This window comes from Mytilus californianus, unplaced genomic scaffold, assembly GCF_021869535.1.
Source record: "Mytilus californianus isolate M0D057914Y unplaced genomic scaffold, xbMytCali1.0.p SCAF_2, whole genome shotgun sequence".
In the NCBI taxonomy this organism is placed as follows: Eukaryota; Metazoa; Mollusca; class Bivalvia; order Mytilida; family Mytilidae; genus Mytilus; species Mytilus californianus.
Genome location: NW_026262668.1, coordinates 18672822 through 18817000, shown reverse-complemented (window position 1 = coordinate 18817000; position 144179 = coordinate 18672822). Strand labels below are relative to the sequence as shown.

Here is a 144179-nt window from a genome sequence, read left to right as displayed (position 1 = left end):
AATGAAATGTAACATTCATGATGACACGAGCTTCCACAATAAAGTGCACATGTAAATAAAAGAAAAACTTGATAGAAACTTAGCAAAAAAAAATGTAATTATAAGTATTGAATGCTTCTTTTAGTAATTTTATAGGGTTGTAAAAGCGTTGACCGTGCGCACATTTTAAGAATGAAGCGCTTCCGTGCTTCATACAAAATGTACTTCGGTCAACGCTTTTACACCCCAATATATTTACAAAAAGAAGCATTCAATTCTTAAATATCAGTTTGAGAACTCTTTAGGTATCATGTAAGTTAAATATATTTAGACTCGTTCAATTCAGGGGAATTAGGCTTCTGCTAGTGTTTTAGCGTACTTTTCTTATGTTTTTGACGGTTTGTAAGTCAGTAAAAGTTCAATGATTAAGTTAATATCGACATTAAAGACTTCCTCACAAAAAGGGCTGTTCAAATTACCACACCCTTTGGGCTCGGGGATCTCAACATCCCTTTTTGTTCGAAGGTCTTTTAATGTCAATATTAACTTATCATTGATTTTTTACTATAATTACATAAAGCTTTGCAACTAATTTTCTTGCACATGCAAGTGCTTCATCTATGTCAGGACTCTCGAAGCTCTGCAAAACCACTGAAATCATCTTGCGTGTCCTTCAAAGTCCTGTTGACTGATTTCGTACCTCCACCAAACAGTGATGAAGTTGTGTCGTATCCGGTAAGAGCATGAACAGCAGGCAGCAATTTACAAATAGTTGGAGAAAGGCAGGCATATATTTGGTGAATAGGTTAAAATAATTGCCCATTCTTTACACTATCAATGTTCTCCATCTGCACCCACACCTCGCTTGTATGAGTCATCTGTTTGTAGTAGTATACACACAGAACAATCACATCCGTATCAGAGGTCCGTACAATTATTCTGCCGCTCTTTCCCCATTTCTCTAAGCATCGTGTCAAAGTATAAATCATGGAGTATCATACGAGTATCAACCTCCTCTTGAGTCCTGAACAATTCACAACAGTCATTAACAGTAGTGCCTGAAACGACTTTGACAATTATGCGATTTCCAAACATTCCGGCTTAGTAAAGCTGACAATCAGATGGAATCATAGGGGGTTTGTCACAGTTTTGAAGAATAAAACTACCAAAGAAATTAAGGAAAGCCTGTTTGTTTTCTTTATCAGACAGGAATTTCTTCCGGTCAAGAATACTTCTGCCTTTTATAACCTGATACACTTTGGTGGGACCTGTAGTCTATGTGCGGCGTTCCCTTTCAGCATACTTTATTGAGTTTTTTTATGTCGTAGCGGTCAAAAACATCTGCTACTGCGTGTGCTAAAGTAAAGCATTGAGACATATTTTGATAATAGTCAGCTGCAAGGTCACCGAATGTTTTTTTTTTTTTGCCTTAGCATCAATACATTGAACCTACATGTATGCCATACCATCTCTGATGTAAGTTGTGAGTGATGGCTCAAAGGAAGAGAAAGTGCAGAAGAGACTTCAGATTCGAATTGCTTCACTTAATCAGACTTGCATGATTTTCTCATTGTGCCGTCATCGTGAAATGGGACCGACAGGGTGAGATAGCACATTTTTTTATCGTAACATCATATCTGCAGTTTGTCAAAACCAATGCACGTCTGAATACAAGTTCTAGACTTATGTGACCTAAGATTATTTCCCCCAATTTACATTTAAGGTCTTTTTAAGGTCATATTTTCAAATGTGTTTAATTTTGACTTTGATATTGGATTATAAAAACTCCTGGATTGACCTTCGGAAAAAGCACTAGTTATGAAATGTTTAGACATAATCACGCCTTTCTCGACCGCTGTGAGCATGGATTTCAAACGAGATATTGATAAGACATGGAGAATTGAATTCGACATCAAAGGGATCAGTCATGGTTTCATTCATATGGTTCACAATGGCAACTGTTCTTCGTCCCCTATCATTGCTGTTGATCTTGTTTCCTCATGTGAATTTGCAGTATTTGCAGCAATATCAGCCCTTTCTAGCATAATATCACTGAGGGATGCTGAAATCATCTGTCAAATGGTAAGTGTCAAACAAGCTAGTGCAGAATTTTGATTTATTATACCTACACAGCCACCTGATCCTTTTGAATCTTTTATAACGGTCTTTGCTGTTGCCATGTCGGTCCATATACCGTTTAAATGTACCGAAGTCTGTCTTATAGCAAAACTGGCATCCTCCTAGAGTAATTGGTACGGTTGGTTACAAAAAGATAAGGTAACATTTGAGATGACGACATCAAATGAAGTGACCAATTACCCTCTCTGACAGGTAATAGGATAGTTAGGATTTAACCTTATAATAAACATGTATAATGTTATATATAGATAAAGCAATCTCTATATAGAAAATAAACGTGGATGTGTATTTATACATCCCAAAAAAAAAAACGATTCGAAAAGAATACAAATTTAGTTAAAGCCTATTTTACAAAAAAATGCATCATACGATTTTTGACGACTTTGAACTACCAATATCGTGATTTACAGCCGTGTTGTCAGAATGACAATTAAACACTGTAAATTTGCGACTTTTCCTCACTCGGTCACCGTACTAATTATTATTGCTATTTTTAAAGAATGGACACTAATACGAGATTAATTATTGCGATTTCAGAAAAATCTGCATACATATATCACTGGTTCTCCGTTAAAGCGCCCATTTTATGACGCTAATTTGTCCCACCGTAAGAAAGCAAAACTAACGACTTCGAGTTGTATACCCATAGCTTGTTATACTTGTATCTGAGATTTTTATATTTCTTTATTATCCATATTTTTAATTATTATAAAGTTTAGTACATATTGCACAACGATAGTGATCGTACCGGCCGTCGAAATGTGTTCTTCGTAAACCTGTAATTTCCGTTAACCGGGATAAAAGACCAAGCAGGACAAACTATTTAGCAAAACATAGAGTGTGATATGAGATAAATTTGATTATAAGGTTACCATAAATAATTTTGTTTATAACAATGGTCATTTATTCCAAATCAAATCAGTCTGAAAAACTAAACAAAGTTGAAAACTGCAGAGATTTGTTAAGCATGTAATCTCCGTGGAATGATTCATTCTAAACAAACACCAATTTTGAAAAAAAATTCTACGTCCAACAGATCGATATCGGTGTCAACATTTAATTTTAGTACAACTTCTATCTTCAGATACACATATTATGCTTTAAAAATGACGAAATCATCGGAATGTAACCTCCGTGGAATGTAATCTCCGTTGACGTTTTGGTAAAGAGTGCTTTCTATCACGTCCGCACTTTTATCGAATATGGCATGCCAAATAAACATATTAGATAATTATTATGGATGGCGAATATATAAATTCAATAACATACATTGTAATTTAGGCGACATAAGAAGACACCATGTAACAATTCTTAGTAATCAATTGTTTAAGTGTAACAGAGTTGCTTTTTTCTCAGATCTAGAAAAAAAACCCGAACCGGATGTTTTTATATCAATATTTATGCAGGTAAATATTTTTTTAATATTCAAGATATGAAACTTGTATTATTAATATAAGTTTGATACCGAATTTAATACGATTTAACAATTATGCAAGTAGCCATAAAAATTGCTCTGCCTAATGAGTTTTATATCATGTTGAACAGGGAGAGAAGCTTTTAATTTCTTTCTTTCATTAATTTTTAAATGAAATTACGACGTCGGCTGAGAGGGCATGGTATATATTGTCCGTTACATTTATTAAAAACATCTTGTACAAATATTCTTTTCGAAAATAAAAACAGTTAAATAGATCAAACAAAACTATCCGTCACAATGATATATGAGGGTCTGGATTATGGGATGGGGGTCTATATTTCTGTATTCTGTAATTCTTTTGGCCATTTTTCTCTATTCAGTAAGAAATATGCTTATTCAGTAAAATTCTTGTGTTCAGGTCCTGCATATGAAAATTTCCTGTTGTATCACAATTTTGACATGATAGATCTTCTTGTTTGTATCAACGACATACGTATGACGACATTACCCCGTACCCTTCCGTTTTGAATCTGTCACTGAACTGCACAAATGATACCATTTATCAATTTTGATTAATATCGGATTAAAATCAAACGGGGAGAAAAAAAAAAGTATTTTAATTTCTTCGTTATAATTTGGATATCTGGGATAATAAACAGAAGTTAAGATGACATGAGGTATATTTGATCATATTTGGCTTGTGATATGAGGTACTAGTACTGAGAAGCTGAACATTCAGTTTTATAACAAAGACAGTACCGGTAGTTAACCGACATTAAGAGAAATCTGATAGAATAAAATTTCAATCACCAGAACTAGATTTTATTCTCCATTACCCATCTGTCCAACAAAATATAAAAACATTGCCTATCAATCAACTGTTTTGGAGAATATTAAAATATAATTACATTACATGTATGTATGTGTCATTATAAAAGGTAATTTGATTGGCTAACAGCAATCTCGCTTCATTCTGAAATTAACCTTCATTTCAAAATTAAATGTAACATTCATGATGACACCAGCTTAAACAATAAAGTGCACAGGAAAATAAAAGAAAAACTTTATAGAAATCGTGTTTTCATGATCCAAGCAAAAAAATGTCATTATAAGTATATAATTGATTGCTTCTTTTAGTAATTTTTATAGGGGTGTAAAAGCGTTGACCGTACGCATATTTTTAGAACGAAGCACTTCCGCGCTTCATACAAAATGAACTTCGGTCAACGCTTTTACACCCCAATAAATTTACAAAAAGAAACATTCAATTCTTAAATATTTAACATTTATTGGTACTAAAAAAAATGTAATACCCCCAAAAATCTGAGACAATGTCATCCGTTCTCATGCATCAATCTTCCTGCCCTAACCAATAAATTGTTGTTTTAAATTATAATGAGCTATCATCATGGATCTTACAAATATGAAACTGCAGACGTAGGAATTATGACAGCATTTTGATTCCAGTCTTGCATCCAAACCCTACAGAGTGTAATTTTCATATCTTCTCTCAATTATAAAATGGTTAACTAAAGCTGTAAATCTGTCACCTGATGCTGATAAAGGGTCAGATAATAATACTTAACAAACAGATGTTTATAACAAAAAACTGAGTTTGTTATAACAGTAGAGATGATAATACAGAAAATGTCCAGTTTCTGATATTACCATTCCAGAACAGGAACAATGACATTAATTGAAATTTTGATTATTTTAACATGTATAATAACTACTCATGGAAATTAAATATTAAAAAGGATGAAGGAAAGTTTGTGATGTTATATTTCCCTACACATTAAAACAAAATTGAAATTTTTATTTGTCTACCTATACGTTTTAATTTTTATTACATGTTTACATTTGTAATTAACTAAATATTCACATTTGTATTAACTATTAATTCATTCATGCAACAACTACCACCAATTATCAAGAAAACAAAACATGTGGTATTCATCAACTAACAAACTTATAATTGGAGTGACAAATTTATTTGAAAATTTTCTGTTTTCTAAGTGGTGTTGGTGATAAGCTGATTTTCCATCCAACATCATTTTGATGCAAATTCTTGGACATAGTTGTAGGACTGATTCTGCAATTCCTTTCAATTCCCTTCAATTGTCCATTTATAAATTTTGAAACTATAAAGAAACTAAGGTTTCAACTCGATCGGGCAAAGTTAATCTTCGACTGATTTGGCTATTTTTTTTTTTATATGTCCTTTTGGTCATATAGCTCATCAAATCTTTCTGTTCTTTTATATCCTTGGCTTTCAAGTATTCGGCGCTGGGCGTAAATGATGAAGATAAATTCAAAATAGCGCTTCGGACGCATGAAATCTATAATCTGTTTTTTTGTGTTTGTTTTTCACTATTGCAGAGCTTTTTATTGTCAATGGTTATCTTGGTCTGACCTCTGTCACGAAGAACTGTTTGATCAGTGGTGTAAAATGTAATCATTGTGACACAATGCAGGAGAAGGATGTAAGATTTTTTCTATTCTATAAAACACCTCATATATCTTAGGTTATTTCAAACAAATATATGATATTCAAGCGGAATAGGATGCATAATACTACAAATACAAGAGTATCTACAAGGAGAAGCTGTTTAATTGGTCTTTTTTGGTGGTCTCTTTTAAAATTTAAGTCGGTGAGATTAGTATGCTACAACCAACCAACAAAGAGGGTTGCCTACTATGAATAAAAAATCTATGGAAAATGTTTTTATATTCTATATTTTGCTGATTTCTTTTTTGTCGTCTCTCTCTCGTCATGGTTTTGTTTATATATATTTGTATCGGTCATAAATGAAATATTTCCCACTTTACGTTCAGAAAACAACAATCAATACATCATATCTCCTCTAAAATTGCAGTATTATAATAACTTTAAACATTACCAAATAAGTGATTCGTTTAATCCTTTGGTCAGATATAAACACGTCTCGTCACTCTCCTATTATTTCAAATTTCCAATACAAAGAAAAAAAGTATTATTGAATATCAAAGGAAGTAACCCATCAACGATACAAGGATAGTGTTTCGTCTACATAAGAAAATTCTTAGTTATTCAAACTATTCAAAGCAAGATATGAATGCATTATACGACATGCTTGTGCATTTTGAAATTGAAACAGTTGATTTATAAATATGACTACAAGGAAACAGTCCACAGGAAGATGTATTACCTTAATTTGTGTTGAAGAGATAAAAATGACTTAGATAATAAAGCAGACATGGCTGAATTTCAACTCACAAGAAAAACGCAAATTACAGTTTATGTGAATTATGTGAATTATTAAGATATCAAAACACCGTAAAAGAAATTATTACAAAGTTTTTAGCATTTTTGGTATTGAAAATCACGACGTCAAAGGATATAAAATGACGTTAAATGTATTTTTTTCACATTTTTTCATCTAAACTGTCTCGATCATTACAAATTAACGGTAGCATATTACATGCTGAAATTTAAATGGTGGATAGAATATACTATAAGGATGTTCTATGTTCTTTATTTATAAGTTTTGCTGCAATTTATATTTTATCATTTTTAACTCTGACGTTGGGCGCTTTACCGGAGAACCAGTGATATATGCATCAGATATCATAATACGAGTTCTTATTATTGTGTTACTCACCCAATCGCATTATTCGCATCAATAAAAACCTCACAATAATTTCTGAATTTATCAGTAAACTTCATTTATACATTGCAGTTTTCAATGATATGACTTGTAATGCATATTCTAGAAACATTATGAGTGGATCATTTACTATAGTATTATAAAGCATAGAAATACAATTTGTGCCAAATCAAAGCCTCAGATCGCAAGCATCATCAAATGGTTAATAAATTCCCTGTACTTTAAAATTAAAATTCTAAACATTAATTTTGGTATAATAGAAATGGAACTAAAACCTCCTTTTTAATTTTTTTTTATTTTAAACGTATAAATTTCGATTGTCACAGAACTATATTCAATAATCCGTTCTGAAGTAATTTTCCTTGAGAAGAAGAATTTAAATGAGGGTTCGCTGACATGCGCAAATGTAACACTCTGTTTTTCATGGGAAATCGAATTTAACATCCGACAGACATATACAAGGATATATATTTTTGTCAGCGTTTTGTATTTACAAATACATTACAACAGTAACAATAACAATAATATTGCATTGTAAAAAAACATTGCTATCTGCAAACATATATATCGGGAAAACATGTTCACAGTATGTTAAAAAATATTTACTGCGTTTTTTGTGGGGTTCGTGTTGTTCGGTCTTTAGTTTTCTATGTTGTGCTTTGTGTACTGTTGTTTGTTTGTCTTTTCCTTTTTAGTCATGGCGTTGTCAGTTTTGATTTGGACTTATGAATTTGAATCCCATTTAGAATCTTTCGCCTTTCTTTTACAACTAGAAAAAATCGCCAACTTTAAATCTTTCCTTTCTCGTTCTCATAAATGTAGTACACTGTACAACGTATACCAATATTGCTTTCCTAATCTTAGAATATGTGTAAAAAAATTGGTTAAATAGATTCTTTTTTAAAAAATTATTTCTATACGGTATTTGTTTGCCATTTATTTTTCTTCTAAAATTTTGATTGTTAATACTTTTCCAACTTAACTTATTTTACGAAAAATCTACGTGTGACATTGTCTATTATGTTAACATGCTTTTTGAAGTTTTGAAGTACTTAATGAAACAATTGAACATTAAATTTCTACCAAAAGTAAAAGCTTCCTATGCTTAGTACAAACTATCAAACAGCAATATCAAGAATAAGCATAATGTGTGGTGCAAAATCTTTGCTTTTGTCCTTTTCTCACTTTTAAACCGTATTATTAAAAGATATGAGCAAAAAGTAAAATCACAAAAATACTGAACTCGGAGAAAAATTTAAAAAGGAAAGTCTCTAATCAAATGGCAAAATTAAAATCTCAAACACATCAAACGAATGGATAACAACTGTCATATTCCTGACTTGGTACAGACATTTGCTTATGTAGAAAATGGTGGATTGAACCTGTTTTGATAGCTAGCCAAACCTCTCACTTGTATGACAGTCGCATCAAATTCCATTATATTGACAACGATGCGTGAACAAAACAAACAGACACAATAGGTAAAAATGTCAAAATTAGGGGTACAATAGTCAAATTTGTGTTATCATCTTAATCACTATAAAAACAAACAAATGTAAGAAAGAAGCACAAAAAGGCATACATCAAATTTAACATCCTCATTTTGCTTTTCTATTATACGATTTTAATTATCTATGTAAATCCACCCATAAAGGATGGAAGCAAATAAGCCCTAATACGGATAAATCAGCATATGCAATACGGATGAAGTCGCCCTGTTGATATAAATCATGAGGTAATATTGCTTTTCGGTCTGGTCCAATACCGCTTGTTATGGGGAAAAGGCCATATTGTACCAGACTGAAAAGCAATATAGGATTTTCACTTCCGGTTGCAAATCTTAACGCTTCATCAAATTTTGGACGTAATTAAAAGAAATAAGACTCATTTTTTCAATTTGTAGTGACTAGAAAAATTTAATAATGGTCCGTTTTTGTTACAATTTGAATCGGAACCATTCCACAACCTTTCCAAGAATTCTCAATTGATCGTCAGTGTTTCATTTCCGTCAATCAAAAACACAAGCAAATCTCATCAGTATTGACAAAACAATAACTTGGAAAAGGCAAGTTCAAAATGTGATTTCTGTTACCTACACTAGTATACAATGTTTTAACTGCAAATTTCTTAGTTAAATCAAAGAATTAAAACCATTTGTTAAAAGTTTTATGAACTGGCTGTTTCTGTATTGGCCCTGTTATAGATTCTCTATTAGCTGTTTTTGGGCCCTCGACTCTTCGAGTATCGGGGCCAATACAGCTACCCTAAAATCTATAACATGGTCTATACAACGACAGCCAGTTAATAACACTATATTATTTGAAACCACGTTCAACTCCAAACTTGAAATCAATTAACCAATAAGAACAAAAAACTGCATATGATCTTGTAAGATAACGCTTCTTATATAATATGTTTTGTGGTTAATTCAACATTCCACATAGTTGTCAGAGACAATAACGCAGACTTATTGGCTTAAACCTTAACAAAGGCTTTCTGAGTTTAGTGTGGCGTCAATTTCGCTGAACTAGTATACGTTATTGTTTAGGGACCAGTTGAAGGACGCCTCCTGGTGTGGGGTTTTCTCGCTGTATTAAAAACCCATTGGTCGCCTTCGGCTGTTTTCTTCTCTTTGGTCGGGTTGTTGTCTCTTTGCTTACCATTCCGGAGCACCTGGGATCAACCCTAGTTTTTGGTGGGGTCCGTGTTGCTCAGACTATAGTTTTCTATGTCGTGCTTTGTGTACTGTTGTTTGTTTATTTGTCTTTTTCTTTTTTAGCCATTGTGTTATCAGTCATTGGTATCTTTCGCCTCTCTTTTGACACATTCCCCGTTTCCATTCTCAATTCGAATTATCACAACGCATATTGGTCATTCGTTGATGTTACATTTTTGTAAAAAGCAACGACGAATATCCCAATCTATGGAATTCCATGACTTTCTCATGAAGTGTTAATTCTGTTGCAGGATAACAAATCATATACAGTTTTAATAGGTTTTTCACCTGAATTGAAGTTGAATTTTCGTCATTTACCCAATGTAAGAACCATATCTTTAAAATTCTTTCTTTTCTACATTATATGAGTTGTTAATATTATAATTATTTATTTTTATTATTATTTGTTTGTGTGTGTGTGTTCTCATAATATACTAGTCAACAAAAGAAACGATACAAGGCAATATATTTTCCATATATAATGAAATTACCAAGGTAAATAATTGCCCAATTGGTCTAATATAAGTCCTAAGAGTGTTATATTCTTATCAAAACCATTGATTTAAGGCAAATACGCGAATTTTTTTTGTTGCAATTTTTGTTAATTAAAAATTGTATTTTCACCCCAAAATTCAACAAGAGGCTGTCAGAGCGACAGCAAACCGGATTTTTTAACATTTATTTGTGTCCTGGCATTTTTCAATATCACAAGGACCATAACTCCTAAACGGTAAAAGTGACAATCATCAATATTGAACTTGACCTCCATTTTGTCCTCAGTAACAACATATTAGAATTTGAAAAACTTTGGTTGAACGGTTCATGAGTTAAAGCACGGACACGACTGGAAAGACTATTTTTCAATCTTTCAAGAACCATAACTCCTGAACGGTGAAAGTGAAAACCGTCAATATTGCACTTGACCTCCATTTTGTCATCAGTAACAACATATTAAAATTTGAAAAGCTTTGGTTGAACGGTTCATGAGTTAAAGCACGGTCACGACTGGAAAGACCATTTTTCAATCTTTCAAGAACCATAACTCCTAAACGGTGAAAGTGAAAATCGTCAATATTGCACTTGACCTCCATTTTGTCATCAGTAACAACATATTAAAATTTGAAAAGCTTTGGTTGAACGGTTCATGATTTCTGGACTGCTGTTTGTCTATTTTTCCCGTTTGTTTTCATGGTGTTATCTCTTTTTGTTTTACTAATGATTTTATGAGTGGCTTAGTATCTTCTTCATCTTTTTTATCATATAAACAACAACATACTTTTATATCAACAGTTTTCACATTATTTCTGAAGACAGCATTTTTAGTCTTTTCCACACTTCCAACCTCATTTTAAACAGCGCATTACTTAACTTCATTGAAAACGCGCATTTGCATCTACCGCGACATTCGTTTTCTATCTTTCAACCACATTTTACCAGCTCAGTACAGAATGCTGATACCTGTGTGATAAATTTCCAATAGGGTATATGCCATCCACACTCACTCGAAGTTGCAATCTGGGTAAACGGCCAAACTATTCCCCCACCTAAAGCTTTTACGTACTTTGGGAATGTTGTTGATTTGCTTGTAAACCCTTCCTGGTGTAGAACATCATATGGTTTACCTGATCACGTTAGATTATTTCAAGGGTGGATTGAAACTTGTTAATTACTATGGCCATTTTTGGATAAAAAAACCATATCCAAATGCTGTAGTTGTGCGACATTGATGGTCAATCTGATTGCCCAACCTACTCCTTTTACACGTGTGTAATTCTACTAATGGGTTTGATCTATATTGACCATTTTCAAATTACGTTTGCAACACTTGAACTGTATAGTTAAATGGCAAAATATCGCGCATGTGTACTAGAAGCCAAAATTTGGATGGAAAATGCAAAGAACCAAATTGTATTAGCAGTATAATGGAATATGTATACACCCAGAAGAAGCATTATCTTAATGATTTCACATCAACATGTCCAGTTCAATAGTTTTATTGAAGGTACATCAAAGCGAAATAATTCTATATTGGGTCCATAGATACTGTTGTTCGAAACACACAGTATATACCATGCAAAAGTTGACCTTCTATAAGTGATATTTGTTGATTTTGATATTTTATGGCTGCCATCTTGTAAAAAGCAGCCATATTAAAGTTTCAAGGTGGGTTCATAGCTAATATTGTTCTTAACACCCAGGACTACTACCATGCCAGATTTGGTGCTTTTTTCATCAAAACCACAATTGTGTCACCGATATGCTTTTAAGAGGAACAATGGTATACACCAAATAAAGAAATGTAACAGGAATGATGATTTATATTGAATAAAACAACAAACAGACAAACAAACAATCCAGCAAAACAACAACAAAAACATTAAAAAAAAATACAAAATGGATGAGTCAAAAATGCCATTCGGTCCGGAAGAAAAAATAATTAAAACTGTTGACTAAACTATACTTGTAACCGGATATAAATAGTTCTAACAGGAAAAAATTATCACAAACATACTTTAATTGATAGGTTATCGTATCTGGATAAACTATTCGTTATAATAACTATGTGATTCTATACAGAGATTTCCTATTCAAAATACAATTTCTAATTTCAGGTAATTTCATCTTCCAGTTCTAGGAAGTAAGATAACGGGGACAAAAAACAATTACAAGTAATACAAAATTACGAGATGCCAAAATTGTTTTAATACACTATATGCATATAGTCCTTGGTGATCGAAAATAAATTAAATGAAAACCACGTTGGAGTGTTGATACAGGAGACCTTTACATGGTCTTAAACTGAAAAATGATGAAAATACCTTCCACCTTCTTCAAAAAAATTGAAAAGAAAATAACACTGAACGAGTGTTTTTAAATTCTCTGTTGATAAATTAAGAAACTAAGGTTCTCTAACTCCCTAAAATTGACTTAAGATGAATTCGGATTTTTTTAAATCCCGTTTGGTCATACAGATCCTGACGTTTCTTATCATCTTTGCATTACTGGCTTTAAAATTGTTAAATTTTAGCGTTCCTGATGAAAGTGAATCCAGAAAAACGCTCGAACTCTCAAAATTTATGGATGTCGGATCTGGCTTGCAAGACAAAAACCGCAGTTTTGGTTAACAGACAACGAACATCATCTACTAGATAATTTCGAAAATACCTGCAGATGTTTAACGACATATTATTAGTTACATATTGTGCTAGTGACCTAGCTAATACGATACATATGGGGTCAGTAATTTCCATATGGGTTGAGAGCGAAGCTCGAATCCTCATAAGGAATTTATATAATTACTGACCCCATACATATCGTATTAGGGTACTAGCACACTGTGTAACGAATTTATCTTACCATCTATATTAACATGTGGTATTTTGACTAGTGGCCTATCAAAGTGATTAAGTCTTCAATATTAAGAACCTACTTACATTGGTCATTCCAAAAACAAATGCCAACAATAACAATGTGTAAGCTTTTAATGTGTTTTATGAATTTATTTCAATCGTTCATCATCAATTTCTTCGTCTGTTGAAACCTTTCAGATTTTACTCAACACCGTGCTGTGTTTACAAAGGGACGTAACACCACTACTAACAGTGTATTGAAATAAACCACGCCTACTAACCCCATATAAAATATACACAGTCTCCACGCGGTTGCTTTTAACCAATCATATTCCTAGAAATGTATAAGAGGTAAGATAATATCTCTTATGAGTGTAGAGTATTCTTTATGCATCAATGTAAGTTATCCATCAAATATAAATTTTATTGAAGCAAACGTTTTAAGCAAATGGTTATTCGTTTTACCCCAAGATATGAGAATATATCCAGGTTATTTTCATAAAGAAACACGCTAACGGGACACCTATTCTTTTCTTTATGTTAATTTTTCCATTCTTTGATGGTGATGTTTGCGCATTACTCTGTAGGAATAACTTGTGGAGATAAATATCAGTCAACGTATGTTTTTCATTACTTAAAACAAACCTTTACAAAAAGAATTCAGATATCAGTTGTTAAATTTTGTTACTACATTTCAACACAGGTATGGAAATTTCCTATTTTCGAAGGAGTGCAAACACGAATTTAAGATTTTTCTACCCTATATACCACTTTGCCTCATAATCTAATTAAGAAAAAATTCACACACCTGATTAAATGGGCATTTAAAAAGTCGGAATGCGAATATATATGTTCGAACTCTTTTAGGTCATTTTTTTGTCACAACAAACAAAAGAACTATGTCAATTGGACCTGCTTTGATACTATAACTGCCCTTGAATTTTTACTAGATAACATTTTTGTTCGCTATGGAGATTCCGTATATCGTCAGGTTATCGGAATTCCCATGGGAACTAACTGTGCACCACTTATTGCGGACCTGTTTCTGTATTGTTATGAGTTACAATTTATGACTAAAATCAGCAAAGACCCATCGAAACAACATCTGATTCAAAAATTTAATAACACTTTTAGATATTTAGATGATATATTGGCTCTAAATAACGACGACTTCAATATGTACACTAAAGAGATTTATCCTGCCGAACTGACTTTAAATAAAGCTAATACTAACAATGAACACTGCCCTTTCCTGGATCTTGGTATCTATATCTTTAACGGGAAGCTTAATACCAGAATTTATGATAAAAGAGATGATTTTTCATTTCCTATTGTTAATTATCCATTTTTAGATGGTGACGTTCCCTTGCCACCATCTTATGGTGTTTATATATCTCAGCTTGTTCGATTCGCTCGTGTATGTAACAACGTATTTGATTTCAACGAAAGAAATCTCTGTATTACTGAAAAATTATTACACCAGGGTTTTCGATATCACAAACTAGTCAAAACATTTACTAAATTTTATCATCGGTACAAGGACATCATTCGTAAATATAAATCAACATGCAGACATCTTATACGTTCAGGTATTTCACATCCAATATTTTATGGTAATATTCTTTACAAAGCACAGAAATGTCGGCATTCACCTCAAAAGCTAACCAAACCTTTAAACAGACTTATTCGGGAGGGATATAGTTACGATACTGTTGTCAGATCATTAAGGATTGCTTATTTTGGTATTAATATTGATTCACTCATAGGATCTTTGCAGTAGGAAATAAACACATTTATTCTAAAACCAGTTGTTGGCATGATACGGGTTATGTTCTTCTCATATATTTTATGATGGTATGATACTAAACCCCTAACGGGAGGGATTGTACCTGATTTTCATATGATGAAGACATAATCTTTCAATCAGTTTAATTGAGGTCTGGAGCTGGCATGTCAGTAACTGCTAGTAGTCCTTTGTTAATTTATGTATCATTGTCATTTTGCTTAGTTTCTTTTGTTACCTATTCTGACATCGGACTCGGACTTCTTTTAAACTGAGTTTTACTGTGCGTATTGCTATGTGTTTCTTTATTCTACATTGGCTAGAGGTATAAGGGGAGGGTTGAGATCTTACAAAACATGTTTAACCCCGCCGCATTTTTGCGCCTGTCCCAAGTCAGAAGCCTCTGGCCTTTGTTAGTCTTGTATGTTTTTTTAATTTTAGTTCCTTTTTATGTTTAGGAGTTTTAGTGTGACGTTCATTTTCACTGAACCAGTACACAATTTTATTTAGGGGCCAGCTGAGGACCACCTCCGGATGTGGGATTTTCTCGCTGCGTTGAAGACCCATTGTTGGCCTTCGGCTGTTATCTGCTCTATGGTCGGGTTGTTGTCTCTTTGACATATTCCCCATTTCCATTCTCAATTTTATTCCTTCAAATGTTCCAGTTGTTACTCTGAAATCACTGCGGTTTGTTTTTTTGTTTTATCTCGTGTATATTGATTCGATTCAGTTTTGAATATGGCTAAATTGGGTTTTTCTTATTTTTATTTTCATTATATCTATTTAATATTTCGAGGTATGACACTTCCATTAAATTCTTTGCTCACGGAGTATAACAGCTGATGAAAGCTTGTGAAATTTTAAATTAGAATTTAAAAAATATAATTTAAGAATCGCGGAACATTTTTCAAAATATGAAAAATAAACAACAGTGTATAGAGAAACGCTAGATGTTGCTAATGAAGATAAATATAGCAAATTTTACATGTTTTTTTTTTAATATTTTGCATGATAGATATCAGAAATCAAAATAAAGTAGTTCGTATCTGAATGAAAATGCATTTTAGGCGTGCTCTAATTTTTTTGTAGAACTCAACTGTACTGGATACAAAAATTATAATGATGGCCTTACAAACAACGATATATTGCTGGGTCTGTCAAGTGCACTTTGATCCGTCTTTCGAAACTATTAACATCATTTTATCAGCAATCGGAGTTTTTGTAAAACTGCCTACTCTAGAGGCAGTGTGAATCAGATGTTGATACTTATAAATTCGAAAGATATATTAGAATACATACAATCTAAGTATCTTTCCTCGCAACAGTATAAGCACATCTGACTTCTCTACCCTTTAAATCAGTGTACCCCATTCTAAACTTAAAGACAAATCTTTCCTCTTGCAACAGTATAAGCACATCTGACTTCTCTACCCTTTAAATCAGTGTACCCCATTCTAAACTTAAAGACAAATATTGAAAGAACTAGCGTTATTATCTTGCGATGCGGTATGGATTTTCTATTGTTGAAGGCCGTACGGTGAATACAATTTGCTATCATCTGCGTCTTTTGGTCTCTGGTGGATAGTTGTCTTATTGGCAATTATACCACATCTCTTTATATCATACGTTCCAGCTTTGTTTCATCAAAAAGAATGGCCAACGTAGATGCAAATATTTTGTGCACGAAGCGATAAATCACACATTAAAATGAAAAAAAAAAAAACACCACTGTAATTGAATCTACACATTCTCTGAAATTAACATCGTTTAGATGCTTGATATTTTGATTGACAACATATTTGTTACGTTTAGAGGACGTGTTTCTCGACAATCAATCTGCATTCCTATGGAAAGAAAATGCGCTCCTTTTCTTGTTCCTTTATTCATATGAGACAGACTTCATACAAGAGCCTCTCAGGCAAAAATTATAAGTAGCATTTATCCTTCAACTTCACGTTCAGCCATATATCTGGTCTATATACCAGCTTTGATGTGTGTTTGGTATTACTATAAATTTTCACTTCTTCGTACTATGAACATCAAAATTACTTATTTTGTAAAAATATTTCCTTTCTCCATTTGAACTGTACATGTATATCTAACAACAAAATTATTTTCATTTACCTGTGTATAATGTAATTGCAAATGGCGGATATTTTTGTTCAAGCTTATTGTTGTTTTTCTGAAATTGTTTAACATTTCACAGCGGTGTAATCCTGTTACTTTAATTATTCATCCCTTATTTTATTGATTTTGGTTTTACATTGTATCATAGATCAAATTTATTTGTTCAGTGTATGTTCACTCGTGTTAAAATGTCTTTTGATTGAGTTAAGCCATTTCAATTGATATTTTATAGTGTGTCTTTCTATGTTGTGATGTTACACTATTGTATCAGATAAGGGTGAAGGTTTGGTACCATTTAAACGTTTAAACCCGCTGCAATTGTTTGCACCTGTCCTAAGTCAGGAATCTGATGTTCAGTAGTTGTCGTTTGTTGATGTGGTTCATAAGTGTTTCTCGTTTCTCGTTTTTTACATAGATTAGACCGTTGGTTTTCCCGTGTGAATGGTTTTACACTAGTAATTTTTGGGGCCCTTTATAGCTTGCTGTTCGGTGTGAGCCAAGGCTCCGTGTTGAAGACCGTACTTTGACCAATAATGGTTTACTTTTATAAATTTTGACTTTGATGGAGAGTTGTCTCATTGGCACTCATACCACATCTTTTTATATCTACATAGAAGATTTCCTCTCAGTAAATAATCCAAAGTGTGGTGACTATGTTAAAGGCATTTATCTCTTCAAAATTGAAATAAAAGTTACCAGAGATACAGTTCAGTGTGCCTCATATCTTGACTTACATATAGAAATTGACAATGAATGTAGGTTGAGAACTAACGTTTACGACAAAAGGGATGGTTTCAGCATTACAATTTTGAACTGTCCATTTCTATGTAGCAACATTCCAGAAGCGCCTGCATAAAGCGTATGTGTCTCGCAGTTGATACGATATTCAAGAGCTAGCATTTCCTATCATGATTTCATTGAAGGAGGGGTTCTACTTACAAGGAAGCTTTTGAACCAGGGATTTTAAGTGGTTAAGTTGACGTCATACCTTCAAACGTTTTACGGAAGTAGTCAAAAATTTGATGACCGTTCTGGAATATCTGTATCATAGATGACCACGGATATAATAATAAGAACATGTGTTATGAGTGCCAATACACCTTATTGCTATTTGGGGAATCTGCGCCGGTTGACCCGAGAATCTGCGCCGGTTGAACGATTGATGCCATACAACAATCACTTTTCCATTGTGGCTTCAGATATTTTCTATTATGACGTAAACATTTTACGGGAACCTTTGTGATGTCCAGTAATGGCGAACAAATAGCGATAAAGTGTATGATACAACTCTCTACCAATTAACTACTTAAGGTCAACGGACAGTAATTTCTTCAGTTGTTTCGTTTGTTATATAGACCTTCAAGATTTGTGAGATGTGGTAATTTCTGGTGAACTTGTTGACAAAGATGATGAAATAAACAAGCACCTGAGTTTCACTTGATACAGTCCACTCAGTTATATTGTTTAAATCTATTGTTGGCAGATATCTACATTGTCCATCTACTGTCCATGCATGTCAATGAATACAGTTCTCAAAATCTTTCAAAACTTTGTTTATTTTGGCACGTTTTGCAGATATGAAACAAGGTAGACCCTTACTAGAGCGAAGCAGTATCGCCCCCCCTTTTTTTACCCACCTAAAGAGTCATCATGCCATTTAGACTCTAAACTACACAAAAGGTAGCTAGATATTACACCTAACAACCGTGTTTAAAGTTGGGCGCAAATATAACCAGAGAGCATGGTTTTCACCAAAAAATCATAGCGTCACATCTATGACCTCTGTTTTGGAAATCAGCACTCTAACCGACTGGGCGAAAGAAGTTTATGCTAGCTCTACCGCTTACAGCTTGCAAACTATCTACTTGTAATTTTCGAGGGAAGCAATCCGGTCATTCATTTCATTTGCACCATCAAAAGCTTCATTTAAGGGAATAAATCTTGTTTCATATTTGCCAATGTACGACTAATCACAAGCATTGCATGTCGTGAGAAACATAAGTTTTACAGAATTTGTTGATATGATTACAGAATAGTTTCCTTCCTAAAGGGATGTAAATCATATTTATTTGTCATTTCAACAGATGGATTGCAATAGCAACGAGATAGTTTTGTGATAACAAAAAAGGATAATTCATTAAAAATGGAATGTTTTTATGCTTCAGGTACACTTTAATACTTATATATCTAAATTCCTTCATTTCAAAAAGCAGGTAATGTTATATGTATCAGTTTTTCTCTGAATAATGACAAAACTTCATCAACAAATTTTAAAATTACAATCGTTTCGACATTAGATGCTTACTTTTTTTTTATTGATGAATATATTGGGTTTTTTTTCTTTCTCAAAAACATTCTTTGATGATTTTATAAACAGTCGTTGTTTCTTAAAAAAACATTGATGTTAATGTGTCGTAAAAAATTAGAGTATAGTATAACAAGTACTATTTTACCTACACATTTGCCCCCTTTTCAATTCTTTTTTTCCATATATGTACCATTATGTAATGTTTATAATGTTGAAATCTCAACTTAAAATGCGTTAATAGTTTTATTCTCCTGTTTTCAGTTATAATAAGTAGACAAACAACAGTACTCATGATTTTTTTTCTTTTGATCTTTCCGTAATAGTTATCCCATGAGGACGCGGTGTGTCAGTGTAAGATCACCCCGATGGCCGGAGGCCAGAGGGTGATCTTACACTGACACACCAAGTCCGAATGGGATAACTATTTTACATCCCAGCTGTTCTAGATTACATAAAAACCCATTTAAGCTTCATAAAATCTAGTTTAGAACGCCACACGATCATTATAATATACTTTATATATTACTATATAGTTTATACCCTTCATGAGCACCGAACACAATGTGTAAATAAGTTAAATTAACAGAGAGTTTGTATCCAGTTTGTCCTGGTGTAGGGGTATGACTCGTGGGTCTATATGCTAAAGGTCTTGAGTTCGATTCACAGCATAGATACTGGATTTTTTCTACACAAATTTTGATAGGAAGTCTTTTCCGTATAAATATTTCTAAGTTTTATTGTGGGTTTGACATTCCTGCCAAAATGTTATAGAACAAAGTAAAGCATGCAGAACAAAGAAACTCAAGCTAGGGTGATCTGGAAGGGGTCCGGCTCAGATCACCCCTGGTAGACAAAAGGAACTGGGATGTAACTATGGAAATTGCATCGGGGATTGTATAGTGCAGTTTTTAAGAGTTTTCTTTCGAAATTGGTTAGACAATATTTGGTCATGTTTGGCTATGCGTCGGGGCTTTAGATATTCACACAACATGACCAACTATTGTCTAACCTATAAATAACGTGAACAGGTACTCATTGAACACTACTTACTTATCTGCTGCCCATGGATTAACCTTAGTAACAAGAATTATCTATAATGGAAATGATCTTACTTGTTCAAATTAAAATGGCTCATATGAAATTTTATTTTTTTGACATGAATGAAAACTTTGTTTTGGCGTAAATAGAAAATAAGATTATTTTTTTTTCAAAATTGACGCAAATGTCATGTGCCCGTGACAATGCATCCTATGGTTAAGCATGCTCACACAAAAACTTGAAGCCAAATTTCATATTGAATGGTGTTTTTTTTTATATTAAGCTAATAGAAGGTGTTGAAACGTCAGCTGTGTGGATACTTAACATGAGTTCTCATACGATTTAGTATTACATGTATAATGTGCTTTGGTCATCGATTTTGTACCAAAATAAACAATGCTAGAAGAGGTATTCAATTCTTAAAAAATCTTCGAATGTGATTATCGTATGCTTCATAGTCAAGTGGATTATACATTCGTTAGTGATTGTAAAACAAAATTTTAACACAACAAGTACATTTGATACATGCATTTGATTATTGGTTGATAATTATAGACAGAAATAGTATTCAAGACAACAACTCAAATAACCTAAAACAATTTGTGGGCTTTATTGAAAAGACAATCATTATAATTCAATAAATGAATACATTTCCAAATAAATGTCATAAAAATAACGTAATAAAAAGTATGCTCGACAAAAATTTCCTGTTGTTATATTTGAAATTAGATATAATGCAATTACTTACGTAAAAAAAAAACGCACAAGCATAACACTGAAGTATACATGATGTCCTTTTTTTCAAACACTTTGTGGCATAAGACACCGAACAATCTACATAGTGAAATCAGATATCAGATTTAGAAAAAATAGATAAAACACATCATTTTGTGCCCGGAATTTTTGTTGATGAAAGTACCATATCCAATTTCCTATTTTATTTCCTTCTTCCGCAATATTTTGAATAATTATTTCCAGAATTGTATTGAAATTAGCAAATGATATTTTTTTTTCCAATTTATATGTTCATATGTTGGAATTATACGAACTATTCGACCTACAATTTAATATATAAGGAAATGAGCAATGTATTTGTGAAATCAAGTTTCAAATTTATTTCAATACATGTGAAATTGTGTTAGCTTTGTATTTGTTATGTTTTCAAATTATAAGATGACTTGCAAAAAGGTTTAAAGTTTTTATATAAAATATGGTGTAAGTAACTCAGAATACTGAATAATCTCCTCGTAAATTGTAAGCTTATTTGTGGTTTGTATAATAAACGGTTTATATAAAAATAAGAAGATGTGATTTGATTGCCAATGAGACAACCAAAAGACTCAGAAATTAACAACAATAGGTCACCGTACGGCCTTCAACAATGAGTAAAACCCATCCACATAGTCAGCTATAAAAGTCCCCGACATGACAAATGTAAAACAATTCAAACAAGAAAACTGACGGCTTGATGTATGTAAAATATAATGAACGAAAAACAAATATGATATACAGCAACAAACGACAACCATTGAATTACAGGCTCCTGACTTGGGACAGGCACATACAGAATGTGGCGGGGTTTAACTTTGTTGTTTTTCATAATTCAACCTCTTTAGTTATGTATCTTTGATATTATTAATGAACGAATTCATCAGACAATAATTCTAAGTAGACAAAGGACTTAACAGCACATTAAATGATGCTTTTTAGCTAAAGAAATTTTTATCTTTTAAATTAGCCACATCTTTCACGTAAGAATCGTAGTGCTGCAATGTGAAAAAAAATATCGGTTTTCAAGAGCTAAAATCACAGCATGTCATCCCTAAAATGGCATCCATTCTACTAATTTTTGATTGAAAACATGTACGTGTAATGGTTAGACAATTCATACAAAGTATAGAAGTCTGTCTGATAAAAAATTGTTATACCAACAATTAATGCTAAATTAATGTAAAATAAGAAGATGTTGTATGATTGCTAATGAGATAAATCTCCACCAGAGACCAAATGACATAGAAGTTAACAACTACAGGTCATGGTACGGTCTTCAACAATGAGCAAAACCCATATTATATAGCAAGGTTTAAAAAGTCACGACATAATTAAATGTAAAACAATGCAAATGAAAAAAACCAACGGCCTGATTTATGTACAAAACAACCATAGAAAAACAAATCTGATATATAATCATGGTATTATTTAAATTGAACGTAATGTTTTTATATTTAAATGAAAGAAAGACTTTAATACGTAATAGTTATTCCATAAGGACGCGGTGTGTCAGTGTAAAATCGCCCCAGATGGCCGGAGGCCGGAGGGGTGATCCTACACTGACACACAAAGTCCGGATGGGATAACTATTTTACATCCTAGCTCTTCTAGACTATATGAAATAATTGCAATATACTTTCTATATAACTATATAGTATATACCCTTTATAAACCCTGGATACAATGTTTAAATAAGTTAAATTAACAGTTAGTTTGTTTCCAGTCATCCTGGTGTACGGGTATGAATCATGGCTTCATATGCTTAAGGTTTTGAGTTCGATTCCCCGCATAGACACTGGAAATGTAGTGGATTTTTTCTACCTAAATTTTGAAAGTAAGTCTTTATTCCGCATAAATATTTCTCAGTTTTATTGTGTGTTCGACATTCCCGCCAAAATGTTACAGAACAAAAGAAATCATGCAGAACAAAGAAACTCAAAGTAGGGTGATCTGGTAGGGCTGATCCGATTCAGATCACCCCTGTTAGAACAAAGGAGTTGGGATATAATATATAAGATGAAGGCAATATTGCTAAAATATATAAAGCAACACGTTTTGTTTACAATATTAAGATCTGCATTATAAAAAAAATCTTCATTCTACAAATTTAAATAGTTTTTCTATTTTGTTGTATTGAACATTTTGTAACAGCATTTAGTCATCCAATGTACAAAATAACCTTTAATTGGATTTAGTTTGCAGTTGCTAGAGATGGCTGAGTAGATAGAATAGTATGCTACATACATTATGGTGATAAATATTCTAGGCCTCAGAGCAGGGTTGCGTTCAATATCGTAGCAGCTAGTATCGCCGCTATGGTCTAGAAATCTGTCTATGTGAATGATATGCTACGTATACGTAGCTAGACTATCAACACGGTGTCAATAATGATAATCATTACATTTTGGATTATCTAGATATCATGCAATGTTTGGCTATCTAAATCTATTAAGCGGCAAAGCTAGCTATACGCTAAGTAGTCAAAAATAAAGGTCATAAGAAGCGGCTACGACATTGAACGTAACCCAGATATCTAGGGAATAGCGATTATACTAGATAATTATCATACACTTGGAGTAAATAACTTATAGTTTTTACAGTATGATAATAGCATTAAATTTACGTAAGGTCCATATTTTCCTAAATGCTTCTTAGCGGGCTGATATGAAAAAAAAAACTATTAGCTGCTTCCGGTTATTATCGCATACCTTTCCGTAACGTTATCGCATGGCATTTCGCAAACTCCCCGGCAGTTCCAGCTCCGATCCGCATACTACTCTACATTGATGGAGTAAAGGAAAATAGTTCCGGAACGGAAACGATCACTGTACGGAGTTTGGGCATTCCGACGTCACTTGGCAAATTCCGGAAAATATACCTCATTGATACGTTTTCAGTGAAAATATAGCAAGGTAGGATAAAAAACAATTATCAGAAAACAGGTAGTATATTATGAAAAATGCAAAAAAATTATAATACAATAAATGCATTTTTTTTAAATTTTATAATAGTCCTTGTCTGTATTTCTTCTGCTGAAGTATATGATAAAAAGATCATTGCATGTGATTTTTCCTTTCAAACCCTTCATCGGACCTCGTTCATTATATCATCCCTAGAGCCTTTCGGCTCTCGGGCTGATGTCTTGACCTAGGGCCGATAAAGGGTCTGATATATTAAATGCCATATTATAATCTGTACCTACAATATGCGATCGTAAATTTTCATTTTGTCAGAGTTGTAAAAGTAATCAAATAAGTAAACACTTTTTTAATTTCGTGCGTGAGAAGCGTTTTCTGACTATACTCCTACAGAAAAGAATATTTTTATTCACCAAATTAGGGCCCCAGGAGGGCATATAGCATATAAACAATATAATTATTAACAATAACATATGCAATGCATAGACAATAGATATGTAACATGTGTAATAAAAAAAGAAAAACAGGAAACACACACAACAAAATAATAGCAATATATCATTATTCAATTAATATTATGTTGACATTGACTCAAGTGCATCAGGTAAGTGTATTTTGACTTTTAAATAAACAAGAGGCTTAAGTAGTTTGTGCGGAGAAATCTCCATATAAAAAACAAACATAAAAACAAAACCCACATTTAACTATAAGGTATACTGCAAATAACATAGAATAAAGGAAATTTAATATGACTTATCTGCAGTAAGCACCAAGAGTCGATGCTTAGAGGGAAGTCTCTACTTGTATCTAATGCAGATGAGTCAAACTCCTAAATTATTAAAATAATATTTTATAAACATATTTTTGAGATTATAGATTCTGTGTCTAGCCCGCAAAGATCATCAAGGGGCGGTGCCAGAGAATATGAAATTCTTCTTATGATCAGTGCAGGCTTAACAGAGTATCCAAACTCATGTTAAAGATTTAAGTTGAAATTAGTTATTGCAGATTATGTTTTCCTTCAATTATTAGTATCTTTTATATATTTGTAAAATGCAAATAGTACATTGGGATCCTCATTATTCATTATCAAAATTAATTTGTTGTTAATATGTAAATATTGAAAGTTTGGACACGATTTTAATATACTTTGCATCAATTCCTCTCTTTTTAATGATTGGTGTCACATTTAAATAAAAAATGAACCTCACCTGCGACAAATTCGGTTTTGTCGAAGAGTATCCTGTTATCTGCCAGATTCAATTTGCAATTTGTGAGCAGATATTCTTAATATAGTAATACATTTCCTTTGCTGAAAAAGTCGCATTATTGACAAATAATTTTCAAAACCAAAACTACACTTGAATGTTACATAAGTTCGTAGTTTACCATCTTTATGTTTTTCTAGCTGTTTTTTTCCACAATGTAGTATAGTATCCCTTAACAATCTGACCACAATGTAATTTAAATGTTGAATATTTTGCTGGTATATGGTTTTCTATACCTGACATTTTTTTCCTTTAAAACATTAATTGATCCATACCAAGGGGGCCTTTTTGTTTCAAATAGCTTTCTAAAACAATCATATGCAGCTTTTAACAAGGAAAATGAGGAGCAAATATTTCCTAAACGATGCCAATATCGTAAAACATGTTTGACTAGTATGTCATAATGCAGTGGAAAACGTCCTTATTCAGACAAAACTGCAAAATTTGTACTTTTTCTATTAACACCTAAAATATACTTGCAGAATTTAATATGTAGTTTTTCACAAAATATCCTAGAGTAAATTGTATCCACTGATAGGGTTTCTTTTTTTAAACGTGCAGTAGAGGGATTAAAATATACCCAAATTTCACACCCAAATAAAAGTATGGACTTTATTGTATGGTCAAAAACATGAATTGCATTTTTAACAGAAAGGATTATGCACTACAAAATCATTACATAGTTTGAAGTACGCTTTTAAGGCTCTTTGGTATAAATCATTCTGAGCATAAGAAAAGAACAAAATGCATTAAACTGGATACCCAAATATTTATAATTAGATACACACTCCAGCTCATCTTTGTTAAAAATAAATTTCTGAGAGATATGTCTGCCCGCCTTGTTGAATATCAACACCTTAGTTTTCTTAGTATTTATATTTAAGCACCAATCATTGCAAAAATCATGAAGCTTATTATTTAATTTCTCTTGTAGTCCTTCTGCTGAGTTAGATAAAATTGCAATGTCATCAGCATACATAAGGTAGTGAATGCGTTTGCCATCCAGCATAATTGGATCTCTGCTTTGTGTAAAATAATCTGGAAGGCTATTTATAAATATTTTAAACAAGTTATGACTCATGTTATCTCCTTGTTTGACACCAAGCGTGGTTTGAAAGAATTCAGTTATTTTATCATGTATTTTTATAAAAGATTTAGTTTCAAGATACATATTCTTAATAACGCTACAAAACATTAAACTAACCCCAATCTCTAACAGCTTAATTCTAATTTCTGTATGTATTACTTTATCAAAGTCTTTATGAACATCAACAAAGCAAGCAAACACTCTCCCATCCTTAGAATTACAGTATTCATCAAAAATACATTTTAAAACAATTATATGGTCAGATGTTCTTGCCTTTCTGGTAAACCTATTTGACAATCATTAACTACATTATTTTCTCCTAAACAACCATCCAACCTTATATTAAGTATACTCTTGAATAGCTTACCGATTGCATTAGTGATGGTTAGTCCTCTATAATTATTTGGGTCAGTGAGGTCTCCTGACGTGTGTAATACTGTGATGTAACCTTCAGTCCAATTTCTTGGGTATAATCCATGAGACAGACAAGAATTAAATATTTTCGAAAGAGATGACGGTAAAATAGTTTTACTGTGTTTAATTATATTGTTTGAAATGTTATCCAAGCCTGGTGACTTGTTACAATGTAGTTTTGAAATGGCAAAATTCTCTGTTATAAGTTTATCAAGATTATTAAAACAAACATTTTTTTTCAAGATTAGCTAATTTTTTTCAACAGCCACTCTTTCTTTGAATGAATCGTGTATTTGATATAATCCATTGAAATGTGAAACCAAAGCAGATGGTGCAACAGTAGAACTATGATCTTTATGATCCTTATTTTTTAAATCATTAATCAATTTCCAATATGATTTGGGATTATCATCATGTAGATTCTGTAACTGTTCAACAAGTGATTTTTTATATTCTTTATATTTAAATTTTCTAAGTTTTGAGTATTGCTTGTTGAGCTTATAAACGTGACCTTTCACTATTGGGTCATAAGGAAATTTCGAATATACTTAACCATATCTTATTAGTTTGTTACGGAGATGGTGCAAATCTCCATCAAACATTTTTTTTTGTCTTCATTTTCTTATTCCTTTGTTTATTTCTTTTTTATAAAAGAGAATTAGTAGCAGCAGACAAGAAAATATGTGATAATTCTGCTGCAGCCTCATCGACTGAGGATTGAGACTCTTTGATGATACTTTTATTAAATGTACCAATTTGCGTTTTTATATCTGGTAATAATAAAGCTGTCTGAAATTTTGTAGGTGATTCATCTGACCACGTGAAGTTTGGTGATTTATCAAACATATTAATATTACAATTATTATGATCAACAGTAAATTAACTTGATATTCTAATGAAATCTATTGTTTGCCCTAGTATTAGGTCTACATACATTATAACAATTAAAAGGACCTATTCTATGAATATTGGACTCATATCCAATGTATGTTTCAGCAAAAAAAGCTTAATCATAGTTATCAATTTTATTTAAGAAAAGAGGATCGTCTGTTTTGTTACCCTCCTTGTTCATAAGGCCTCTTACATTAAGAAAGCACATTTTCAATGATGTGATTGGTTTTGGTGACACAGTCCCTTCTATTCTTTTATTACTTTAAATATTTAATAAAGTTAAAAAAAGAAAAAGAAATATTTAGTACACTTTCCAAGTGTTTTAATCTTTTATATACAATATGATCAAGAAATAGGGTTATTCAAAATGATAAACCTTTCTTTAAGGTGCTAATTAAAGAATTATAATTAAATGGCCGTCAAGTTAAATCAATTGTTTGTTTTCCTGACTTTTAATTTTGATTTTTTTTTCTTATAAATAAACTAAGTTTGTAGTTTACCAAAACTCCCTTATGTGCAAATTTTACACATTCAATTTAAACGTAGGGAATAAAATAAGGACAATCCTTGTGTAATTTAGTATCAATTATATTAGCTACTAACTAACAATAATATGACCTTTAACTATTTAAACAATAATGAACAATATGAAAAGTTTACAATAAAATCTTTGTTCATTTATGACATCCTGAGTTTTATATGGTAAACAAGAACATGCAAGTTCTGTTGCATATATAATAAAAAAAACATGTTATATGTATATAAATAATATATATATATGTGTAGAACATCATTGACATTATCATCATTGTACAAAGTTACTCTGCATCTCCATGGCCACGGCCACGCCCTCTGCCTATTCCTGTTCTGTTACGAGATTGACTTCTTGGTCTACGAGTCGGTGGAAGCGGAATGTTTTAAAAGGATTTGGTGGACGGCTTGCTTTATATTGGACGCAAGATATGATACACACTTATCATTTAGGTAGTACAAGCCATTCTATAACAATTCCTCATTTGCCTGACCCTCATAGTACATGTTGTTATGCTCAATGAGTTGGACGTTCTCTGAATAATGCTTTCCATAAAAATGTTGTTTAATCAGAGCTTTAACAATCTGACCATTAGTGTGATGCATTATATCATCTTTCCTTGGAGTGGCAAGTGAGATTTAACATTTTGTTTCACTCCATTTCTCTTGAATAAGGGATATTAGTGCGAACAGCTCACTTGCACAATTGTGTGGGTTTTTTGTCTTCAGATCGTTGGTAAGTATGTGTAATACAACAACAGCTGGTGGTGTTTGTGGATTATAACCAAGGATATACTCATTTGTATTATTTCCTTAATTACATATACACTTGACGACAATTTGTCTTCGTTGATCCCACGAATATTTGACGTTCCTAATAGAAGGACACTAGGTTTCCATATTGATTGTTGGTCAACTTGTTCTTTAGTCTGATGGTGTGATTTGGATGATGCAGTTTCAGCACGGTGACCAGAAATATCCATTGATGTTGAAATTTGACTTTTGAGGTTGAGTATTTCATTGCTTTATCCAACTGTAACCTTAAATTGTGCTCAGATTCATAAAGTGTTTGTAGGTCTCGGTTTTTTGCTATAAGCTGATTAGCATTAAAGTCAAGCTTAGATTTTATGAATGAGTCAAGTTTCTCTAATTCCTTTCTAGTCTCTTCTAGCAAATTTCTACAATGATTGTTCAAATCAGCATACTGACATTTTAAAAGTGTAACATGCCCCTTTTCAATTTGTATTTGTGACTTCAGAGATTCTTTTTCCTCTTGTAATTTTTTGATTTTTTGTTGTACTGATTGTAATTCTTTGGACAGAGTGTCCTTATCTGTGCTCTTCTGGTCAAGTTGAGACTGGCCTTGCAAAAGAAGTATTCTGCACCAGTTATAGCCTCTAAGATAGTCGTAGTGTCTTTTCCTTGACTAATTTCAAGTTTACAAATAGTATCTATGAAGCATTGTTGAATACGAGACAAATTGACTTTAGTTTGTGCAGAGGTATCTGCTGCATTGTTATCATTGTCAATGTTTGGCTTGGATTGATTTAGGTTTTTGTGAAACCTCAGATTTTTCTTCATTTATATTGTTTGTATCAGACTTGGTTTGTTTCTCTGAAACAGTCATTACTTGATCATTTATTGTTGGGTGAGTGACCTCTTCGTGATCTTCGATTTTTTTCATGGAAGTCTCTTCATTGTTACATGTTTCTAACAATTTCAATATCTCAATCAAGATTCGGAAAAGTTTTTTCTACAAATGAGAGGTAGCTACTTCCGTGTACTCTAATAGTACCTGTTGTTACAAAAAATGTGACATCATATTTCAAGATATGTTCACTTTGATCCCTCACTTTTATTAATATTGAGTTAGCAACATCATGTCTGTCTGACCATGTTTCTGGTATATCTGACCATTTTATTACATTATCTTCTTGGTTATCCAGGCTTTCAAATTAAAGTAGGCTGAGAGATTTATCCAGCGTTGGATTCTATTTATAGAAGTGTGAAATGTTATCATTTGTGCACTTTCTTCATACATATTTATATCTATTGCCTCGAATGGAAATGTCTTTGCCTTTCCGGTGCGCTTATTTAGTTTTGTTGGTAAACAACTAGATGGGTATTCTTTATTTATCTTTGACATATCTGTGTCAATCTTAACGTGTTTTTTTTATATTTCGTTGGTCGCCATTTTGAAAATCGAGAATGAGATTTTACAACGTGCTCGGTGAACAATTTGTAGTCTTAAGAAATGCACCTACTGCCCCGTATCTAAAGTTTGTAGATTGCTATAATAGTATTAAAACCTAAAATAACAAAAATACCGAACTCCGAGGAAAATTCTAAACGGAAAGTCCCAAAGCAAATGGCAAAATCAAAAGCTCAAACACATCAAACGAATGGATAACAACTGTCATATTCCTGACTTGGTACAGGTGTTTTCTTATGTAGAAAATGGTGGATAAAACCTGGTTTTATAGCTAGCTTAACCTCTCACTTGTATGACAGTCGCATAATATTCCATTATATTGACCACGATGTGTGAACAAAACAAACAGACATAATAGGTAAAAATGTCAAAATAGGGGTACAGCAGTCAACATTGTTGTACTGGCCGGACCAGTAGGTATATCCAGGTGACTGAATCGCAATTTCGGCGAATATATAAAGAAAACAACTTGTTTGGAAAATTGTAATTATGATATTCCACCAGAAAGGTTACAGTAGTCAAGTGTATTGGTAAACTGCAATAAAACAAAAAGCAATACTTACAATGTGTATGAATAGAACATATTAAGTTTAAATGCAAATATTATATAAAACAATCAAATGAAAATGAAAATAGAATTTACAAATCAAATCTCGGATATAAATAACCTACAGTTCGTATGCATTTAATAAATGACTTATCCAAATTAACGGAGTTAATCAGATTTAATTATCACAGTTTATGAATGAATCAAACGTACTTGACAGTGATTCTGTATGTCTCGATTTCCTCAGAATATTAAATGTCGTCCATGTAATATCACAGGGGTTTGTTACAATTTACCGGGTTTACTATCCATACGAACCCCGAAAAAACCACAAGGGAGGAAGCTCATTTGCGACAATGCTTCAAATTATCGTTTCAAAATTTTTCTAAGACTTTCACTTACTTTGTGATCTGAATAAATCTGTTCCCACTTGAATTGTCTTTTCAATGACATATAGGTTTATCCTTAAGTAACCTCTATAACCATTGTAATCCTTAAAACAAACTTGGCATTTCTGGAATAGAATGAATCGACGCCCTACATTTGAAAATGAAAGTACTAAAGCGACACCTACCGGAAAATATATTTTCGGAACTCTCTGGATTTTACCACAATTGTAATGATTTTCGGAAGTCTACGGTATTTTAGATTTCAATAATGTAAAAATGGCGGGAGTTAAAGGGATGGATCGAATCCAAAACAAAGCTCTTCACATGGCATTGGCAGGTCATAATGTCTTGGTGACAGGATTTCCTGGCACTGGACAATAGTTTTTAATTTCCGAGATTGCCCAAAACTTAAAATTATCTGGCAAAATAGTTGCTGTTACTGCAACCACGGGAAAGGCTGTACAGGTCCTCCAAGGGAAAATCCCACCAGCATCAAAACTACAAGTGTCGACAGTCCACAAGTTTTTAGGACTCAAAGATGGAAGATATTCAAACGAAGAGCTGGTTTCACTTCTTCAAAGTGAAGAATCTTTCTCAACAAAAAATAAAAACATTAAAACAATTGACTGCCTCATCATTGATGAGATTTCCATGCTAAGCACTAAGTTGTTCGAACAAATTGAGTGTGTGCTAAGTGAAATAAGACAAACTCCTTCGTTTGGTGGAATACAGCTGATTTTGTCAGGGGATTGTTTTCAATTGCAACCTGTTGCCAACCCAAGTTATGGGGACAACGGTTCGTACTGTTTCCTTTCCAGATTTATCAGATGTTTAAATCACGTGCAGTTGACAGAAATGCACAGACAGTCAGAGCCCGACTTAATAGCGGCAATACATCAGTCTGCAAGGTATGATCAATGACAGTAAAATATATCTGTCAGTAACTGCTACTGGTTGTACAATACATAGTTTCAATAAGCTCCCAAAATATAGTCCAATTGTTAATACTTGATGATGATCGGTACTCTATAATATGTTATAATTTATAGTTATAAAAGGTGGGCTTCACATCCTGTCTTTCAAACTAACGCCTGGATTTTTATCCAAATATACCAAAATATATCAAATCAATTCTTATTAACCAAATCATGACAAATGTTTTACATCATATAGATCTACTATAGTTACAAAAAAAGGCGATCATGGTAAAACAGACTGGAGAAGTACAGTAATATACGTGAAAATATCTAGGCCTGTACATAAATATTACTTAGTTATTTAATGGAATTCATTGTCGCTCAACTGGATTTTTTTACCGGTCTTCCTCTTCTTAAATTTCTTATTTGCCAACCCTGTAGGTTAAGAAATATATAAAATAAGTAGTTGGTCCTATAATGACTTGATATAAACATAGAGATATTTACGGACAACAATTGGATGATCACAAAAAGGGGGTCCAGGTCGGAATCCCCATTGTGACGGCTAATGCGGACATATGGTTGGTACCTCTACATTATCCTATAATAACCCCCATTTTTAAATGACTGGACAAACTGATACCAATAACAAGAATGTGTTCATAGTACAGATGCCCCATTCGCACTATCATTTTCTATGTCCATCGGACCGTGCAAATGGGATCAAAACTTTAATTTGGAATTAAAATTAGAAAGATCATATTATAGGGAACCAGTGCCGGATCTAGAAATTTTCATTAGTTGGGGCCCACTGACTGCCGAAGAGGGGGGCCCGCTCCGGTAATGCTTCAGTGATTCCCTGTATAATCAACAAAATTTTTCGAACGCACAGACTAGAAAACATAATGCCCAAAGTGGGGCATACAAACGAGGGGTCCGGTAATAAAAAATAAAACCGTACTGAAATTAGATGCTCCGAAATGATAAGGTTTTCCTGTTCCTCTATGTGGCACATGTCTGCGTATTTCAACACGCTTATTGATATAGACTTGATATTTTGGTGGACTCAGCTCCGGATCGAACAAACTCAAGCACTCCCAACAACAATTTAAGCCACGAATTCAACAAGGAAAAACAATAAAAAGTGTTGAAGTGATATTTTTCAGGTTCAATAAAGACACAAATCTTATAAAATTGTATTTTTTACGTTTCATTTTTTTAGAGGTCATAAAAAGGTTGAAGAGAACTTTACCACCAGGTCCAAAACCTCTAAAGCTATTTGCTATGAATTTAGATGTTGAAATTTATAACTCGGAATGTTTGCTGGAAATGGAAGGTATATAATATAGATAAATATATAAAGTATACATACATTTGCAGTAAAAAACAAAACCCAAATGAATATTGCCACTATAAATTGTCTGCTGATATATCATTCATATGAAAAAGGCAGTATCTACGGTATTTAAAAAAAAGTATTGAAATTATTTTTCAGAATATAATGCATTTCGTTTATGAAACCCGAATGGAAGCTAAGTCGGTACCAAACTTTTCTTTATTTGCATTTTCTATTCTTGTCATCATGAAAAAGATGTAAAGCCCGACCATATTCACGTTACAATGACTTCACTTAACAAATTCACGTTTAGAATGGTGAAATGTACCTGTAAAAAATAGATTCATGTAAATTTCATCTATGGTGTGACGGTTAGCGTGCACGCCTGGTGTGCGAGAGGTGGTAGGCTCGAACTTCGGTCGTGTTTAAGTGACAAAGACTTGAAAATTGGTATTTGCTGTTTCTCCGCTTAGCACGCAGCATTCAGGAATAAGAGCAAAGGCTGAGTCCGAATAATGTGCATGTATAGGGTGACATGTGTTCCCGTGAACTAGAACTTTAAAAATCCGGCTCAGCGTGACAACAGTACAAAGCACAGTGGCAGATGCAAAAAGGGGGGGGAGGGGTCCAGGTGTTAGTAATCATTCATTTTCATATTATCATGCTCCCGTCTTAAATATGCATCTGACCTGCCACTGGACGTTAAGTGATTATCCATCATCATAATCAAACAGATTATTCAGTTTTATTTTTTTTTAAATGACATGTATAATAATTTTTTCGTTCATAATTTTAAGAACTTCTGTTTAATGTCTTTCACTTAAAATTCAAAAATGTACATGTATTCTATAGGAACAGTCTAAATTCGGCATAGTGTTCTCTTTTTCTTTGATAGAGGTACATTAACATGAAAAGAATACGGATCAGTAGTAGGTAACCCTGCGTTAGATTGTCGGGCTCTTGACTTAGTGGTCTGACCTAATATTACACTGTTCATTGTGTTGCAATATACATGATAATTCGGATTCGTGGACTTACCATTGTACAGTCCCCGTTGTTGGCAGAAAATATTTTCTGCAAGGTCAGAATTAAACCTACTAGGATATACCCAACGTCCTTTAAATTCTGTTATATGGACTCGGCACACTCTTGTAAAGACGACTATCATGCTTTCAACATCGTCTAAGCATTTAATGCTAGGAAGCATCCTCTCGAGTTCCTTTGGTGTTTTCTTTATTACTTTTATTTCATTTCTCCAGTTATTGAACCAATCTAGAACATGATTTAGAATGTTCAATCTTGCGTCCTGTATATCCGTCACTGGACGAGGATCTCTAAATACCGTTATAAGTTTGCTGGTCTGTTGAAGTAAGTCAATGGCACTGTTTAAAACATAACCATTGATTAATGAGTTCGATTAAGACTTCATAAGCTGAAGCATGTCCTCGTTGAGAACTTCTTCAGCAAGATGATTGCGCATCTCATCAGCTGTATCTGGATGAAGATGAGAATAACTAAGCTTGTAATGGATTTTTCGCGAATTTGTTTGTTCGTCCCATCGGGCAGCATTTAACCACTGCTCCCAAACTATTACATTACCTTTCTTGTTTAACAATTTTGTATTGTAAGTATTAATTCCACTACTCAAAACTGCATTCCGCAATTTTTTCATGTTATGTGAGAAATCCTGACAGTGATAAACCTTTCTGTCAGGATGTACTAAACTGTCGAACATAAAGTAGTTCTTTCTGGGTTCACCGGTAAAGTGAAGCTTCGTAAACTCTCTGTTTTGTTGTCCCCCGTCTTGCATTATAAAGTCTACTATGAACCCCCACGACTGTAATTGAGAAATCAAATCCCAAATTATGATATACAGCTCAGAGGCTTTTACTCCATCTGTTGGGAAGTGGGCAATCGGAAATCGGAATCCCGTGTACCCAAGAAATGTTATTTGTAACACATCTGTTGCCAGCTTTCTACTTTGTTTTCCTTTACAATCCTCAAATTTTCGGCCTCACTTCCAGTATCGATCCAACCCACAAGTTCAGATCTTCCTCCCTTCACATTTAATACCAAATCTTCTTGGATTTTTGCTTCATCGTGGATCAGGCCGCCATGATAGCCAGAAGGGGGTAAATTTACTTGTATGGCGGTATTTAGCATCCATCTGAGTACATCATTGTTTAACCCAGGTTTCTGCTCTACACTGCTTTTATATCTTCTTAATTGGCGACCAGAGGGCAATTTGAAAATATTACTGTACCTTAACTGCTCATAACATTTAACACTGCGAGACCACAAACTTAAGCATGTTTTTATAACTGACTTGTCCCAAGTATTCTTTGATGAATTTAAAATGTCATGCTGGCTACGGAGAAAATCTTGCATTTCTTGTGATGCTCCAGGAAATACTTGTTTTAAAATTTTTTTCAGATCCTCCTCATCAACTTTATTCAGATCTATCAGGTCTGTTTCCTCATTCTTAAATGCGTTTAAGTTGTTTATACATGTGTGACATGAATCACCTGTACATGACCAGCCAACCACATGTTTACATGTTTTTGATCTCATTTTAATATTTTGTGTATTTTCATCCCCCCTTTCTGCGAGATTATATGAATTGGAACCTTTGTTTTATGTTCTGTTTCAATTCCAGTGCAAATTTTAATTTTATGGACGATTTCAAAAATCTCATGAAGGTTGCTTGTTGTGCAATAAAATGTATTAGTTATGTCCAGGTCTTCCAGGACAACTATCCGACCGCGTATTTTCAGTTCCCATAATTGTTCTTTGAAGTTTAATGTTATTTCCTTCATTACGATGTTACCATTGCATACGATATCTGACATCATGAAAATAATTACAGATGTTGGAGTTTGTTCAAACAACATGCTTTGGTACTTCAGATGACACTGAATGCTCCATGGACTTACCAAGCTCGTATCTCTGTTTTCTTTCCATGAAAGGCCTACATTTATAAGAAATCTGTCTTCGCCTGACCTACCTCTTAATATTTTTCTGTTAGGAAATAATCTAAAAACGATTTGGGACAATTTGTTATCAGAAATGGTAGATGTACCAGATGTAGCTTCTTCAAATTTCTCTTTCAGGGCTTTACATGTTATTCTACCGTCTGTACTTTCACAAACAGTTGAACATAACCTGCAACAATAAAAGCATACTTAGCCGAAAATATTCTGAAATATACTCATTTTGATATTATCACGAGACATGAAATTGTTGGGTGTTACTAAAAGATTGAATCGGAAAACGGAACGGATTTCAAAAACTGGAACGGGAATGAATATTCATACTGACTGAATCCGTATCAACACGTTTTTGGTTGTATTTTCGTAGATACGTAACCAGATATATGTATTGTAGTTAATCATTTCGTTCGCATTAGTTTGACAGGCTGTCCAAAAAAAGAAACATTTCCAGTTTGATATTTCCGTTCCATTTTCTGATTTCGCATTTTAGCAACACCTGAGTTTTTTCTTAGTTGGAGAAAAAGTTATTTTGACGATATGTTGAATAAATTGTTATGGCAAATAAAGGAGTACTTGTATACATGTCTAATGTTTCGTCTCAAATATGAATCAGTATGTCTACAAATAAGACAGTAGCCAGAAACTAATCTTATTTTATTCATTTACCGGCCAAAAATAAGTCATAGCAGATGTCTATTACTAGACTAGTAATGGACTTCTTGTAATTGTAAGTCATTGTCTAAAAAGTCAGTAGAGCTTAAAAGTCTTATGGTTCTTATCTTTATTGCCAGGAGACATGAAAGTTTTTGAAGCAGAAGACGACGGGGACTTAGGAAAGCTAGCTTCTGTTTCTGTACCAAAACAAGTAGCAGTTAAAGTAGGATGTCCTGTTATTCTGACAGTTAATCTATCAGACGAGCTTGTAAATGGACTAGCCGGTGAGGTACGAGCCATAACTCATGATACAGTTGATGTTTATTTCGAATCATTGAAGAGACGGATGACATTAAAGCCTTTTTCTTTTACTGTTTATGATGCCAACAAGAAAATCGATGTTGCATGCAGAACACAGTATCCAATACGATTGGCATTTGCCCTTACTGTTCACAAAGCACAGGGCTTAACTGTAAACAGAATAAGCATTGATTGTACACAAATGTATCAGTTTGGTCAAATTGCAGTTGCAATAAGTCGATCACAACAAAGAAAGGCTTACATATAACCAACTTCGGCAAAAGACTTTTAAGAAATCCACCGAGCAATATCCTGGAATTTTATGGCAAAGAACAATATCTACCTAAAGTGGATTGGTCATGTTGTAAGAAACATGTGCCTGAGGTCCTAGAAACGTGTAGTCAAGAGTATGAGGAGTTATTTACTCCATTTGAAGACATAACTGAAACTTTATCTGATGATGACACAGAGGCTATGATCGGCTTAGTAGACTTAATGGAAGACGAGAGTGAAGAAACTACTGTAGAGTACAAGTTACCAGACACTATTTCAGTCTCCGCAATCTTAGAGAATATCAAGAGCATTGGAGAAACAGAACAGCAAATACAGGAAAACCAAGTTATAACGGTTATGAAAAATTCCGAAAACACTCAAAAACTAGTCAAATATTTATGGAACTCATTCTACAGTCTGAAAGAAAAAAATTTCAAGAATAAGGAAGGCTCAGTTACAGAAAATAAGACCGTGTCGGATTTCTACAAAGCAGTACATGTTATCATGTCAGGTGATAAACTAAAGAAATTGAGCACAGCCTTTGGTTCTGATCCAGTAGCCAGAAAAAATGTAGTATTCAAATTGGCTTCTGCTATCAGAAACTGCGTTTTAGAATCCACTGCAGCGCCTTTGAGAGAAAAGGCAGTGGAGACAGCTCAGACCGAAAGGGGACAAGAATTTCCCAGTCAGATGGAGGAAGGGGGAAAATAAGATATATTGGGGGGGGGGGGGGGGGGTGTATTTCACAAATTAGAAAGAAAAAGGTGTCGGCAATATCAAAATTGTTATATAAACCTAACAAAACTGATACAGTCCGAGAACTTAAATGCGAATTGAAGTGTTTGCAGCAGGTTGTTGACAGCGAGAGATTTTTGGCTGAACACTCTACTGACAAAGGATCGTTACTTGATACAAGACGGAAACAAAACGTGAGGAGTAGGTTGACCAACATCACCGACGAAGCGCAAAACTTTTTTATGATGCTGAATAAAAAAGTTCGCCAGCTAGAAACAACTTCTAATCTTAACGTTCATGGCGCTAGTTTTGATATGTACATGCAAACTCAGTTAAGAACTGACAATGTTATATTGTGTACTTTTAGCAAACTATCTAATCCCACGACACCGGGCGATACGTGTAAAAAACTGCTTTTTGAGGTCTTGTCAAAATACTGTATAATGTCATTAGGTCAGTTAAGGAAAACATATTTGAAAGAAGTTCAAACTACAAAAACAGAGGCTCACAGGAAACAGATAAAAATGAGGGGTAAAGGACGCAAGGTTGATAGTATCTTTAATTTTGATGCTATTAAAGAGGATACAACAGAACATAAAGAGATGTCCCATAAAAGGCTGCAATACAAAGTCATGAAAACCGAAGACTACCTCATTAATTTCACAAAAAGAGAACTCCATTTATTATGTATAGCGTACGGAATTACAGCCAGGAATTACAAAACCAAAGCGCAAATATCAACAATTTTGAAACAGTGTATATGAAACTCAGCTAATATGTCAAACCCTTCAGCTTTAGATAAGGACGAAGAAAAAACTGTTGAAGATATTGAAAAAGTTTCGAGCAGTAGCATTCCCATTGGAAAGGAGGGGGGCAAATTATCAGCTAAAAGGAAGATCGTTAACAAGGTTAAAGGAGGAGGAAAGAAGAAACGTAAGAAATCAGTGTGTAAGTACCCGTGTGGTGTGTGCAGGAAAGAATGCTCTTGGAATGTAGTTGGGTGTGATGGATGTGACACCTAGTATCATGCGGATTGCATTCAAGTAGAAGATTTGGATGAACTACCGGATGAATGGATATGCAATACCTGCAAGGACGAACTAGACAACATGTAGATAAAGAATAGAATGACAACAAAATGCTGTTAAAAATAAAGCAATGCTTGTATTACTTTAGTATCGGCCTATGTAGTTGACCGTAATGCTGGAACAATAAAAAATCTTAAAATCAATATAAAGACAGCCGATTTAGAGCAAAAGATAATTGAAGGCATAAAAATTTAATCCAAATAGTAGGAGGATAAGGGGGAAAAGATGACGCATGTTTGTTATCCTACATTGATTTTCTGTATGAAAAACATCATACATGATAAAAAACCTTGTTTATCCTAAACCAATCTTTTGATGTTGCTTGAATGACCTAACAATATTAAAAAAAAAGGCAGACAATACTAACAACGAAAATCAAAGGCTTGTATAGAAATAACGCCAACAAAATACATGTACTAAATATAGTTCTCCATGATGGTATATTTTTTACCGGTACATGTCGTGCTATTCTACGACGGGTGTCACACGTGGAGCAGGATCTGATTACCCTTCCAGAGCACCTGAGATTACCTCGTTTTTTTTGTGGGATTTGTATTGCTCATTTTTTTTTTTTTTTTTTTTTGTGATGTGTATTGCTGTATGCCTTTCCGTCGTTTTTTTCATTTCTTGCCATGGCTTGATGTAAACAATATTTTATTATGAATAATACAAGTATATTTTATCAACACATTCACAATTAGAATTCAGAAACATGCATCAAGTGCTTATATAAATCTGTCTCTGTCATGGCTTTGTCAGTTTCTTTCCCACATTTGAGTTTGATGGTCCCTTTTGGTATATTTTGCCTCTCTTCTAGTCAAGTAAGCAAATATGCAGGAATTATCCAACATCTATTAATTGATCCAACTATTTTTTACCCAATAATCTCACATCATAAGATAAGGGTCATATAAAACAACATTCAGATTTTGTTATTTACTTTTTTCATCATTATGGGCAAGACTAACATAAATAATTTGTTTATCTTACCAGGAACCAAATAAGTTTTTACTCATATTCTGTATTGTCAGTGGCTATGCACATTTATATTTCCCTCCAAATTCACTCCATTAGGTACACACTGTGTATCGTCGTCATAATGTGGTAAAATCCCGAGAGTTCCGAAAATATATTTTCCGGTAGGTGTCGCTTTAGTACTTTCATTTTCAAATGTAGGGCGTCGATTCATTCTATTCCAGAAATGTAAAGTTTGTTTTAAGGATTACAATGGTTATAGAGGTTACTTAAGGATAAACATGTATGTCATTGAAATGATAATTCAAGTGGGAACAGATTTATTCAGGTCACAAAGTAAGTGAAAGTCTTAGAAAAATTTTGAAACGATAATTTGAAGCATTGTCGCAAATGAGCTTCCTCCCTTGTGGTTTTTTCGGGGTTAAGGGCAATTACGTCGTACAATAAATACGGTGATGTAAGAAATCGGTCCAGTGCGATTTGTTCCGGATAATTATGAAAACATATAGTAAACATTGAATGTGAAACAGAATAGTTGTGTTATAATCCCAATCACTATAAAAACAAACAAATATGTCAACAAAGAAAAACAAAAAGGCATATAGACAAAGCGCATTAGCAAAAACGAAAGACAAGAATACAAAAATTTACCACAGCACAATAAAACAATGACATGATGTACAAGTACCCAGCCACGTCAAATGGACACTACCAAAAATAGACTAAACAGTAAAAGTAATAATTTAGAAAGACAAATAAAAGAATACTATAACACGTTATTAAGATTATAAACAACGCCAGTACCTAGAATTTATACTTCAAGACCATCGTGTATTATTTGTGAAGTTGATACGGAATATTTATCAACAATGTCTTGGTATCTTCAGATGAACATTTTTAGAAAAAGGACGGGACGTTCTTTGACATACCCCTGGTTCATCAACTTTCTGCTCAGACACTGGTGACGTTTTACAAAGTCTGAGTAGCAGCTGCAAGCTCTTAAATACCGAATGAGTTGGGAAATGTATATCCCATATGCAGGTGAAGTTGGCTACTAAAAAATGAAAACAACAAATTATATAAATGTCATGCGTCCGAAGCGCTTTTCTGGATTTACCTTCATCAGGAACGCTCAAAGCCAAGTATTTGAAAGCCAAGGATTTATATGAACCGAAACAATTGAAGAGCTATATGACCAAAAAAAAAACAAATAAAATAGCCAAATCCATCTAAGGCCAACTTTGCCTGAGGGAGTTGAAACCTTTTTTTCTTTATAATTTCAAAATTTATAAACGGACAATTTTAGAAAGGATTGTTATAAATCATGTCAGGACCGAAGTACTGACTACTGAGCTGATGATACCCTCGGGGACTGATAGTCCACCAGCAGAGGTATCGACCCAGTGATGTAAAAAAAATGAAAACAACACGTTATATAAATTTCATGCGTCCGAAGCGCTTTTCTGGATTTACCTTCATCAGGAACGCTCAAAGCCAAATATTTGATAGCCAAGGATTTATAAGAACCAAAACAATTGAAGAGCTATATGACCAAAAACTAACCTAATAAAATAGCCAAATCCATCTAAGGCCAACTTTGCCTGAGGGAGTTGAAACCTTATTTTCTTTATAATTTCAAAATTTATAAACGGACAATTTTAGAAAGGATTGTTATAAATTATGTCAGTAAGGTAGGGGAAATTGACAATTTCAAAATTAAAAACGTCTCGTTTGTCATAGATTCTGGTACTGAGATGACCGCTTATGTCAATTAGAGGTATAAGTCTAAAAATGAGACAGAGGAAGCCGTGTCTGTTGTTTCTTTAATTTCTAGTTCTGGAGGATATATTAATGGAACCCAATCAAAAAAAGTTTGGATTGTTATTGGAAAGAACATCATCAATATATCTGAATGTGAAATTAAATGATCTGGCTTCTTTGATCTTCTTGTTTTTGACAAGTGTTTGAAGGAACTTCGACTCATATGAAAATAAGAAGAGGTCGGCTAGGAGAGGCGCACAGTTCGTTCCCATAGGAATGCCGACAATTTGTTGAAAAAGTCTACCTCCATATTCAACAAATATGTTGTCAATAAGAATCTCCAGCATACTGATCACTTGTTCCTCTGTGTAGCATGTTTTACTTTTTTGTTCACTATTAACAAAATATGCCGTTTGGTATCCCAAAGAAATAAGTTTATAGCGTATGCTACCATTTTTATGTTGAAAAGCATTTTATATTATTTCTTTTAGACGATTTTTCAATTTCACATGGGGAATGGTGGTATACAGGGTTGAAAAATCAAAAGTTTTGATAGAACTTATTTCAGAGAAAGATCTTGATTTAAAATTATCAAGAAGTTCTTTAAAGTTTTTTAGAATCTACATGTGGTTAATACCACTACGCGAGTAAACAGTTTCACAGTATTTCTGAAGACCCTCTTTCACTGTGGACAGAATCTTTGTCAATCTAATGGACAATTCTTCCGTTGAACATGCAGATGAGCCGGCAATGTACCGTTGTTTGTACGGAATTTTGTGAAGCTTGGGGATCCAATACAAACAAGGCAAGTCCTCCGATTTGCTGTTCAATGTTATGTTCATTGAAGCCATGAAGGACTTATGATTCGCCAAAATATCATCTTTGTCAAATGATACAGTATGTTTTTGTATATGGAATTACCTGAGGGCTCATGTATTCTTAATTTTTTTACAAGACACTCGTAGTAGTACGATTTATATAGTTTTGCTTGTCTTCTACCATATATATTCAGGACTATTATTCAGTTTTCATCAGCGTAAATTGAATGCACAGCCATTATGTAAGGGAAGATAACACAATGAAGAACTGTTATATTAAAATGACGTGGTGTTATGGTTAACTACACATAAAGACAAATAGTCCTACCAAGAAATGGTGTCAATGAATTCATTAGTTGTCATCGTGTTTAAATATCAGAAATTGCAAAATATTCTGTAACTTTTAGCAAGAATAACCTAATCAAAATGACTGTGTAGTTCATTCAACTATACATGATGACAAAAAATCCTACCAAGTATTGATTCAGTCAACCGTCTTAATGATGTTATGATTACAGGATGGCATTGTATTGTAATTGTAAATTATAGCCAAAGTATAGCAGACGTCTTTTCAAATAAAGATGAACGTGTAGTATGGCTAAGAGAATACGATGACATTTATTCCTAATACGTATGAAATGATTCTCTAAGTATAAGTGTGCTATCTTATATTCCTTATGATTGACAGTAACATAAATATCAGTTGTCCAAATTGTTTTTACAGAGGGACATGTAGGGTAAGTGTCAATCAGAGCAACATAACAACAGAAATAACCAAAAAACATTTAGGGCCAACATATAGTCCAACAAAAGACTGGTGTCTGTATCGTGTGCCATGCTCTGAATTGTCCGGATTCATATAAGGCTACTGTGAATGCAGAATTTATTGCACTGTTTTGTTATTTTTATTGCGAAGAATGTGACAAGATGATGTTGCAAAAAATATGTATGCAAAAAAAAAGTATATAACATTGTGAAAGCCTTATTTGTACATTGTATGCAGCATTTCAACCTCTGACGGGTTTTTCATCTGTTTATCAAAGAAAGGTGGAATTCTTTTCAATATGTGCTCAAGTGTTAAAAATAGGGGCATATTGCAAATGTAAGCATTCATTTTTACCACAACCGCCTATAGGTTTAACACCTTATAGTTTTGTCACAAATTACTAGTTCAAATTATGGCAAGTTTTGCACAGTATATAAATTCATTGAGCACCCTCTCTAAGTTTACTGTTAAGGTTCTATGCATTAACGGAGACCAATTCATTGTTATGCACTTTCTATAGACTTATAAACTAACATTCCACATGTACATATGAACTGAAAGGTAAGATCATTAGACGACAGAAGCTTTATGCAGGATACATGTTTAAAAATTGCCTTTTTTAAATTCAACACTTGTTTTGACCATGCTACTACATACTATATAGTTTTTTTTAAATCTGTAGTTTCTTTTACATATTGTCAACCAAGCCTTTTGAGTCTAGGCTTAAAAACATATTCAAAGATGACACTCAAATGACACAAGACTTGACTATTGTGTGAGGTATAGTCATCAATTTGATTCCATCATCTTCAGTAAACTTCTCACATTTTGTAAAATCTTCTTCTGAAAAAACAGAATTTACCAATTGAAGCCAAACTTTGCAGGAATCTTTATTTGAAGATACTTCACAATGTTTAAATTAAAATTGAATGTTGGGGCCAAATATTGATTTAGCCAGAAATTGCAAAAACAAATATGAGGAATCGCTTGGTATTATTAATTGGGATATTGAGGTTTTTGTGCCAATCCAAATCTAAAATAGTTGGCACCAAGGATCGAAGATTAACATAGAATTCTTTGAAAAATAGATACACACAGTTTTCTCCGAAATCATCTCAATCATTAAAAAAAATATTGCACTAAAGATACTAGGATGATCTTATACATATAAGTATTATCATAATTTATAAGTTTCCGTTTTGTCAAACCAAATAAATATTAATGACCACCATAGTGCAACATTATAAATAATATGCAAAAAACAAACAAACAACTAATAAAAAACAGTCTCAAACATTAAAACCAGATGATACATAAATGCACAAAGGTGCCTCCTCCAATTGTTAGCTTTTAATAAAATCAAAGGTGGTACCACTGGGGAAAACATTTAACGAATAATGGTTATATTTGTATTGCATACAAATAGCTTCTTCTTTAAAACAATCTCAAACATTTAACAAAATCTTGAATAAATGATACAACGTTGATCATAATTATACTAATTTTGAGCATTTGGTGCCAATATGAAATCCAAAATGATTGTCACCAATGGAAACAATTTAACATAGACCCCAATAAAAAAGACATTCAAATCATGAACAAATGCTACTAGGATGGCGAATGCTATGCTAAACATACATAATAGATAAGCCAACAAGATCAATAAAAAATATCTATAAAGTAGCAAAAGATACCAAATGGACATTTTTTTTATATAGAATCGACCGTTTGTTTTCCTGTTTGAATGGTTTTACACTAGTCATTAGTGGGGCCCTTTATAGCTTGCTATTCGGTGTGAGCCAAGGATCCGTGTTGAAAGGCCGTACTTTGACATATAATGGTTTACTTTTACAAATTGTGACTTGGATGGAGAGTTCTCTCATTGGCACTCATATCACATGTTCTTATATCTATTCAAACTCATAAGTAAAAAATAAACTGACAACACCATGGCTAAAAAAGAAAATGACCAACAGACAAACAGACAAACAACAGTACACACAACACAACAAAGAAAACTAAAGAATAAGCAACACGAACCCCAACAGAAACTGGGGGTGATCTCCGGTGCTCCGAAAGGGTAAACATATCCTGCTCCACAGGTGGCACCCGTCTTGCTGCTCATGTTAGTTCAAACCCGGTAATAAGTCAAATTCGGTAAGTCACATTCGGGGAAAAAAAGAAAAAAAATATATATATTGATACCTCAATAATATTATTATTTGTATATCATGCATATTGTGCAAACTCCAGTATGAAAGTAACAAAGTACCATGAAACAAACCAAACTATTACTATCCACACTGAACTGTGTCCACACTTGTTCATATAAAAAAAAACATTCAGGGTTATTTTATTCAAAGAGAGCGTAAATAAAGGCAACAGTAGTATACCGCTGTTCGAAACTCATAAATCGATAGAGATAAAAACAAATCCGGGTTACAAACTAAAATGTCTTTTCTTAAAACAAAAACTAAACAATATTTCGCTTGAAATTTATCTGTTAAACATATAAAGATATAATCATTTTTTCTTATCTCTTTTGAAGATTACTTTCTCCAGTCCCATCATTGGTGATTCAAATGCAAGTGATACTATAAAAGCAGCAGCATATGAGAGTCCAAGGTTTCCAAGGAAGTCATAAATCTGAAATACATAAACTAAATATCATACCAATTAATATGTAAATAGAATGCCGCTCATTTTAGATAAAGTAATATCTTGCCGCTCATTTTAGATAAAGTAATATATTCAGTAGTTGTCGTTTGTTGATGTGGTTCATAAGTGTTTCTCGTTTCTCTTTTTTTATATAGATTAGACCGTTGGTTTTCCCGTTTGAATGGTTTTACACTAGTAATTTTTGGGCCCTTTATACATGTTATAGCTTACTGTTCGGTGTGAGCCAAGGCTCCGTGTTGAAGACCGTACTGTGACCTATAATGGTTTACTTTTATAAATTTTGACTTGGATGGAGAGTTGTCTCATTGGCACTCATACCACATCTTCTTATATCTATATAATATAATTACTTTGTTTTTAGCCTCTGAATGTAACACAATCAACTAACAAAAAAGTCATTCCTTTCGACGTTCTACATATCTTAAAGTGACGGATTCAGTAATTAATAAAGAAATTAGGATATATGATCCCACCTCAGGATAATTAGATTCAATCCTTATTTATAATATTGACAACTACATTTAAAAAAAAATGTCCAATGACTTTGAAAGATAAAGGTTTACATAGGGTCTTGGATATCATTTAAAATTCAAAAAAGGAATTATAACAATACATCACTATTCAAATATAACTGATATTATATTATTTAAATACTAGTACATATGATATTTTGACTTCCGTACTACAAACCTGGAATGGAAAAAAAAGTAATCTTGACCAATTTTTACGTATGTTTTAATTTGGAAATTGTGCTTTATGCTCACACCAAATATAATCATTTTGAGAATATGTATCTCACCTTCATTCATACACATGTATAATGCATTGTAAACCAAAAATGTGAGTTTTTTTTCGGGAAGTGTGGTAAAATTTGGAATAAATGAATACTTTTACTGATGACATTCAATATCTGTTTGATATCTTTCAAAAATATACTTGTGTGCCACACTTACAATTTGATGATCATCCACATATATCATTTGTTTCCGTGTATACACATAATATTGTATTACTACTGGATGAATCAGGTAAGCAGAGTAAGTCAGTCTACTCAATGGCACAAACCCTTTCCATGACAAAGTTGTGTTGATAAATCCTATTATAAATATTGTTAATTATTGAAGAGTTATCTTACTAATATTAAGTTTATTCTTTAGAATTTGAAAATAAAAATTAGGCTAATCAAATAATTGTCAATCATCAGTTCAAGATTCTCCATTCGTTCTGGTATCGATAGAGTGCATGGTATCATGTCAGTAGCCGAGTTCAACCTAACACTTTAAAATTGGTTTTCGCTCATTCTCTTTCATAGCTCATAGTCATATGTGACTTTATGTATGTAATTTTGACCAGCTAAATTTTTACAACAATCACTTAATTATTGTATCAATTCCGAGTCAGATAGCATAACGATTAAGATTACATATTTTATATTATCAGTACTTTGACATTGCTTTGAGAATTTGCGAACAATACTTGATAATTGATTGTTTTTATTGCTAAGACTGTGATTGTTTTTATTTGCTAAGACTATGCTTGTGTATATTTTTGTTATCTATTAGATCATTATTACAGTGTTAAAATCTTTTACTGTAATAATTTTTATTGTAAGTACATGTATGATAGTTCTTCGACTGAGATTGAAAAGTGAGAGAGTTGAGGCGAAAACAAATACTTGTTTGACCCTCTACATATCCAGGTGACTGTTTAAAGTGATCGAGGAACCTCGCCTATGTCATATTTTAATTTTGTTGGTTATTTGGAGAATATTTAATCTATTCACCACTCTATTAGACTAAGGAAAATTTAAATTTCGGTAAATTGTTTGAACACCTTCTTTTGCTGAAGACTGTCGTTTAGTTATTTGTGTCGATGTGTTTCTTCCTCATTGATATATATCCTTTATCACATTTTATTCATAAGATAAAACAGATTTCACATAGATTAATATTTGAACAGATTCCTCCATAACCCATATAATTCACTCCGATATAAGAGACTATTTAAACATGTTAAATTCATCTCAGTATAATCAAAATGCCCTTAATTTACTATAGCTTTGAATGCTTCTGCTACTGGTGGAAACTTCAAGGGTTGACTTTGGTATGAACATATGATCATCCCTGCACTTCTCCCGTCTGGTGGTATAAGCCATTATAAAGTTGGGTGTCCGTTTGGTTTTGCAGGGTGTTATAACGATGCAGCCACGCAATATCTGATCCTATCCACTATACATAAGATCATTCTCCCGTTGAAGTTCAAATTTTTTATCCTTTATCCTGGTTGAACCACCTTACCGAGCCTACCTTTTGTAATAGTTGTTAAGTTTTTCTCATCCGTTAATGTATGAAATATTTGCCACTGGACGTCAATCAAACAAAAAATGAATCAATCAATCAATTACGGGTGGATGGTTTTTCCCAAGGTGTATGTATCGTTCGTTTCGTCCTTTAATTGTCATAACTTAATACATATATTTGATACAGTTTAAGCAGTAACAAATGAGACGTTGGATTTTATTTTATACAAAATAAGATTGCACTCCTTATGCATGTTATGTAATTTGCCTTCACATATCTGCTGTTCATACACCTCATCATATTTTATATTAAAATAAGGAGATTTGGTATGATTGCCAATGAGACAACTATCCACCAAAGTTCAATTGAAGTGGATGTAAGCAATTATTGGCAACCATAAGGCCTTCAATAATGAGAAAAGCCCATACCGTATGGTCGGCTATAAAAGGATAATATGAAACAATTCAATTGAGAAAACTAACGGCCTAATTTATAACAAAACAGTTTACGAAAAAAAATATGACAAACATGAACCAACGACAACCACTGAACTACAGGCTCCTGACTTGGGACAGGCACATAAAGAATGTGGCGGGGTTAAACATGTTTGTGAGCTCTCAACCTTCCCCTAACCTGGGATAGTGGTGTAACTGTACAACATAAGAACAAACTATAAAAATCAGTTGAAAAAGGCTTAACTCATCAGATGGATACAAATAGAAATATATCTAACAAAACACAAAGTAGACGTGGCTGGGTACTTATACATCCCAAAAACAAAAAGACACTAAGTACAGATCTAGATCTGAGAGTACTCGCAGTTTCTGTCAGCTAGTTCAAACCCAATAACAACTTATGAAAAAAATCATGTATCTAAGACTAAAACATTAATCGGTACACATCCAACATCCAATGGATTTAGTGTAAAGACGCCATTAACAGTCAGAGAAAAAACATGACCTTGTGCAATGCCTAACTAAAAGTATCGACAGATTGTAGTACCGTGAAGATGCATATGTGTAATATGTAGTATGGTTTTAATTTATTAATAACATGTTTTGTTTAATATATATATTGTTTATAATATATAAGATATCTGATATAATACATAAGATATCTCATATAATATAAAAGATATCTTATAAACTATATAAAATATCTAATAAACTTTATAAGATATGTTATAAACTATGTGAGATATCTTATAAAGTTTATTAGATATCCTATATATTTAGTATGCTATACATTGAAAATTTTGATAAAATTTCGGATTAAATTCTAAAATGTTCTTTATGTTACCTCCGTTTCCTGTAGCGCAGGCAAATATAACCCAACAAACAGCGGCACCCCAACCAGTTTTATGTACAGCATTATATAAAGAAGCCACCTCTGTTGAAAATGGTTTTCCATTGTAGTTGTCATATACTCCATATAATACTGAACAGGCCACTGCAGTGAAAACTCCCCATAAAAGTAGGTTAACAAACTGTAATAGAAGATATCTATATTTAATTAACTAATTCGGTAATTGATTTTATTTTGGATTTTAAAACAAACATGCATCTTTATTTTATTTACCTTTAATGCTGGTGGTTATGCATCATATATTATTTAATGTAATCAGGGAGTTTTTTTTCAAATGTCCAATGATGAAATACATATTGTTTAACATTTATAACATACAATTCATATATGCGTTCATGACAGCAATACGCTGTTGTTATTTTCCCGCTGAGTATATGGTATTTTAATTTGTTCATTGAAAAATTATAAAGAAACGTGGACGGAGATCTCCTTTCTCAGATCAAGAGAACTTTATCACAGGAAACTTTAAATGCAATTGTATGATGATGAAGGCATGTATAAACAAGATACCTTATTTATTTTGAATGTACACTTAATTTTATACAAGATATAACCAGTGTATATTCCGACCAGGTATGGACCCATCCTAGTATATGGTTTAATATAGTAGTTGTTAAAGTAGTCCATTGCATTCTTGCTGAAATAAACAGAACAAGTTTCAATTAACAAATATGGTAATTGATTGTGGGCACTGAAAATTATAGTGGCCTCTCTAGATTTCAAATGATTGGTATACATTTTTACTGGTAAACTTTTACATAGTGTTGCAATTTATGTGCATGGATTTTCATTTACATGAAAACATGTATATATATTTTCAATTGTCATTTCTATTAAAATATAGATATTGACTTTTAAATTAGTCAAACAAAATGAATATTTAAGGGGTAGGTAACTCACGATTCTTTTTATTCACTAGAAAATTTATAGCAAACTATCTCATAAAAAAATTCTAAAATCTAGTTTCTTTCAGTTTGCACAATTGTGTATTTGTTTCTCCTATGTTATATTCAAAAGAATTTTGCAGTACCATGGGTAAAATCGGTGACATGGACATTATCTATATTCTTTAAATATGATATCTATCAAATTTGAAAAACACATAGATGAATATGTTCATTGTTTAAGAAAGTTACTCATGGTATTATTTATTTTTTTATATTCTAGACAATAATTCCATGATGATCATTCACAATCACTGTGCTATATATATAAATATATATAAATACAATAAACTTATTCCACGGATAAGTGAAATATAATAAGCTAAAGACGGATTGTCAAAGCTATTTTGAAGAGAGAAAAAAAAATCCAATACATACATAGAAAACTAAAGACTGAGCAATGAGAACTGGCTATTAAAGTCATGTGCTCCGGAAATGCAACGTCACTTTAGTCAGTCGTCGTGGTATGTAAAATGTAGAAATTTGAGGACAAGTTGTTCTTGCTTAATAGATATAGGCTGTTTTTTGCTCTTTGGTCGGGTTGTTGTCTCTTTGACACATTCCCAATTTCCATTCTCAATTTTATTCGATGGTTGTTTGTATACTCATAGTTTCCTCTTACAATATTGTGCCCCTCAGATATAATATGTTTTAGTGATTGTAGCGATATACATGATATAACAGCTGTACCCACAATTATTGTAAAAATATTTGCTACTTACTCAAAGGTAGATAATCCAAGGTCGTAGTGGGTAGAAATAATCCCTGTAGCTATTGTTGTACCTCCTAGAAACATGGCTGTTACAATAGTACCTGCCACTTTGTTACTGAAATTATATTTAGAATCCTTTATTCAAAGTCAAAACGTTTTGTAAGTGAACTATATACAAAACACACACATACAAACATCATCTGCACTATTGATTTTGTTTTAGATTTATTAAAAAATTAATTCATGCGGTGCAACTGTCGGAAAAAGAGCTAGGCAGATAAGATTTGTCAAAACAAGTTTTCAACAAGTGACATTCAAAACAAATGACCCCTTTTAATAGAAAATCTCTTTCTTTCCATGTAGCATATCATTATGAACCAAATAAAATACTTTTTTTAGCGGAGAAATATATTAACAGAAAATTAAAAATTTTACAATATAAATTGGTCATAATAAACCTGGAGGGATATCTGGTTCTTCGAATGGTAAGGGTTCCTTTATGTTTCAGTGTACCTTGATTTTGTTCCCCACAAAAGTTCAATATATGTTCTTTTTAGTATAAGTTTTTTAACTGAACGAAATACACTTTAAATTAAGTTAGGACAAGTTTAGTAGATTTTCAAAAATATCGATCAACTTTTTACTAATTTGTATACATTACTTACAAATAAAGCGGAAGAAGAAGAATAGGACTGATAACATAAAACTGCATGTCATTGGCTAAATACCAGGCCCACGCAAAGCACTGAAATAAAAACAAAAACATTAAACTGCATGTCATTGACTAAATACCAGGCCCACGCAAAGCACTGAAATAAAAACAAAAACATAAAACTGCATGTCAATGACTAGATACCAGGCCCAATCAAAGCAATGAAATAAAAACAAACAATTGAAGGCATATACTTACTAATTTCTATGTCATTTTTCTCTGGTGGAGAATTGTCAATTATATGACATCTTCTTATTTTTTAATGTTATAATTAAAACAAAATTTTGAAAAATTCAGTATCTGATCAAAGCAATTTTCTAATAATAAATACACACAGTAAAAAGAACGGATAGATTGCAGGCTGTTAGGCAACCAGTGGCAAATAAATGCTGATTCAGGACATTAGCGGGTCAATGCGATATGAATATGAACCCTTCTTTGTACTGCAACGACACGCCATGTCAGATTTTTAAAGTGCTAGTTCACAAAGTAACAGTCCGCAGAAAGACATGTCACCCAACCCGGACAAATTATTCTGACACCGAGCCAACCAGTCTTTCCTATAACTTCTTAATGCCTAGCGGCAAAGCAGCAAATACCAATATCAAAGTATTTTGTTTGACATGGTCGGAGTTCGAACAGTAAAAAGAAAGATATTAGTACAAGGCCTAAGCAAAACACTGAAATAAATATACAAAACTGCATATCATTTGTCTGTTAAGGAGCCCAAGCACAAAAACAGAAATAAATACATATCATTGCAGATACCGGATACTGGTAAAGACAGTCAAACATAAATTATTAATCAAGGTGCAATAAGTACAAACAAAAAAAAACAAAAATATCGATACAAAGCTCATGCGAATCCCTGAAATAACTTCAAATAATTAAAAATACAAGCTGAATATTGAAATAAATATCAATACTCAAATCAACTTAGGCACCAGTAACAAGCCTAACATTCAAATGAATATTAATAACCATAGGCAATACTTCAGTACCAGTCCAAAACAAAACACTGAACTAGATATAAATGCACGAAAGTCAGATAAAGGTACCCAATTAAAACAATAATTTACTACATATTGGAATCAAATCCGAACTCTGATAAAGATAATGACAATCAAAACCAAACTATTGCTAACAGGCACCTTCACCGATTAAAACATCAATTTGCTACATAAAGGTACCAGACTCAAAATAACTAGAATTAAGCATGCTTTGAAAATTTACAGTTTCAGAATTGTTTTTTTTTTGGTAGTAAATATCTTCTATTTTCTTTAACAGAGATGTTATGTAATTTAAAGAAAATAATTTCCATATCCATGACACAAGTTTTTGCAAGAGCGGCGAAAGATGACTCAAATTCATAAGTCGAATATAAACTGACAATGAAAAAAAAATAAAACAAAAGACAACAGACAAACAACAGTACACAAAACAACAAAGAAATACAAAGACTGAACAATTTCTGTAATTACATAACCATGGGAGATTCTTTCTTTGTATTGAATGAAGAAAAAATAAAAAACAAGGAAAACAAAATATTGTAGAAACATAATTTGTGTGTAGAAGAAATCATTAGCATGATTAATAAGTAACTGTCTTATAGGTTGCACTTTGTAAATACAGCTGTTTCTCAAACCACGCCTCTTTTGGGGAGATATAGAATATTCATAGATAATTAATTTTGTTTACATACTGGTTCCCAGTTATGAACTCTATGTTTCATCTCATAGAGACATAACTTAGGAATGTTACCAGTAAATATACATATGCATATTGTCTATATAGAAATCTGTGGTAATCCCATAGTCAAGGTAGGGATAGTTAAGAAATTTAGTGTTAATTTAAACTCTTAGAAGTTCGGGGCATATAAACGTTGAAAATATGCCGCAAAGCCCTATATTTTGACCTTTGAAAAAAATTGTAGTGCATATGAACTTTCCATTCTAGGATATGATTTTTTTTCAAAACTTCATAGTAAAAGTGGTACAGTTTTAGCCGTAAAAGGAGTTCCGATGGGAAATTGCATTGTCAATATTTACATAAATGCAACCTATATTGGGTGAAAAAAGAGAACATACAGAATTCAACCAAGTTTGGTTTATCTCACAGATTTTAAAGAAATTAACTCAAACATGAAGTTTTATAAATATTTCATGAAGATTGAGAAAATCCTGGGCCTTAACTATGATGACTCAGCATAAATTCACAGTTTACAGTATGCATAGTTTACTTAAAGCCCTGAATGCAAATTAAATTCATAGTATATGCATATTTGTAAGTTAAATTGTTTAGAAGTGCTTATATTTACTCTTCGCAGTCATTGAAACTCATAGATCCTTCCTGAATATTATTGGTGGGGTGTTTTTGTCCTGTCGATAAGCCAAAAGTAAGCTGTAATGCCTAAATCTGCTTTTTTGTCACCGCGGCATAAAAAATACAAGCTTAGAATACAAAAATATCTCAACAAAACTTACAATAGTGTGTTCTATCCTGAATATGGCTTTGTTTTAACACTTCTAGCTCATATAATATTAGCTAAATTATGTCAGATATATGGTTAGAGATTATACTGTTGTTAGTACTATGTGACAAGAATTCTAAACTGACCATTTGAGGCAGAAATTGTGAACTTTCATTGACAAATAGGCATACAGTAAAATGTGGACTGGAGACACATGCAGGATTTGATACTTTATATAATCTTGAATGTTGGAATGATTGACTGCTAAACATTACATTTACAGTATTCTGAAATACTTTCAATATGTTATCAGAACAGTTTTAAACAGGTTCTAGGCATTTCATGTCAGAAAACATGCAAATAGGGTAAGCTGGCAATAATTAAAGTCTTGTTTTCAAATTCTTTAAAAAATTGAAACAGGGGAGGGGGTATCAAATGAACAGTAAAAGAAAACTTCGAGTTTATGCAGTGATTTCTTTAAGGCTATAATTCTGATAAATAAGTATTAATGTGAGAAAAAGTGTTTTTAGATAGTTTTCTATTGGAATAAATATTTGTATTAGCTTGTTACCTACATGTATATTCAGATAGATATTGTTAGACATTGATTTAACATAATCAACTTTAAAGGACATGGTCAATCAATAAATATAACCTTTGGCTAATTATTATATTATAAACTATATATTGTTTTTACAACAGTTATGTTTGCATGTTAAACAGGTGTTAAGCCAATTAGAGAGAGAGATAAATATACCCCATGGTACATGATTTTTTTAAATCAATTAATCGTGATTAAAACTAAAGTATATTTTCAAAAAAAAGTCAGGATTTCTAAATCATTTCTATCGGAAAAATAATTTTAATAAGTTGTGATCAAAATAAAAAAAATCATTTCAAAATATTAAAATAAGGGCTCTTTTTGTATCATTTTCAATGAAATACATTAAAATATAAAATTTCAATAGGTAATTAAAACAAAATTTATTATTTTCAAAATATTGAATAAGGCTTTTTATCATTTTAAGCATTAGATTAAACCAGACCTCTAGTCCTAACGATTCCTGAAAGACAAAGTAATATGTGCACTTAAGATTTGTGAAAACAAGTAAAAAAGTAATTGAAGTAATTAATTACATTTGCCAAGTAATTGGAAAGTAGTTAATTACACTGGTAAAAAAAGTCAAATGTAATGTGTAATTTTATTGAAGATTTTGTAATTGTATTTAAATGTAATTAATTTCTTTCAAATGTAATTGACCCCATGTCTGGTGGATTGGGGTGGGGCGGATCTCGGGTGCTCCGGAAGGGTAAGCAGATAATTTCTACCTAGTAGCACGACACTAATAGTTTGACTAGTCAAGCATATAAAATGTCCTCTACAAAGTCGATTTCGAAACACAAGTACTCTTTGATTGCGAGGTTTGACGTTTGTATCAGCGGTTAAAGTAGATAACTATGCCATTCTCACTACTAAACTTTCTAATTATATTTTCCAATTTACTTTTGCAAAAAAAATTAACAATTCCTGAAGGTGTTTTTGAAAGGCACAACGCTATTCTCTATCCAAACGCACATGGTAATAATACTGCTCCGATCGCCTTTAGGAATGTACTCATGGATTTCCTATATTGACTTCTATTTTTGCCAATTTTACAAGATTTGAACATCAGTAAATTACTGTTGCCTAATTTATACATGGATTTTGTGGGGTATAAATAGAACATCGATGTTCGCTCTTCTTATTGAACACGCGGTTTTTACTATATTTGAAATATGGACGATTGGTTGTATGCAAAATCAAATTAAACAAATAAAATTCGGAAACACATACCTGGTCCGTTATAGGCCGAAAGTTTTGTATATAGAGTAGATTGTACCACCATGTATCCTTACAATAATTATTTTCTAATCCATTCTTTTTCCATATAGGACCACTTCCAAGGTACGGAAACAAAGCTATATAGACCATCATAACCAGCATATATGGTGGTGTTAGCCTACAACATTACATCATAAAAACAATACGTGAGGCCTAGGTCAACCAATTCATAATGACATCCGGAAATATTTTTGATAGGATGACTTTGACATAACCTTTTGCAACCTTTTGTTCAATAGCTTACTGATATTCAGCACAGAAATTAACACGTTTCACTCTTTTTCTTTTTTTAAAAAAACTATTGAAAATTAATTTGAAACATTTGAATTTTAAACGCTAAATGAGACTGTCTTGGAAGTATATGGCACAATTTTTCTGAATTCTCAGTTTTTGCTGCTCTTGGTATTTGATTTGGCCTTCCAACTGTTTTGATTCGAGTGCCACTGATGAGTCGTGTGTAGACGAACGAGTGCCACTGATGAGTCGCGTGTAGACGAACGAGTGCCACTGATGAGTCGCGTGTAGACGAACGAGTGCCACTGATGAGTCGCGTGTAGACGAACGAGTGCCACTGATGAGTCGGGTGTAGACGAACGAGTGCCACTGATGAGTCGTGTGTAGACGAACGAGTGCCACTGATGAGTTGCGTGTAGACGAACGAGTGAAACTGATGAGTCGTGTGTAGACGAACGAGTGCCACTGATGAGTCGTGTGTAGACGAAACGCGCGTCTGCATCCATGTAAGGCATGCAAAATTATTATCCTGGTATATTTTATGATTTTTTATCCTCTATCAACGAAATACTTTTATGAAAGGAAGCCCTCGAATATCGAATCAACTGGAAACCATATTTACACCATGGGTTGGTGCCTCTGGAATATTGCAACACAGAAATCGACAGGTAAGTTAAACCTACATGTAAAAGTGTGCAACACCACAAAATGTTAGTAACTTAATAGATAATGAATAAAGAAAACTTTCAATAAATATTTCGAATAGCAAACATCCTTTTATTGTATGAAAAAAATGGAAAGTTCAAAATGGAAAAGTAGAAATCATCTGTTTCGTCATAAAATTTAGTTCTCAGTCGATCCTGGTTATAAATTTTGATAAGAAACAAATCTTACTGGGTTCTTTAGTTTGTATTCGCAATATATACAGACATCGATATTACTGCTGGTTGAAATGCTTATTAATTATGCACATGAGTTGACGACTAAGGACCAGTGTCTTCTTCAATGCCATCTCCATTTCCGGTGAATGAGTCTTTGTCATCCTAATACATCATTAAAATTGAGAATGGAAATGGGGAATGTGTCAAAGAGACAACAACCCGACCACAGAACAGACAACAGCAGAAGGCCACCAACAGGTCTTCAATGCAGCGAGAAATTCCCGCACCCGGAGGCGTCCTTCAGCTGGCCCCTAAACAAATATATATACTAGTTCAGTGATAATGAACGCCATACTAAACTCCAAATTGTACACAAGAAACTAAAATTAAAAATAATACAAGACTAACAAAGGCTAGAGGCTCCTGACTTGGGACAGGCGCAAAAATGCGGCGGGGTTAAACATGTTTATGAGATCTCAACCCTCCCCCTATACCTCTAGCCAATGTAGAAAAGTAAACGCATAACAATACGCACATTAAAATTCACATTAAAATTCAGTTCAAGAGAAGTCCGAGTCTGATGTCAGAAAATAAACAAAATGACAATAATACATAAATAACAACAGACTACTAGCAGTTAACTGACATGCCAGCTCCAGACTTCAATTAAACTGATTGAAAGATTATGTCTTCATCATATGAATATCAGGCACAATCCTTCCCGTTAGGGGTTTAGTATCATACCATCATAACATATATGAGAAGAACATAACCCGTGTCATGCCAACAACTGGTTTTTAAATAAATGTGTTTAGTGCAGATGCAAAGACCCTATAAGTGAATCAATATCAACGCCAAAATATGCAATCTTTAATGACCTGACAACAGTATCGTAACTATATCCCTTCTTAATAAGTCTATTTAAAGGTTTTGTTAGTTTCAGAGGTGAATACTGACATTTTTGTGCTTTATAAAGAATATTTCCATAAAAAATTGGATGTGAAATACCTGAACGTATAAGAAGTCTGCATGTTGAGCTATATTTACGAATGATGTCCTTATACCGATGATAAAATTTAGTAAATGTTTTGACTAGTTTGTGATATCGAAAACCCTGGTGTAATAATTTTTCAGTAATACATACATTTCTCTCGTTAAAATCTAAAACATTGTTACATACACGAGCGAATCGTACAAGTTGAGATATATAAACACCGTAAGATGGTGACATTGTTTGGTTCATTAAGTATCTATCAAATCTGTTTTTAAAAGTGTTAAATATTGGTGAAGTAATTATACTCTCTGGCGACGGTTTCCTTGCTTTGCATTGTCCGTTTTTTTGTTCAAGCTCTTTGATGATAGATTAATATATTGAAAAATCGTGCAGCTGTTCTCACAGTGATGTCCTTGTATTGTCCTTATACAATTAACAGTTTCATATTTATAGTTGTTAAGAGTATTTTTATGCCTTCTGTCCTGTAGTTGTTTTTGGCCTGGCACTGCAGTTTTGAATCATATCCATATGTTTCTGTTTATAGGGATGCAATGACTCGCACACTCAATGTGTGTTCCTGCATATATAATGTCTTATAAAACAGTACATAGGTGTCAATATTTGCAAACAGTTACTTTCAACAGCGAAATTGATTTCCTGTTAATATTTTCTGATGTATTCTACAAAAAAAATCCCACTGAATATACAAATTTCATACAAACTATACCTACCTCCAAAATCTATGAAAATAGAACATAAACCAGTTCAGCTTCCCCTTTTGTTTCTTCAATTGTTTTAGCACGAGATAAGTTAATAAACAGCCACTGTAACAGAAGTATTGAATGGGTATTAAAATAGATCATTAAGGTTATTAAGGTGGATCTTCGGTATTGTTTACTCAGATAGAATTTTCTTATACTTTGCCAAAATGAAGATTTTACTTTGCTTTTCTCAAAAATATATTAAAAAGTATGGGTCACCGCGCTATTTTTCAAACTACAAGACGTGCAAAATTGCCCAAATTTGCGTAGATTGTTCATGAAAAATCACATTTTTGTGAACAAAAAGAAATCTATGAAATAGAATTTGAAATAAAAAAGATAGGTTTTATAATATGCTTTAAGAAAATAAAAATAAAAAGTGGTGTCACCAAACTTGTTTTCTTACTTCAAGTAAATTTTTACAATAAGAGTTATCTCCCCTTAAATGGCAAAGTTAAAAAATTGATTCTAAAAAAACACATATATTTGGTATTTTTTAAAACAATTTATATAATGCAATAAAGCACAACTTTTGTATACAAATAAAAAGTCTTACATAAATTGCGAATCTGTCTCAATATTTGCATATTTAGGCAAAGAACTAGACAGATTGTTTACTGCTTTTATTCAATCCAAGATAGCGGTAAACAGTGAATCTACCTCAAAACTACTAAATAAATACCTAGATGAAAGATGCTACTTTTATCATCATTTGTTTTCCGAGTTGGTATTTCTTGTTGACATTTGTATAGAAATTTCAGGTTCAACCTCCCCTTTGGCGAAGTTAATCTAAGATTTTCTTCGCGACTCTAATTTAAATAGACCTTGTCTGTTGAAAATACAATACGGTATCTCGTTATTCCATAAAGGTAATTTTTTTCGGGGCCGGTTAAATGAGGAGAAAAAACAATCAGAAGAAAAGAAATGTATTATCACTTACATTATAATAACTTGTCATTTCAACTTTATCCCATTTCAATATTCGAATGCAAAAGTGTGAATTTAGACTTGCATTTAACCCAACATTTCTATTTGAAATCAGTATACTTCCTTTCCCCAATTTGTTATCCTTCAAATCTTGAGAGAAATGAGGGGCGAAAGATACCAGAGGGACAGTCAAACTCATAGATCGAAAATAGACTGACAACGCCATGGCCAAAAATAAAAAGACAAACAGACAAATAATAGTACACAAAACACTAGTTTCCATCCTCTTGTTACAAGTCTTGATAGCAAATTTAGAAAGAGCTGCATGTTCTGTCAAAATCATGTATATTGGACAAGTTAAATATTTGGCATTGATACTATTACTGTTACATACCTTAATGAAAAGAATGTATCCACAGACACTTCAGCATTTAAGATGCCCATGAATGATGTCCTACTAATCATCTTTGGGTAAAAGGTAGCTAGGTTTGCTAGAAAAAAGTTTAATGTCAGTATGTATTTGATAACATCAATCATTTACAATCTAAATTAAAGTTATTTGTTTTTAAATAGTTATTTATTCCTTATATTCTTAATTCCTTGGAAGGGCAAAATGTGTCACAAATATATCGCTAGTTTATTTTTTATTCTAATTCTATTTTATCATAAATAGAGAGGTAAATAAGTAGCCAGGATTTTCAGAAGTATAATTCGTGGCAGAAAAGTTGGAAGTTGTTAGCCAGGATTTTCAGAAGTATAATTCGTGGCAGAAAAGTTGAAAGTTGTTAGCCAGGATTTTTCAGAAGTATAATTCGTTGCAGAAAAGTTGGAAGTTGTTAGCCAGGATTTTTCAGAAGTATAATTCGTGGCAGAAAAGTTGAAAGTTGTTAGCCAGGATTTTTCAGAAGTATAATTCGTGGCAGAAAAGTTGAAAGTTGTTAGCCAGGATTTTTCAGACTGAAGTATAATTCGTGGCAGAAAAGTTGGAAGTTGTTAGCCAGGATTTTTCAGAAGTATAATTCGTTGCAGAAAAGTTGGAAGTTGTTAGCCAGGATTTTTCAGAAGTATAATTCGTGGCAGAAAAGTTGGAAGTTGTTAGCCAGGATTTTTCAGAAGTATAATTCGTGGCAGAAAAGTTGGAAGTTGTTAGCCAGGATTTTTCAGAAGTATAATTCGTGGCATAAAAGTTGGAAGTTGTTAGCCAGGATTTTTCAGAAGTATAATTCGTGGCAGGAAAGTTGAAAGTTGTTAGCCAGGATTTTCAGAAGTATAATTCGTGGCAGGAAAGTGGAAAGTTGTTAGCCAGGATTTTCAGAAGTATAATTCGTGGCAGGAAAGTTGAAAGTTGTTAGCCAGGATTTTCAGAAGTATAATTCGTGGCAGAAAATATAACATGATAATTTTTGTTATCTTAATTTAGTTGAAACATTGTTATCATTTGTTGTTAATGACATGTTTTCTACGTCCAGAATTTTAATTTATTGCACTCAACTTAGTCTCCGTTTTAAAGGGGCAATTATTGCGCGTCACTGCATAAGACAATGTTTGCATTTACATATTTTTTGTGAGTTTTAAAAGGTTTTAATCATAGAAATTAGTATACCTCATGCTAGATAGGTTGATTTAGGAGACCTTTATATAGACTAATCGGAACTCCATCATATTAGTTTTGTTTTCATCGTTTAGCATCTGTTAGTAAGCTTTGATAAATTTATTTGAATAGGCACTACCAACAAAATGGTATATGGTGAACACATAAACTGTTTAGGCTAAAAGTTTTCATTGTTTTAAATTGAAGGATTGTTTTGTTTTGTTTTGTTTTGTATTGTCTGGTCTTCTTTTTTGTTTTGATTGTCATGGTTCTTTTTTATTTTTAGTCTTTTTTATCTTTCATATTATCCATATCTATAACACAAAAACAAGTTAAAATAGCTAAACATAATGAAGTCCATTCGCTGTAAAGTAGTAATCATCAAATACCATGATAGTTGTATAAGATACATGACAACTACCGGTTTCAGTGAAATACTCTCCAATAAAACACACGAACCTGTGAACATTTGAAATCAATTTTGCAAATATATACCTGGTCTACTTACATGTATTAGGAGCGCCGAATCCAATGGAATGTCCGAGAATTACCCAAGTCATACTGATGAAGCGAATACCATTGACTGCTGTCAATGTTCCAGCGCCTTGGTGTGTATTTAAGATCTTTGCTCCATTTGTATAAACAGAGAAAGAAAGTAAGAGTTTACCAAGGACACCTGTAAGAAAAGAAATCTTAATCGACATCTCGGAAAGGATTTTGTTCTAACCGTTGGTAGGGGAGATCATAAACTCTAAATGGGGTGTAATCTGCAATACTTTCAAAGCATTAGTATGTCTTCTTTTAAAAGCTGTAACTTCTCTTATCTGTATTATTTCACATTTTTTCTCTTTCGGTCTGTGTGTAGTTATTTATTTCGTGTATAACTTTCCATCCAAGGTATGTACCGTGTGGTTGTCTAAACTTTTGCATTGTTAATGTTTTTACAATGAAATTCTTATGACAAAAATGACAGTATTTGTGAAATTTCTTTGCTCTTTTACATCTTAAATTTGTAGGTATTGGCTCGCATTTGTATGCTTCAATGCAGGACTATCGACATCGAGGGGAAAAAATCCGGTCAAATCAGTATTTTGACACAACTTTAATTTGCATACAGGCGTACGTCTGTGTGTATCTTTACTTTTTAGTTTTATCTAGCGCAAGAATAAACCATTGTTTTCAAAGCATGCAATGTGAAAAGTAACACGATGGCTTTAAACACGTTAACATGAAGCCCACGAAGTTAAATTGAGTTAATATTTATATGTATTACTTTGTGAAATGCTAAATAAGCAACTTGAAAAGGTTAACTGAATTAAAAAAATTACATCATATGAATCAATATGCCTAATATGCAATGAGTTCATGTTACCTGATGAAAATGCTAGAACACATGCTACATATTTGTATGCCTGTTCACGAAACCTTGTACCATCTGTTGTACTAAATGATGAGGAGGTTTGTAATAACATTAACCCTACCAATTTCACTGCACTAGATGAGTATTTTGACAAAGTACGTCTCTTAAGTTATGCTCGAGGCTAAAATATTTGTAATTTACCTACTGTCAAATAGGCTTTTCAACAGAATGAAAATATGAACAGTCAATGTTAGTTTTTTGTGTAATTCGAAACGATGTAACTAACATTTTACATACCAGGTCTATATTCTTCTTTTTCATTAACAATACCATTTTCTGATGGCTTATACATTTCTTCATACTTAGATGAACGCTTTTCAGTATCCTCACTTTTGCTGATATTAATATCAGGGCTCTTGTGATCATCATTCACAAATACTCCATTTAATTTTCCATTTTGTTGTGTTCCTCCATTTTTGAAGATTTCCATGGGCTGTTTTTTGCTAGATTTTGGTCTTTGCACGATAATCACGTCATAAGCAGTTGCAATTGCCATGGTGGCAATAAAGACCCCTATTACAGCACTGTTAGTCAAAATAAAATACTTATGATTATATATGTTATTTAACATGTTTAATCTCTAGAAACTATCCCTAGTGGGATGATTTTTACAAGGTTAATAAATCCTGAAAACAGAAATATGTACTATCAAAGGTTGAATAGTTTCAAATAAGCAATGTTGTTTCCCAAAAAGTAATTATATAAAGATTTACTCACAAGGGATTTCCTTAAAGTAGCACTAACAAATTAACAAATAACCCATAAGCAGCGGTCAATTGTGTTTTTGTTTGTAGGCAATCTAGTTTGTTTAACAGTGCAGAGCCAGTCAAATGGGATATCCAACATTAACGGCAGCAACACCTGAACTGTAGAACTGTAATTCCTACCCCCAACGAATAACAAAAATAATGGATATTAGCTTAAAAAAATGTAGAAAATCAAGGAAGATAACTTTCATCTTAATACTGTAAATAACTTATTGACATGTGATATTATATGAATCACACTGAATGCTATTTCGTTTCTTGTACGTTTCAAATTTTGAAATATCTCATTTATAGTGTGTTTCTGATGTATTTAACTCATTATTTTTATCATATTGTAATTGAATATGTTGAGTTCAAAATGATGACTCGATGTGATATCCTTAGTTGTGAAATGTCATTTGTAGATTTGACGGCAATGCGTTGCTACCAAAACAAACTTGCCTCAAAATGCAGAAAACAAATACTCTGCAATTGAATAGAAAAAAAACACAGACCATTCAAATTCAAAGAACTTTTTTGAAAATATCAAACTTAACTTGAAAAATGCTATGGCACACTTTCAGATGGTCATGGTTCAAATAAACTGATCATAGATACCAGGATTAAAATTGTGTACGCCAGACGCACGTTTTATCTACAAAAGACTTATCATCAGTAACTCTCGAATCAAGTACGAAGTTGAAGTACATTGAGGACCGAAAATTCCGAAAGGATATATATATTATACTTTAATGGGAAATGAGGACAGAGGGTTAGTGCATGGGTTACAATCTTTTTTGCTGAACATAAAAATCGTCATACCATACGAATCCTAACATATTTGACTCATGATTGTGTACAACATTAATCTTTTATACTTTGTTTTCACTTTTTATATAGGTTTGTTTGGATGTAAACTTTGTATTTTAGCCCTATAAATTACGTCTATTACTCACAGAACTATCTTGGCTCTCATATCATAGGAATCTAATGTTTCCACACAGGTAGCAGATATAACAAACACAGTTTTGTTTGAAACTGTTTGTAGCGCTGTAAAATATTGTGACATTATTTAAAGAGGGGCGAAAGGGTAACTATTTTTGGGATGTTGGGATTGTGTCTTTATTTTCGCTGGACTTTCGGATTAAGACCTTTCGGGACTCGGAATGACACCCTTCCTACCGCCCCCATTCGTTAGTGATAATCTTTTAGATACGTTATATAACTACATCAGTTTTTACCTTTACATTTTTAAATTCATAGTTTTGACACATGGATTAAACACTAAGTTGTTAAAGAATGGAATAAACATGTATGAAGTGTATGGAAAATTGAAAAAAACAAAATAAAAAATTGGTAAAATGTAAAATAAAAAAAATACTGAACTTCAAGGGAAATTCAAAACAGAAAGTCCTTTATAAAATGGCAAAATCAACAACTCAAACACATCTAACGAATGGAAAACTACTGTCATATTCCTGACTTGGTACAGGCATTTCCTTTAATATGTAGAAAATGCATTTTATAGTAACGAAAATATGATAATGTCTGATGCATAGTTGACGTAGAACATATACAATTTGATGGAAATTAAGGTCCAATATTCTACCGTTATGTCTGATACATGGACCTTAATTTCAATCAAATTGTATATGTACTACGTCAACCATGTATCAGACATAACGGTAGAATATTGGACCTTAATTTCCATCAAATTGCATATGTACTACGTCAAACATGTATCAGACATAACGGTAGACCATTGGACCTTAATTTCCATCAAATTGCATATGTACTACGTCAACCATGTATCAGGCATAACGGTAGACCATTGGACCTTAATTTCCATCAAATTGCATATGTACTACGTCAACCATGTATCAGACATAACGGTAGACCATTGGACCTTAATTTCCATCAAATTGCATATGTACTACGTCAACCATGTATCAGACATAACGGTAGACCATTGGACCTTAACCTCCATCAAATTGCATATGTACTACGTCAACCATGTATCAGACATAACGGTAGACCATTGGACCTTAATTTCGATCAAATGGCTTATGTACTACGTCAACCATGTATCAGACATAACGGTAAAATATTGGACCTTAATTTCCATCAAATTGTATATGTTCTACGTCAACCATATACGTTATGTCTGATACATGGTTGACGTAGTACATACGCAATTTGGAGGAAATTAAGGTCCAATGTTCTACAGTTATGTCTGATACAAGGTTGACGTAGTACATATACAATTTGATGGAAATTAAGGTCCAATGGTCTACCGTTATGTCTGATACATGGTTGACGTAGTACATATGCAATTTGGAGGAAATTAAGGTCCAATGATCTACAGTTATGTCTGATACAAGGTTGACGTAGTACAAATACAATTTGATGGAAATTAAGGTCCAATGGTCTACCGTTATGTCTGATACATGGTTGACGTAGTACATAATAGTATACAATTTGATGGAAATTAAGGCCCAATTGTCTACCGTTAAACCTCCCCTTGTAAAGACGTTTTTACAACTTTTTTTAGAAATTCATATTCACTGTTTTCACTTTTTAGGATTTTGAGAGTTGCTGATTGATAATGTGATATGATTAATCTTATCAACTGTTTCGTTTTTGTTCAAAAATCTTAATTCTATCAATAGATAAACAAAGGGAGAGATTTGTGCGCACGTTAAGCTGTACAAAAGTTGCCTGTTACAAAGACACATGCTTAATTATGTTTACAAATTGTTATTTTGATACTAAAATAATTGCTGGTTGAGAACAAACTTTATGACAATAATTCCCAATTGTGAACTTTTCATTTATATATAATTACATTGCAGCAACGCCTTCACATGGAGATTATATCTCTAAGCTGATACGATTTTCGAGAGCATCGAGTGTTACGGCTTACAAGGAGGCTTTTAAACCAAAATGTGTCAAATGTTGAAGTTGATATCGTCACTTCGAAAATTTTACGGACGCAAGCACGAGTTAGTTGACCGCTATTGAATATCTGTTTCCCAGATGACGACGGATTTGTACCAATTGTCGTAACCACAATGACGTCCTCTTTACCTCGAATGTGACCTACCGAATTTGCCTTATAACTGGATTTATACTAACTTAAGCAATCCGACAATAAAATGTCAACGACTACCTTTATTTCTAAAGGGAAACAATTGAATGGATTTTTTTTAAAAAGATCTATCATTTCAGAAGTTGGTGAGTCTCCTAATGATTAGGGGAAAAAAAACTTACCATCCTATACTGGTACTGTTAATGTTATCAAAGAGGTCAAAAACATTTATCAACCGACTATTTGTCTACCAGACAAAGCAGTATATAACACTGTGTATTACTTAAAAACATATCAAATTATTTCAACATACTTTGATTTAATAGATTCTTTGTATCTGTACCGCTACAACTGTCTGGAAGACACATCCCGATATCAATTCCAGCAGGCAGTTGAGTAAGCTAATAAAATATGGATAAGTTATTGTTTTGATTCATGTTTAATTAGCTCGTAAGTTGAATGAATGATCTAATTAAGAATTGAGTGGATTTTTTGGTTATTTTATAGGGGTGTAAAAACGTTGACCGAAGCATATTTGTGCGCACGATAAAAGTTTTTACTCTATAAAATTAAAAAAAAAACCATTACTGTTGTGACGCTGTCATGGGAAGCATGTGTAGTCATGAAAGGATAATATAATCTAATTTCGAATCCCTTGCGATTGCTGTCAGCCAATCAAAAGTAAGGAGTCTTATGAAAAATGCATGTTATGTAACTATTTCAAAGTAAACATATTTAGAAACGATCCTGGTAAACTTATCGACCCTTTGAATAAACTTATTCTAAAAGGTTACTAATTCAACACCGTAATTAGATCTTTGAATATTGTTTTTATTGGTATTAATATTGATTTTGTTATCAGCAAATTAAAAGCAAACTAAATATCATTGTTAATTACATATGCATATTCATGGCTCTACAATCTGTCGATACCTGTATCTTGGCATCGCACAAGGTCATGTTTTTCTCCGACTGTTTGATGTCTTTACACTGAATCCATTGGATGTTGGATGTTTACTGATTGAAAATTTAGTCTTAGATGCATGATTTGTGTATTAGTTGTTATTGGTTTTGAACTAGCTGTCAGTAAATGCGAGTACTTTCAGATCTTTACTTAGTGTCTTTTTGTTGTTGGGATGTACAAGTACCCGGCCACGTCCACTCTGTGTTTTTGTTAGATGTATTTCTATTTGTATCCATCTGATGAGTTATGCCTTTTTCAACTGATTTTTGTAGTTTTTGTCTTATGTTGTACTGTTACACTAATGTCCCAGGTTAGAGGAGGGTTGGGCGCCCGCTAACATGTTTAACCCCGCAACATTATGTGTGTTCCTATCCCAAGTCAGGAGCCTGTAATTCAGTGGTTGTCGTTTTCGTTTATTTTTTTGTACATTAATTATGCCGTTAGTTTTCTCGTTTGAAATGTTTTACATTTGTCATTTCGGGGTCTTTTATAGCTGACTATGCGGTATTGGCTTTGCTCATTGCTGAAGGCCGTACGGTGACCTATAGTTGTTAATTTCTGTGTCAATTGGTGTCTTGTGAAAAGTTGTCTCATTGGCAATCATACCACATCTTCTTTTTTGTATAACCCCATTGAGCGTTAACAAATGTATTTAACCCCGCCACATTCATCACGTGCTTGTCCCAGGTCAAGTGTCTGATGGCTGGTTACTGTGTGTTTTATTTGTTTTTCGTTTGTTGTTTTTAGCTTTAAATCTAGCCGTTGGTTTTCTCTTTTAAACTATTTCACCTTTTTCATGCCGGTTTGATAAAAATATAAACCGATCGACAATATTCTTTTGAAGTTGACCAATCGTTCTAAAATTTTGGAGAATCTAATGATATACATTCAGAACATTTCCTGCAATTATCAGAACTTTCTCTATTCCAATCAAAACAGTTGCAAATTCCATATATACAATAACTGTGTCTACGGTTACGTTGCGTTATTGTTACTTAAGCTTTATTAAACTTTTAACCGACTTTAGTTTTGTTTTTGTTTTATTCCATCTCAACAATGCTAAGTTAGATACACCGAAAACCCAAATTAGTCAATTTGATCAATTTGATTGGTCATTTTGACTGTCCTGTAGATGACAATTCATTTAATCGTTTTGACTATGTTATTAGTCCTTTGACTAATTGGTTAGTCACATTTGACTGAGTAGGATGGTAGTTATGACTTTGATAGATATAAGAAGATGTGGTATGAGTGCCAATGAGACAACTCTCCATCCATGTCAAAATTTGTAAAAGCAAACCATTATAGGTCAAAGTACGGTCTTCAACACGGAGCCTTGGCTCACACCAAACAGCAAGCTATAAAGGGCCCCAAAAATTACTAGTGTAAAACCATTCAAACGGGAAAACCAACGGTCTAATCTATATAAAGAACGAGAAACGAGAAACACTTATGAACCACATCAACAAACGACAACTACTGAACATCAGATTCTTGACTTAGGACAGGTGCAAACAATTGCAGCGACCAAAAGCTGTGCATGAAATGGCCTTTTTATGTCAAAAACGTAAATTTCGACATGTTTATGACTTCATAATGAAACAAAAGGTGACCTTTCTGAACTACAGTGTTGAGAAAGTTGGAATCATTTCACTAATGAAAGGCTTGAATAAGTATATTATTTTTTTCAATTTCAGGGGTTAAACAGGGGCGGATCCAGCCATTTTTAAAAGGGGGTGTCCAACCATATGTACCCAATGAAAAGTATTGATCGTCAAAAAAGGGGGGCCCCAACCCCCGGATCCCCTTCTACCGCCCTGGATCCGCTACTGTTAAATAATGGCTCTTATTAGATACATCCTCCTTTCTGAAATGAAAGATAGTCTATGCGGGAAATAAATAGTAAAGCAGCATAACATATTTTGTCTGTCCTCTTGATTTTTTGTTTACAAATTCACTCAAGTACTTTTACTTATAATGTCAAAGGTCGGAAATTTAATGTTACTAGTAACACGAATTATCACATCGTTATCAAGCGATTATTTGAAAGCAAACAAAACTTGAAAAAAACTGATATCAAAATATTCATTTAACATAAAATGCTTATGAGTCATGTCTGTATGATAGGAGCTAGGTCAATATTTGGAATACAAGTCACATTAATCACCTAAATGTAAATTTATATAGACTGATTACTCATTCAACACTAATCTATTAACCGAGCACATCTAATCATCATTTCTTTACATGTAGAAAAATCGTGACGAAAATGTCGTGATCAAATTATGAGTAATTTTTTTTAAAAGACAAATATTGAAAAATCCATCTTGCCCACCTTTTTTTTGAAACAATGCCAACATTTCGGATTATTCTTTAAAAAGGAGGTCTATGTGATATGTTTTTCAATGAGACAGCTTTCCAGTAAAGACCAAAGGAACTACAGGTTACCGCACGGTGGTCAACAATGAGCAAAAGCCCATATCCGTAGAGTAAGCCACGGAAACACCCTGGATAACAGAATGCGTGAAACAATTCAACAGAAAAAAATAACGGCAAGATTTACGCCAATAACATTAAACGAAAACTATTATGGAGACCAACGAAAACTATTAGATTACCGGCTCATGGCTTAGGACATAGATATTGGAACATATATATAGGAATATATAAACTGAAAGTTTACAGTCAAAACGTATAATTTAAAACATGCCAATACCAAATGACTAGCTACTTGGCAAATGCTCCCTAATTCTAACGCAAATAATATTTTCCAGCCTTAGATACATGTTTTGTTAATAATTTGTTATTGGCTTTGAACTAGCTGTCAGTAACTGCGGATACTCTCTGATCTTTACTTTGTGTCTTTTTTGTTGTGGGATGTATAGATACTCTGCCACGTCCGGTCTGTGTTTTCGTTAGATGTTTTCTGCATTATATCGATCTGATGAGTTAAGTCCTTTTCAACAGTTTTTATAGTTTGTTCTGATGCTGTACGGTTACACCTCTGTCCCACGTAAGGGGAGGGTTTGGCACAAGCAAACTAACTTAACTCCGCCATATTCTATCTGTGCCTGTCCCAAGTCATGTACCTGTAGTTCAGTGGTTGTCGTTGGTTCATATCTGTCATATTTGTTTTTCGTAAACTGTTTTGTTATAAATTATTCCGTTAGTTTTCTAAATTGAATCGTTCGTTTTCATGTCGGGGCCTGTTATAGCCGACTATACGGTATGCGTTTTCCTCATTGTTGAAGGCCGTAAATTTTCCTATAATTGCTTACAACCACCTCATTTCAAATTGGATGGATAGTTGTCTCATTGGCAATCACTTTTTTTTTTATATATTTACAATAATTTGATTCAACTCTTGATATTTAAGAAATTCTATATTCAATATCAAAGCGGAATACTACTACTACTCCTACTACTATATATATATAGGCAACATTGTCAGAGTCTAGCAACTCTTTATAAGTTGCGAATCAAAATGGCAAAGCAGTTTGGTCCAATACGCATAACGAGAAACAATCATATCTTGATTAAAACATTTTGGACAAATAAAGTAAATGGTAGATGAGTAGTACGGACGTCTGAAAACAATTAACAAATGTTTTACTTCTTTCCCTGCACTCAACCAATAAATAACATGTTGTATTTTCATTTTCTACCTTTTTGTTGTTAAGTTTAAGTAAATTGAAACAACATTCTAAAACAAGTTTAAAAAATATACAAACATTCATGAAATGAAAGTGAATACCGGGTTAATTGGTAGTTTTCCATAACCAACCGACACTGTACAATATTTGCCGTTGAACTTGTATGGTGGTTTTGATATATGACTGACAGCACTGACGCCAACACATTCATCATAATCCCCGCGCCATTTCAATTTCATGCTCATTAATCCAGCCACCGGTTTACCTGCTGCATCAATCACTGAAGTAAAAAGGATATGTTTATTGAAAAGGAAATATTCTACGGTTCGTAATTTAGATGACTGTGGTTAATGTCATTCTTCGTTGGTCAATTTAATCGTTCTGTTCATGTCTTATCGATCTTCTCACTTAGCAAGAGTTTTTTTTTCTTCTCCATAACTCGAAAAAATATATAAAATTCATCATTTAAGGGCAATAACTTTTTGAAGAGTCCTCCAATAATTTGGTCACAATGGCATATTTGTAGATCTTATTAGATCTTATGAGGCTGATCATTTTTGTTGAGTTTATTCTTTCTTCCTATCTTTTATAGTTTTCGAGATAATTGGTTATATTATAAAAATAAAAATTAGGTAAACATTGTCATTTATGGTCAATAACTCTTATCAGGAGTCAGCCAATGGTTTCACTGATATGGTATTTTTGTAGGTCTTGTATTGCTTATCATTTTTGTTAAAATTAGTAAAAAATCGTTATTTAAAGGCAGTAACTGTTTTTGCTGTTACACCACTGTCCAAGGGTTAAGAGCTAGGTAACATTTTGAACCCCACCACATTCTGTATGTGCCTGTCCAAAGTCAGGAGCCTGTAATTCAGTGGTAGTCGTTGTTTGCTCTGGTCATTTACTTTTGTTGGCTATTTCTGAAAACTACATGTTGCCCTTTAGATGTTTTCATATTTTATTGGTGGGTTTCTCAATGACATATACCCACATCTCCTTTTAATCATACAATTTCTTTTTGTAGACTTCATACAAAGTGCGAGTTTGACCCCAAATTATAGTAGGTGAAATTTGCATGTGTACAATTTTTCGCATTGACAGAAGAAAACAAATCTAAAATCTTAACTAACTTTACAGAAATCTTACTATAAGGCAATTCAAACAATCGTTCTGTTGATGTTAGTCCTACCGATTCTTTCACTTAGCAAAAGGGCATTTTGCCTAAAAGTTAGTGAAAGGATATAGCATTACAGGCTGCAGAAAATAGATTTTTGGAATGTAGTAACATTAGTTTACTGAATCAGAAACTTCATAATATTTGTAAATTGACCTACTGAGAAGTCATTATATATACTAGTAATATGATTTGCATGAGGAGGAATATCCGAAAAATGAATGAAATTTATGTTTACATTTAAAATCAAAATATGAGTGTACGGATGTATCGAATAACTTACTTTTTAAGGCCCATTGTTCTCCTCCTTCCAAACCTGCATATATTGCTTTAGTATGATTCAGACACACTGGAGATACACTGAAGACTTGTGGATTTTGGGTTACTGGAATACTGATTGTCTGTTTTTCGGGTGTACTTAAATCCGCTGTCGGATTACTGGTAGAGGAAACAGTTGTCCCTTCAACATGTACATTCGTTGTTTCTAAGGTGACTACCTCGGGTGTATTTAGCGAAGACTTTGACAAGCCATCGGTAGTAATTTGAACATTTTGTGCTGTCACATTTAAAGGAATATCAAAACTGTCATCGTATGTATTGTCTTCTTCTTCGACATTCCTTAATATATTCTCAATGTCTACAAATTTGCTAATCCTTAATAAATCGTCAAGAGAATAATCTAATTTACGATTGAAATCATTTGGTCTTACAAGATTCAACCGCATTTGCTGATATTTGTTTTCATCGTCATCAGCAAAAACACAATTAATAATAACTATACATATAAAGAATAGCCGAGCACTTTTCATTTTAAAATAGTTTTATCTCCTTTAAATATACCAATTAAACTACATCAGTTATGATGAAGACAATAATTGATCAGAAAACTACGATACAGCGAAATAAGTTTCCAAATATTATCGGTCAAAATATTTCACAATATCTTATGAGATAACTTGACCCTAACTGATAAAGTAATTGTGAATCAGACAAAAAACCTGGATATCTTGGAATGTCTATAAGGTCACCATAAAGTGTTCTGTTGATTTGTTTGTACATGTTACTCATAAGCGTTCATCGTGGTTTTGATATTTAACAAAGAAACTTTCATGTTATAGGTATTGCAAAATGATCTTATGGAATATTGCATCCAATATTATGCTTAAGACCATATTTTATATTAGGGGATATATTATAGCTATGTTCAAGGGAAATATTGGAAAGTAATAAAGTAATATTTCCAAATAAAATCTGCAGCGGGAAAGGAGAGTGACAAAGTGTGCTTCAAAATATTTATTAATCATTCAAGATCTTTGTTTGTATCCGTTTAATTTTTTCACAACCTTTTGTAGACTCGAGACAATTTTGAGATTGACATATTGTATACATACCTGCCTAGAAATAGAAGCGCCGTTTTCCTGCCTTGTATGTTTGTTATCGGTATAGTTACGATTGGCATACCCGACTTACATTTTCTTTGGTAAATTCCAACAGACGTTTATATTTATTAATTTCTTTTAGAAGCCACTCTTTGACTGTTCAGAAGCATTCTTACAAATGGCTTCGAGAATCTTTAATTGCACATCTGTATTGATCAACGAAGGAGAAAACGTGTGTGGTGGTATGCTCTGATTCAAATATACGGTAAAAGTTTCATGCGATATAAAAAAATCTTACGACGAAAAATACTCGTCATGTACAATTCAATAAACTTACTATCAGTTTCAGTCCAAAGATTTATGTTTGAAATGTACGGACACCTTATCAAATTAAAACCACTTCGCATCAATGGAGTCAAAATCATGAATAAGTAAACATTTTTGTTTTTGCGGGAAATAAATTTGTAATTCCATTAAAAAAATGAAAATGTAATACGCCATATTGAATAAAATTGAGAGTGGAAATGGGGAATGTGTCAAAGAGACAATAACCCGATCAAAGAGCAGAAAAACAGCCTAAGGCCACCAATGGGTCTTCGACATAGCTAGAAAATCCCGCACACGGAGGGGGGCTTCAGCTGGCCCCTTAAACAAAAATGTGTACTAGTTCAGAGAAAATGGACGACACACTAAACTCCAAGACATATAAATGAACCAAAACTTTAAAAAAACCATACAAGACTAACAAAAGCCAGAGGCCCCTAACTTGGGACAGGCGCAAAAATTCGGCAGGGTTAAACATGTTTTGTGAGGTCTCAACCCTCCCCTATACCTCTAGCCAATGTACAATAAACAAACACACAGCAATACGCACAGTAAAACTCAGTTTAAAAGAAGTCCGAGTCCGAGGTCAGAATAAGTAACAGAAGAAACTAAGCAAAATGACACTGATGCATAAATTAACAAAGGACTACTAGCAGTTACTGACATGCCAGCTCCAGACCTCAACTAAACTTATTGAAAGATTATGTCTTCATCATATGCTGCCCTTTAGATTTTTTAGATTTTTTTTTGGGGGGGGGGTTGTAGTCTCATTGACATTTAACCAACAAAACCTGTTACACTTAAATCCTAAAATGCCTAGAAAAAAGAGGGTATACCAGTCTGGTTTTTTTTCCTCAAAAGTATTGTGCGATTTTGACACTATTTTCAAACATTTTCAGCCTTTTTACAATATTAGCACATCAAATTGATAGATTTTTAGAACTAAGCCAGTAATATTATTTTGTGAAAAAAACAATAAAATTTAGAAAACGATTCCCCCGGTTGTTTACTCTTTAAATTCCTTTTAATTTAAGATTTATATCCAAATTCAGCAATTTTCTATTATAAGTTTGAGGCAAAAAATATTGGTTAAATTGATTTTTCGTAAAATTTCACCGGTGAATCTAAGAAAAAAAAAACGTATATGCCATAGCAATTAAAGTTATGGGCGTTCGTTGATCCCCTCTAACCCCAAATGTCTGATTTCTATCATATACATTATTTACTTTGTTGGCTTTAATAAAACAATATTCAGCATGTACCAACATGTAAAATCGGCACTTTTACTCTACAGATTTGCTATGTTTTTACATTTTCATTTGTAAATATTTCCAGGACTTAGTGATTGTGAATAATAGAACAGACCTAATTGTCTCATTAGCAATCATACCACATTTTGTTATTTTTCCATTATCCTGCTGGAAGCCCCACTTTCACCTCCACGTTAGTGAGCAGGGGACTTAGACTAACGGAAGGGGAACTTGTAAATCGATAAATAAATTGATGAATAAGTATAACTCATCTGTGTTTATCTAAATATATCTGTAAAATGAATGCGCGCAAATTTATCAAAAGCGTGATTTTTACTCACAAATGTAATAGTAATGGGCGCAAATGTAATGTTAATGCTCGCAAATATAATGCACCGCCTTATTCAAACAAAATCTTTAGTCCAGGAAGTTTTGGTTTAGAAAGATTTCACTGGGATGATTTTGTTATTAATTGCTAATTTTTATACGATAATCATTGACTGGTTTTGATCTCGATCAGTGGAAGAAAAAAGTTCATAAAAGAACGTGTAACTACTTAATCTTTCTGAGAAACTTCATATGATTTACATTTAAAAAAAAAATGTCGTTATATTTATTCAGATTGGTTGTACATAGACAAATGTTTCCCTACAAAACTCAAATTTTTGTTTCTCGAAATTAATAAAATATGACAATGATACACACGTGGATTTTTTTTTATTTTTACTTCTATATTAGAAAGGGACAATGATTGTTAAATAAAATGGTTTTGAAAGTGTTTTTACAAACTTACTGGTATCGGGTACTGTTGTAAAAGAGAGACGAAAGATACCAGAGGGACATTCAAACTCACAAGTGGAAAATAAACTGGCAACGCCATGGCTAAAAAAGAAAAAGACTATCAGACAAACAAAAGTACACAAAACACAACATAGAAAACTAAAGACTGAGCGACACGAACCCCACCAAAATCTGGGGGTGATCTCAGGTGCTCTGGAAGTGTTGCTCATGTTAGTACAAACCCTGTAATAAGTATAAATTGGTAGGTCAAATTCGGGGAAAATGGGACGGGATTGTAGTTACGACATTTGGAACGTGTCCGCTATCATCTGTGAAACGGATATCCATAACGTTAGAGTAAGTATGAAATCAGGTCGATAATCATCAATGCTAGTAATTTTTATTACGTAACGTCCCTTAAGGTGGTACCTAACACTACAGGGAGATAACTCTGTAAAAATCAGCTAAACGTTTTAATTACGTTGTATTGTTAAGGAAATATTAGGCTTCTCAATGATCAAAATTAGTGTTTGTCAAACTGCTATATAACCACTGAAATTTTTCTGATAAAGTGGTTGGTTCAAATTTTTTGAAATTTTTATATTTTTGTCAAAGGGTCAAAGTAAACATTTTGTCAAAATTTTATGAAAATTAAACGAGCCAAATTAATATTAGTCAAGGTGTTGGGTACCACCTTAATAATAGAAAATTGGCAAATTAACATTGTAAGCGCTCTAGCAAGAACCTAGTTAGTTACTTAGTAGGTCAAATTTTATTAAAATTGAAATTAAGTAACAGCCTAATATGATAAAAAAAAAACCAATATAAACATTTTTGTAAGAGGCAACCGGTTGCTGCAAACAATCTCTTAGTGTTAACCTGTAACTCACATCAAGAATAACTTTCATGTAAAAACAGATACATGAGGAAATGTGTTTTCTTATGTCATTTTATTTCTTTTAAAGATTTTGGCTGCCCCATCGATTTTCCCTCAGCATTTCTGCGAAAGTAAATCCAAAATTCCAATCAAAGCAGTCAAAACGGAACATTTACTAGGGTTTTCTACAGCTCAGTTTACAACAGTCAAAACGGAATATTTGCTAGGGTTTTCTACAGCTCAGAGTACCACAGTCAAAACGGAACATTTAATAGGACTTTCTACAGCTCAGTTTACTACAGTCAAAATGGATCATTTACTAGGGGTTTCTACAGCTCAGTTTACCACAGTCAAAACGGAATATTTACTAGGACTTTCTACAGCTCAGTTTACCACAGTCAAAACGGAACATTTATTAGGATTTTCTACAGCTCAGTTTACCACAGTCAAAACGGAACATTTACTAAGGCTTTCTACAGCTCAGTTTACTACAGTCAAAACGGAATATTTACTAGGGCTTTCTACAGCTTAGTTTACCACAGTCAAAACGGAACATTTACTAGGGTTTTCTACAGCTCAGTTTACCACAGTCAAAACGGAACATTTACTAGGGCTTTCAACAGCTCAGTTTACCACAGTCAAAACGGAATATTTACTAGGGCTTTTTACAGCTCAGTTTACCACAGTCAAAACGGAACATTTACTAGGGCTATCTACAGCTCAGTTTACCACTGTCAAAACGGAACATTTACCTGTGTTTTTTGTATGGGCTTCATTTGTCAAGTCGTCTATGTTTCATTTTGTAATGATTTATTATGTTTGTTTATCACTTCAGATAAAATAGGCAAATTTACAAAAACTAGAAACACAAAGATCTCGGTTATAGTTGACCTTATTTTGAATGTAGTTCCTTTTCAAGTTAAACAACCCATTCGTATTTGTAATTTGATCACTCTTTTGTCTTTGGTTTTTTTTTATCTAAGTGCTTAAGAAGTTTCAACCAAAATGTTTATTGGACGTAGCAAAACGGTACAACTTGCTACGATAACGTAATGTTAGGGATACTAAACAGAAGGCCAAAACTATCATGCTGTCACATATACGGTAAGATAATGTAAGGGATACTAAACGGAGGGCCAAAACTATCATGCTGTCACATAAACTGTAACATAATGTAAAGGATACTAAACGGAAGGCCAAAACTATCATGACGTCACATATACGGTAACATATTTTATTATACCTCACTATGTTTTTTCTATATAAAAAATAATGAAATAATTGTGCTATTTCATTCCACAGACTATTTGCCAGTCAATAGTTTCAAAGACTATTACCCCGGTTAATAGTTTTATAATCATATTTCCCGTACTTTTTCATGCTTATTTTTCATTGGACAATAATGACGTCATTAACCATTCTGCTTGGATTTTGTGTGCTTGGCAACGTCAAACTCTAATATCGTTAACGGTATAATACATGTGTCGATCGTAATTTCACTTACAAGACGCAATTATAAAAGAGAAAGAAAATCTTTGCGACATATTTTTTAAAGATCTAAAATATAGTACTTAATTTATAATATGGGTTTGCCGTCGTCTTCAAGACCTGTATTTGCGTTTGGTGTACTTTAGCTAGAATTTATTATTTGCACGGAAAGTTTAACACAAGTATTTCGAGTCTTGATTGCAATTAATGAAATATTTACAAATACAACACAGACTATAAAAACAAACGTATCGTTCATCTTGTGCATGTCAAGTTATGTGACATTTTTCTTTTCTTTCAGATGATATGTGTACACTTTTAGAAAGTTAGTTAGCTTAGTATAATAAACACTTAATGATTGTGTTGTTCAGTATAATAAAACACCTAATGAATGGTTGTGCGGGTAATAGCAAGTTTGTTGTCCCTTCGCATACCAACTATTACCCTCGGCTTTGCCTCGAGCAATAGTTGGTATCTCAGGGACAACAAACTTGCTATTACCCTCACACCCAGTCAATAGGTGTATAGTAAGGGATACTAAACAGAAGGCCAAAACTATCATGCTGTCACATATACGGTAACGTAATGTAAAGGATACGAAACGGAAGACCAAAACTATCATGACGTCACATATACGGTAAGATAATGTAAGGGATACTAAACGGAAGGCCAAAACTATCATACTGTCACATATACGGTAACGTAATGTAAGGGATACGAACGAAAGATAAAAAATATCATCATATCACACATACGGTAACGTAATGTAAGGGATACGAAACGGAAGGCCAAAACTATCATGACGTCTTATATACGGTAATGTAATGTATGGGATACGAAACGGAAGGCCAACACTATCCTGATGTAACATATACGGTAATGTAATGTATGGGATACGAAACAGAAGGTCAAAACTATCATGCCCTCACATATATGGTAATGTAATCTAAGGGATACGAAACGGACGGTCAAAATTATCCTGATGTCATATGTTCGGTAACACAATGTAAGGGATACGAAACAGACGGCTAAAACTATCATGATGTCACATACACGGTAACGTAATGAAAAGGATACGAAATTGAAGGCCAAAATTCTGATATCAAACATATGGTGATGTAATGAAAGGGATACGGAACGGAAAGCAAAAACTATCATGACGTCACATATAAAGTAACGTAATATTTGGGATACGAAACGGATGGCCAAAACTATCATGTTGTCACATATACGGTAACGTAATGTTAGGGATACGAAACGCATGGCCAAAACTATCATGATGTCATATATACGGTAACGTAATGTAAGGGATATGAAACGAAAGGCAAAAAACTATCGTGATGTCATACATACGGTAACGTAATGTAATTGATACGAAATGGGTGGACGGAAGGCCAAATTTATCCTGATATCAAACATATGGTAACGTAATGTAAGGGATACGAAACGGACGGCCAAAACTATCATGATATCACACATATGGTAATGTAATGTAAGGGATACGAAACGGATGGCCAAAACTATCATGATGTCACATAAATGGTAACGTTATGTAAGGGATACGAAACGTCAGGCCAAAACTATCATGATGTCACATATACGGTAACGTTATATAATTGATACAAAACGTACGCCCAAAACTATCCTGATATCACACATACGGTAACGTAATGTAAGTGATACGAAACGGATGTCCAAAACTATCATGACGTCACACAAACGGTAATGTAATCTAAGGGACACGAAACGGATGGCCAAAACTATCATGATGTCACATATACGGTAACGGAAGGCCATTTGACGTTTTTATCGTGTTAGAAAAGAGAGGAATAGTCAACTCATTAGTCGAAAACATACAACTTACAATGACATTGCAATAACCGAACAACGACCAAAAGACAATTAGCAAGTCTAGAAACACAACATCGAAAACAAACTAAAGACTGAGCAACACGAACCCAACCAAAAAACCGGGTTAGACACTATCAAATGAGAATTGAAAATAAAGTGGTATCTTTAATCTCGTCTTGTAAAGTTTCGAAAAGGAAGATCTTGAAAACAGTTGAGTAAAAATTTGACACTAATATTATATTATACTATAATTTACACATGGAATTCAAATACAAATTTAGCAATACAGTATCACGATGAGTAGCGTAGAAACAACATAAAATGTATAATTTCTTCGATATTGAAAAGATATGGAATTCTCCTGAATTCATTTCACATTAGGACCACTTTTAAAATATTTTCAACCCAGTCAGGGAAACAAGTACAAGGAAAACTGTCCCTATTGCAAAACCATACGGAAACAATACCAAAAGTGTTTTCCAATATGTAAATTAAAATCCATTTTTATTTTTACAATCAATATACAGCTGTATTGAAATATATAAACGTCACAGATGTCTCACTTTTTTTCACCACGTCTGAATATAACCTTTTCCAATCCCATCATAGGAGCTTCAAACGCTAGAGACGCAACGAAAGCACAGGCATATGCTAATACAAGATTTCCAAGGTATTCATATATCTGTTGAGATAAAATATGTCATTTAGTAATACACAATTCCCTCATTATATGGGGCTTATAAAACAATAGGCAACAATGGTTTAAGATGTGCAAATCTCATAAATCGGTTAAGAAAACAAACCAAAGTAAAAAAAAATAAATCTTAGAGAATCGCATGAACCTCAACAGGAGCGAGACCGGGTGCGTTGGCAGGGTAATCGTCTCCTTCCATGCATGCATCACCCGCCATACAAATCCACACTCAATAAAAATGCCATAATCGGGAATAGGACACACTCGGTAAAATTACAGAATAGACGAATATTCTGGTATCTAACACTACGAAAACATATCTCTAGTGAGTTGATACATAGACACATCTTATCGGTCATACAATTCGTGATGGTGACCGTAAAACTTATGTACGATCGATTTCAGTCGTTCTTCCTCCTAATTATGCCGGGTAAATTTTCGTGTAAGGAGCATACGCCTGAGTGAAACATAATATCAATACTGTGTTGTGTGTACAAATCATAATATCACTTAACACTTTTGTGTACTTACTAAAAAATAAAAATATTTTTTTATGTATGAAAAATGGCCACCAGCATTACACAAGACAAGTATTTTTCCAACAAAAGCTAGGCATTAATTATTATGTAAAAATGAGGATATATGATGGTACGATTGCCAACTATCCACCTTGGTTTAAATGAAGTGGTATAAGCATTTAAAGGCAACCGTACGGCCTTCGACAATTTGAAAAATTCCATACCGTATTGTCAGTTAAAAAAGGCCACGACATGAAAAATATGAAACAATTCAAACAAGAAAACTAGTTTATATCAAAACAATTTACGAAAATGAAATATGACAGACATGAACCAACGGCAACCCCTGAATTACAAGCTCCTAAAGAATTTGGCAGGGTTTAATATGTTTGTGAGCGCTCATCCTTCCCCTCTAATAGGACAATGGTGTAACAACACAACATAAAAACATACTGTAAAAATCAGTTGCAAACGGCTTACCTCACTAGATCGGTACAAGGCACAAAACATCCAACTGACACAGAAGCAAATAAACTCATCATAGATACCAGGATTGAAATTTTGTATTTGCGCCAGTCGCGCGTTTCGTCTACAAAAGACTCATCAGTGACGCTCGAATAAAAAAAAGTTAAAAAGGCCAAATAAGGTACAAAGTTGAAGAGCATAGAGGACCAAAAATTCCTAAAAGTTTTGCCAAATACAGCTAAGGTAATAGACAGATAGCACCGATAAAAGAATACTAGCAGTTAGTTAGTTCAAAGCCAATTACAACTGATAAATAAATCATGTTCTCTCATAATAAAGTATCAATAACTTCCAAAAGATGATTTGTAAAGACAATAAACAATATGAGAAACGAATGACATTAAGTATTGCCAAAATACAAATAAACAGTATCAACAGGATGACTGACCATAAGTACTAATAATATGCTTACACTTTTAGTCAGCTCATTGTCCGACACAATTTTCCCATTTAATATGCAAAACTCATATATATTGTGCTTCTATGCATGAAAACCAATTATGTATATTCAAAGGTATTGTATAAAGAACAAAGAAAGTTCTTTCTCTGTAGAGATAATGCCAGTGGACAATAACAAACTGCATTGAAGACAATCTTGTTTTCGAGTGACTTATAAGTTTATGAAATCGTACATAGTGGTTGCAATATCAACACATATTATTTAATTTTGTAGAAACTTACAAATTATGACAAATTTTTTAGCCGTGCTATACAAACAGACAATTTATGTCATTGTCTGCATTTCAGGCAAATACTTCTTCACATTAGATGCTGTTTTGTGTAAGGTTATTCAGAAAAAAAAAGATGTTAAAATATGACTTACAATTTCATGAGTGTCGACATGAATAAGCTTCCTCCTCGAACCAAAATAATAGAAAATTATAATAGGATGGACCAAGTAGGCACAGTAGGTTAATTTCCCCAAAGGTACAAACGCTTTCCATGACAAAATGGTGTTAATTATACCTACAAGAAATTAAGTAAACATGATTTTTATTTACATTTGTATCAATTGTATATAGACGCGAACAATTGCGGACCAAAGCTTTAGGGACACCAGCTTGGTATACTGTATGGCGTTCAATAATTTCTTAATTTTTACAATACTGAGAAAATGTTAACAGTCACAAGCAGATACTCATTAGCTGACCTGGTACGCCCGACTACCTTAATAAATGAGAAATGACAGAAGTAATTCATATATGTTATGTATTTTTCGTACATGATTTATTTGGTATTGGAAATAAATCAACCAACAATCAAGTCTATAAATCCATCAATATTCTTCGTACTTCGAACTGGAATTTATTTTTTTGTTGTTGTATATTTATGAGGTACAATCTCCATTAAAATATCAGTGATTGTCGAATTTCCTTCTACTTTGAAAGAACAAACTGTTGTTATTGCTTTATACTTTTTATTCTGGTAAAACACGACGACGACTTTACTTAATGTTTTTCCTAATTTCACATTGATTTGACTTATAACCTATTATCGATTATGACGAGTACGCAGTACTATGGGCATTCAATAAGACGATGCCAAGTTTTCCATGCAGTGTTTTCCTTACCACTTGATGTCAATCTTTTAGTAAATGTGTTCTGTTCAAACTAAAACTTTAGAGGATATCTAAAAAATATATGTTAATATTTATCTATTCTAGTTTTGTTCTGTCTTGAAGTGTTATTTTGATTTTCAAATATTCCCTTCTTAACAAAACAGTTTAGAGCCTATTATAATCCATACTTAATTGTCGAATAACAAACCTCCATTTCCTGTTGCGCATGCAAATATAACCCAACAAACACCGAGACTCCATGCAGTCCTGTGTAAAGTGTTGAAAGTAGCTGCAAGATCAGTTGAAAACGGATGACCATTATAGTCCCTGTAGACACCATATAGTGCTGCACTGGCAATTGCGGTAAAAACAGCCCATAGTACCAAGTTAAGGTACTGAAACATAAAACAATACACTATCCTTATACGGTAGACGAAAGAGTAGGCATCAAACCGTTATGTGTGTGCAGACTCAACACGATTAACAGTTGATTGAATATTAGAGACACCTTTCTCTTATTGGAGACCACTTGTTGACTAGGTGTCTTTTCATGTTTTTATAGTGTTATTAAGTTGTTGTCTGAATAACTTATACACACACATACCTTTTTATATTCATAGTTATGTTTTAAAATAAAATGAAAATTACACTTTAAAAATGTTACGCTTCCAAAGCTTTTCTTAGTGTAGCTTCACAGGAACGCTCAAAGCCAAATATTTAGTTCATTAATCATTACATAGTCCCTTATGAAACAATGGTTTATTTAAGGATTCATTAAAAAAAATGAAAATACAATTTTAGGGTATGTGTGGTACATAGTATGCTTATAAACATTATCAGAAAAGATTTTTTTCATCTGTACCTATTTCACATCCAAATACGACAACGTTTGAATCTTTACTTCATAACAAACTGGATTAATTAAATGATAAACTCGGAAAGTATTGCAATAGATTAATACATTTCATTTTCTATATCAGTGTCGATATCATAAAATGACTTCCACTTCTTAGTCAAGATATAAGGATGGTATTGCGACTAATACAAGTATGCTAAATGAGATGGTCCAAGAACACAGTTATTTCGTAGTGTATTTCTTTTAGACAATAAATTGAAATTAAAAAAATTGCACCAGCTCTATCACAAAAAGATTTGTACAGTGTAGTGTACTAGCTTTGGGACAAATAATTATAGAAAAGTTTATTGGCTCTAACTCAAACCATGGACAATTCTATGCTATGTGAGTCTATAATTCAGTTTGACAGCTTCAGACATACTAATTTTTGACCTATTTCAACTGGACCAAATCACTACTTTACCTAAAGATTCATCACCTAAATTTGATTTAAATGTAACTGTATCCCCCTACTTAATATTTCATGCATAAAAAATAAAGAAATAAATTTGGAAAATGCATGAAAAAAATTTGCAAGTTCTACACTGTCCACAGTAGGGACTATATTTGACAACGAAAATCAAAGGCCGATAACTGTGTCCTCGAACCAGATGATATATTCTCTATAATTATAAATTTTCAATGCAAAGTTTTTGATAATTACAAAAGCATAATGAATTTTAGATTATGATGATAACTTGAACTTAAATCTAAATGTTCCACTTGGCAATGCTCCACATCTTCTGGGGTAAAATTAATGTGATATCCCTAACTGCAGTTACGTATATCACAAGATGGCGGACGATGTTTCTGGTAAGTATTTCTTTTGTCGATTTTGAAATAAATATACATTATTCTTAGTATTTCGTGTCTTTTTCAACGTATTACTAAATTTGAAACTGAAATACTAACGGTTTTATTCATAGTTCAACCGCTAAAATGAGAAATCAACTGTCCCAAAACACGCGATGAATTGGGTAAATGAAGAAGATAAATTGTCGTTGATATACTAACTGGACATATTGATATCCGTAACTGATTTTATTCCTAAACAATTGTCATTTTCGTTTGAAATGAAATAAGAGTCTTTGGTTATCGCGATCGTTATAAATCGGAATCTTAAATGTTCTTTAAAGTCTTTACAAATATTGTGTGAAAAAATATTGATCAGTCTACCAATTCTGTATTTCTGTATAGCCAGCAGCATGTCTAATTTGATCGAGGAAGGGTCTTCAGTAGCTTATTTCAGATAAAATATGGATGGCAACCAAGAAACACTTACCGCTTACAATGAAAAAAGCAAAATAACAAAATACCGAACTCCAAGGAAATTCAAAATGGAAAGTCCTTTAGGAAATGACAAAATCTAAAGCTCAAACACATCAAACGAATATTTTGTAAAGATAATCTGTAATCGTAATCGATTGTTATTGATTACAAATTTTGCATATACTCGACTGTAATATGTAATCGGCTTTATTTTCGATTACAGGATGGTGTAATCATTGATCAATTTTCGATCACATTTCGATTAAACTGTTTGATGAAATAGAACCGTGAGATGTTGCTTTAATTGTTTTAATACTGTTGAAGATGAATATCATGTTATTTTACATTGTCCTGTTTAAAATGATCTTAGACAAATTCTTTTTACTGAATCTCTTAAAATTGATTAACATTTCAATGCTTTTACAGAATGTCAGAAAATGATATTTTTATTTCGAATCAAGATATTATTAGATTTTGTGCCAAAACCTGTTATTTTATTCTGAAAAAAAACCCGAGAAGTTTTATATTGTAAATAATAAATAAATAGTTTTGCTGTTTATTTTTAACATTCATATTTAGTATTTATTAATGTATACAAATGTTGTTTTAGTTCTTATAGTCTCTCATTAATCTGTACAGATTGGCTTATGTAGGAAAAAATGTATCTTTTATAATTGTACTGTGTAATTATATGCATAAGGTGAGACGTATATAAAATATTGAATTGAATTGAATGAATTGTTAAATGAAAATAAACAACTGCAGAAAAGTAAAATAACAAAAATACCGAACTCCAAGGAAAATTCAAAACGGAAAGTCCCTTATCAAATGGCAAAATCAAAAGCTCAAACACATCAAACGACTGGAAAATAACTGTCATAGTCCTGACTTGGTACAGGCATTTCCTTATGTAGAAAATGAGTTCTATTATATGCTCTTTTTAGATATTGTTATCTCAAGCTGCCTTCTTTGCAATCATATTTCCTGATATATTTAACGATTCGCAAAACCGAGTTTAACATTTGAATTTCTACATGCAACATAAAACAAAAGTTGAACGTTTCATTGAGATAATTGGTATATTATGATGCAATCCTATGGCGCAGTCCCGATCAACTCTTTTCGCAGGGCATGATATCAAATCCGTACGATGAAATTGATACAGCTCAATAGTGATTTAGCCTTATGATGGACGATGAGAAAAAAAAACATATTGACGAAAAATATATCACAAATTAATATAACTAGAATGATATGTTCCTTATAGATTAAGACGACAGCAGTTTAACAATCTTCAAATATTGTAAATCGAATAGTAAATCGATTGTAATTCATATACAGTATATAAAAATATGGAGATGTGGTATGATTGCCAATGAGACAAATACGGTCTTCAACAATTAGAAAAACCATACTGTACAAACATGAACAAACGACAACCACTGAACTACAGGCTCCTGACTTGGGACAGGCACTCCTGACTTGGGAAAGGCACATAACGAAAGTGGCGGGGTTAGATATGTTTGTGAGCGCCTAACCCTCCCATAACCTAGGATATTCGCTATACAGCATAACATAAGAATAAACAAACAAAAATCTGTTAAAAGACTTAACTCATCAGATCGATACAAAACAGAAAAACATTAAACAAAAACACAGATCGGACGTTGTCTATATACTAACCTTATTTATCTTACATTTACACTTAGTTTGGTACAGCAGGAAACCACAGAACATACCCACTAAATATGGTCCAATGCGAGTGTAGGGTCGTTGATAATACTGGTTGAAATAATCAGCACTGTGAGGTCTGTATACATAATGCATATATAATATATTAACTATAAACATGCACTAAATATATATATTTTTTTGTTTTGAAATTTGTTTTGCATGCACACGTATAAAAATTGCGGTTTTTATCCAACGCAATCATAGGTTTGAACGTTGTTTTCAATTCAGACCTGTTTATATATATGTATATATATATATATATATATATATATAAGCCTTTTTGAAATAAATTTATATTTGATTAAAAAAAACGTGTTAATAATACAAAGTGTCTTGTGTTCGACTTCAGTTAAGCGTAAAAATATACGTTTTTATGAAAGATATATGATATCTGAACAATGGCATACGTCATGTTTATAGATAACTTAATGGTATCACGCAGTTACTCCTAGATTTAAATTGTCAAACTTTTTATTTTTAAAACAAAAATGATGCAATGCCGGTTCTCCTCTTCCACAATAAGATTTAGTTTTGTAAATCATATAAACTTCAACGTACCCTTTTTGACTGGTTTGAAGATCATAATGTCTGGACACAAGTCCTGTTGCTATGGCACATCCTAACCACATCACACCCGTCACAACTGTTCCTGCGATTTTAGAACTAAATAAAGAGTACAAATATCAATGTCATAGATAACAAAAATTGACATATTTTCATGATACCAATCTATAAATGTTGGTAACGCTTGCGGAAAAGTAAAAATATCAATCTGTTGTGTTTTGTGAATTGTTGTTTGTCTTTTTTTTCTTCTTTTATTTGACATGGCGTTGTCAGTTTATTTTCGACTTATGAGTTTGAATGTCCTTTTGTATCTTTTGCCTCTGTCTTATAAGTTTTATCCAGTCTGTGATCTTCACCTCTTTTTTCCCTGACAATTGTAGCAACCAGCAGAAAAAATATACTAGTCAAAACAACTCCCATTCGTGTATAGTTTTCACATTCTCATGTTCCCATTAAACCCTGGACATACTTGGACTGCCACCAAAAGTTATCAGTATTACTTTTTTCAAAAATTTCCTTTTACAATTTTGTAAGAAACAACCCTGGGTGTGCCTATAAGTATGGCTTTTAAATGTTAAAATGATTATTCATCAGATGAGAAATGGAACAACGAATCGTGTATGATTTGTACAAGTGAATTAAAACATGAACTGACGATTATTAATTAAGCTATTACAGATATTATGTTTTTATAAATAAGAAGATGTGGTATGAGTGCCAATGAGACAACTTTCCTTCCAAGTCACAATGTATAGAAATTTAACAATTATAGGTCAAAGTACGGCCTTCAACACGTAGCATTGGCTCATACCTAACTGCAAGCTATACAGGGCCTTAAAATGACTAGTGTAAAACAATTCAAACAGGAAAACCAACGGTCTAATTTTGTTCTTTCTTCTCAAGCTTATTTGTATTACTAGTATTATCATTAATATATTCTCGCAATGCTAGATGGAATACTTCTACGGGTGCCACATGTAGAGCATGATCTTCTTACCCTTCTGGAGCACCTGTGATCACTCCCAGTTTTTGGTGGGGTTCATGTTGCTCAGTTTTTAGTTTTCTATGTTGTGTTTTGTGTACTATTGTTTGTCTGTTTGTCTTTTTCTTTTTAAGCCATGACGTTGTCAGTTTATTTTCGACTTATGAGTTTGAATGTCCCTCTGGTATCTTTCGTTTTTCTTCTTCTTCTATGATTTCTGTTAACCAAATTCACAATTCACCCATTACGTTAACTATTACTCTTCTAGCCAACAATTCAGGATTTTTCTATATTTTAACCATTTAGAGTTCCAGTTTGTTATAAATTAGCTTGCAGTTTTCAGCTGAAACAAACTTGCACCATTATCTTTAGATCTATGTCATTTTGTTTTTAGAAAAGTTTTACCAGAAATTAGTAAAGTGTGTTTTCTTTTTTTTTTTATTTAATTTTTTTAAGCACAATCATTTATTCCAACAAATGAAATAAGATATTGCAAGATTGACAATACCCGACATTTGAGTGCTGGTTGTTAGAAACAACTATAGTTTTATAGTAATCACATTCATATTGCCATGGATTTCTTTTCAATTTATACTTACTAATACATAGGAATTAAGATAATTGGACTGATTACAAAAAACTGCATGTCATTTGCTAAATACCAAGCCCAACCAAAACACTAAAAAGAAGAAAAAAAACTATCTTGAATGCCTTAACTGTATAGACAATAATAACAAGAATTTAATCAGGAATAATGAAAGGAAAAAAGCATCACGAAATTTTCTTTAAAAATATCATGGAAAGGATAACATGACACTTATAGAAATGAACTTGAAAAATATGATAAAATGAAGAAAATGTCGTTGATTTATAGGAATCTAATTTAATTCACTCACTCAACATTTACAAAATTAATAAATGTAATCAGAATGAAACATTTTCTTTTGTATTCGCCTGGATATATTGTTTAACTTGACAAATGTATTGAAGGAGATATTTCACAAATAGATATATATATATATACCATATGCAAATTATAATGGCTTGAATAATTTGTGACAATATATTGATTGCTTGGATGTGAAAGGTTTTGTTTGATATCTAAACCTTTTATTTTTTGAAAAAAAGTAAAATATTGTTTTCGTTATTTTCGCCTGATTAACTGACCTCATTTGATTCTTTGTTGAAGTTGTTGATGTACAAAAGGTTATACCACCAGTTTGTGTGACAATTATCTGGTGATTTTCTACTGTCACTCCAAAACGGACCACTTCCTAGATATGGATAAAGTCCAGTAAATACCATCAAAACAAGCATATATGGTGGAGTCAACCTAGAAAATAAAAAATAAAGAATTGAAATATACCCTTTCATGTCCGATCTGTGTTAGATGTTTTTCTGCTTTGTATCGATCTGATGAGTTAAGCCCTTTTAAAAAGTGAAATAGCAAAAATACCGAACTCCATGGAAAATTCAAAACGGAAAGTCCTTTATTAAATGGCAAAATCAAAAGCTCAAACACAAGCAAACGGCAAACAACTGTCATATTCCAGACTTTTTTTACAGGCATTTCCTCATGTAGAAATGATGGATTAAACTGATTTTTGTAGTTTGTACTTATGTTGTACTGTAACACCACTGTTCCGGGTTAGTTTTCTCGTTTTAATTGTATTTCATTTGTCATTTCGGGGAATTTATAGCTGACTATGCAGTATGGGTTTTGCTCATTGTTGAAGGCCGTACGGTGACCTAAAATGGTTAATTTTTATTTCATTTGATCACTTGTGGAGAGTTGTCTCATTCGCAATCATACCATATCTTCTTATTTTTATAAAAATGTATGTTTTCACAACACAGTCTAAATAATTGAAAATATCTCCCACGGTATGGCATAATCATACAGCAGTTGGTGCCATATATCAGGCAGCTATGACTGATAGTTGCTGGAAAGATGCGATGGAAATGTGTTACGGATAGACGGACATACACAAGGATGGATTGACAGAGGTAATCCAGCTTACCTCTCGATTGGATCGTGGGTATGTATAATGATATATGCATATTTATATACTAACATATAGAACTATTTTGTGTGTGGTTCTAAGAGCCCAGTTTATAAGAAAAAGACAAAGCCTTAAAACAACTGTTTCAACGAATATGTTTCTCTTTAAATTCGAACTGGTAATCCTTAATCTGGTGGTTGATGTAAGAATTCCATAGTCCAGTCTAAGGAGAAGGTACTATTTAGTGCCCAATCAATTATATGTATTTCAAACTGTCTCTTAAATGTTTTAACTATGGACTTGAATAAAACATTTCAGGTTTGGTTTTTAAATATATCCTTTTTTTTAATCTAAAAAAAAACAATTGTGAAAAATTAAACAGATACTATCAAATATCTGCCATATTTTTTAAAATAACAAAATCATTTAGATACACAAACGAGGTAACTGACTTAGGTCATATGCATATTTGACAAGCTTAATCTGTTGTCTTAGCTCCCCTTTAAAATCTAGACATTCACGGGGTAACGTAATGTATTTGTTAGATGACTTAGTAGTTAAATGATGTATATGAAATACATATGAGTTATATTGGAAATAGTTCTGATGGACTTCATAAAAATTCTATCGATAAACAGGTCAAAAGAGAAAATTGAAACCATTCCATTAAAAACGCTACACATGTAGAATTTACAAAGAATAGTCCAAATGTTGAACTTTACAGCACTTTAATAGTTGGTTGTAGTTGTCATTTCAAAGAAATCTTTGTCTGAGGCGTCACTAACACGCTTTAATTTTTGGTACTACTTCATGTTGTAATTTTATGTCTCGGTCATCTTTCTTGTTATACTATAGTGTAGGATTTCTCCTAGATTATTACTTTTGAAATCCTCTTTCGTTCTTTAGTAGTGAGTATAGATCTTTAACCAAATATGTGATCCAGAAATCTTTCAATCGTTTGGGTAGAGGTGACTTTGTCGATATTTTTAAATGTGAAGCGAAATGACAAGGTTATATTTATGAAGTGTTCTTTAAAATGTTAACCATACCAACCTCCAAAACCGATGAAAGTAGAACATAAACCAATTAAGCTTCAAGACGCTTTTCTGTTTCTGTAATTGTTGGAGTATCAAATAGGCCAGTAATGTACCACTGAAAATATATAATAATACTTTTTATCATCTATATCAAGATTATAGGACACTTAAAAGAGACGTCCGGACTTACGATATAACTTATACATAATTCAAACATTTTTTTTGTAATTATCAAACGTGTCAATGAAAATGTCATGGGTGATGGTGGATTGTAAGAGAGACGGAGATACCAATGGGACTGTCAAACTCATAAGTCGAAAATAAAGTGTTTGGGAAAAATAAATATCAACCAAGACCTTACACAAAATGATATTTTACACACAATCACTTCTTTGAAAAATACATCTTGTACTAAATCTCTTTTTAGAAAAGCTAAAGCTTAAATCGAAGTGTTAATGACAGAATAACAAAACTAGGCAAAGAAATGTGAAGCACAAACACAAATATGTTAGATGGAATTTAAAAATATAGATATTGACATCCCACAGACTAATAAAAGTCTTGTCAATATCTGATTGAGTTTATTTGGTAGATATTCTATATAAAAGACACTTTTTGATTTTCAAATTTAAGAGACTAAAAAAAAAGCTTTATCATACAATTTCCTTTCAAAAATTTAATCAGAACATATGTAATTGCAAATTTTAACATTAGTCTGATCTAAATTGAATGGATGGCGAAGCAGTATTTTTGTCTTCGTTTTTATTTGAATGTCATATCAATCTTACCTTAGGGCAAAGAAAGAATCAACCGATACTTCGGCGTTGATAATGGCCATAAATGATTTCCTTTTAATGAAAGTCGTGTATACCTGAGCCGCATTGTCTGTAAAACAATTAAAAATAAATAAAAAATTGATATTGAAAACTTTATGTTTAAAGCAATTCATGTACTGTATTATATTGATAATATGATTAGTTATTTGTTTAAAACTTCTGTGTAACAATAAGCAATCAATCAATCATTATGCGACGATAGATGACCACATGCAAATTTCTATTATGAAGGCTAAGAACAGAGAACAAAAACGGTAATAAGTATGAATACAAATTAAACTCAGGAGATGTAATTTAATTGCCAATTGCACAACTTAACATCAGAGTCCAGATGTAATGCGATTGCCGATTAGATAACTTAACACCAGAGTCCAGATGTAATGCGATTGCCGATTAGACAACTTAACACCAGAGTCCAAATGACATAGATGTAAGCCACTGTCGGTCATTATATTTGTATTTTGCATAGAAATAATCATCGAAAGACGAACAAAAAACACATGAATTAAAGGGGCCTCGGTGGCCGAATGGTCTAAGTAGTCCAACTATGTTTCACTAGCACTGAGGTTTGGAGTTTGAATCCTGCACATGGTAGGTGCATTCGACTCCAATCTTAACTGACTAGGATTGTCAGTTTTCCTGCCAAAGGTCGGTGGTTATTTCCAGCACTCCGGCTTCTTTCACTAATAAAATCCTACCGCCACAAAATAGCCAAAAGTGCTGAATGTGGCGTTAAACACTAACCACTCAATCAAATACATGTATTAAAATCACTGGCAAACATTTTTGCAATATTTGTGATTTCCATCAACAACTTCACACAGAATGTCTACACTTAAAATCTATTATTCAAACGTGTGGTGTGGTTTATGAAGTCTGATATATTGGGGAATGTTTGTTATCCCTTTGTATCGTAAAACCATTAACATGATTATAATCACCCGTACTCAGTATGGATAAAATGATAAAAGACATACTTACCCATTTGACCTAATCCAAAGGCAAAGGTATGTCCAAGGATGACCCAAGACATACTGATAAACCGTATACCATTGATAGCAGTCAATGTTCCAGCCCCTTGCTTAGTTCCAAGAATTTTTTCAATATTTGTATACACAGAAAACGAAAGCCACGCTTTCCCTACAATACCTTAAAGCAAAAACATGATAAAGGTTTGATTTTCAAATACTACAATGAATATATATAAATACAATGTGTTACACAAGACACCTTCCATGGTAGTATGTTACAAATGAATAAGAGGTAAGCCATTTCAATTGATATTTTAGTGTGTGTCTTTTTATGTTGTAATGTTATACCACTGTTTCAGGTTAGGGTGAAGGTTGGCGCCTGTTAAAACGTTTAAACCCGCTGCATTTTTATACACCTGTCCTAAGTCAGGAGCCTATTGTTCAGTGGTTGTCATTTGTTGGTGTGGTTCATAAGTGTTTCTCGTTTCTCGTTTTTTATATAGATTAGACCGTTGGTTTTCCTATTTGAATTGTTAACACAGTATTTTTGGGCCCTTTATAGCTTGCTGTTCGGTGTGAGCCAAGACTCAGTGTTGAAGGCCGTACTTTGACCTATAATGGTTTACTTTTTACACATTGTGACTGGGAAAATGGATAGTTGTCTCATTGGCACTCATACCACATCTTCTTATTTATAAGAAGTATCTCTATTCATGAATATATCTTTAATATTAAGTAAGACGTATTCAAATTATATAATTAGCTTTTATCAACATATTTAGTGTTTAATATTTTAAAATTTTTTTTTCATTTCAAAATCGCTCCTTTGTTGATAAATAAAATAATATCTCGCTACAAAATATACTTTTGAACTAAAGGTACCTGGTTTATAAACAGATGTTTCATTTGCATCTAGGCCAACATCTACAGATACGTCTGGTTCTTCTACTTTAGGTTTATAATCAGCTCCCGTTTCTTTGTCTTCACTAGAGACGTAAGCTATGTTGATAATACCACCTTTTGGATTCTTTTTCTGCCGTTTTTCCATCATCCGTACGACAACATCATATATTGTGGCTAACGTTATAACAATGGCAAAATTTGAAAGAATGACTCTGAGAAAAAGAAAAGAAAAACAAAGCCATATTATATTATCCTTTATTCAATTGAAGTGGAAGAAGGAATATAGAAGTACAACGTGTGTCTGGTACAACAAGTTCCGCTTTAAATGTGTAACCAACGGTGACATGGTGTGTTTAAACTCGCTGCAATTAAGAGTTATCGTGTTCCTTTTTCTGAATATATGTATTGGATGAGTATGACGTTTACATATATACAGGCAAAGTTGACTTTAGATGGATTTTGCTATTTTTTAGGTCGTTTTTGGTCATATAGCTCTTCAACTGTTTCGGTTCTTATACAGCCTTTCAAATATTCGACTTTAAGCGTTCCTGATAAAGGTAAATCCAGAAAAGTGCTTCCGACAAATGATATTTATAACGTGTTGTTTTCATTTTTTACAGATTCCTGGCTTCCAAATGCTTAAATTTGAGCGTTCCTGATTAAGGTACATCCAGAAAAGCGGTTCGAACCCACGAAATTTATAGTGTTTGGTATATTTACATTTAATATGTTTTTGCTATTCAAAAGCTTTCGACAGAGATCACTATAACTTCACTGTCGAGAAATGAATAAGGTCTGATATATATATAATTATCATTTTGTGACATAATTACAAATAGGTCGACCAGAAGTGATTATGAAACGTATGTAATGGAATACCTATTTTTTTACTTGTCTCGATAAATTGTTAGCTTGAAATGCCTCGAAAAATATCGTCCGGGGAATATTTCATTTAAATCCTTGTTGTTGTTGTTGGAAAGGGTTGGTTGTATCAATTTGAGCAAAATTAACAATGTTCCGATATATTTTGTATCAAAGGTACAAATACATAAACTATTTATCAGTTCGGGAATCTAACAGCTTCTCATACATTTTTAGGAAAGGTTTTTCATTGCAAAAATTTCAGTATGAATGAGAGGATTTCAATATTTTTTTGCCAAGGAAAAATATTACCGTCGTATTGAAAAGATGAAAAGATTTATTTTTAGAACTGAGTCTGTAATCAATAATCTATAATCAAGTATGCTAATCAATAATCATTTTAAAAACAAAATGGCTTTCTTTCACGTCATTTTTTTTCTGTTCTAAAAAATAGTAAACTTGGACGGACTTAAATGTTATTGATGAGGGAGGTTTTTTTTCAATTACTTCAGTTGGGACAACCGTCAAAGAGTGATCGGGGACTAGAAATATGGTCACTCTTGGTCTTCCTCCGACCGGCAGTAAAACCCTTGCCGAAGTGGATCGTCTGTTTGGCTGTGTGGGACGTACAAGTACTCAGCCACGTCCGGGCAGAATGAGGACATTAAATTCGGTGCCTCGTGTAAAGAGAATACCACGCTCTTTGTCAGGAATATGACAGTTGTTTTCCATTCGTTTGATGTCTTTGAGCTTTTGATTTTGCCATTTGATAAGAGACTTTCCGTTTTGAATTTTCCTTGGAGTTCGGTATTTTTGTTATTTTACTTTTTGCACATTAAGAACCATTGTAACAACTCTTTAAGGGGTCCGTAGGTGATCTTTTGTAAGAGACTTTTTTTTAATCCCTATCCAATATACCCTCAATTTCCAGTGGCAGTCCAAATTTCCCCGACCTTCATCCCGGACGGCCTCTATTACATCACTTACATATTGTATCTATTAATAATGTGTTCTGAACATGCATGAAATAATTGCCACTGAATGTTAAGCAACCAACAATCAATCAATCCAACCTTCAAACGAAATTGGAATTGTTTAATTTCCTGTTTTCCGGTGGAAATGCGAAGCAGCATTAGGTCTTCTGCTCACTATCCTACACTTTTCCTGCACTCAATTTTCTCTTACCCATTTTTCCCTTTCCAACTACAGTTCTCGTATTGCCCATTTTTTAGTGCAATGTTTTACAAGATAATATCGTATTTCTATGTAACGCCTTTCTATCTACACGTACTTACAATACAATAATGGCTCGTGTATCATAGTTCGGATCTGTTTCTTCACAACTTCCACTATAGGGAAATACTGTGTTGTTTGACAATTGTGGGACAACTGCAAATTATAATTATCAGAGAAATATAGTAAAATGGCATTTTTGTTTTTTTATACTGAATTTATCAACAAGAATAGCAAGCGAGCTCTCTAGATAGAACATAATGAATGTGGGCGCGTGCATTTCATTGATATCATAAATTGACGTGGATTGACATGCGAACGTGATGATGATGCATTTTATCGTGACGTCATTGCCTAATACTTTTTTTCGAATATTACGACATGTCTTTGACTCTAACAAAATGTTAGGTAGTAGGATCAAAAAAGTGATATGCACAAATTGCCGACAATGTCTTTCGTCAATTCCTATGTATACTACAATTTTGAATAAGTCCATCAGAAATAAAAAGATTGTACACCTTAATTAGTATAATGGTATTTAGTTTTAGCAAATTATATTGAAGCTTATGGATTCACAATCAATATCAGCTCTTCCAAGTTTGTATAAAGTTTTTGATTTTCCAATATTCTGGTCTCAAGAATCACTGAAGAGATATGAATTGTCGAAATACGCATCTAGTGCAGTAAAATTGGTACCGCTAATGTTATTACTAATGTAATTTCACATACTAATTCAGGAACCAGGACTATATATTAGATGAAATGGATGAAAGAAGTACTGGGATAAAGTTAATAAACGGATATACGGCATAAACGGAGTACCTAAGATGCCCACATGTTTTGGGGTGATTAGTGTTGCTTAGTCGTTTTCTTCATGTTTTTATGAAGTGTTTTGCTAACTAATGTTTGTCGTTTTGTCATTTTTATACCCCCGTTTACGGGGCGTATTATGGTATACCGTTGTCCACCTGTCCGTCCGTCTGTCTGTCTTTCGTCAACATGTCAGACAATAACTAAAAAAAGCTTTAACCAATTTTCATGAGACTTAAGTGAATTGTTTATATCTATTGACGTAAGCTCCCTTTCGATTTTTTATAAAATGTATATTTTACGTTTCCGAGTTATGGGATTTTATTCATAAAAAAGGGGGGATTTTCCAGTTTTCGGTCAATAACTCAAAAATGCTTTGAGCAATTTTCATGAAGCTTTGGTGACTGGTTTATATGTATTAAAATAAGGTCCCTTAGTTTTTTTTTTATAAATTTCTGATATGACATTGAGGAGTAATGGGACTTTATTCGTTGAAAAAGCGACGGGCGTATCATGCGCTCATGACGCAGCTCTTTATTCTATTTGGTGGTGTTTTCTCAACTTTTGATATTTGAATGCCTCGTTTTCTTGATTTGCAGTAACAGCTCTATTGATTATCCATACTTGATATTCTGAAAGCACCATGCACCCTTCATTAATTGAGAAGCACATGTCCGTAACGTGAAGATTTGATAATCTGATACCACTTCACTAACCAAGGAAAGATAAAAGAAGCAATGTTTTTAATTTACAAAGAAGTAAGAAGGATATTTTTTCCAGGTAAAAAAAACCTTTAAAAGGTAAACTGCTTCATAGCTAATTTCGACATATAAATAACCATGGTTTCCCCAGACTCAAATTTCAATAAGTACATACCCCATAAATTCAGTATACGAACATCATAAATAGTCGTAGAAAAGCATAGCTTTGTGTTATGACAAAACATATTTATGGACAGGATGTAGAACCAAAAGTGCCATTAATGTATAACCATACATATTAATTTCTGATTGTTTTTTTATTTGCAGCCTGTTATCATATTTAACGTCTACAGATACGAGTTCTATGGTCCATGATAAAACTGACGTTTCCCAACTTTGGCACATTTTACCTTAAACAGTTTCGGCTATTTAATTCATACCACGCTGGTTTTTATTTCTTGAACGTTTTATATCTTTCGCTTGGTAATCCCTGAAACACGTGTCTCGTACACACGGGAATACCTATCTTACGTCTTTATGGCAAGTGTCTTGTACGCACGTGAGTACCTATCTTACGTCTTTATGACACGTGTCTCGTACGCACGGGAATATCTATCTTACATCTTTGTGGCAAGTGTCTCGTACGCACGGGAATACCTATCTTACGTCTTTATGACACGTGTCTCGTACGCACGGGAATACCTATCTTACGTCTTTATGACGATTAGGTAATTGAAAATCATAGACATTGTTAAAGATATTTCTCTTAGAATTTTACAAATGTGCTTTCATACCTGATTTCAGAAGATTTAGAATATCATCGCTGGAACAGGTACTTGGGACACATATCCCTGCATTCAAACTAGCCCCTTTTTTACTTGTCAGCTAAAATCATAAGTAGCATTATATGTATGTTAACATTTACAAACATTATGTTCTGGAATATAGTTATGTTTATGTTTTATGTTAGGTTATTGCAATGTTTTGTGTCTTATTCCCGACAGTGGCATTTCAATGTTAATTCACATGGCGGATGAATCATGCTTAGCAGAAGACGTATACCCTGTCGACAAACCTAATCTCGCTCCTTTTGCAGATTCCCTAAGTTTTTGTTTGTTACCTGATTTTTCTCTTTCCAATCGAAAAGATATGAAACATCAGTAAACTATTTTACAATTCCAGCAAGAATGAAATTAGATTCAGAACATATTGTTTAAATGAAAGTTCATTGACTATTTACATTACGAAATATATTAGATATCTTACAGATGTCTTATAGCATTGTATTTAGGGAGTTCTATAAGTAAGACACATTCAGTGACAGATTGTAAATTAATACATTTCGTAAGTAACAATGCCTACTTACCGGGTTGGTAAATTGCGCAAGATACAGCTGTTCTCTGCAGTATTTGCCTTGGAAAGAGTCTGCCTTTATGTCCAAACACTCGTCATAATCTCCAAGCCACGTAAACACACCATTCAATATTCCTGATGGTGGTTTTGCAATGGCATCAATCACTTAACAGAAACAAAAAATGAGTCGTTAGCGCCATTTACGTTTTAAACATGTCTTAATTTATATTCATAAAAAAGAGTCGAAATATACCAAAAGGATATTCAAATTCATACATCAAAAACACACTAACAATGTTATGGCAAAAAACGAAAAAACGAATAAAGGACAAACAACAGTACACGAAACACATTATAGAAAACTAAAGACTGAGCAACCATAACGTCACAAAAACAGTGGTGATCTGAGGTGCTACGGAAGGGTAGGCAGATTCTGCTCCACATGTGGCACCCGTCGTGTCCTCATAACGTGTCGCATTGAATTTTTATACTAGTAATAAGTTACCGCACTTTTCATCCTTGTTTTGTATAGCTTTATCATTGTAATATGTAAATGGCGTTTGACAATAATCATATTAAACAAAATTACAAAATTAAAAATTTAGGGAAACCCCACCTCAAAAATTAACGAAAAACATTGAAGGTTAAATTTCGATTTTCAGTAATGGACAGTCCGTCCATATTTTTTCCTTTATTTAGACAAAATGTTAATAAACTCTAACAAGGTGAACAAATATATCACACAGGACAAACGTTTAACAAATGTAATCAGCATTTTGTAACTGTAAATACAAATAAGCTTGAAAAGCGATATGTATGTTTGTGAAGCCAACGCTTTACTTTTGAGATATATCTGTTGATTACATATGCTGATGTATTAAGGATTTGTTTTGTACTGGTCTTTTATACCTGTACCAAGTCAGGAATATGACTGTAATGTTGGTTGATACAGTCTAACGTTTGATTTTGTGAGGTTTTATGGACTTCCCCGATTTTGAATTTACTTTTGATTTCTGTATTTTTGTTAATATTTTTTAAGGGGTTGTCCTGGTCTTTTATTGTTCTGATAATGACCGACATTTTTATTTTTTAGTGTTAAAAAAAGAGAGGCTAAAGATACCAAAGTAACATTCAAACTCTTAAGTCGATAATAAACCGACAACGCCATGGCTAAAAAGGATTTTTTTTTTGGGGGGGGGGGGGGGTCCTCAGGTGCTCTGGAAGGGTACACCCGTCGCGTAGCTCATGTTAATACAAATCCGGTGTTAGGTCTAATTCGGTAGGTCAAATTTGGGGAAAAGGGACGGGACTGTAGTTACGACAACTGGAACATATCCGTTGTAATCTGTGAAACGGATATTCCATAAACAATTGATTCGATTCTCGTCTTGTCTCACTTTTTATTGTCTAATTAGAAACAAACAAATTGATTTTTTGTTACATTGTAGGTTTAGTTCTGTTGTGCGTCTTGTCGATCTGATGAGTCAAATCTTTTACAACGGATTTTCATTGTTTGTTCTTGTATTGTGCTATTACATCACTGTCCTAGCTAGGTTCGGGGAGGATTGAATGCTCACAATTATTCTGTATGTTTTTGTCCCAAAATCAGGAGCCTTTATTCAGTGGTTGTCGTTAGCACCTGCCATATTTATTTAATTGTTATAACCTTAAATCAGGCCGCAGGTTTTCTCTTTTGAATTGTTTTATATCTTACTTTACCATTTGGGTTTTGCTCATTACTGAGGGTCAAACGGTGACTTATTGTAGTTTTTATATTTCAGTGTTCTCGTACAAGAAAATATATTGACAAATTAACCAACAGAAAACTCGATAAAACGATCACCCTCACTATATGTCAACTGATAACAAAATCTGTCTCTGCATGAATATTAAGTCAAAACTTACTGCTCAATGCCCATGGTTTAGATTGCTGTAATCCGGTTAGAATTTTTTGGCCGTCTAACATACACTGAACTGATACTTCCTTTACAAGATTCGTCAGGTTTAGAGAAGGAAATTTTGGGAGGCTGAAAGGTGGCGCTGGTAGATTTTTGCTGTCAGTCAACTGATTGTCAACGCTTAGACTCTCTCTGTTGTCAGTTCTTAAAATTTTCTCCATATCAAATACATCTTTAAGTTCTTGTTCTATTTTCCTAAATGCGTGTTTATCCAGATTTTTAGATTGTTCAATGATTTTATATGCGTTGTTCCTTATTTCTCCATATGTATTTGCTTCTGAATGGTAAAATAAACTTAACAAAATAAAACAAACACAGTTGAGCTGCATCCTTGCCATGACAGTAATTGTGAAAGAAAGTATCAATATTTGGGGTTTATATTGATATATATAATCAATGCAAACTGATAACATTATTTACAATATACAATTTCGTCACATAGAAAATCGTAATATATATCAACCTTCGCTATCTGTAAGATAGATGGATAATTTTAATGCATATTACACCATGTGTCTATTATTAAACTAGTTACATGTTGAAGATAGCTTAATAATAAAAATAATTAAAATAATTTAATTTTGGATGTAACACGGCTACTGATTGGCTGAAAGGTTTTTGTCTATCAGCTCATAGACATAACTTTGTCATGCGATCGTGACGTCATCAACGTTTTTCATGATTTACTTCTTAAACATGGAATTTAGAATTACCCATTACGCGTGTTATTCAGTGTGCAGCACATTTTTTATGTTATTTCTTCATAAACGAAAAAAATATTACAGTCATTCCGTAAATAGATGTAGAGTTTACATCAATGAGATATCAACCCAACGACTTAAAAAAACACCTTAAACCGGAAATCTTCAGATCACAACCTATTACCGGCTTTCAGTTCAGCATGTGCAAAAGGTGACATAGATTCAAAACTGAAGTACACGATTTCAAAATACATTGTTTTGCAATGGCAATCGGGAATTGAAGACTTTGTTTTTGGTGAACTAACTAGTATTTTACCTAGTCGTTTTATGGCCTACGTTTTGTGTTATTTACATCATCAAAACAAAAATCTAGATATCAAGAAAAATCTAGTTTTTCGACGACTGTATGTGCTTTCTGTGCTTTTTATACAAATGTTAACTATGTTGAGAGAATTCATTCAGTAATATTTCAGAAAATAAAAGCGATAAATGTCTATTATTTCGATTTTGAGTTAAAATTCAACGAGCCAAAGTTGTATACAAAGTTTAACAAAATCTGTGAAATAGCCTTATTCACAGTACCTTGACCATTACCAATCTTTATTAGAACTAGTGATTGCCTAAAGAAAAGCTTCACGTTGGAATAAAGAGAGACGAGAGGTATACGTCAAGAAGACAGTAACGTAACGACAGAAATCATCAAAAGACGCACAAAGGACAACAAACAGACTTCTACAGTAAACAGGAGTCCATACAAAATGTCAACTTCAAATAATTGTGCGTCTATGAAAGGTTTGAAAAAAAGACACGAACTATTACGGATTGTAAATCCCCATTTCTACAAATAACAAAAATATTTAGATATGACATACAAGCATGAATGACAACATGCATGTATTTTTCAGTTGAGTAAAAATCAAATCCACAAATCTTCTTTTGGAAGTAGGCCAATCATTGGCTGAATATGTACACATCTTATGATAAGTTCAGAATAAGTATCTGTCAATTTCCGGAGCTTTTCGGTATCCTAATGTTCACATTTCAAATGTTTTAATAAAGAAAATTAAGATTTAGAATTTGATGGAAAATGTCAACCGTAAAGCTTTACATACAATGTAAGCAAAGTAAATCAGTAAGTAATGCAATTTTGAAGTTATTGTTTGTATTTGGTCTAGTGTAATCGTATTTAGTCTAGTGTAATCGTATTTGGTCTAGTGTAATCGTATTTGGTCTAATGTACACGTATTTGGTCTAGTGTAATCGTATTTGGTCTAATGTACACGTATTTGGTCTAGTGTAATCGTATTTAGTCTAGTGTAATCGTATTTGGTCTAGTGTAATCGTATTTGGTCTAATGTACACGTATTTGGTCTAGTGTAATCGTATTTGGTCTAGTGTAATCGTATTTGGTCTAATGTACACGTATTTGTCCTGTGTAATCGTAATTAGTCTAATGTAATCGTATTTGGTCTAGTGTAACCGTATTTGGTCTAGTGTAATCGTATTTGGTCTAATGTACACGTATTTGGTCTAGTGTAATCGTATTTGGTCTAATGTACTCGTATTTGGTCTAGTGTAATCGTATTTGGTCTAATGTACTCGTATTTGGTCTAGTGTAATCGTATTTGGTCTAATGTACTCGAATTTGGTCTAGTGTAATCGTATTTGGTCTAATGTACTCGTATTTGGTCTATTTTAATCGTAATTGGTCTAATGTACTCGTAATTGGAGGAACATTTGTGATTTTTGCTTTTGACTCCTATGCAATTTTGTTTCGCAAATTTCAGATAAAAGATCAGACTGTTTGAATGAAGCGTAGTTAAATATTCGACGAAAACCACAAAAGGAAATCTGCCAGTTTGTCATCGACTTAAATAATTCTTCGGTATCTTCCGTCTCTCTTTTGCATTAGACGACCTGTGGAATAGTGGAAAGATAACTAGCCGCAACACAACCAATATGTCAAAGAAAGAAAACTGCAATGTATCCATGTACATACAAAACACACCAAAGATATTAAACTCGAAGAAACTTTCTATTTCTTAGATATAAATATAAATAAGTTAAACATTATCCCTTAATATTTTTTAAGTTATATGATTTCGGAAATAATAACTCTGATTATAAACTTGCATCTAAAATGTTTTTGCCAATTTTAAGCTATATGATTGTTACATAATTTAACCTAATCCTGTTTTAATCACATTTAGGTAAAGTTGATGAGACATATAGGGATGATAATAATAACACTAGTTATTGTCATGTATTATCATATGACTAATAGTTATCATAACTGCATGTTTATTTAAGGGAATAATATAAACACAGTGTGATAGTTCTAATTTAGCAGGGTTTCCGCTGGCGGTCGCCATTTTCGCATTTTGCGAAAAAATAAAAAATGTGGCGATTTAAATTCATCATTGGCGAAAGAATTTGGCGAAAGACATATAACGTTTCTATTTCGTCTTAAAAAGAAGATGTGGTATGATTGCCAATGAGACAACTCTTCACAAGAGACCAAATGACACAGAAATTAACAACTATAGGTCACCGTACTTGTTTACTTTTTTCGGGTTTCTCGGACTTTTTCCCAAATCAGACAATACTTGGAATTCACCTTGAACTCGTTACGATTTTGATAGAAAAAGAAAATCAATAATCAGCTGATTGCATTTTATAGCTATCGTTAGCAACAGACTAATTAATAAAGATGTTGATTGTATTGTTTAAAGAAATGGTGTGATTAAATGGCTTCACATGTCACCTAAAGGATTTTGTTTACAACTTTGATAGAAATCGTTTTGAAGACTCGCGTGTTTGAAGCATAGTTTTAATTGTCAACTGTTTCTTTTAACGATGGCCCGGAAAAAAAGTTTTAATTGTCAACTGTTTCTTTTAACGATGGCCCGTAAAAGAAAACTGTTGTTATGAAGAAAAATACTTAAAAGTAAGAAAAATCTCTGACTCTAGTCTTTATCCTTCAAATATTTGGGAAGTATTCGATAAACTTATAATATTGAAGAAAAATCCCATGTTCCCAGAAGTAAAAAAAAAAAAAATGATTTCATGATCTATATTGAAATTTTACAGTATCTTTTAAAAGGTAAATGTTTGTTAAAAATAAGTGTTTATTTATAACAATGCAGATTAAATATAGATATGTAGAATTATAGACAATAATGCAGCAAACTGAATTTGTTTTTGTTAGAAAGAAGGAAAATTTTAAACGAATGTTTATGTAATAGTTGGCGAAAAAAAATTAAAGGTTGCGAAAAAAATATTGTTTTGGCGAAAGAGGTGGCGAAAAAGAAAATTGACCATGGGGAAACCCTGGTTCTAAATGCGTACAGACAGTATTAGTTTTAAGTATCATTCTATTAAGTGACCACGAAGCATGTTTTTGAATATTTGCTCGCCACTTAAGGAAGCAAGATCATAATATAAAAATAAGAATATGTGGTATGATTGCCAATGATACAATTCTCCACCAGAGATCAAATGACATAGAAGTTAACAAATAAAGGTAACCGTACTGCCTTCCACAATTAGCAAAACCCATACCGCATAGTCAGCTATAACAAAAGCCCCGAAATGACAAATGTAAAACAATTCAATTGAGGAAACTAAAGGCCTGATTTATGTACAAAGCAATGAACGAAAAACGAACATGATATACAGCATCAAAGGACAATCACTGAATTGCAGGCTCCTGACATAGGACAGGTACATACAGAATGTGGCGGGTTTAAATATGTTTGCTGACGCCCAACCCTCCCGTTAACCTGGGACTGTTGTGTAACAGCACAACATATGAACAAACTTTAAATTCAGTTAAAAAAGAGCTTAACTCATGAGATCGATGCAAAGCAGAAAAAATAAAATAAAAACATAGACGGGACGCTGCAGGGTATTCTTACACCCCCACAACAAAAAGGACACGAAGTACAAACCCGAAAGTACTCTCCGTTACTGACAGCTAGTTCAAAGCTAATAAAAACTAATAACAAATCATGTATCTTTTGTAATTCTATTTTCCCCAGTGATTCTCCGACAATTTTTTAAGGCAACCATTCATTATTCCCCTTAAATAAAAGTACATGCAAATTGATATTTTTTTCTATATGTCTTTTCTGTCATCTGGAGGGGAAATGATCAGTCCAAATATTTATCAACATTGCAATATTTTGATTCAAAATGCATATTTTTAAATAAAACTGACCATTTCAATGAATATCTGATGAACAAAAAGAAAGATTTGTCAAAATAGTGGTAAACAGCAATTTGAAGAAATGATTAGCATTTTAATTAATAGACATAGTTATTTAACAAACATGAAAATCCAGCAAATTCATAATTTAAATTTTTTGAATATTATTCTTTAAATTTGAACGAACTGGTAGTTAGAATTTAATAGTAGATCCCATATTCCTATAGATTTTTGCTACATGAAACGGCTTTCATTTTCCTTTAGTAGACTTCTCTGATTTCCCTTGTTGTCAGCTGTATCTTGGTTAGACTCGGAGAAGTCTTTACATTGTATTTATCTTTATTTGTGTATCTTCTTTTATCTCAACTATTTCAAAAGACCAGACAAGTTTTAAGAAACAATAAAATCTTTATTGTTATTATTTAAATTATGCATTTGATTTCCAATATGAAGGACTCTATTTAAAATATTTTTCAATTTTTGCTAATTATCAATTAAACTTATGACCTGAATAAAACGGTATCTTTTAAGAAACCTTTGCAAGCTCTATCTATGGAGGATGCTACTCAAAAGTATGGTACTCTAATTAATAGCTAAAAAAAAACCCCAAAACATACATTTTTGGTCTGAAAAAAAATCGACCAATTACAAAGTTTCACTGTTAGTTCTGAAGAGAAATATGACAAAATGATATGCTTTTAAAGAGTGTCGCAATAGTGGATATCCTGATTTAACATTGAATTGCAGATAGAGTTTTCAAAACTTTCAGAATAGTGTGTTCATGTTTACAGTTCTCGTGTATACGAATATTTGACAAATCTATCCAAAGATAACCTTAATGATAAGAGTTTACGTTATTGATCAGCGGAGGCTAAAGTTATTTCGATTCAATTCGATTGTTTTAAAGGTATGGCTTTTTCATCAGTGCAATTTATTGCAATTAATTCGGTTTCGTAAATGCTCACTCACCAAGCCAGAAATATCACTATCAATAATTCTCAGAATATATTCACCATAATTGATACTTTAAGATAATATTACGATCTTGCGGATTTTAGTTTCCCTTATTTTTACAGGTAAGTAGTCTACATTCTAAGATGTATACAAGGTTAACCTTGATTTAAAGTATGTCCCTCACTTGAATGTTTCAAATCGGCGTTTATAATTATGAATTCATTTAGTGAGCAAATATACTGAAAAAAATAAAAGCAATCTCTTGTTAGTATGACTATTCACAAGCCTAAAATTGTATTGTACAGATTTTCTTGCGCAATGGAATACGACGAGGCTCTACAACGTGCTGGTAGTTATGGGAAATACCAGAAATTCTTACTTTGCCTCCTAGCGATTCCAGCCGTCTTCAATGCGACGACTACGCAAGTACTCAATTTTATCCTCGGAAATCATATGTACAGGTATATATTTATATTTCTTGTATAATTCTGCAATTTTTCATGTTGTCCTGGAAAATTGTAAATAAAAATGATTTATAATTTGTATAGAGTGATGTGATTACAGTATCACACCCCTTTTTCCCTCGTAAAATACAGATACTTTTATAAGACCGATACGACAACCTTTCATAGAGTGTTTTTTTAGAGTACATTGTGGGAGAAATACAGCTAGAAAATATGTTATATATTGATTAATTACCGATGTTAGTCACGCAGTTTGATATTGTCGATCTTTCTCGTTGTAAACTTTCAATAACATATAATGGGAATAACTTTAAACAAACATTCGCGCCTGTCCAAAGTCAGGAGCCTGTAATTCAGTGGTTGTCCTTTGTTGCGGTTTATCATATTTTTTGTTTTGTACATAAATCAGGCCGTTAGTTTTCTTGTCTGGTTTACATTTATCATTCCGAGGCCTTCTATAGCTGACTATGCGGTATGGGTCATGCTTATTGTTGGAGGCCATAAGATGACCTATAGTTGTTAACTTTTATGTCATTTGGTCTATGGTGTAGAGTTGTCTCATTGGCAATCATAACACATTTTCTTATTTTCATATTCATATATATGTTGTTTTAGAAAATTCAGCCCGATTTCAAGATTTTTTTTTTACAGATGCAAATATCTGATTACTAACGACAGTGCCTACTACGATATTGAAAACGAAAACAACACATTCAGCTTAAACCTCAACAATACAAGTCAATGTTTTATTACGACCAATGGAACTGAAACTCCTTGTAAGGAATGGATTTATGACAAAACGGTATATCATTCAACACTCATATCAAAGGTTTGTAAGTACTTATTACATAAGTTATTACATAAGTTATTACATAATAGATTGCGTCTTCAAAAAGTTAAAGAACTATCTTATAACTTTCATAAAATTCGTTTTCTATGATTATTTCACGAAACATATTCTCAATTAATACTATAAAGATAACATTATAATTTGTTACAATCGTACTCATTTACATAAAGCGAGAAAAAAAAAACATGATCTTTTTAATTAGAGGAAATCGGCCCTTACACAAATTATCAGTAATTGCGAGTATTTTTGGATTGGTACTTTGTCTTTTTTGTCATTTTGTTGCTAGTTGCTTTTATTTTCATAAGCTCCGATCTGATCAGGATAGCCCTTTCTTTTTTAAATTTAATTTTATAGTTTATTCATATGTTGGGTAGTATCACCACAGTCTAAGGTTATGATGAGGGTTCAGCGATCACAATTTCACCGCCACATTCAAAACTAACAATCACACATGATACCAGAATCATACGGAATTAAAAGAAAAAGTAAATATATCATTAATCTTTATCAAAAGGCTGTGTATATCTGATCGATTTGTTAGAACTATAAAGTATAATTTCAGTTTGACATTGTTTGTGATGACAGATTCATGCGCAGTCATGTATTATTAGCTTACTTCTTGGGGCAGATGTTTAGTGCCTTTACCTACGGATTAATCAGCGACATGTGAGTGGAATGCTCAATTATTTTTTATTCAAAACGAGGGAATACTACAAACGACCCATTGTACGCTGATATTGATGATTGGTGGCTGCTTAATAATGTCTAGCAGCAAATTAAGTACATATTCAAGACGAGAACGTGCTAATGTATTATGATTAAAAACCTTGATTTGTATTAGACCGACACGTTGAGCGGATTTTTAACGTGCTAGTTCACAAGGTAACTTTCCGCAGGAAGACATGTAAGCCTACCCGGATAAATTATTCTGACTCCGAGCCGACCAGTCTTTGCTCTTACTCCTTAATGCCGCATGCTTAGCGGAGAAGCAGAAAACATTCTTTGGTTTGACTCGGCCGTGTTCGAACCGACGACCTCCTGCACTCGAGGCAACCACGAGACCACCGAGGCGGTGTACCCTCTGTATGTTCCAATTAAATTCGGATTTAGAATTTGAATGTTTTGAAATGTTTTAAAAACTTAGACAAATACTTGATGAAAAAAATGTATTACTGTTCTCACATTAACATATAGTTAACATGAAAAATACGAATGTAGAAAGAATGTCGATGATTAAGCAGACCTGAAACAAAGATCACTGAAATGTAACAATTTAGTATGCAAGGTAGTGGCACAATACTTTGATCTTTAAGGTATTTGTTTTGTAGCATATTTTAGCCTAATCCTGTGTCAGAGAGATATATAATATGCATATTTAATAAATTGTCGAACACTATTGTCTATTACGCAAAAGAAATAACCTTTTGAACAGGAATAGTAATATATATATATATATATAATTACTCTGAATATCAGCACAACAATGTTAAATCTGCAAATTTGCGGAAGCAAATTTTTGTTCTTCCCTTGCCGGGATTCGAACACATTCTATTGGGATATCGAGACATCACCGCCTGCATTGTGTCCAGCGCTCTAGACCACTCGGCCACCTAGACTGAACTTGAAATTCAGCTTCGGTGGCCTAGTGTTACCTTTCTTCGTCAGTAGAATCTAGAGTTGTAACACAGTACATTCTATATTAGGCATGAAGATGGAATTAATTGCAGACTAGCTAAATTATCTATCGTAGAGAATCGTAAGATGCAGTCACAGAAATAATTATATGATAGGTACGTCTAAACAAGTGACAACTCGCCGACAGATCGATCCATTGGATCACCAGTGAAGGTGATACAAGGCTGAAAACACATATAACGTTCATAATTACTCTAAATATCAGCACAACAATGTTAAATCTGCAAATTTGCGGAATTTTAGGTCAGTCTAGGTGGCCGAGTGGTCTAGATCGCTGGACACATTGCAGGCGATGTTGTCTCGATATCTCAATAGCATGAATTTGAATTCCGGCGAGGGAAGAACAAAAATTTTGGGAAGCAAATTTGCAGATTTAACATTGTTGTGTTAATATTTAAAGTAATCTTCATGCCTAATATATCATGCACTGTGTTACAACAATTACTCTAGATTCTACTGACGAAGAAAGGTGACACTAGGCCACCGAAAGCTGAATGTTTGTTTTAGTCTAGGTGGCCGAGTGGTCTAGAGTGCTGGACACAGTGCAGGCGGTGTTGTCTCTGTATCCCAATAGCATGAGTTTGAAAATTTGCTTCCGCAAATTTGCAGATTTAACATTGTTGTGCTGATATTTAGAGTAATTATGAATATGATATGTGTTTTCAACCGTGTATCACCTTCACTGGTGATCCAACGGATGAATCTGTCTTAGAGTTGTCACTTGTTTAGACGTACTTATATACTTTTTCATATTTTTTGGTCTTTTGGAAAATGTTGTTTGTGCTGTATCAAGATCCCTCTACCAAGAAATGTCTTTTGCATGCACACGTATAAAAATTGCGGTCTTTATCCAACGCAATCATGGGTTTGAACGTTGTTTCAATTTAGACTTGTATATATATATAATTGATTATTTTTCAGATGGGGAAGAAAACCTGTTATAATTACTGGTATCATCCTTCTTTTTCTCTCCAATGTTATCAGTCGATGGATGTCAAATTTATACTTAGTTGGTGTATGTCAATTCTTCAACTCTGTTGGGGGAGTATACCACTATGTTGTATCCTTTATTCTTGGTTAGTTATCTTTCACATCACTAACAATTAATGATCATGAACCGATTATTGTATTTATTTTAAGGTTTTAGTAAAATAATGTAAAATCAAGGCAATTTCAAATCTGAAGTAAAATTCGAATAGTACTGTTTTAACTCGCAAAAATATTAAGATTAGATACTATGTAACTTGGAAGGACGAGTTGTTTTCTTCTTTTCTTTGTTTTCCGATTTTTATATTTTCTGATTCTTGTGTTTGATTTTCGTTTTTAAGTATGCATCTTCAGTCTGTGTTTTAGAAATGTTGATATATTATTTATTCAAAAGCTATAATTACTGTGTCTTGAGGATTAATATTTAAAAATGTAATTTTCATTAGGCAATATATTTTTATCATCTGATAAAGTGAATTTACAATTAAAGGAGGGGAGAAGATATCTAAGAGGCAATCAAATATCGTAAAAAACCAGAAAGAGAGACCATAATTATAAACAAAGAGAAAAAGATGAGCAGATAAATTATCGTCCACGAAATCATCACATTGAAGCCCGAACAACGGGGCAAAGTCAAGTGCTCCTGCTTATTTTGTGACACTTGTTGTGGAATGCACAAAACTACCCGACACTTCAATCTTCTTTCTGCTTGCTACTTTACACTAATGGTGTAAATATGAAATTAATTCATCAATGAATGGAGTTAGAGTCGCACGTGTTATACATATATTATGCAAAATATGCGTATCTTATTTCAGCGGCAGAACTTGTTGGACCAGACAAGAGGGTCATGGCATCGTTTGTATTGTACATTGCTTATTGCATTGGTGAATATGTCTTACTAGTAGAAGCTTATTTGGTTCGTAGATGGGAAAATCTTATGCTGGTTATTTCCATTCCAATAGCGGTTTGTTTCTTCAACTTTCCGTACGTAAAATAATGATGGTTTTAAGCTAAATAATTGCAAAAAACATATTTTTGAGTACACACATTATTTCATGTCTGATGTTCTCGGTTGTTATCTAGGTAATTATAATAAAACAATAATAATAAAAAAAACATGTATTAAATGGGTAATAGCTACGAGATATAAAACAAAATAAAATATGATTTTTTTTGTTCAATCATTAATGAAAGTGAAATAGTGAAATAAAATAATTCACTTTTAGCAGCCAATATTCCTGACTTGGTACACGCATTTTGGAAGAAAATGGTGGGTTTTACCTGGTTTTACAGCTACCTAAACATATTTGTATGACAGTACTATATAGTTTCGTTCTATTGACAAAACCGTGCGAGCAATCTATATATATGACAGTTGTTTTCCATTCGTTTGATGTATTTGAGCTTTTGATTTTGCCATTTGATAAAGGACTTTCCATTTTGAATTTTCCTTGGAGTTCGGTTTTTGATATTTTACTTTTATCTAAACTGACACAATTTCAATTGGCTACTAATAAGGAAAATGAAAATAATAATGAAAATGATAATAATTGTTAAAATGTAGAGATAATTTTGAAATGATACCAATATCATTAAAAAAAACACCAAAACCCCGCTCACCATGTAATAAATATCAGGACCTGCTTAAAAAGATTCAAAGTTTACCTAATGGATGTTTTCCTTATTTGGCATCATTTAGACTGCTTAAAACGAAAAAAATATATCAAAAAGTGAAGGGAATACTTAAAAGGTATTCAAATATCAAGTCGTATAAATACAACCCCCGAAAAAAAGAAAAGACATGACAAACAACAGAATACAATCATAACCCAGAAAACTAAATACTGAGCAACACGAACCCCACAAAAAAACCGATGGTGATCTCATTTCATAATTTAAGATACGTAGACAAGGTAAGCGTTCCCTGCTATGCATGCGATCACCGATCAGGTGAATCCGTACTCAGAAATAATGTTACAATCTTGAGGGAAACATTCTGTAAAATTAAATGTCAGACGATTATTCTAGTATTTAAAGGTTTAAGACGGCCAAAACTTCGATTATAGACATTAATGTGTGTTCTTTACCTCGACAGATATATTGCAGAATCACCAAGATGGTTATTAACCAAAGGCAGAAATAAAAAAGCGATAGAAATCATCAAAAAAGCTGCAAAACACAATCAAATATCGGTTGATTTTACAACAGAGACTATTGTCGTGAAGAAAGAAGAAACTATTTCAATTACGACAGGGATAAAAACAATGATGAAGTCAAAGCAAATGTTATTCAGATCATTGATTTTGATACTGAACTGGTTTGTTTCCTATATTTGTGTTCGATGTTTGCATTTTATTTTAAATTAGAAATTAGTGAATGCAATTCCATGTAATACAAGTAGAATCCATCAAGTAATTTTAAAGCAATTACACGAAAAACTGTTTGACTCATCTAATGGAAACAAATATTGGTTATGAAATTTTTAGTGCCGTAGGTAATCATTGTTAGTTACTTTTTAATTCATGTACAACTTGTGTAGACTTTGTACTATTTAGACTTTGAAATATGGTATGTACAATTGTCTATCATTGGGAGTCGTGTGTTGACCATGCACCGTTTTTATATACTTTACTCTAACCTCACAACTAGCCTGTCCTTGCAGTTTATCTCAAAATAATTATTTTCACTGGGAAACTGCATACTATTTAATAAATTCAAACCAAAGTTAATAGATAGGTGGCCTGATTAGGTGTTAATTTTTTTTTGAAAGTTTGTCCGACATTATATTTTTCAGTGTTCCAATACCTCTGATTAGGATTTGAGATTTGGGTACTAACAACTTATTTCTCCACTCCACATGCCAATATTTGCTTTGTCTATTATGGTATTCATGTGACTTTTCGGTGTCAGGAGCATCGTCAGAGGTTGTTTTTTAGTCATTTCATTTTTTTTTTGTCTGTTGGGATTATTTGTGTTGATGAAAGGCATATGACTGTCCGGGTTACTCTATAACCGAAGATTCCCTAAATCTTATTTCATTTCTGACACTAGTCCTTGACAAAGATTAAAAAGTCCTGACATTTCTCCCTTTGACTTTGTTATGGAATGAGCTAGGTGCCGTATTAGGAACTAGTGGTGCACCATCGGACTCCTGCAGATGTGGCCTTCATAAGATTCAATTTCAAGGTTATTAAATATCCCTTTTGTATCTTCCGCTTCTCTTTTAAGAATTAAATAGTTATCCTCACTAGACCTTTCTATGTAAATATGTAGGAAACCATAAAGGACTCAGAAAATGTGTATGATAAAAATGTTTGGCACATCAATGAGAGTGAACAGTAATATAACGATGTTTTAATCTTAGGAGCGTACTCCTGCAAAAGAAGTTCTAATAATGAACTTTTTTTACAGATTTACTAGTAATAATATTCTTTGAACATAAGACATTTGTATCTTTTGCTAAATGATACTCCATACTGTAATCGGTATGTCGTTAATACCTCTATAGAATACAGTATTCTGTTTTATTTTAAAGGATGGCGGTAAATTTGATATACTACGGAATAAGTTTGAATATTGGCGACCTAGCCGGAAACGTCTATATAAACTACGCCATATCTACTACAGCAGAGACAATAGCAGTTTTGTTCTGTTTTTTCTCAGACAGGTTTCCAAGGAAAAGAATATTTTGCTCTTCTATGATTATTGGAGGCTGTTCTTGTTTGTGTACATTATTTACATCAACCTTTGGGGGAAATTGTAAGTTCATGCAAAATCTAATGTAATTAAGTAAAACCAAACATAAAAAATGATATGATATCCATGCCAACAAAACACGTTTTTTGGATAAACTTCTATACGTTACCCCTAAAAAAAAAAAAAAAAAAAAAAAAAAAAGAAACCAAAGCTATAACAGTTTCATAGCAAATAAAATGCACTATAATAGAATATTTTACTATTACAAACATAAAAACACGACCATATATGAATATTGAGCAATTTTGTTGTACAAAGGATTGTTTTTCATTGATTAATCATTTCATATTTGAGTAATGGTATAGGAAATTTCGAAAAATCCATCTTACTATATAAAAATCTGATAAAAGCACTCACGTGGTAAGTAAAATAGCGTTGGAACATGTAACGTGTATCATTCTTTCTTACACTTGACATGCTTGATATGTTGATACATTAGTTCATCAAAAACATAAGTGAAAGAGTGAAGCATTATTACGGATATGTTTGAAATTCTCATTTACCGCTTAACATTGTTCAATTTATATTTCATAAGTAAAAAAAAAAACTTTTCCGTTAAGGACAACTCATGTGCTTTTATGAAGATTTGATTGATGATATAAGTCATAATTGATATTGACTCAACATGTAAAAAGTAAAATAAAACAACTCTATTGAAAATGCAAAATGAAAAGTCCCTTAACAAATGGCAAAATCAAACATCAAACAAATGGAAAACAACTGTCATATTCCTGACTTGATTCAGGCATTTCCTTATGTAGAAAATGGTTGATTAAACCTGGTTTTATAGCTAGCTAAACCTCTCACTTGTATAACAGTCGCGTACAATTCCATTATATTTACAACAATGTGTGAGTCATAATGGGTAAAATGTCAAACATTGGGGTACAACAGTCAACATGGTGTTATTATTTTAATCACTATAAAAACAAACAACTTTGTCAACAAAGAAAAACAAAATGGCATGAAGACACATAGGCAGAAATGAAAGACAAGAATACAAAAATGACCATAGCACAATAACACAATGGCTTGATGTATGAGTACCGAGCCACGCCAAAAGGATATTTCCAAAAATGGACTAAACAGTAAAGGTAAAAAATATACAAAGACAAATAAAAAGAACACTATAACACGTAATTAAGATGATAAACAACGTCAGTACCTATAATCTATACTTCAAGACCATCATGTATTATTTGTGAAGTTGAAACTGAATATTTATAAACAAGGTCTTGGTATCTTCCGATGAACTTTTTTGGAAAAAGACGAGATGTTCTTTGACATTAGCCTGGTTCATCAACTTTCTGCTCAGACACGGGTGACCTTTTATAAAGTCTGAGTAGCATCTGCAAGCTCTTGAATACCGAATGATCCCATATGAAGGTGAATTTGATATATTGCTGCTAAGGTGGGGAAATTTAAAATTTTAAAATTTAAAATCGTCTCGTTTGTCATAGATTCTGGTACTTTGTTGTCCGCTTATGTCAAATTCGAGGTATAAGTCTAATTATGAGGCAGAAGAAGCCGTGTCTGTTTTTTTTTTTAATTTTCTAGTTATTGAGGATATATAAATGGTACCCAATCAGAAAATTTGGGATTGCTAATGGAAAGAACATCATCAATATATCTGAATGTGAAATTAAATGAACTGGCTTCTCTGATCTTCTTGTTTTTGACAAGTGTCTAAGGGAACTCCGACTCTTATGAAAATAAGAAGAGGTCGGCATGGAGAGGCGCACAGTTCGTTCCCATAGGAATGCCGACAATTTGTGAAAAAGTCTACCTCAAAATTCAACAAATATATGGCCAATAAGAAACTCCAGCTTACTAATCACTAGATCAAATAGTTCGTTTCTATGTATGTTGGCGTTTGTTTTTGTTGCACTTCAGTGTTCCTGTTGTTCCTTTGTTTTCCTCTTATAGAATTGAGAATGGAAATGGGGAATGTGTCAAAGAGACAACAACCCGACCACAGAGCAGACAACAGCCGAAGGCCACCAATGGGTCTTCAATGCAGCGAGAAACTCCCGCTTACAGTTGATGTGTTTCCCTGGCTTTTAGTTTGTAACCCGAATTTATTTTCTCTCAATCGATTTATGACTTTTGAACACCGGTATACTACTGTTGCCTTTATTGTTCGTCGGTATAGCATGCTTTACCTTTTTGTTCACTATTAACAAAATATGTCGTATGGTATCCCAAAGTAATAAATCTAACGCGTATGCTACCATTTTTATATTGGGAGGCATAATGGAATATTTTTTTTAGACGATTTTTCAATTTGACATAGGGAATGGTGGTATAAAGGGTTGAAAAATCAAATGTTTTGATAGAATTAATTTCAGAGAAAGATCGAGGTTTAAAATTATCCAGAAGTTCTTTAGAGTTTTTTTAGAATCCACATATGGTTAATACCACTACGCGAGTAAACAGTTTCACAGAATTTCTGAAGACCTTCTTTGACTGCGAACAGAATTTTTGTCAATCTAATGCACAATTCCTTTATAGAACATGCAGATGGCAATGTAATAAATTTTGCGATTTTGTTACTTTCAGTTTGTCAGTCTTTCAATACTTTCATTCTGTTGAGCAATCTTTAGAAACTAATTAAAATGTTCTTATTTAGAAATGTGCTTTTTTTCGTAATCATTATATTGTTCATTTAACATCTTTTTCACAATGTTTTTCCATTGCTTGATGTAGCATACTCTTAAGGAAATTTTAAAATGTCACATTCCATGATTAAATAAGAATTAAAACCAGCAAACAAATAATTTTGCTGATTTGAAACTATAAACAACGCCGAAAACTAAATAGCTTCTACGATACAATTTAAATAAAACCAAAAAGTGATCTCAGATGTTCATAAAGTTGAATCATAGTTTGCAGTTAAAGAGACATTGGTCATTTTTTTTGTTCATTTAAAGTAAATCAAATAGTATTGTAAGTTACAAAAATCTAACAAATATCACTTTGATAATTATTTATTTTACGTCAAATGGAAACCGTTTAAAAGATATCAATTCGAGGAATAAGAAGACGCCTAATGCACCATTGCAGCAAAAAAACCCTTGATGTAAAGAGGGTTCCATCTTTTCTGTAGATAACTCTCTATTAGACGCAAAATGTAAAGATTTATTTTTTTTTTTTTTTTTATATATATTATAACTCATATAGCGCCTGCATATGGATTATTACCCCCCCCCCCCCCCCCCCCCCCCCCCCCCCCCCCCCCTAGTTGATACGATATTTCAAAGTTTGCGTTTCTTATCATGACAGGGTTGCGTTTGATATGTGTGTAAAACTAAGTACACCCATTCATATCCTACACGATTTCGACCTAAACACGGATTTAGACGGGAGATATTCATCGTGCAGACGGAAATTGCTTTATAAGAATTTTCTTTTAGGTTCAAATATTTATTTATCATTTCGTTTTGCTAATTTAAAGAAGGGCTTGCCTGGTTATTATAATTGAAATCCTCTTTATTACCTATTAACAGTAATACTTTAATTTGATTTATGTTTTTAACTTTATTTATGCTTCGAATATATATCTAAGAAAATACTATTAAATATTTTTTTCCAGCATTGCAGTGGTTGACTATTTCTTTGGCAATGATTGGAAAACTATGCGTTTCTACTGCTTTTTTTCTAATATATATAATCACAGCTGAAATTTTCCCCACAATAATACGAGCAACAGCATTTTCCTTTTGTGACATGGGAGGTAGAGTTGGCTCAATATCTTCCTCTTATATTGGTAAACTGGTAGGTAATTGAATTTACGACTGCATGCATAATGTAGCTCATTAAAAACAAATACAAATGAAGAATTTCTCGATGTATAGAAAACAAAGGAAATAATAAACAAACATACGGAATACTACTCGTTTGATATGTTTTTTTTAATTTTATAGTCCGTTGTGTTGTATGTCTGTGATGTATGGTTACACCGTTTTGGCTGCTTATGTGTGTTTGGGTTGGTAATCAAATTTTGTCAAAATAACGGAACTATAAACAAATGTCATACAAGTGGGTTGTTTTGCTATCTATAAACCCAGGTTTAATCCACAATTTTCTTCGGAAAATGACTGTACCAAGTCAGGAATATGACAGTTGTTTTTTTCACTCGCTCCGTTGGTTGATAGAAATTGATTTTGTCAGTTTTTGTGGACTTTCCCTTTTTTAATTTGCCTTGGGGTTCTGTATTTTTGTTTTACTTTTTTCATCATGATACCTTCCAGCATATCTATCATGCAGGTGACCAAACTTTTCAAGCCGTAAATGAAAACATGTCTGCAAAACCTTACCGGGAACACTTATTACCATCAATAAATATAACACTTTCGAGTCTGTTTACAATTCTGGAGCACCTGAGTTCCTTTAAAAATTTTGGTATGATTCGTGTTGCTCACTCTTGAATTTTCTAGGCAGTGTGTTTGTTAGTCTATTTTTCGTCGCTCGTGTTTTCTTGGTGTTGTCAGTTTATCTCGACTTACAAGTGTTGAATGTCCCCTTGGTACCTGTCGCCTCTTTTTTCGACTTAAGAGATTCAAATTCATTTGTTTAAGTAGTTGATAGACTATTACATTAGAATTCCGGTTGGATACTAATTGAATATTATTTCTTTCGGAATTAAGGGTCACCAATGCCCTTAAGCTTTGTATTTTATTTGACCGTTTACCTTTTTCTTATTCATAACGGCACTGATATGTCTTTTGTAAGCGGAAGCGCGTTTGGCGTACACAATTATAAGCCTGTTATCTTTAATGAGTTTTTTTTATAACTATATACAAAGATTGCAACGAAATCAGTTTGTTGGTGGTACGTTATTCTAAAAACATTTCATTTAGATTGGTCATTAGATATATTACAGATATGCTTCTATTGAATGTATTATAACTTTGCTTAAGAGGTAGGCGAAAGATACCAAAGGAACATTCAAACTAATAAGTCGAACATAAACTGACAACGCCATGGCAAAAAACAACAAAAAAACAATCTGACAACGCCATGGCAAAAAAGAAAAAGACCAACAGACAGACAACAGTACATAAAACACAATATAGAAAACTAGACTGAGCAACACAAACCCCACCAAAACTTGGGGTTGATCTCATGTGCTCCGGAAGGGTAAGCAGACCTTGCTTAGCATGTGGCACTCGTGTTACTTAAAGTGACAATTTTTCTCAGAATTTCTTTTAATATACACCCAAAAGGTGAAAAAAGATATCTGATTGACAATTTTGAAATAAAGTTATATGTGCATCAATAATTTAAGCATAATATTATGTATATATTTATTGAACCCTTATCTTGATTTATAAAATATAAAGTTGGCAATTATTTTTATTTTCTAAGGGTGTATTGTTAGACACGAGGTTTGGTCAAGCGTTGCCACTCATTATATTTGGTTCAGTTGGAACATTAGCAGGCTTACTTGCCCTATTTTTGCCAGAAACTGGAAAAACCAAGCTACCTGATACAGTACAGGAAGCTATTAACACATCCAGGTATATATCAATTTACCAATTATAGAAAACAAAGTATATGTAGGGAGTGTATGCACATATTGGCAACTTATCGAAATATATTTTACACTTGTTTTCATAAAAAAACTCTCAAACAAAATGGAGATTATCAGATGAAGTAAAAAAACCCAGAAAAAGCAAACACGACGAAAGCGTGTCTAAATGATTACATAAAACTGTCTTTTATCATACTATATTGGTGTGTTCAAATTTGGATGTTATGTGTCACACGTAATGAGATGCTCAACATTTTCAGGAATAAATGGAATAACTAAGATTCCAAATCGTATACATTCTGAAAGCTAAACAGTGACCCCGGAATCACGACTCATGTGGTCATCCATCATTAATTGTAATAATTCGGATCATTTATAAGTATCGTATTTACAAATAAACATAAGAATAGAAATACCAGAGTTAATCCTACCTCAAATGCGTGATTTCGTTTATTAAGTAAGTCGCGGTCTACGAATCATCAACACATTGCTAAGAATATGGTACGTCTTCATAAAAAATGTCTGCTTATTTATAGACAACTAAAACTATTCATTTGAATCCCTTTGTGCTTTGATAACAAATCTGGTATCTAGTGTTTGGACCACAGAGTAAATCAAAAACAAAGTCAAGTATGCGTATCAGATCAGTTCTCTAATTACGTTGAATACGATACGATTCTCTGCAAATACATAAATGACAGTGAAACTAAATTCCGTTCATCATAAAAATACTGTAAATTCAGAAATTATTGCGTGCATTTATTATTGCGATTTTTGAAGAATGAACTAAAATGCGAGATTAATTATTGCGATTTCAGGAAAATCTGCATACAGATATAAGTATTAGATATCAAAATGCGAGTTCTTGTTATTGCGATCTTCATCCACTCGCGTTATTCGCATTAATAAAAACCTCGCAATAATTTCTGAATTTACAGTAGTATACAGTGCATTAATTACTTCTCAATCATAATAAAAGATAAAAAAAAAAAACCAAAACAAAACATGTGTTTTGATAAAGTACAAAGTTTGCACAAATGATTAAACCAATATATTTCATATACAATTGATACAATTCTTGATAAAGAAATGAATGCTAAAGTCGGATCAAATATATGCTTTCTTATAAAAATAGTCTGGTGTGTTCAAATACAATCCAAATAAAAAACTGCCGTAAACAAATTGAAATAACATCATCATAGTAAATCATAACGTCATAATGACGGGCGGCAAATACGGCAAATATATTTAACGGCGAAAACGTCAAAAATCATATAGAAATATAGCTTTTACAAAAAGCTTACCTATCAATTAAATAGTGGCAGGCAAGTGACAATGTATACACTATTTGTGTTTATATAAATGTATCTTCTACCAAATATTCGAAAATAAAAATGAATATAATTCTTACATCTAGGATATCATTGATATATCGCTTTACCAACAAGTTAACTTAAATCGAGGGTAAATGAAAACGTCACCAATCGCCATATGTACCGTTCAATTTAAAGGAAATATCTCTTTTTAACAAAATCAAAGGTATAAATGACCATTGTCTGTCATATACAAGATAGGAAACAGATTTTGAAAAATGAAATGTGTTTACATCAAGTTTAATGACGCACCCAATTTCAGTTTTATGGCTTTCATCGTAGTTCACAATGAATCTTTGTCTCTGAGACAACTCTCCTAATACAGGAAAATACAAGATTGATAATCTTGTACAGTTTACAATTTTCCAAAAAAGCAATGACATAAGTTATTTTTATGTCGTCTGACCAATTCTTCATATGAATTTACTATATGTTATTACTTAATTTCAAAAGCTAAGTTTGTTTTATTATAGCGAATCAAAACATTCATCACCCATCCACAACGAACCTTGTGCAGAGAACGAGTCAATGCTATGAAGTGGTTATCATTGTATGTTAGATTCTGTCTGAGATATCACTCGATGTGCCTTAATGAAGTATGGACATAGATTTTTCGAGTCACAGCCTAGGAAACGTCATTTAGCTATTTGACAAAGAAACATCATAATATTAACTTATTAATATGCAGTCATACAGATGGTTAAATAATAATGTTATTTTGAATTTAAATAACGATTTAATAAAATAAAATATGAAAAAATGAAGAATTTGTACAAAATTAGTTTTATTAACCAGCTGCCTCGCAGCATCAAATGATTTATTGAATGATTCGTACATACTCAATGTAACATTGTAGATTCAAAACTTTACTCTTTGAAGAGTACTATGTTCTGTTTAGGCATATTTTGTCTACATGCTAGTAACTAGAATTCACAACTTGTGTACCATTTCCTAGCGAATATTGTTAACTTGTGAGTTCATTAGGAAGCCAGGTATTTTCTGTGTTTCAAGAATTCCCATGATTTTTATCAGTTATTCATTGATCTTATTCCATTTTATTTATTAAGTGAACAAGAGGGGTCATATTTGTTGAATGAAGTAAAAATCCTATTACGGATTGATCATCCAAACGAAAAAAAAGTAGAGTCAAATATATATTTTGAAATATGTTTCATAAGAATGAAAAGTTCGCGATGAGAAAATGGGTTACATCTCTTTTTATCGTCAAATATGTTTCTCAATATGAATAAAAGTAGAGTGGATAATCGTACATAAGTCAAAAACTCAACAATACAAATGTCAAACTCTAAATTGTCCAGAGTCTACAAAAACAATGAAAGTTTCTGCCATTAAGACTCATTTCTCCAGATATACCCCTGCAGAACATGATACATCTGTTGAATTACATTGAATATCAATTGAAATGAGTAAACTAAACATTTGAAATTATATTTCATTTTTATCTCGTCTAGCCCCCACGACTATCAAGACTTATTAGGAAAAGCATAAAAATGATCAAGCGCTTCTGTGAGAGTAAAAACGGAATAACGTTTTGTACCTTACCATTACAAAAAAGGGTAAAATATTTTTGTGCAAAAATCCCAGCGGTGTTAAAATATGTACGAGATATATCAGATATTGCATGAAAAGTACTCAGCTATCCATGTAATCTGTATTTTACATTATTCACATATTTACCATGTTTAATTGAATGTATGTTATTACGTATTGTTTAACTTAGTTGGTCTCTTAATTCATTTAATTCAAACAAAATCTTACCTGTAAACAATATTGAAAAATAGAAATAAAAACTATAAATCGAAGAAACATTTATCACCATAGAAAAAGAAAAGTGTCCAATAGACGACAGTCAACAAAACACTACACAACGTCAAAACCCGGGGGGGTGGTCGGGGAGAGGGGTCTGAACTCTGTTGCTAAGGACAGTTTTCTGTTCTACCGTAGTTTATAATAAGATCAAAGATAAAAGGATGTTGGCACTTAAATGAATTGAATAATGCTGTAAATATTTTATATCGCATGCTTGACTTTACTGAAATTTCAGAGGGCAATATAGATAATGGATCATATCTTTTAATATAAAAGCTTTAAAATCTAAATTATCTAAAAACAAATACAAATGAACTTCTGAAATATGCGTTCTCAAATATAATATATATATGTGTCCCATCACAAAAAGATTTTAAAAGACGTATATCAAGAAGTAAATGGTGAAATGCACTTTTTTAAAATTCAGATTTTAATGGAGGAAAAAAAAAATATCTGCAAAAAGGCCAACAATTTTATATTTGCGACGTCAAACTGTGACATATTTGAAAACAAAATTGAACTGCTTTTGATCGTTAGTTTGAAAAGGAGTACAAGTACCTCTTTTCAAATTACATCTGGCTTGAATGTGTACCAAATTTAAAGAAAAAAATCACCAATGATTTTTTTGCATCAGATGAATATAGAGAAAAATATGTCGTTGTTTTCTAAAATCGTGAAAATTTAATAAAAATGAATTATTTCAATGCGCCTTTCGTTGACATAAGACTCATCAATGGCTCTCGAATTATCACTTGGATAGCAAAATCCTTAACAGATTTGAAATACATTGGAAGCTAAAATTTCCCAAGAGTTATGCCAAATTTGATCACGGCCAATTATGCCTTGGACAGACAAATCTAAGTGTTTCGAAGTATTTTTATATCCTTCATATCCATCATTTTTCAACAAGCATAAGAGCACAGACTACTGAGCTCGTGATACAATTGTGAAGGAAACATCTGACTGGTTTGATATTGGTCAACAAGGATTTGGTATCATTACATAGAAATTCATGAAAAATACCATAATTTGGTATGCCAGACAGGCGTTTCGGCTACACAAGACTCATCAGTGGCGCTCACACCAAAACAGTTGGAAAGCCAAATCAAATACTACGAAGCTGAAGAGCATTAAAAACCAAAAATTCCGAAAAGTAGTGTCAAAAACATGTTGTAAAGGTGTTTTACGTCAAAATTTAATTTTTACTCCAAAACGAGAACAGTGAGTAACAATTTACTAAGTAGGAGATATATTTGGTTTTACCATTTGTGCTTTAATGTCACACCTTTCGTTGCATTTGAAGTGAAGGCTTGTAAACATGCTGCTGTTTTATATTCAAGTTCAGACGAAAAGGATTCCAGACAACCTATTTACAGTATTTATATTGTTGGTAACACAATTTCGTCTATTGGGTACAGATTAAAAACGTAAAAAAACGATTGAATTTTATTCTCCAAATCTTCTGAGTTGCGCTGAATACCAATCGTTCTGGGTACGCTGGAAAGTTGGTATACTAGTATTAAATTTGGATCTGGACTATATTATCATGAACATGTGGTAGCCAACATAACAATAACAAATATTTTTGAAGTGATGTATGTAGGCATGTTTATACAGTTGTACCAAACGGTACATTTGAGAATATACCTGACAGATTTAACAAGATAAGGGAATAGCAAATGCGATAGACTTTTTCAGCAACATAAAAACACATGTATACAAATAAATTCCTGATTCAATAGACGACTTTCCAAATTCAGTTTTATAAATGAACTGTCCCGTTTTACCTGGGTCATTTGGGGAAAAACGCGTCATATATGATCATGACATTGTGATGTGAAGATATTTGCTTCCTGACATTAAATGTTTCCTGGAAATGCAAATTGGAAGATCGTGTATTGTATGAATTATTGATCAATTGTTGCAATAATAAAGACAACAGCAGTATACCGCTGTTCAAAAGTCATAAATCGATTGAGAGAAAACAAATCTGGGTTACAAACTAAAACCGAGGGAAGGACATCAACTATAAGAGGAAAACAACTGAACAACAGAAACACCGAAGTGCAACAAAAACAAACGTCAATGCAACATACATAGAAACGAATTGTTTGATAACAACTGCCATATTCCTGACATGGTACAGGACATTTTAAGAAAAAATGGTGGATTGAACCTAGCAAAATAGATCGAAGATTTTTTTTTTATAGTTTCTACCTATTGTTGTCTTTGTGGTTTTATTACCGTACTATTGTATTGTAATTTATATCGCATGTTTTATACTAATATTCTCTTTTAGTGATCATGGATATGTTTCTTCGGTATTTTGGATGTCTTATTAATCATGATATATAATTTATAAAATATCATAGTGAAAAAAACTACACTTTGAAAAAGAACATGGTTGTGGACTTGTGTTATAATTTTATTTTTATCTTTTCTTTATTTTCCAATCAATAGTAGCACTAATTACCGACTGACAATAATCAGAATTTATATAAAATAAGGAGAAGTGGTATGATTGCCAATAAGACAACTATCCATCAGAGAACAAATGACATGGATGTAAATGTCATCGTGCGGCCTTCAACATAAGCAAAACCCATGTTGTATACTAAACTATGAGGGGCCCCTACATGACAAAATGTAAAACAATTCAAACAAAACAAACGGCTTGATTTATGACTACATTTTAAAAAAAATATGACACCCAGCAACTAACGCTAATGACTGAAGTACATGCTCCTGACTTGGAACAAGCACATAAAGAATGTGGCGGGGTAAGACATGTTTACGAACGGTCAATCCTCTCCAAACCTGGGACAGTGGTGTAAAACACAACATGAAAACAAACTATAGACATTAGACATTAGTTGGAAATGAAAACAACTACTAGCATAAAGACTAAAGACACAAAGTACCGATAAAGAATATTTTCAGTTTCTGAAAGCCAATTCAAAGCCAATTACAACTTATAATTTAATATACTATTCTCCCACACTATGGTGAATTCTTCTCAAGCAGGATGAATTAGCGTGTATATATATTGACATTTTGGAGTTCGATAAAGAGGTATTATTACTACTTATTTTTACATGACAACCTATATATATCAAATTGATTAGCAGCGGATATTAGAAAATAGGACTGGAGTAATTTGATATCATAATTAAGATATGCTTAGCTTGATACCTTATGTACTGATAACCAAACATTTTTGATATGCCTTAATTTTTATTATGCTTTTTTCAACTTTACCCGTGTAGTGTTTTTGTCTGATATTTTGTCTCATCAAGGAAACCCTTTAAATTCAAGTTGTCTTATTTCATATTCGGGTGGCTTGTTTGTTTATGTTACGATTCTATTTTTGTCTTTCTTTCTGTTTTTGTAGTTTTCTTCTTGTTTAGCATGCTGAACATTAGTAAAATCTATTTTTATTTCAAGTTTTCGTACCTCGACTAACATCTTGGCAGTTTGCAACTAAAAAATTAACAATAACAACGTAATATAGTTGAAAGTCTAGACGATTAAACCTTGGCATATGGAAAAAAAATCTAGATGACAAAGGTCATGGCAAATAAGCTGAAAAGATTTAGACGACTAAGACCTTCGAAAATTAGAAAAAAAGTCTTGTCGAGTCGATTACAGCATTTGCATACATAAAATCATCGTGGAAGACTGTATGTTAACCTTCAGATGTTTTTACTGTTTTTGTAACGTTCACCTTCGGTTTTTAGTGCGGTTTTGTTGCTCAGCCTTTAGTTGTCTATATTGTGTTATGTAAACTGTTGTTTGTCTTTTGGTCTTTTTCTATTTTTGTCATGGCGTTGTCAGTTTATTTTCGACTTATAGGTTTTAATGTCCCTTTGGTATCTTTTGCCTCTCTTTTATGATCATTAATCTTATCAACTGACTAGCGACATTTTTTCGCGGTCTAAGATCCAATATAGTCGCATGATGTGTAATTTTACCGATTGTATCCTACTCTTGATTGTTAAATTTGGACTGAATGTTAATTTATATGGCGGATGATGCATACATAGCAGGAGACGTTTACTCTGTCGAAGCACCCGGTCTCGCTTCATTCGAAGTACATGCGATTCCCTCATTTGTTTGCTTGTTACCTTGAGATTTGAACATTGGAAAACTACTGCGCCTTCATTTACGTTATATTTACATTTATTTATATATAGTATAGTAAAAAAACAAATAAATGCCGATCTCATTTGAGATAAGTTCATTTATCATTGAAAATTGAGTTTAGATTTTTTTTTTTAATAGACATTCGGCATTCTGGTGCGAACAAACTGTGCTTCTCATCTTGGTGACTAGTTCTATTCGATTGAGTCAGTTTTCCAACAAAGGCATTTTAAGAAAAATGCAAAGACGCTAACATTTGTATTTGAATTAAACTTCGACTTTATAGATTAAGTCTTCTCATAGGAAGTTAGATGACTATAATGAGATTTAATTATGTTTTTTAATCGATTCTAATCACAGAACTTGCAAAAAGGGGATACCACAAGAACAGTTAGTGAATGGAAATAATACTTTATAAATTCAGTTAGTCCGTAACGCTTTTCGTAATTAATCTTAATCAGGAACGCTCATACCATAACGTTTAATTTTGAATTCAAGAATATAATAATTATTATAATAACCTGAATACTTAATGCGCTATACGACGAAAAGGGACTCTTAACAAATTGACAAAAATATTTGTGGTTAAAAGTGCCTGAGGGCTGACTTTTATATATTGATGTTACTCTTGACAGGGGAAGGATCAGGTACTAACTTTATAATAAAAAAGTTTATTTTATATCAACTTTCAATTATTATGAAGCATAATTCTAGTTGTATATCTATAAAGAATATGTATCTTCAAATGGATTAGACATTCCACACCATGGAGGTGTTACATGGTGTTATATGTTTCGTAGCAACAATGCTGTCCTCTTTTCCATCATAATGTCACCATAGAACGATATTTTAAAATCATGTCGGTTTTACAATGAGTAACATTATGAGTTATATGAGTATTACTGAAACTGTTAATGTTTTCGACATGCCAGAAACATCTGATTTCAACATGTGTCCAATCTTTAATTTCTGTGTAGATTTCTATGTACTGTTTTTTGTTGCTGTGTCTTTCCTGTTATGTTCGTAGTGTTGCCTTTTATCATTCGACTTATGATAATTGATAGCCTGCTTTAGACATTCTTCTTTTCAGGTAAAACTGACCCTGGCAAAGAAGAATGCATAATAGAAAACATTCAGTATTTGTCCATAGATTAATGATAATATTAATACAAAACAAAAATGTCCACGAAATAAGATACCAGAGAGAAGAAATCAAAGGACAGAAAACATGAAAAATAGAACATCAGAGAAAAAAAAAAACAAAAAACTTACGTAAAATCTACATAAACAGCCATATAACTAAGATTAACTCGCTGTCTTTGAAGTCAAGCAATTCCTTCTCCGTTACGAACTCTTTCATACTTTTTGCAATAAACAAAATAAGTTCACAATCATGCACATTAAAAACGTCATTTGATGTTTATCATTTATTAAAAACATTTTTTATTTCTTTTTATGTGTTGCGATTGCTTTTTTTTTGTGTCCTTTGTTCAAACTGTGCATGTTTGTTTCCAACCTTTTGTCAAGGGGATATAGCTCATTACATTCATATATATATATATATATATATATATATATCTCGACCTGTTAGTCAAATGCGTTTTGTTTAAATATACTTTTTCACTTTTTTGGTCTTTTGGAAAATGTTGTTTGTGCTGTATTTAGACCCCTCTAACAAGAAATTTGTTTTGCATGCACACGTATAAAAATTGCGGTTTTTATCCAACGCAATCATAGGTTTGAACGTTGTTTTCAATTTAGACTTGTTTATATTTTTTCGTTTGGGCTAGTATTATATTTGCCTTCGGGTTTATATGATCCGTTCATCCTATTTTGACTCCTCAAAATTCAAGAGTCTATCCTAAATTGAGTTAAATTGTATGGCTTTCCAAATACCGTTTCGATTCCTAACATCACTGAAGAGACATTTATTGTCGAAATCCGGATATGGTGTACAAAAGCCTTTGCACCTTTTGTTTGCGGTATACCATCTTTTCCGCAAGTTTATTGTTTTCTGTTTAGTATTAAATTTTATAATTAAGATCCATTTATTACATCGGTGATCCGTTTATTTGGCAATCGCCAATGGCAGTCAGCAGGGTTTAAGAACATTTGTTGTTCGACCTGTTAGTCAAATGCGTTTTGTTTAAATATACTTTTTCACTTTTTTGGTCTTTTGGAAAATGTTGTTTGTGCTGTATTTAGACCCCTCTAACAAGAAATTTGTTTTGCATGCACACGTATAAAAATTGCGGTTTTTATCCAACGCAATCATAGGTTTGAACGTTGTTTTCAATTTAGACTTGTTTATATTTTTTCGTTTGGGCTAGTATTATATTTGCCTTCGGGTTTATATGATCCGTTCATCCTATTTTGACTCCTCAAAATTCAAGAGTCTATCCTAAATTGAGTTAAATTGTATGGCTTTCCAAATACCGTTTCGATTCCTAACATCACTGAAGAGACATTTATTGTCGAAATCCGGATATGGTGTACAAAAGCCTTTGCACCTTTTGTTTGCGGTATACCATCTTTTCCGCAAGTTTATTGTTTTCTGTTTAGTATTAAATTTTATAATTAAGATCCATTTATTACATCGGTGATCCGTTTATTTGGCAATCGCCAATGGCAGTCAGCAGGGTTTAAGAACATTTGTTGTTCGACCTGTTAGTCAAATGCGTTTTGTTTAAATATACTTTTTCACTTTTTTGGTCTTTTGGAAAATGTTGTTTGTGCTGTATTTAGACCCCTCTAACAAGAAATTTGTTTTGCATGCACACGTATAAAAATTGCGGTTTTTATCCAACGCAATCATAGGTTTGAACGTTGTTTTCAATTTAGACTTGTTTATATTTTTTCGTTTGGGCTAGTATTATATTTGCCTTCGGGTTTATATGATCCGTTCATCCTATTTTGACTCCTCAAAATTCAAGAGTCTATCCTAAATTGAGTTAAATTGTATGGCTTTCCAAATACCGTTTCGATTCCTAACATCACTGAAGAGACATTTATTGTCGAAATCCGGATATGGTGTACAAAAGCCTTTGCACCTTTTGTTTGCGGTATACCATCTTTTCCGCAAGTTTATTGTTTTCTGTTTAGTATTAAATTTTATAATTAAGATCCATTTATTACATCGGTGATCCGTTTATTTGGCAATCGCCAATGGCAGTCAGCAGGGTTTAAGAACATTTGTTGTTCGACCTGTTAGTCAAATGCGTTTTGTTTAAATATACTTTTTCACTTTTTTGGTCTTTTGGAAAATGTTGTTTGTGCTATATTTAGACCCCTCTAACAAGAAATTTGTTTTGCATGCACACGTATAAAAATTGCGGTTTTTATCCAACGCAATCATAGGTTTGAACGTTGTTTTCAATTTAGACTTGTTTATATTTTTTCGTTTGGGCTAGTATTATATTTGCCTTCGGGTTTATATGATCCGTTCATCCTATTTTGACTCCTCAAAATTCAAGAGTCTATCCTAAATTGAGTTAAATTGTATGGCTTTCCAAATACCGTTTCGATTCCTAACATCACTGAAGAGACATTTATTGTCGAAATCCGGATATGGTGTACAAAAACCTTTGCACCTTTTGTTTGCGGTAAACCATCTTTTCCGCAAGTTTATTGTTTTCTGTTTAGTATTAAATTTTATAATTAATATCCATTTATTACATCGGTGATCCGTTTTTTTGGCAATCGCCAATGGCAGTCAGCAGGGTTTAAGAACATTTGTTGTTCGACCTGTTAGTCAAATGCGTTTTGTTTAAATATACTTTTTCACTTTTTTGGTCTTTTGGAAAATGTTGTTTGTGCTGTATTTAGACCCCTCTAACAAGAAATTTGTTTTGCATGCACACGTATAAAAATTGCGGTTTTTATCCAACGCAATCATAGGTTTGAACGTTGTTTTCAATTTAGACTTGTATATATATATATATATATACTGAGTATATGTGAGTTGCTATCGTTCAGTAAATCTGTCGTAAAAGACTTACCCAAGCACCATGATGGACGAATATTCTTTCCAAATACTATGGATAAAAACTTAATCTTTGAGTTGCCTTCTTAAGAATATTAATAGATTAGCTTATCATTTAATTTTTTAATGTAAAGAGCACAAACTTGTTGATGTATCAACAATCTATCCGATGCGATATTGACTGTATACGTTTTTTTTTGTTTTTTTTTTTTCGTTTGTTTTGCTAATATTGTTTTATTTTTTCAATTTCACTTCATTTACCAACTAAAATGGGAAAATAATATCTGAAATTTACTTTCCGCTTTTAAATTTTCCATGGAGTTCGGTATCTTTGTTATTTCACTTTTTACCATCTATGGAACATGTAGTCTTTCATTATGAGCGACTTCAATGATAGATGTTTGTCCCTGTTATTATCAACTAAAGGATGAAAATGACAAATAAAACAGAAACACTTCTTGATTTAATATAATTCTTATTTAATGTATTTTCTTTCTTAAAGTCTAAATATATATTCATGAAATGTACTGGCCAGGTTAATGTTTAGCAAATCATAGTAATATTATCCTTGAAATTTGTCGTTATCGGTATTTACCTTAACATTGTTTTCATTTTCAATCGTTAAATACATAACATAATTGCAATTTTATGATTACCCTTTTTTCCTTTTATGAGTTTATTTCATTTCAACTTAATCTTACTCATGTTACTGGTATATGCAGGTTAGGTGATGGATGAAATATAATTTGTAGGTCATGTGGTACAATTTTAGAGGCCCATCGGCAACTTTAAAGATGTTAACAGATCGATTTTTTCAGGTTTAAAATTAAATGTATTTTCCTGATAATTGTAGCAAGTATTTACATAGAAATAGTTGTCTTATCAATGATTAAAAATCACTTTTACACCAAGTATTGCATTTTTTTTTCTTCTTTTGGATACATTGTCTCTTTTAGGAATCTGTCCCGTAAATGTGGTGATCTTTGAAAAAAAACAAGGACATTTTTTTTTCATATTTCAATATTTCTAAGATTTGAAAGTAAAAAATAGTTAAAAAATATCACATATTCATTCAAAAATATAAAAGTTTTCCATGAGTTGCTGTATAATCATATACTACAAACAAACAGTTGTCGGATAGAATGTAAAATAATATGTCGAAATCATCAAGTAAATTCGTCATGCACAAAAGCCCTTATTTTGTGTATTTTGATAATTTTGAATATAGAATTAAGATAAAGATTTTTTCATCCGAAAAAAAAAAAACAACATGTAAATCTTGTCTGAGAGCATTGTTGGTTTATTAATCACGTTGGAATGCATGCAACAAATATGTATCTTGATTAAACACGTGTATTGAAATATTAAAGAAAAACACTGTTCATTAAAGTTGATATTCTTATGATGAACACAATATTTCTACCTTATGTTTAACAGGCAATTTAATATCTAATAATTGTGTCAATGGTATTCTCAACTGTTTTGAAATGAATAATATAAAAATAAGGAGATGTGGTATGATTGCCATTGTGACAACTATCCACCAAAGTTAAAAAAGAATGGAAACATACACCATTTCCGTCAGATTATATATTTTTGGCAATTTAATGAAAAGGTAAAGTGACTCATTTACAATGAAAAAAGACAAGCATATTATGTTAACTGGACAATGTATATCGGATTCCCTTTAAATCTATAGGATAAGGATAAAAACATAGAAAGATGAAGATACCAAATGGAGAATCAGAATTCCTCAATTGAAAAGAAACCGAACACAACATAGAAAACCAATTACTAAGAATACAAACTCTAGCAAAACAGAGGTGATTTCATGTGCGCCGGAAGGGTAAACAGATACACTGTCTTTGTTATTTATCAATCGTCTATGTCCGTTTTGTTAGGGACGAATACCTATCGAATTCTTAAAGCCAGTCAATGTGTCGTATTCTCACATTGTATTCTGCTTATATGCATATAGTGCAAAGTGCTACTACAAAAAAATGTACTAGGTACTATGAGGTATGGAATGTTCAGATCAAAACACACACATATCCTCATTTGAGATCTTAAATTATTTCTGCTTTTTTTGTGTTTTCGGTTTTCGGTATGGTAAAAAAGATCAATAATATATTTTTCCATAAATACACATCAATGTTCAGCGTTGAATGATAATCAAGTACCAGCACCGTTACCTAGACTATTAGTAATTTACTTACAACAAGACAACTGTTTTTTTATTGTCAGACAAATAATAAATAGCATCAATATGCTTTCATATTTTGTAGAAACATGTAATTCAGTTAAACACATCTTTATGATATGTGAAGCAATGAATTATACTAAAAGAAAATGATTTCAAATATTCCGTTTTTCTGGTGAATTATTTTAGGTAAGAGGTGCAAATATGTAAATAGAGTTTATTTCAAATGAACGAATCTGGTTTGTTAAAGCTGCTAAATTCAAGAAGCAAGCTAAATTTAGGAATACTGTGATAATATATACTTCAGTCAGACTGAAAACAGTTAAAACATTTTGTGAGATTATTCAACGACAATTACAAGCGTATTGTTTATTTTGCTTTCATCTTTATCATCTTAATCGATATAAGCGAGCCAATTAAAGTCAAAATCTTTAAACTACATAATAACTTAGCAGTCCTAAGCGCTCCAAAAATAAATTGGTTAATCAAGGTGTAAAGAGCAAAATAGCAGAATACTGCATTCATCTAAGTAATAAAGCTAAAGATATACGTTTACTTTTATCTTTGATCTGCTTACATTTCCGGAATACCTGAGATCAGCCTCGTTTTTGGTGGGGTTTGTGTTGCTCAGTCTTTAGTTTTCTATGTTGCGGTTTGCAGTCTGTAGTTGGTTTTTGGTCGTTTTTTTTGCAATGATATTGTCTGTTCCTTTCCGACATATGAGTTTGAATATTCATTTTGTGTCTACCACATAACCTTTAAATGTAAACAAAGATACTTATTTCAGAATACAAATGAGAAAGGGGCGTACTAAAAAACTTATATTCAAACAAAGGCCTACAAAAATAGGAATTTAAATCGATTGTCTTGCATTCTTGGACAATAAGTAAATGATTATTGTCAAAATTTTATTATGTTTGCCAAATACACAGTACAATTTAAATCAAGATGTAGAACACTGAAAATAACATTACTGCAAGTAACAGTACACTGATTCTGCACCTATCATTTAAATGTTTGCAACAATAAAGATGAATTTGTCATAAAACGCTAAATTTACAGGTTTCTGATCTGTCCAAACAATTTTACAGAAGTTTTCATAAAATTTATTGTAGATCTTTGCCACTGGATTTAGTTTTTAAAAACAAGTCACCTTTTGGTGGTACAGAATTCAATATTTTAGATTCAAAATTATACGAATTTAGTTGATGGCAACTTACATATATTATAAAGCTAGAATATTTCCTGAAATAATGTTGTTGGTGTAAATAAATTCATAATAGATACCAGGATTGACATTTTATATCAAGAATTAGACTGAAAATGTAAAACAAAAACGCATCTGATTTGTTTATCACTTAAGTTATCTCAATTCAAAGTACACCTGCTGCAACACATGGTACATCCTCGACATCTGTGTATATAAATACACAGTTGGGTTAAGTTGAAGAAAACAATTCTTGGATATATTGTTTCTTTTTTTATTTACCCGTTTTATAGAATCGGGGTGATAAAGAGCTTGGCATATTGTGCAGACACCTGTCTCCCGATTAAATATGAATACAAATCGATTGATACCAAGGTCATACATTACATTGTAACATATTGTGGCTTACATCTTACATCATCTACTTAATTACTTAATTTGACTCTGGATTATAGTTGTTTCATTTGCAATCATGCCACATTTCCTTGCCATATATTGGTAATATACTAGAGATAACAGTGGTTTACAGATATGTTTAATTCTCATTAATCCATTAGGAAGACAAATCAAGGTAAAGAATTGAAATGGAATCCAAAAGAAGATTGAAAAAAATTGGGCATATGAAAAAGAGGCCGAAGATACCAAGGGAACATCCAAAATTCATATGTCGAAGAAAAACTCACAACGCCATTGGAAAAAAAACGGAAAACGAACAAGTTCACAAAACACTTTATAAACAACTTAAGATTGAGCAATACGATCCCTACCAAATCTGGAGATGAACTAATTTGCCTCGGAAGGGTAAGTAGTTCCTGTGCCACATGTGACATCCGTCGCGTTGCTCATATCGTTACAAAAGTTTAAAATGAGGTAATTATTCCATAAAACCTCTTACCATTTCGCAAATGATAATTTCAAAGCTAAGATAGTATAACGAATTGAATACACGAGGGACATATAACTAATCATAAGAAGGACATAAAAAGAAAAGCCAAATCCTTTCTAGGAATAACCGAGAGATCGGTCACAATATTGAGTTTATTTTTGGGTGGGAAGTAGGAAATATTTTTCGAACTTTGCAAAGCAAAGTCCTTTTCTTTTTTAACATGACATAATCTAAGAATATAAAACAGCCCATCTCTGGTCAACAATATTTAACATTAATTTTCTTTGGTATGCAAATATATATTTAACTTTTGAAATTAAACAATTATGCTGTCGAGTAAATTATCCCGATTGAACATCAATCAAAAGTTAAAAAAAATAAACAAATTTGTTAATTTCTTAACAAAGAAATACTTGTATTATAAAATCAATAGTGCAATAAATGTTACAGTATTGCAAAAATTCAAGAACCTCACCCTCATTTAACAATTACCTTAAGTTTTATTTCAAAATTGTTCAAAGAAGTCGATAGATATCCGTCCTAGAATTAAAACAAACTATAATACAAAGTGAAACGGACGACACCCTTAACAAGTATAAGATATTCATTGAAATTTTTCTTCACGGCAAAATCAATTTATTGAAAAAGATAAAGATTAGAATATAATGGTGGTGGTGGTGGTGGAAGTAAGGATCGAGTTGCTTAATCACAGTTTTTTTTCGCATCATACGTTTCTATTGAGCAAGGCTTAAATTATTTATAATTTTCTCGTGTGTCTTTCAATTTTTCGTAAGCATTTATTTAGGGCTCAACATGATTCAACGTAGATTTATGATTTCTATATTTCTCTGGTCAGGTATTTAAAAAGACATTTTACAGCCAATGATGTATTAATACGTAGACACGTAAGGAACTAAATGATCACGAATGACCTCAGACGGATAGCATTATAAAATTCCTTTAGAAAAAGCAAAAAAAAACTGTGTAATTGATTTGTTCTTTGTAAAGAAGAGGCGAATTAGACATCATTTTTTATGTTATATCATTGTCTTGAATTATCAATTCTGCTGTTACATTTAATGGCATGTTTTCCTTAGAGATATCATGCAATGAGGTCTGTAATACATATATCAGATAATAATGTCTTGTTGAAAATGTTGATTGAGAAGATTATGGCTATTTATTTAATCATCATTGAGTTACCTAGATGCTTCTCATCTATACATGTTTGTTTTTAAACCCATTTGTCCGCGTATTTCGATGACACTAAATACTGATCCATGAAAGAATATTCGGTAATTGTGTTGTCATACACAAAATTGAAAAGAAGTCACTGTTGTTCTTCAATAAGTGAGATATGTTCAGGCCCCTCGGTCATAAAACTTTACTCAGTACAAATTTGTGCTCGAAACACCAAATCCGATAATTTGATTGGTTGATTTCTGAGTCTGAGAACAATAATCGTGCTCGAAAGTTTTATGACCGTACGGCCTGATCTTAAACAAGAATTTTTTTCTCACTATTTATTGTTTGATGACTATGTTGAAGCATCTGTCCCATCAACTTGAAATAAGGATACCATAGACACAAAAGTCTGCTTCATATATAGAACCTTTTAAGAACAAAACTTTACGACATACTGGATCATTTCAGCTTTCAAATTGGGAATTTTCCCTTTATATGAAATAACATGCCATCAGAGCCAGCATATGGAGTGTATAATTCATAGTTGATACGCTATTCCAATTCTTGCGTTTTCTATCATGATTTCCTTGCTATAGAGTTTCTGTTTACAAAGAAGCTATTGGACCAAGGCGTCTAAGTTGTACAGTTGAAGTCATACCTCGAAAGTTTTACGGGCACCATCAAATTAGTTGACCGTTATGGAATATCTGTGTCATAGATGACCACGGATATGTTTCTACTGTTGTTAACACTTTTTCGTACTCTCTTTCTCGATTGTAAAATCAAGAAATAAAACTCATCACCGCATTTTATGAGCAAGAGCAAGGAAAGGAGTACCATTCATGAAGCAGGATCTGCGTACCTACCTGAGAATTTGAGATCACCCCAATCGGGTTCAGCTGGCTCGGTCTTCAGTTTTCTATATAATGTTTTTAATTTGTTTCTTTTTTTATGCAATGGCGTTGTCTTTTTGTGTTTCCCTTGACTTATAAGTTTTGAAAGTTCCCTTAATATCTTCTGTGCCTTCGTAGTCCAAACTAACCTTCACAACTTATACTAACCATTTTGCAAATTTTTTAGGGAAAACTAGGTCTGAGCAAAGGCCAAAATACCCAGAAAAGATATATTTATCCCATAAATATCTTTTTATATGACATCTTAGAGAAATATAAGTAAGAAGATCCCTTAATGAGGCTATTTTTGGCAATTTTGCAATTTTGTAACTAGTGCAAGAAGTTTGAAACTTGAAAGCAAATTTGTTTTTTATTTCTTTTAATTCAATCTGTCATTTTCATTTCCTATTGTTGATGACAAACATAAGGTTCCAGCACCTAATTGATTGAGACATAATTTTGAAATAAATTTCTTGTTTGTCATAATGACGGCAAAAATAGGACGACGATTCCTGATAACACAGACAGAATATATTTTGCTAGATGACCAGGTAAGGACACCAGAGTCGTCTCAATGAATAAATAATGTCAATTTCATGAGAAAAATGTTTTCTCAGTTAATTTTTACTTTCTCTTTTTCCCTGTTGTTTGTCATTGAAATTCACGAGAAGAGATTACCATAAATGATGCCATTACATAAATAAAACGGTAAATATCGTGTGTTTAAAATTATTGGAGAAAAAAGTGTCTATGACACAAATAGAAAGGTAAACATCGTGTTTTTCGATTTAAAATGTGTGAGAGAGACAACATGTCTAGACATTAATCCTGGTTGACCAATATAAAGTCTAACACTTGCAGAATTTTTGAAAAAAAATATTGGTGTGTGCTGTTCAATAAATTTCTGGGCAAAAGAAAAAAAAAACATCATTGAAGTAAGGATAAACCGGCAAAATGTAAATCTTACTTTTTAAAACTTATATTTATCGCATATTAAAGACCTCCAGACTTCCGAAATTGGTCATATAAGTACTTTTCGTACGTATTTTACATATTAGGAATGCATCAAATGCATTTATAAGGACGATGGAACATTGTTCATATTGGAAAATTTCCATTTTACCAGAAAAACCTCAGCGAACAATAACACAAATTTTGCATCGCTTGTAACAATTGCACTTCAATGTCTGAAAGTCCGATACGTCTGTAATTTATGATTGATGTCGAAAGCCGGGAGTTATGTATTCAGACAATTAGTAAATAGTCTCAATATTAAGAGGAAAAGATCCGATCACTGAATTGTAACTTTCTCTTTTCCCCTTCCCTTTGTCTTTGAATGTCACGAGAAGTGTCAAGAATGAACGATGACATTAAACAAACAGAACGGTAAATATCGTGTTATTAGATAATAATGTGTGAGAGAAAAAAAATGTCTAGACTTAAATCCTGGTTGACAAATATAAAATACTAACACTTGCAGTATTTTGAAACAATATATTTGTGTCCTTTGTCTTATAAAACCAGGGCGAAAGAAAAACACCATTGTGGAAGTAAAAATGACACGGCTAAATGTAAATCTTATTTCGTGAAAATCATATTTATCTCGTACTAAAGACCTGCAGACTTCCAACATTGATCATATTTTTCTTACGTATTTTACTTATCAGGCGTTCATAAAATGCACGTGTAAGGACGATGGAACATTATTCGTATTGGAAAATCTCCCGTTTACAGAAAGAGCTCAATGAACAATAACTCAAGTTACAAATATGTCTGAAATCCGATATGTCAGTAATTTATGACTATTGTCCAAAGTTCGAACTTCTGTATTTAGACATTAAAAGCTGTTTAAAATCAGATTGGCAAAATATAAGATAATGGACTTATTATTTATATTTAAGTTATGTTATTCTATATAAGTCATCAAACTTAAATATAATGTATGCCTTTATTATATCATAATTCAAGTCATGAATATGTATGAAGAATTTGCAACTGGATCAAATTAATACCTCAATTAATATATGTCATAAGGTCAGTTAAGACCTCGTCTTTAAAAAAAATCATACGTTTGATACGTTATGTATCGATAGTTATTACTTGTGTATACTTTGTATGTCACTTTTTATTTGGAACGAGTCTGACGTTTTAATTCCATCAACAAGGATAAGGACATTTAAAGTCATATTTCAAATGTATTAGATAATTGATAGTGTATATAAAAAGTTTGCTGTTTTTATCGATATATATCTTATTAAATGTTTCAATTAATACATTCATTATTTTTAGTAATATTTAAATTAAAAAAAATTAAAAAATCACCATCAGATTTCTCCATAAGAAATAACGAAATAACGGCTCTCATTTGTTCAATACAACTGGGTACCCCCAACATGCCACCCCCTCCCCCCCCCCCTTCCCAATTTCACGCTGTATGTTAAATATGTTTCATACATTTCATACATTCTTTACGGATGATTTATTTGTATAATGCTTTAGGAAATATGACAGTCGCGATATAGTTGATATGTAAAATTTGTCTCTCTATAAATCTATTTTGAAATGCATTCCTTTGTGCATTTATAATTGCATTTGAAAGGTTATTTTTGTTTTTTGTTTTGATTTAAAGAATATATTAAGAAGTAGTACAATAGTTAGATCTACCAGGATGGCGTGCGAAAATTTAGGACTGCAACTGGAAAAACGAATGTGTGTTGAATAGTGGCAGACATTAGATTTGCAAAAGGCCACATACTGACACATCAGAAAGTTATTACACAAATTTTGAAACAGAAAACGTGACACTCGTCCTACTCAATTGGATTTTACTTCCCAATTCTGACGAGACACGGCTGCGTATTTATAAACCCCACACGTCCAAACGGACTCCCCCTCCCCCTCCCAATGTCTCCAGGTGCGGGTAGATAAAGTTGAAGCCACTAAAACAAAATTAATTTGATCTACAATTCAATTAGGCCCTAGGAAATTAAATACTAATGCATATTTAAACCTTGGCCTTTTGGTTGAAAAACTCTTTATTAAAAAGAGAAGAAGGATACTTAAGAGACAATTAAAACTCATAAGAAGAAGAGAAACTGACATCGTCAAGGATAAACTCTTAAAAATCCAAACAAAACTCTACAAAAGACTACAAGGAAAACTGAGCAAAACGAACACCACTATAAAATTAGGGGTGATCTAAATCATTTTGAAGGAATAAACAGATCCTGCTCCACATCTGGCACCTGTCATGTTGCTTATAATAAATCTCAATCGGTGTTGTCATAATCGAAGAGAAGAGGACGGAATTGTAGTTAAAACAATTGGAACATATCATTGGTCTTCTGTGTTTTTACCCTGGATTTTATCTTCATATTTAATCTATGAGATCGGAACATAGGTAAGTTACAAATCGAAACACTTGGTTCAACAGCTTCATTGTAAGCTGCAACCCTTTATCAAGAAAATCATGATAGGAACTTCATGCTCTAGACTAAATTGTATTCTTGGAGATCTATTATCAATATTCAGGCGCTGCTTAAATGTTGCTCTATAGAAATAGAAAGTTCAGAATTGGGACGCGGAAATAATCCAATCTGTCAGAAATTTTGGTCTCAACCTGCCATCATTATCAATTTCTAGATGTAGTCATGATATGAGGAAGTCATAACTGTTCATGCGGTTATCCTTTATTTCAAGTTTGATTGGAAAATACGTTTAACATAGTCATCATCTTTAGGGCTTAGCGTAAAGTTAACTATTAATAGATAAAAGAAGATGTGGTATGAGTGCCAATGAGACAACTCTCCATCCAAGTCACAATTTGTAAAAGTAAACCATTATAGGTCAAAGTACGGCCTTCAAATAGGAGCCTTGGCTCACACCGAACAGCAAGCCTTAAAAACCCTAAAAAGGACTAGTGTAAAACCATTCAAACAGGAAAACCAACGGTCTAATCTATATAAAAAACGAGAAACGAGAAACACTTATGAACCACATGACAACCACTGAACAACAGGTTCCAGACATAGGACAGGTGCAAACAAATGCAGCGGGTTTAAACGTTTTAACAGGCGCCAACCTCAAACCTAACCAGAAATAAGACACACTATAAAATATCAATTGAAATGGCTTTACTCATTCATAAGACATATTAACAAAAACAAGTAAACATACACTGAACGAATAAATTTGATATATGACACAATTTTGATACAAAAGGCTATATGATGAAAAGAGTCGGCAAGACGAGGAAAACATTTTAGTTCCATAGGAATGCAAATTGTTTATTGAAAAACACACCTTTCAATCTTTACAAATATCTTTACAATCAAAAC

The 144179-nt window shown here is 32.6% G+C and overlaps 4 protein-coding genes across 4 annotated transcripts; 2 read left to right on the top strand and 2 right to left on the bottom strand.

The window, feature by feature from the left end:
• The first annotated feature begins 31808 nt into the window (after nucleotides 1-31808).
• On the top strand, nucleotides 31809-37997 carry LOC127728915 (ATP-dependent DNA helicase pif1-like). Its single transcript, XM_052236494.1, is given in 2 exon segments — nucleotides 31809-32226; nucleotides 37567-37997. Coding segments are annotated over 2 exon segments (849 nt in total).
• Nucleotides 37998-46668: 8671 nt separating this feature from the next.
• Nucleotides 46669-64545, bottom strand: LOC127729408 (nose resistant to fluoxetine protein 6-like). Its single transcript, XM_052237239.1, has 11 exons — nucleotides 64255-64545; nucleotides 63106-63273; nucleotides 61401-61497; nucleotides 60050-60142; nucleotides 57162-57327; nucleotides 52811-52890; nucleotides 52156-52260; nucleotides 51000-51126; nucleotides 50424-50610; nucleotides 47778-47920; nucleotides 46669-46791 (listed from the first exon to the last, which is right to left on the bottom strand). The coding sequence occupies exons 1-11, from the start codon at nucleotides 64511-64513 to the stop codon at nucleotides 46669-46671; spliced, it is 1548 nt and encodes a 515-aa protein (XP_052093199.1). The 5' UTR covers nucleotides 64514-64545.
• A 17311-nt stretch (nucleotides 64546-81856) lies between these two features.
• Nucleotides 81857-95443, bottom strand: LOC127728913 (nose resistant to fluoxetine protein 6-like). Its single transcript, XM_052236493.1, has 11 exons — nucleotides 95428-95443; nucleotides 95188-95355; nucleotides 94159-94255; nucleotides 93387-93485; nucleotides 91498-91663; nucleotides 90930-91009; nucleotides 89343-89447; nucleotides 88734-88860; nucleotides 85095-85281; nucleotides 84152-84294; nucleotides 81857-82273 (listed from the first exon to the last, which is right to left on the bottom strand). Exons 1-11 carry the CDS (start codon nucleotides 95441-95443, stop codon nucleotides 82151-82153), a joined length of 1311 nt encoding a protein of 436 aa, XP_052092453.1. The 3' UTR covers nucleotides 81857-82150.
• Nucleotides 95444-104455: 9012 nt separating this feature from the next.
• Nucleotides 104456-122425, top strand: LOC127728912 (organic cation transporter protein-like). The gene is made up of 5 exons (XM_052236492.1): nucleotides 104456-104489; nucleotides 116521-116616; nucleotides 120206-120387; nucleotides 121981-122132; nucleotides 122407-122425. Exons 1-5 carry the CDS (start codon nucleotides 104456-104458, stop codon nucleotides 122423-122425), a joined length of 483 nt encoding a protein of 160 aa, XP_052092452.1.
• Nucleotides 122426-144179: the final 21754 nt, after the last annotated feature.

Coding starts and splice junctions, on each gene's coding strand:
- LOC127728913 (XM_052236493.1), bottom strand. Junction 94,256..95,187: donor CTTTGGATTAGGTCAAATGG/GTAAGTATGTCT, acceptor ATTGTTTTACAG/ACAATGCGGCTCAGGTATAC. Junction 88,861..89,342: donor CTTCAAACCAGTCAAAAAGG/GTACGTTGAAGT, acceptor TTATGTATACAG/ACCTCACAGTGCTGATTATT.
- LOC127728912 (XM_052236492.1), top strand. CDS start 104,456: ATGTCAACTTCAAATAATTGTGCGTCTATGAAAG. Junction 104,490..116,520: donor TAATTGTGCGTCTATGAAAG/GTTTGAAAAAAA, acceptor GTTTTTTCTCAG/ACAGGTTTCCAAGGAAAAGA. Junction 120,388..121,980: donor CCTCTTATATTGGTAAACTG/GTAGGTAATTGA, acceptor TTATTTTCTAAG/GGTGTATTGTTAGACACGAG.
- LOC127729408 (XM_052237239.1), bottom strand. CDS start 64,513: ATGGCAATTGCAACTGCTTATGACGTGATTATCGTGCAAAGACCAAAA. Junction 51,127..52,155: donor CTTGGATTATCTACCTTTGA/GTAAGTAGCAAA, acceptor TGTTTATTTCAG/CAAGAATGCAATGGACTACT. Junction 47,921..50,423: donor CTGCGCTACAGGAAACGGAG/GTAACATAAAGA, acceptor TATTTATAATAG/GATTTATCAACACAACTTTG.